General features: G+C 40.8%; 4 protein-coding genes and 1 long non-coding RNA gene across 16 annotated transcripts; 3 read left to right on the forward strand and 2 right to left on the reverse strand.

Annotated features, from left to right (window-relative positions):
- Window positions 1–2,595: 2,595 nt before the first annotated feature.
- On the forward strand, window positions 2,596–53,666 carry DOP1B (DOP1 leucine zipper like protein B). 6 transcript variants are annotated; one of them, XM_054813547.1, is made up of 37 exons: window positions 2,596–2,917; window positions 5,811–5,985; window positions 15,879–16,060; window positions 16,162–16,332; window positions 18,790–18,979; window positions 19,821–19,919; window positions 20,620–20,743; window positions 21,465–21,565; window positions 22,004–22,118; window positions 24,645–24,765; window positions 25,270–25,389; window positions 25,998–26,103; window positions 26,694–26,885; window positions 27,719–28,412; window positions 29,955–30,226; window positions 31,035–31,187; window positions 32,226–32,326; window positions 33,009–33,199; window positions 34,945–36,559; window positions 37,136–37,247; window positions 37,870–38,058; window positions 38,723–38,848; window positions 39,473–39,607; window positions 40,272–40,327; window positions 41,170–41,274; window positions 41,361–41,427; window positions 42,790–42,931; window positions 43,334–43,416; window positions 43,647–43,756; window positions 45,634–45,780; window positions 46,200–46,261; window positions 47,192–47,320; window positions 47,802–47,938; window positions 48,280–48,335; window positions 48,836–48,985; window positions 49,473–49,602; window positions 50,302–53,666. In XM_054813547.1, the coding sequence occupies exons 2-37, from the start codon at window positions 5,848–5,850 to the stop codon at window positions 50,557–50,559; spliced, it is 6,879 nt and encodes a 2,292-aa protein (XP_054669522.1). In that variant the 5' UTR covers window positions 2,596–2,917; window positions 5,811–5,847; the 3' UTR covers window positions 50,560–53,666. The 6 variants fall into 6 exon arrangements, with proteins under 6 accessions (XP_054669522.1, XP_054669523.1, XP_054669524.1 ...); XM_054813548.1 differs by having other exon boundaries at window positions 29,958–30,226; XM_054813549.1 differs by having other exon boundaries at window positions 21,498–21,565.
- On the reverse strand, window positions 50,642–55,887 carry LOC129201806 (uncharacterized). The gene is made up of 4 exons (XR_008575495.1): window positions 55,616–55,887; window positions 52,937–53,025; window positions 51,147–51,201; window positions 50,642–50,744 (listed from the first exon to the last, which is right to left on the reverse strand). It is a non-coding gene; the product is annotated as an uncharacterized LOC129201806 (long non-coding RNA).
- Window positions 55,888–56,005: 118 nt separating this feature from the next.
- Window positions 56,006–84,907, forward strand: MORC3 (MORC family CW-type zinc finger 3). Of its 5 annotated transcripts, none has more exons than XM_054813557.1 (18): window positions 56,006–56,123; window positions 60,915–60,987; window positions 64,664–64,796; window positions 65,903–66,116; window positions 66,410–66,558; window positions 68,115–68,262; window positions 69,491–69,622; window positions 69,902–70,021; window positions 70,456–70,553; window positions 74,271–74,375; window positions 74,486–74,608; window positions 74,726–74,800; window positions 75,628–75,667; window positions 76,963–77,150; window positions 77,712–78,540; window positions 79,024–79,187; window positions 82,366–82,441; window positions 83,457–84,907. In XM_054813557.1, the coding sequence occupies exons 1-18, from the start codon at window positions 56,085–56,087 to the stop codon at window positions 83,622–83,624; spliced, it is 2,874 nt and encodes a 957-aa protein (XP_054669532.1). In that variant the 5' UTR covers window positions 56,006–56,084; the 3' UTR covers window positions 83,625–84,907. The 5 variants fall into 5 exon arrangements, with proteins under 5 accessions (XP_054669532.1, XP_054669533.1, XP_054669530.1 ...); XM_054813555.1 differs by lacking the exon at window positions 60,915–60,987 and having other exon boundaries at window positions 56,018–56,123; window positions 83,457–83,535; window positions 83,609–84,907; XM_054813558.1 differs by having other exon boundaries at window positions 82,366–84,907.
- Window positions 84,908–85,868: 961 nt separating this feature from the next.
- On the forward strand, window positions 85,869–107,747 carry CHAF1B (chromatin assembly factor 1 subunit B). Of its 3 annotated transcripts, none has more exons than XM_054805014.1 (14): window positions 85,869–85,927; window positions 86,784–86,914; window positions 92,930–93,062; window positions 93,807–93,924; window positions 95,504–95,607; window positions 97,757–97,853; window positions 99,504–99,588; window positions 100,605–100,698; window positions 101,326–101,395; window positions 101,497–101,588; window positions 103,083–103,245; window positions 104,390–104,812; window positions 106,573–106,664; window positions 107,178–107,747. In XM_054805014.1, the coding sequence occupies exons 2-14, from the start codon at window positions 86,789–86,791 to the stop codon at window positions 107,297–107,299; spliced, it is 1,719 nt and encodes a 572-aa protein (XP_054660989.1). In that variant the 5' UTR covers window positions 85,869–85,927; window positions 86,784–86,788; the 3' UTR covers window positions 107,300–107,747. The 3 variants fall into 3 exon arrangements, with proteins under 3 accessions (XP_054660989.1, XP_054660980.1, XP_054660998.1); XM_054805005.1 differs by having other exon boundaries at window positions 85,914–86,048; XM_054805023.1 differs by having other exon boundaries at window positions 85,914–86,048; window positions 106,576–106,664.
- Window positions 107,748–132,298: 24,551 nt separating this feature from the next.
- CLDN14 (claudin 14) lies at window positions 132,299–137,087 on the reverse strand. Its single transcript, XM_054844423.1, has 2 exons — window positions 135,815–137,087; window positions 132,299–133,951 (listed from the first exon to the last, which is right to left on the reverse strand). The coding sequence occupies exon 1, from the start codon at window positions 137,017–137,019 to the stop codon at window positions 136,309–136,311; it is 711 nt and encodes a 236-aa protein (XP_054700398.1). The 5' UTR covers window positions 137,020–137,087; the 3' UTR covers window positions 132,299–133,951; window positions 135,815–136,308.
- Window positions 137,088–142,806: the final 5,719 nt, after the last annotated feature.

Here is a 142,806-nt window from a genome sequence, read left to right on the forward strand (position 1 = left end):
TAAATTGCAATGGATATTAAAAAAAAAAACCAAAGAAATCTGATGAGTGATATATGATTGCAGTAGACTTTTCCAGTACAAACCAAACAGATTTATGTTAACGTGAACATTCATTAGATTGAAATGCAGCCTGGCTGTCTCCAGAAGTGATTACATCAGTATCTACTTAATCCAATCCCAAGGGCCAGCATTTAAACGTGAGTGGTGCTGCCATGGTGCGTACAACAAACTGAGCAAAGGCTGAGAGAGCTGGGTCTGTTTAGCCTGGAGAAGAGAAGACTGAGAGGGGATCTCATCAATGCTTATCAATATCTAAAGGGTGGGTGTCAAGAGGATGGGGCCAGAATCTTTTCAGTGGTGCCCAGCGACAGGACAAGGGGCAATGGGCACAAACTGGAACACAGGAAATTCCATCTCAATATGAGGAAAAACTTCTTCACCGTGAGGGTGACCGAGCACTGGGACAGGCTGCCCAGAGAGGTTGTGGAGTCTCCTTCTCTGGAGAGATTCAAAACCCACCTGGACGTCATCCTGTGCAACCTGCTCTAGGTGATCCTGCTCTAGCAGGGGGGTTGGACTAGATGATCTCCAGAGGTCCCTTCCCACCCCTGCCGTTCTGTGATTCTGTAAACTGATTTATAGCCTTTCCTGAAAAGAAGTTATGAATAGTATGAGCGGCGTGCTTTGAATTAGCATAATCTCTAATACAAAAAAACAGCATTCAGAGTTATTTTTCAAATTATTTGCCAACCAGCAGATTTGTAAGCACAAGAGCAGAGGAAGTGGATTGGTCTGGAGGTTGGTTGGTTTTCGTGCATGTTCTGAGCAAAGCTTCCCAGCAGGCTGAGCACTTCTATGGCCTCTCTCCAGAGATGCTCTGGTGCCTGACAACAGCTGACCTGCACGGCGGGAGCCCAGGAGGATGTCTCTCCTCCACCTGACTGCCTGTTTCTTTGAAATTCTGGAAGACCTTTGCCTTGCGGTAGAAATCGTTCAAAATTTAGGTGGAAATTAGAATGAAATTAATATAGTTAGGCACCCACATACAACTGATGCAGGCAAAGAACACAAATTTGTGAGAAAAAGAACTTCTAAAAAGATAGCAAACCCTCTAGAAACTAATTTTAAAATACCCTAAGTAACATGCTGTATTTTAGGACATAAATGTCATGTGTTATGGACATCATAAAAAATGATATTCAGCACATATTCAGAAGTACTGACCTTCATTTCCAAGAAATAAGCTACACTACCTTTGAAAGTTACAAAAACCTAAAATTTTGAAATTGAAACTTAAATTGATGGCATTGTAGTTTAGAAAGATAAGACATGTTGATGCCCTTGGTATGAATGTTATATTCAAATGGTCAAGTCAGTTATTGTATTAGGAGGGAGCCCCATCTGAATTTGGAACCTGATTGCACGTATACTCTAATACCACCTCACTTCCAAAGATGTGTCTTCTAAAATGATGACAGATCATTAATAAAGCTGTAAATCACTGCAAAATGTTTTAATATTTCGTAACACAAATTTCCCACACGTTACACATTTCTTTGAGGTTACCCAGCCTTTCAGGCGTCCACGCTGACCTCAGTGTTGCGGGTGGTTGGAATGTGCGAGCGCCACATGGGCTGTATGAAGCTTGTGAGCAATTTATACTACTAAAATCTAGCTAGGAAGAGGAAAGGCAGGTGGTCTCAAAGAAATAAAAAGAGTATATGGATGTAAAACTTACTGGAGATCATTGCTGAAACAGTATCCATGATAATCTTAAAAGCCACAGTTTCTATTCTCTCATCTTGAATAACAGAACAGTTATAACACAGAACAGAATAACAGAGGGTTATTTTTCCTTGACCTTTACAGCTACTTTGAACTATCTGCCTGCATATATTAAAAAAAAAAGGGGGGGGGGGGGGAAAGCGCTGAGGTTAAATATGTTTCCACAGTGTATAAATCCTTGTTTGGCAAGATCATGAGATGTATTTTACTTTCCGTGGGTGTTTTGCTAGTTTCTTTTTTTGCCTTAAGCGTACTAAAAATCTAGCGCGTGAACTTTCTTTCAAGCCTTTTGCAAAGAACAGAGGACTTCTTGTATTGAGCTTCAGCCTACTATAAATGTGACAATCGAATCCCCGTGAAAGCTGCGTCTTCAAAATTTGTCAAAAGTGCTTCGTGCCTAAAACCAGCTGGAACAGAAGCAAAAATGTTAAACGTGCCTTTACTGGCTCCAGTGTAATAGAGATGCTGGAACTTTGCTGGAGGAGCAGGTAACAGCCCTCGTTGTCCAGCTGCGCGCAGGGACACGCATACTTGCATTGCGACGCCCCAGCGTGGGAGGCGGGGGGAGAACACGCGAGGTTGAGGGTCCACGCAGCCGCCGCCTTGTTTCCAGAGCAGCCGAGGCTGATGCACCAAGCGGAGGGAGCGGCCCGGGTACGACCCGGCGCTTCCCCCGCAGCCCCGCGGCCGCTCCCCGCCGGCAGCACGCTCGGCCGCGGGGCTCGCTACTCCGCGCCGCCAGGGGGCGCTCGGCGCCCGGGCCCGGCCGCCGGGGTGTACCATTTCTCCCCGGGGGGGGGTCGTAGATGACCTGCTCCGGTAGCGCTTACCGGACACTGGCAGCCTCCCATCGCGGCTCGGCAGCCGGTAAAAACGAGAGCGGCCGCCGCTGGGTGGAGATACCTGGAGTCCTCCTGCCCCGGTGTACGAGCTTCCCCCTGCCCCGCGCTGTATTCAGTGGTGCCGCCCCAGCTGCCGGCTGCGGCGCGGCCCTCGCGGAGCGGGAGGGGTTTGGGTTTTTTGCTCCCTCCTGTTGCCATAGAGACTGCGGGGTGTCGCCCCACCTTCCCGCGCCGGGCTGGGACACGTCGCCGCCGCCTCCGGACCGGGAGGTCTGCGGGGCCCTTCCCAGGTACGGGGGTGGCGGGGAGGAGGGTGCCGCCGCGCCCGGGCTCGGCGGGCGGGCGTGTGTTTAGGGAGGGGCGAGGGGGGAAACGCGCGGGCATCTGGGGTGACCCGCCCGAGGGCCGCTAAGCGCCGGGGACTGCTGGTGGCGCGGCCGAGGGGGCACCGCAGCTGGCCGCCGGCGGGGAAGCCCGCCCTGTCATCGCCGCTGCCGCAGCCGGCACGGCCTCGGCGCTCCCTGCCTGGCAGGTGAGGCTGCGGCGGAGCCTCGCCGCGGGGCTGCCCGTCCGGGGAGGACGGGGGTCTGTGGGGACCCCGTCCCGTCCCCGCAGGGCGAGCCCTCAGAGGGGCCCCGCTCCCGACGCGGCCGGGCCTGGCTCGGGGCTGCGTGTCCCCCCACCGCCGGGGCCCTGCCAAGCCGCAGCCGGGCTCTGGAGCGATCAGCAGCCGGCGGCGGGGCGCGGGGTGGGGGTTGCCCGCAGAGGCCCCGCAGGCCGGGGAGGCAGCGCCTGGTCCCTCGGGATCAGTGGCAAAGCGCCCGCCTCGCTAACCCGTCCTAGCACAATGCTGGAAGTTGACGAGTGACTACTGACGTCTGCATTGACTAAGGAAGTTTGTGACCTGGGATTTGGGAGACGTGCCTGAAGGTCACTGGCAAGTGGCGTTTGGTTTGGTTTGGTTTTTTTAATCTTCCTGCCTTTGTATAAAAGGACAAATACGATCCTTTGGCTGTATTTAGATTATTGGATTTTTTTCAAACCTTGCTGACATCTAGCGACATAGGTACATGAACGTCAACGTGTGCTAGATCATTAAGTCCATCGCTGCTTTTCTGTGTGGGAATACACTGTTCACCTGTATTTTCACAGAAAAGTCTAAAGTGCCTTAAGAAAGGAATAAGACAATTTTTCCCCCAGTTCAAGTTTTATTAGTTTTGTGGGTTTTTTCTTGAGTAGTACGTGCTATTTTACCCTTGGAACCTAATTTGATTTTACTTAAATGGACCAAGTTTTAATACTATGAGAATGCTTTAAGACGTGATTTTCATAGAATATTTAGAACATCTTTAAGTGCTGTTGGTAAGTTGATTGATTTCTGCTAGATACTAAGTGGATTCATGTGGGTATATTGCATTTACAAATGAAGAAATTTGATGTGTTCTGTCAGCAAAACGGCTGCCCGATTCTAAATGATCCAGACAAATCTCTTATTTATGAAAGTGGCAGTGCTTTTGACTTGGCAGAGAGCTGCTAGGATGCTTCCCAGCTCATGTTGTCCTAGGGAATGTGAATACAGTTCGGTAATCCAATGATTAAGGTATTTATGTGCAATGAGGGAAAATTTCTTGCCTTGCTTGTTTTGGGGAAGTGTCTGTATCAGATTACTCCTAATTTTTACTGACAATATACTGCAAATTTGCTACTTTGTTAGGTTTTATGGGAGGGTTGACGTTATTTTGCAGTCTTTGTTGGAGCAAGGATAGCTGTATCCCAGATGAATGTTATACCCTGTAAAGCAGTAGGGTTTTTTTTTTTACTCTTTGTGCTGTGAGAAGCACTGAATACATCCTGGTGAAACCAGAAGATTAAACTTTTACTGTAGCAAAACAAACAAACAAAACCAACCAACCGAACATGGCCCTGATGACATTGTGTGAGAATATTTTTTTTTTTTTTTTTAAATGTAGAGGTGGATCTAGGTGGGATGACATAGAGTGGTTGTATCAGCAATGGCTGAATCCTGCTATTAGGGAGTGCAAAAGTGGCTTAAACTTGTCTTTAAAATAGTTTCTCTTTTGTGGGTGCATCCTGCATTTTTCTGTTTCTGAGTGTTTGCTACCAAAATCTTGATGTAATTATTGTTGTTTATTAAAGTTAATGGACGATACGCAGTTATTCCGTTGATTTTTATTTTTTTTTTAAGTGCTGGGATGAGCTACTTTAAAAGAATATAGAACACTACTTATATTTATTTTTGTGTCCTAACAGTAGGAAAACGAAAGCAGATGTCTTTAAGAAACACTATAAAATGTTTTGTTACAGGACTGTGCTTTCTTTCTGTCTCAGTGATATAGCACAGATTGACCTAAACTTGGCATTCCTAAACCTAAGCATCTCTCTAGAAGAATGTTTTGATATTAGCTAACAGGAGAACTACTGTCATAGCTAGCATAGGAGCAAAGGTATGATTTTTTAGTATGTAAAATCCAGTCGCACCCATTTCCCATTGTTCTAAAACAGGTGCATTTTGCTTTTTTAATCTAAATGTGTTGCAGACTATGAGAAAATCAGGTCTGAATAACTTATTTTCCTCTGTAAAAAGAGATGTATACTTTTTGGCGATATGAAGAAAGATTTGAATGCATTAACACTTTGGCACAGCATCTTAGTCTCATACTTCAGCTTCTGCTGCTGACAAGTTGACATACAGAGTTCTGAGGGCTCCTTCTGCTGAGGGCTGAGAGGCCCTTTAATGGGATTCCTCTGGAAGGTTGAATTTTGATATGAAATGTTTCACATTCCACGGCTACAGGTAACCTTTCAAAACACTGCAAAGGTGATAAGTTATGAAAACTATTTACTTCTCCCTAACTCCTTGTCCTTGTTTATAATGGGACTTTATATTCCTTTCCTTTGTTATTGTGTGAGAGATCCACATGCTTGGAAGGAAAAAACATGTTTCATAAATAGGAAAATGTGACTGTAAAACTTCTAAAACAGGCAGTGGAGAGTTGGAGTCATGCCTGTTAAATTATTTTTAACTTTGTGTTGAAACTTGATCAGATGACCTGTTTATTGTGATCCGTCAGTGCTTCTACATATTTATTGTTATCTTATAGTACTTTAGGTTTGCCAGAAGTTAAATGCGGGTTATTTTTTTGTAATGTGTGCATGTTTTAGTTTACCAGGAAATTTCACCTTGCTATGAGAACCAAAGATGGATCCAGAAGAGCAGGAGTTATTTGGTGATTACAGATACAGAAATTATTCTTCAGCGATTGAGAAAGCTTTGAGAAACTTTGAATCATCAAGTGAATGGGCGGATCTTATATCTTCCCTTGGCAAACTCAATAAGGTAGTATCACAGGAATATTTTTTCTGTTTGTTTATTATCTTTCTATTGTTACTGACACTTCTGTAACTTACAATATTTAACAAAATTGAAACTTCACTCAAGCAAAATATTACTTCATAAAGGAGGGGTAATGGAAGCAGCTAATTCAGTATCTTTTATATAAATGTGAGAAATTCTGGTAAAACCAACAGAGGTTTCCTTGAAATGGTATTTATGTCCTTTATACTGCTAAGTTAATTTTGGTTTTGCATCGAAGAAACCTTCAGGATGCTGGTTACTCACTCTAGAGCAGCTAAAAAAAGTCTTAATATAGAACAGGAGGTCACAAGTTTTAGTATAAATTCTGAGTCAAAATTTATATTTAAAGATCAAATTTACTTGACCATGCCCTTCCCTTGTATTTGGGGAAATGATTGATTTGCTGCTGGTGGTGTCTTTTGGAATGGAAAATATGGCTGAGTATATGAAGAAAGAAAAGGACTTTTATGGGGAAACACCTAGGAAGCGTGCCGCCTTCTCCTGCCCAAGAAACAAGGTGTGTGTTGTTTGCGTCCCACTTGGTCTCTTTTAACGTAAAGCTCTTCCCAAGTATACATGGGGCAAGAGTAGTTACAATCATTAAGGAAACAGGGGTGGGAGGAGACAACTCCTGCAAAATTCGTAGGGAAACATCTGTTGTTATCCGATAGATGCCTCACATGCCTTTGCTGTTGTTGCTAAGCCTTAATTCTACAGAGTTTTCAAAGGGGAGGAGAATCCATAGAATCATAGAATATCTCAAGTCGGAAGGGACCCATAAGGATCATCAAGTCCAACTCCCTGCTCCTCTCAGGACTACCTAAAAATAAACCATATGACTAAGAGTATTGTCCAGACAGTCCTTGAACTCTGACAGGCTTGGTGCCATGACCACTTCCCAGGGGAACCCGTTCCAGTGACCGACCACCCTCTCAGTGAACAACTTTTTCCTAATGTCCAATCTGAACTTCCCCTGACGCAACTTCATTCTATTTCCTCATCTCCTACCACTGGTCACCAGAGAGAGATCAGCACCACCCCGTCTGCTGCCCCCCTTGAGGAAATTGTAGACTGTGATGAGGTCGCCCCTCAGCCTTCTGTTCTCCAAGCTGAGCAAACCAAGTGACCTCAGCAGTTCCTCACGAGTCTTGCCCTCGAGACTTTTCACTATCTTGGTCATCCTCCTCTGGACACGCTCTAATAGCTTGATGTCCTTCTTACCTTGGGATGCCCAAAACTGCATACAGTGCTTGAGGTGGGGCTGCACCAGTGTGGTGTAGAGTGAGACAATCACCTCCCTCAACCAGCTAGCTATGCTGTGCTTGATGCACCCTAGGACACGGTTGGCCCTTTTGGCTGTCAGGGCACACTGTTGACTCATATTCAACTTGCCATCAACTCAGACCCCCAGATCTCTTTCTGTGGGGCTGCTCTCCAGCCTCTCACCCCCCAATTTGTGTGTGTAATGAGGATTACCCTGTCCCAGGTGGAGAATCTGGCACTTGCTCTTGTTAAATTTCATACAGTTGGTGATTGCCCAGCTCTCTAGTCTTTCCAGATCTCTATAAGGCCTCTCTACCCTTGAGGGAGTCCACAGCTCCTCCTAGTTTAGTATCATCAGCAAACTTACTTAATGTACATTCGATTTCTGCATCCAGATAATTTATTAACACATTAAAGAGCACTGGCCCTAAAATTGGAGGGGGAACCCCACTGGTGACTGGCCACCAGCCTGATGTAACCCAATTTACTATAACCCTTTGAGCCGGACCCATAAGCCAGTTGCTCACCCAACATATTAGGGTTTTGTCTAGCTGTGTGCTGGACAGTTTATCCAGAAGGATACCATGAGAGACAGTATCAAAAGCTTTGCTAAAGTTCAGAAAAAACACATCTGCTGGCTTTCCTTGGTCAACAAGATGCGTGACCTTGACATAAAAGGAAATTAAGTTGATTATGCAGGACTTTCCTCCCGTGAACCCATGCTGACTATGACCAATGACTGTGTTGTCTCTCAAGTGTTTTTTCAATAACCTCCAGAATAACCTGCTCCATAATTTTAGCAGGCGATGAAGTGAGACTGACAGGTTGTAATTACTAAGGTCTTCCTTTTTACCCTTCTTGAAAATTGGGACAACATTTGCCAAATTGAGAGGTTTTTTTAAGGGCAGCCATGTGCTTTCCTCTTCCAAGGAGAGGAAGCTGGATGTTACTCTGGCAAGAGGAGTTACACATTTCTGCCTTTGCTGTTTCATTGTGATTCCTGTTGAGTCAATAAGGAAAGCTAGAGGCCTTCAGAATGCTTCCCTCAAAAGGGAAAATAAGAAATAATTAGGGTGAGAGATTTCTTACCTGTGGCAAGAGGTAGGCTTTGATCTTTTATCTTGACCTAGATGAACACATGGAACTGACTAACACCTATCTGAAACTCTTATTCAGGTACAGAATTGCCAAAATATGTAGCAGCATAGTAGAAACCAAGCAAAAAAGCTTTTAGCTTTTACATCAGTCCATCTGCTGTGGTATTTTATGGACTTAATCATTTTAGGAGCTTAAGAATTGGTACAGCAAATCATCCCCAGTGTTCATCTGCTTCTGTCTGTTATATGAAGATAAGGATGCTATGTTAGGGGAATGTGTTGACAAAAGGAAGGTTGTGAAATAAGATGTCAATAGCTATTCTCTTAATTCCTGTGATTACTTGGTGTCTTACATCCTAAACCGTAAATATTGTTGTTGAGTGCTGTTAGTGTTGGGGGGGAGGAGAGGGGTTTCTAACGTAAGAGCCTAATTTCTTCTGCAGTCAGTTCTGAGGGTGAATGAATGAGCAGGAAGAGATTGGGTAGGAGGGAGGAGATCAACAGTATCTCAGTGGTGAAAACGTTTTTAAACACTGCACATGGTTTATCCTGGATGTCAGTAACTGGTGTGCAGTGATGCCTATTATTAAGCAAAAGTGAAAATGCTGTGAAAGAGGTTAAGTTGAGGAGTTTCAGAAGTACTATTCATGCTTCTAGAGTAGCATGGAAGATCTCTCTTAAGCATGTGTTTCTTGAGAATTTTTATATTGTTGACTTTAATTGTGGGTGTTCTTGCTTATACAGGTGCAATATTTTCTGAGGCTTTTTCCCCTATAGTCAGGCTTCAACAATACTTTGCACTATTGAGTCTCACAAGTTAACACACACACACACACACGCATGCTCTTATTTCAATAGAAGCTCAGCGGCATTACCCTTTCAGTACGAGGTCTGGAGGAAGCAGCACAGGCTCTTCCTACTTATATATCAGGGGAAAAGAATGGAGGGAGCTGATCCAGATCCATTTGGCCTTGACTGAAACAAGTGATCTTGGAGCTCTTGCTGCTGTTACTCCTGGTGAAAAGAGACAGTTCTGCTACTTCTTTCTTATTACTTAGCTACCAAGGTTAAACTGAAGGTTGTTTTTCAGTGTCTCTGTTGCTTCTATGGTTCTAACTCATCACAGTGACTTGTAGAACCAGGGAAGCAGTAAAGAAACCAGTTGACTTTAATCTGAATGGTCAGCCAAATGGGTCAGTTTGTAGATCTAGAAAGATTATTTTTTATCACTTAAGGGAGATGAGCCTTATCTAACTTCGGATTAGTTCAGTGTGGACAGCTTCACCTTGAATCACTTTTAGGCAGAGGAATAAGGGGTTTTATTTTTGTTGTTGCTGTTGTTGTGACTCATCTCTTGTTATTTAAAGTAGGTCAGATGAACGCTGTCCTAAAATTGTGTGTGTTCCTCACTGGTTTTATAGGGAGCCTGAGGTGAGTTACTGCAGTTTTGCCCATGTTTTTTAGCTGACCCAGGCTTCTAAGGTTAGGTAAGGTGATTCTCCCCTGCAGTGTTCTGAACAGAACTGCAGGTGCCAAGTGTGAGCATGAGTGAAGGATGGAGAGAAACTGTTTTCTAGAGTTGGCAGAATTTGCTAACTTATGCTACACCCCAAGTTTGTAAGGGAAAGATTGGAGGGGTTTTAATTTGAATAGTGCAGGTGTTATGCATCATCATGGTGAAGGAGAAACAGTGGAAAGTAACATTTATAAAAACTTATGTAAGAGTATGAATGGTCAGATGCAAACAGGTGGATAAAACAGGCAGTACATATGGATGTTAATGTTTTATAGGGGGGCTTCAGCTTTGCCTTGAAGCTTACTGGTATTTCACTTGTAAATATCTTTCTCTCTGTGCTTTTTCCTCTGTTCAAGCTCTAGTTACTGTAAGCTGGTCATTTAGTAGCTGCAGCCTAGACTGCTCCATGCTTCAAGAAATAGGATTATTCTCTTCTCAGTACTGTTCTTGGATACAGCTTCGAACCATGGTTTTTTGGGTTTTTTTGCAAATCTGCATATGTTCACTGTTTGGAAAGCGCTGGTTTGTGACTAAGTTTTTCAGATGTTCAGTACCGATTGCTGCATCCAGAATACAGTAATCCTTCCCGATTGTCCTAGTGCTAAAATGTGATTGTGCTATTGCAGATTTTGCCAGATTGTTCCAATGTTGTAAGTGGATACAACTCTGTGAAATCACTTCGATAGAAAAAAATGCTGGAGGGGAGGAGTGTTGTCTTTTTAAACCTAAAAGTAGTTGATGGTTCAGCATATGCAGGCTTGTCAGTGAAATAGGTGCTTTTAACATCATTTTCATATCCAAAATGCTTGTCACTGTCTATACAGAGTACAAACAAGGTATGTATATTATATAAAATACATATAAAAGTATTCATCTAGGGGGAACTTCAGGCAACTAAAAGGCTAAAAATATTATGAAGTTAGGAAAATTCAAGTTGCATAGTTTGCATTAGGGTTTTTAATCCAGAGTATAGGCATATATTTTCTAGAAATTTGAACTCTGGGTGCAAGTGAACAGTAGATAAGTGACACAGTTTGCAAAATTAAGAACTGAGCAGTAGTAAATATTGGATTCCACAGCCTGCCTTTGTAAGGAAACTATGAACGGAGGTTTTCAGAAAAGTCTCTGAAATTTACTGATTCACAGAACAGCACCAAATCTCACTAGGTTTTTGGCAAGTGAATATTTAAGCTCCCCTGTTTGTTCCTTTAATCCATATATATTAAAACCAACAACAACCAAAACCCAAACAAATAATACAACCAACCTACCAAAAAAACCCCAAAACAACCTACATCTGTCTGACAAGAATAACGGACAGGACTTTGCCGTGCATATTGGCAGAAATACCTCTGTCAACAATTTGTCAGCAGTTGTTGGTTATCGGTTATACGGAACTTGCACAGAAGCTTTGCTAGTGACTGTTGCCACTGAGCCTGGCTGGCATGCCTTTCTGAGCAAGATGTTCATTTATAGTTATCGTTCACCATGAAAACAAAATATTATAACCTTTGAAAAATCAGTTGTTCTAGGGGGATTTATTTTACGCTTTACAGCATGGTTGGCTTGCTCAGTATTGATAGCAATGTTTGCTCTTAAAAAGGGCTTTCAAACAGCTTTTTATCCTTGGACATCACACAAGTGTGTAAATGCACAGATTATAACTTCTTACAATACTAATTTTTTGTCTTTAGCCTGCAATTTCAAAGCTGTTGTTGTTTTGTTTGGTTTGTTTTTTTAATTTGACTTTCAATAGAAAATAAATATGTTACTTTTTCTTTCTCTACGCTTTTCTTGCTTCAGGAACTTGAAGGTGAATGTGGTCTCAGCCAAACAGTCTGTTTGGAGGGGAAGGGGAAAGAGCATAAAACTAATTGCAGCTGCACAACTATTGTTTGTTTCAGTAGTAACACTTAATGTCTGTTCTTGAGGGGAGAGAAGAGAAGGATCCTTCTGAAATATGGATTTAATGAGCATAGCCATTAATTACACCAGTTGCTTCATATGAGAGCTCTGACTGCTACAGCTTTATAACAACTGTTGGCTGTATTACAAACCCAACCACCACTTGCCTTCTGTTGAAGGCAAGCCTTGTATCTTTGAGAAGAAGGGAAGCTTTGCCTCCTAATTGCTTTATGGAACTTAACCACACCCGATGCACAAATGCAATGTGCAGGACTAGGGATATTTTATGCATTTTTTTCTTCCCCTTTTTTAATGTAACCCCAGCTCCTAGTTTACAGTTTCCTCACAACCATCTTTGAACTTCATGCTGCCATTTTTATGGAAGCAGGAGTTCTGTTTAGAATGTTATTTACTTACGTGGAAAATGAATCACTGGAAAATGGAATCACAGGCTCTCCTTCTCCCCCTGCTCCTCCCAACCCCTGTTGTCTAAAACAAGAACTATAGTGTCTCCTAGTTGAAGATAATCTTATAAATTGATGTACATGCTGCCTTTTTCTGGGATTCTAGTTATGTAAATAAAAATATTTACTTGATTTGCATGGGTGTTTTATGTCTAGGCAAATTGATCTAACTGATCTCTAGTGGTGCTATAAAGCAGTGCAGAATGATTAAAGCAGTAACTGTGGAAATGCAAATATTCCTCTGTGTATGTGTGTCTGTGTATGTTTTGATTTAAGGCACATGTATACACTGATGAAAAGAATAGCTAGCTTTCCCTTTCTATCCTTTATAGCCCACATGCAAAGAAACTCTGAGCATGCTTATGCATTAGAAAATGTTTAGTGTGTATAATGTATTCTCTAGTCAGTCACAAAGAGAAAGAATCTGTAAAAAGTTGAAAATGGGACGTGCACGTGCACGCAAGTCATTCCTTTGCATGTCTCATTTTTTCCTGACTTACTAATTAAAGTCTTTATTTTAAAAGCCAGTGGTAGATCAAACACTTCTTGGTTTTCTGGGATTGTTGATTTCTCATTGATCTGTGAAAACCAGATCTTGGGATGATACATTAAGCATGGAGTGCTTGCTGGCAGTTCCAGTGACATTTAACACTTCTGCCACTGTAACTGCTCATGTAGAAAGCAGTTGGAGACAAGGAGGAAAAGTAGATCATGGATGGCCTTCAGCCCATATGTAACTAAAGACTGTCAAACTAAGCTCACAAGAATCAAAAGAGTGGATGAAAATAGATGTCAAAACCTGTGAGCAGAGTTGTCCATCTGCAGTCATTAGTGTTGGATTCTGAATGTGGAAACAATGGTTTGGGATGAGATCTTCATCTGCATAGGGTGCCAGTGATACCAGGTGTGCTACCACAACATTTAACTACCTGTAAAGCTGAAATTTTAACGGCATTTCACCAGTCCTAGATCTCACAGTCAACTGATTCTTTTTTTCAGTTGTGGGAGCTCAGGATATTTAAAAATCAAGCTGCTTAGCTTTGCCTGTCGGATCACATTATTTCCAAATGCTAATTAGTTTCTGTATACTATCATGTCACTCTTATTTCAATGAACAGATTTAGATCTGTCTGCTAATTAATGTCTTTCAAGCCTTTTAAAATTCTTTGAGCCCTGCAATTCTGGGGAAGCTGTTAAGAATCTGAACCTTTCAGCAAAGTAGCAGCCAGCCCACCTCTCTGCTGGAACGGCTCTTGGTGCAACCACAGTCTTCTAATATGTTGCAGTGTGGTTTAAAATCCCTTGCATCTGCTGGAAGATCAGAGACAACTGTTTACCAGGAACACCCACTCTTGAGAATTGTAGCTTGTGTCCACCTGTGTATTTCTTCAGCCCAAGTCAGAAAAAAGATTACATGCTTTTGAGAAGGGAGTTTCATCTCAGAATTGTTCTGATGTGATGGGCAGAAACTCTCCTCAGCTGATGTATAAGCATCATCATAAATATCTTCAAATCTTGCTTCCTGTACAGAGATGTCTTCTGATTCTTTAGGTGAAGCAGTACAGTTGGCACATGTACACGAGTTTAGTCTTGTTCTAAGTTAGTCTCACGTGCTGGAATTTGGACATAGGAAGGTTTCAGAGTTACCCAAGAAAGATACTTAAAACTGAATTATCCCCGCATATGCACTATTCAACTCCTAATATGCCTGGAGTATTTTTTCCTCTTCTGACTAAATGTTTTGCTTAGCTATCCCTGATGTTTGGTGAAGGAGCGTCCTTATTTGCCGGTGGAGATCTACTTCACATCCTTAGGAAATTAAATAAGTCAAACAAATTTTTATGAAATGGCATTATTTCGGTAATGGAGCAGATTCTCTGTGTAATAAACAATGAATGTTTTCATCTTCTACCTAGTTGATATTTAAATTTTAACTGATAGAATGTTAACATGGTATTTGTTCAATCTTAAGATTGAGAGGAAAAATATTTACCACTGGCATATTTTTTGTAATTACCTTCTTTTATATATACAGAGGGTGTGGGCAAATACATACCAACCAATATAAACAGAGTGTTTCAAAGTCCAGCTTTCCAGCAGTCTTCAAAGTTGTTACAAGTATTAAGGGTTTTAATCTTTAATATTGAAATAATGTTACTCATATGTTACATGAGTAAATCTCTCAAAAGTAAAAGGTATAAAAGATAACTAAACAAATACAACCTGGTTTGGTTTCATATGTAAATATTGCTGTATTCTTGGATTCTAGTTTTTAGTACCTATTAAAATGCAGATCTCATGCTCATAGTGAGGGAGGGAAGGAAGGAAATTAATTAGCTCTAAATGGCATCTGTACTGTATGTGATTCAGAATGGTGTGACGTTTCTATTTACTTGTTACAAACTCTCAGACCTTTTCTTCTTGAGTAAATTTTATTTACTAGAAGCTCTGTAGTAACAGCTGGTGTCTCAGTTTAGGCAGGGCAGCAAATGGGAGAAATAACGCAGCAGCAGGCTCACAGATTCTGCCTTCTCATGCCCACTAACTGCAAAGTCTTACACGATAAGTTGCACACACCTTTGAAAGATGATGAGTTTTATCTCTTCCTCTAACTGCTGATGAGAGTATTCAGCATTCAAGTGAATGCTGAGGTCGTTTCTGAACTGTTTTGGTATGTTTCTTAGAAACGAGCAAGGAAGGGTTCGTTCACTTTGCTGCTTTTTCAGAACCTTTTTTCAGACCGGATAGAAGAACTTCAAGTTTAAAATAATTACGTAGAATAAGACCATGACTTAACCTTTGGGAGAGTCAGGGATTTGCCTAATCCTGAAAACATCCCAAATGTCAATCTGCAGTGAAACATCTGTTTGCCTTAGTAGGCAGTGATCAATGGCTAAAGTGCCATTTACTTGCAACTTCTTTTTTCAATTATCTCTGAACTGAAGAGGTGTACCTATTTACCCTGCTGAAATGCATGCATGGTTCAAGGAAAAGCGTAATCTTTCCAAAGCAAGCTGCTAGAGTTTGTATTTTCCAGAGACCTGGCCTGTCTGCAATACTTAGTTAACTATTTCCTGTCCTCAAGATCTTTTACTTATACGTCAATACAGTGGGTAAGTTAATAAAGGTTACTGAATGTAGCCACACAGAATTATAAATAACTTCTAAGATTGTTATTGTCCCATTTAATCAGGCTTGCTTTGGTTGGTAGGTTTTTTGTTTAAATTGCGGCTATACATGAAATGAAAGTTTACAAGGAAAGATAGTTATTTAATTCTTACTTTATTCCCTGTCCTTAAAAGCTGAGATGCTGCTCTTGTCACTTCCCTACTTCTCCTGGAGACAGGATAAGGGTACCCTGTCCCTATCCTTGTCCTGTCCTTTGACTTCCCTTTCCAGCCTCTAAGCAAAGTAAGACCAAACTTTTCTAGATTGTTCATGACTGATTCCACATGAAAACTCAATTGCAGAGTTCTGCTGTTTCAGTGTAACAAAATGCATTTATGAGAGAAAACTCTTGAATGCATTTAGTTCTTCTCACTGGGCTAGTAGGAAACCTTTGACATGCAGTCATCATTTACATCATCTTTTACATTATATCTATTTATTCTCATCTCCTTTCTTCCACAGGCTCTTCAGAGTAACCTGAAGTATTCTCTATTGCCAAGACGGCTGATCATTAGTAAAAGATTATCTCAGTGTTTGCATCCAGCCCTACCTAGTGGAGTGCATTTAAAGGCACTAGAAACCTATGAAATAATCTTTAAAATTATTGGGACGAAATGGCTTGCCAAGGATTTGTTCTTGTACAGGTAAACTTCTCTTTAAAGGCGCATGCATTTCAAAGTCTATTTTAATTATCTGAATTTTTTTCTTATCTTTTTTATTTCTTTTTTTTTTTTTTTCTTTAAAGCTCTGGTTTGTTTCCTTTGCTGGCAAATGCAGCAATGTCAGTGAGGCCTGTTCTCCTTGGTTTGTACGAGAAATACTTTCTTCCTCTCCAAAAGTCCCTCCTGCCTGGTCTTCAAGCCTTTGTAATTGGACTGCTGCCCGGATTGGAAGAAGGATCAGAAATTTATGACAGGTGAGAACTAATATTAACTTAAAAGGAATATACAGTGTGTTGCTTTCCTAGGGAATTCTCCAGAAATTTCTGTCAGCTGTCTATGTAGAAGGCTTGATAAAAGACCTTCTAAGGGTGGAAGAATGATGAGTCCCTGAAAGATGCAACGAATAGTAAAACCCTTTCCCCTTCTGTTTTCATCTCAGGAATAATAAAAGAGGAGAGAAGAGGAAAAGAAGGGTTAAAAATAGATGTGCTGAGAGAAAGAAATAAAAACTATTTCTTAAAGCTCCTCTGAACTCCTAAATAATTAACCTGACTCCCCAAACCACTGCTCTGTCGATAAATTCTATTTAAATACTGTAACACGAGAGAGAAGCTGAATTCTTTCCGGTCTTTCTATACCAGATACTTACCCTCAGGTTCTGAAAACACAAGCACGAGACAACTCTTATAAAATCTATTGTAGAAAAATTATCTCTGTCACTCTTGGGTGCCCCTGGCAATAATGACAATGGCATTCAGTACAGTGGCATTCAGGTTCAGGAAGTATGCTGAGAAGAGCAGCTCAGCACCCATTTGTGTAGTGGTTTTACTTCAGTTACCACAACTGTTTTGTAAGATCTTACAAGAACTCAGCCACTGTAGGTTTCATCAAAATGTTTCTTTGCTTAAGGAGTCACTAAATGTTTCATTGGTAATGTGCTTCCTTCTGTATTACCAGTCTGGATGTGTTGGCTGTTTTCTCTGCCCTTTTTGAATCTTAAATAGCTGTGTGTACACTTAAAAAAAAAAAAAAAAAAAAAAAGAGCGAGATGTGCTAAGCTGCATAGATTACAGTTGATAAGCAAAATACTTCTACACCTAATGCCTCTTTTTAAAAACAAGTATTGAATTGAAGGCTCATTTCAATTGCTGGAGTGGCTAAGAGTAGATTGCATGTGTTCCCAGCTTGGTGAGTAGCATTCAGTTGCCAACTCCAGAACGTCAGATCTATGGACAAGTATATACCTCTCATACATCTGCTGTGGAAACATGGATTTTAGTATGTGCTTTTTGTCAGGCAGGCTTATAAGTGATGGTGTATAGTTTTCTCTTTCCTACAGCACTAGTTGCTGGGGACTTGGGGGAGAAAGGGATTCCCTTGGAACTGAATCTCCTGTCTATCTGAAGGCTTTTTAGGGAAACTGAACTTATTTTGAAACCGACTTAATGTGAAGCAGTGAGTTAATAGGAACGGCAAATTAACTTCTGAGATCCAACTACTGGTTTTATTATATCTCTTTTCCCTATTCTTGATGACATTGTTTTCCTCTTTGCTTTGAACAAACAGGATCACAGACAGGAACTGACTGTATATTTCACTGTGAAAGATTTATGCTAAAACTAATTTAATTTTATATTTTGTGAAATATAAAAATTACATGAGAAAGTCTTTTTTTAGTTTACTCATTGTAAGGAAGAAAGATAGACCAGGATATCTTGTTGGAAGATGTGTTAGATAAATTTTAAATTCAGCTTCATGAGAGACTCTCCACTGAATATTTTCAGAATCTTGAACATTGAGGATTAACACTAATACATCCCCTGCTGTTCCTGAAAGTGAGAAAAGTACTAGCTCAGGTCGTGCTTAAGCCTCGACACTATTTCCTTCTTAAGCACAAATATATGCGTGAGTTTGCACACACGCACACACAAAATGAGAAAGGAAAAATGGCTTGGGGGCTACTTTATAAAGAAATGGAAAAGAATATCAGATTTTGGGGGGGAGGGTGTTCCCTCTTCTGTGCTGGACTTCCTCCTCTTTTCTCACTTCTACATTCCTCACATGAGGTTTTAATTCCTACATTATAGTAAAATACCAGAGTACTGACAGAGTTGCCAAAGCAGAGAATGTACCTTCAGTCATGGGACCTCCAGTGTGATTGCATTTAAACTAATTTCAGTGTACGGGTCATGTGTGCAATAACTGACAGTGTGTCATTTTATCTCATGTTTTTCTTTGTTCGGTGACTTACAAATTGAGCCCATTGATTTGTAAGTACAGATACATAGGATATCTTCCACTTCCCAGACTGAGTAAAATAGGCTTTCAGAGCCTAGCATCATCTTAAATTATTTCCAGTTCAGCATTGCACACCTCTCACCATAAATATTTTGCAATCAGAGCTACTCCAGTAATTTGGTCAAAGCTTAATGTCTGCAGGCAATTACTGGAGAAGTTTCCAAAGTATGCACAGAAACTTTGTTTCAGTGAGCGTGCACAGTGACAAAGGATTGAGTGTTTTTTGGATTGTTTTTGTACAATCAGATGCTGGCCATCGTCATGTGAAAAGGGTAATACTGGCAATACAAAGATGAGGAAATTAAATAAATTATGTCAACTACAATACTAATTCTGTGTATAATTGTCTTTTTATGGTATAAAACTGAACTAACAAAAATCTGTTTTATCATGGCAAATATATTTCCATACAGAACAGATGCTCTGCTTGTGAAGCTGTCCTTATTGATGGGCCAAGAAGTGTTCTATGGAGCACTCTGGGGCAGTGTCCTGGTCAGCCCATCCATCAGGTTGCCTGCTTCTCTTTTTGTTGTCAGTCATATCAACAGAGAGCTGTCTGGAAAACAGCAGAAGTACATGCTTGGCACTGATCATAAGCTCACAGTAAGTTTATTACACTCCCCATAGAACAGTCTTATCTAGCATAATACCAGCATACTAGCAGATTGCACCTTCTCTGCATTAAATTAGAATGACATGCTTTAAAAATATTTTGGAGAGAGAGATGGAATTGCTTAATACGGTTGTTTAATGGGAGCATCTCACCTGAAATATAGCAGAGAATCTCCCATACTGGTTTTGGTTAGCCTGCAGAATGCAAGTCTTCTGAAGCTTCTGCAGTTTTTGGTAATTGGTACTGCATACAGCCTTAAAAGACTGACTCTGGTTCAGATCAGAAGACAAACCTGACATCTTTTCTCTCTGTTCTGAATTTGCATTTGAGGTTGAAGACCAGCTTTTCTATAATGCAGTATATACAATGTTTAATGTGGATTTCTCAAAGTGTTTGCAGTCCTGTCTGGAAGACAATTCTGAAATTTAGTATCTCTATTTTTTCAGTAAACTGAAAATCTTCAGTAGGTAGTAATTTATGTTAAACTTGCATGATGGAATAACTGTAATGCTAGCTAGAGTACTTTAATATCTGCATTTTGTGAGGCTTCACAATCTGTCTGATAGCTGGTGATGTCACACTGTGATATTCTGTATTGTTACAAAACCAAGTATTTCATAATTATTAATGATTCTTTTAACAGTATTCCACAAAACTTTTTAAAACTCATTTTGGAGGCAGGAGTTAAATGGCCGAGTAATTCTCCTCTTATTTAAAAATATATTCACATGTAACCAAGTTTACTTTCTTTCCTTCTTGTGGTTATTAAGAGTGATTGTAGTTTAAATGCTATGAAGTAAAATGCTGTTGTGCTTTCTTTTCCTTTTGCAGATAAAGTCTTTGTGTGTATCAGTATTGGATTCAAATGTCCTTGTGCAGAGAAACACTCTGGAAGTGATTCTCTTCTTCTTTCCTTTTTATACAGCTTTGGTAAGAGGACTATTTTGGTATTGTCGCACGCGCACTTTGTGCAGGAAGATGTCTTCTGTGAAACCAATCCAACTCCTACCTCCGTTATTGCCAAATGGCTGAATTTTGTACCTTCAAAATCAATGAACACATTTTGCAGTTTTTGTTCTCCCATCCATCAATTTTAATACTAGAGGAGACTCTTCTGCTTCTCAGACTCCTTACAGCTTCAAATGAAGATGTGCTTTCGCAGTGAATACTGTGTGGCATTTGGAATGTGCTTGAAGTAGTCAGGCCTGAGAAACTGCATACGGAAAAAATATCGAGCTCCTCTTCCAAGTAGGATTTCAGCATTTGGAATTTTCTCCTCTAAACTAAGACACTTCTGTTAAAGACGAGGAAAGAAAATATTTCTTGAAACAAGAGCTGTTCCCCATCATTTCCTAACTTACCTAGTAGTGTAGTCAGTATTTTGAAAGTAGCAAGTAATTTTAAGGCATAACATAATGAAGTCTTTAGTATTTGCAGCTCAACTGTAGCTCTGTACCTTAAATATGAAAGTGATCACAATTGTGCCAGATTCCCTTTCTTGGGATTTTTAGTATACAAAATATTTTATTGTTGATGGTTTATTGCCTTTTTTTTTTTCCTTCCCAAAACATAAACTTATTACCAATTTGACTGGTTTCGGTGTTCATAAACACTGTGTTTTTCATCCTAGGACTGCAACGAAAGCACTATTCTATTGCACAGGACTGATTTAGTCCATATTCTGTCAGCAGCTACACAGACATTGTTGAGGAGAGACATGTCACTCAATAGAAGATTATACGCATGGTTGCTAGGTACTGTACAACATACAGTGATATTCAATATTTTGAATACCTAAGAAAAAAAATCAGTGCTTAAAAATGTAATACACTTTTTCAGCAGTTAATGAATGATGATAAAATAGTGTTCTTTAGTTGCCATTTATTAAGTACCTGTTTAACAAAATAAAGCATTCATTTGGGAAACAAGTCTTCTCTTCAGAGTTGAATTCATTTCACTGTCCTGAATCACAGGGTATCTATCTGATGAGTTATTTCTGGTCCCATCCTCAGCTCATTCTGAAGTGGTTCAGTGGACTGAAGGGAGTGTGGTGCTATTTTAACCTTGTTCTTCTGGAAGTAATAGTCTATTAATTCCCATGTGGGCTTAACTGTCAAGGATGGACTATAAGAGAGCTATAGCTTCTCCCCATCTGCCTCCTTTTAACAGCGTAAGAGGCGGCTAAAAGTGACAGGGCAAGAGCTGAAGCCATGTAGTTGCATGAAGGCTGCCCTTCCTGACCCCATGTCTGGATCTGGGCTTGGTTTTGATTTATGTTCAGTGTAGCATGTCTGGATGCCTCAAACTGCGATGTGTGGGCTGTCCTTGGGCAGTACGTGAGCTAGTTTCAAGCAAAGTGGTGAAATGACAAAGATTAAAAACACAATGTAATGTCAATATTTGTATAAATGACATGTGTAATGCTCTGTACTGTAGTGTTTCTCTGTACTCCTGATGTCTCTGTTTATCTTGTAGGCTCTGATATTAAAGGTGGTACTTTTGCTGCAGACTCAACAACTTCTGAAGACCATGCTGTTTATTTCTTTGGAAAATATTCTAAAGATCTTTTGGTTGAGGTTCGTGTTCATTGTAGACAGATGATCCTTTTAAATGCTAGTGCAAACTGTGCCTGGAATTCTTCTGGACTTGGTTTGTCCTTTGGTTTCTGTCCCTAAAGTTAACATCCTTTTGGTGGTTATATTTTCATCCATCTGAATGCCTGCTGTGCTGTATTTATCCCAATATTGTATGTGCTTACAATGCAAACGGAATCTAATGAAACTAAAGCGTAGCATCTTTGATGAACTACCTGAATTATTTAAAAATGCTTCTCTGAATAAGATCAGCCTTTGACTACAGATGAGAAGATATCATTGATTTGTCTACCCTGTATGGAAAATTGAAGTTCAATTGTAGTCAGTACTAAACAAAATCAAATTTAGAAGCACTTCAGGTCTTAATAAAATGGCAATCTCTTTTCTACATATAACATGCTGATGTTTTCTTTTTACTAGAGTTTGATTGAAATTTTACATCAGAAATTCCCAGAGTCTGATACAGAGGAACAGCATCAAGCTTATTTGAAACCCTTCCGCATCCTAATCAGTCTCCTTGACAAACCTGAAATAGGTAATGTTGCTCGTCACTTCTGTTACGACTGCTAACAACTGTTACAACTTGGTGTTCTTCACCTTTGACAGTAGGACTCAAGACGACACCCTGCACAATTCTTCCTAATTCTGGACATGCGTGTGTTGTGTATTGGTCTGCAGGAGGCTGTGTTCCTTGCCTTGGACCTGGTTCAGAACGGTGCTCTGGAGCAAGCACCCTCTCCAGGTTATGTCTGGCTCTTCCTCGGGCACTCCACTGTGTAGCATGGACGTCTCCTAGGGAGGATAACGCTCTTCCACGCCCAGAACTGTGATCTGAGGGGCTGGTTAAAAAGAACCGCTTCTGCCCTAGTCTCAATATGCTGCTCAATTCATTCTTTGGAGCTTATTCTCTAAAATACTGTCAGGCCTCCTTATTATTCTGTCTTACAAAGTGGCTTCTATCTGGAAAACCACTGGTACTACTCTTGCCTGGGTTTCTTTCCAGTGCTTGGTGGTGGTTGTGGACTTTCCTATACGCTTTCATCAGACTCTCATGACCATGTTGCTTTTCCAGACACTGGAATCCTGCAGGCAGCTAACCTATGGTGATACTGCTGCCAAAATGGGCAGCACCCCTTACCTGCAGGTGCTCCAGCTACACCTAACCTCTCATGGGTGTGGGGAGGTGGAGGTGCCTTTGTTGGCGCTGCTGGCTTGTGCTGGCCTGACGCTGCCGTGGGAGCAATAGTTTGAGACTTCATAACTGAGCTGTGAAGAATTTCCTCCTCCTCCCTGACTGTCACATGTCTCTTCTGTTGTGTACATGACATTGCCAACACCAGAAGGGTGAGGCTCTGCCAGCCCATATTTTAAAGGGCAAGTTCTCCTTTCTGCACCACAAAATTAGGCTAAAGTAACTTGACAGATTTTTAGGATTTAATAAGATTCTGTAATAACCATGTACAGATAAACCTTTGAAATTATATTCTGTTCATCTGACAGCTACAAGAAGCCTACGGACTGATTAACTGGTATTTGTTAGAAGCTAATAGAGTCTTAGTGACTGACTGTGTCCCAAAGTGTTGTTCTAGGTATTATCCTGGGTGGGGCAGTGATGTTATCATTGACCAAGCCTGTGGCCTTAGAATAGAACTCATGTACTGAGACTAAGCAGTTGGTTTTGCAGGCTCTTGTGTTCTGGTAAGCTTATCTTCTTTCATGGATCAGGAAGGTCCTGTTAAGCACATTTCCTGTTAAAGAATTATCAAAGCACTGCCAGGGAAAATGAGGATTCTGTATTGCTTGTCTAACAAAAGAATGTTACCTTAGTAGAAGCAGTTGTTAGTCTGTTTATAAGGCAGTGGTGCTAACGTTTCCTTCCACTGGTTTTAGCTGGTTTTAAAAAAAACCTATTGTGATTAAAGCCTCTTATATAACACATTTTTATTTCCTGACAAAAATGCTGAAGAAGGGACAGTTGACTAGGGTTGTTATATTATCAATTTCTTGATTAATCTAATTTAGAAAGTAGATGACAGATACTACCCTATTGTATGTTTTATTTGGTTGACAATCAGTGTTAATCTGAACTACAGTAAGGGTTATTTAGCTGAACTGCGTTATTCAGTTTAATCTTGCTGTTCTGGGCAGCTCACAAAATATAACTTCTTGAGCCTTAAGCCAAGATGAATTTCACTTCCTTTGAAATGGATTTAGCAATGCAACTTTTTTTTTTTAAAGATAGCAAACTAAAACATAACAAGAATCTTTGATGTTTTCTGCTGCTCTTAGTCAATTTAACTCTTTTTTTCTTTTTAGAAGCACTCATTGGAATGCTTTATACACTAATTTTTTTAATAGTTCCATGTATAGGACGTTGTATTTACTATTTGTTCACCTTCTCTATAGACAGTTTAAGATAAGACAAAGAAGTGCTGACCCTTGAAAATTGGGTGCAGTTGTCAGTACACATCTAAGATAAAATTTCTTCTTAAAACTGTTTATAAATATGCATTTTTAGTATATATGTAGGCATTTGAACTTTTCAATTTGCTGATTTTTCCAGCTTCTGTCCCTCAAAATTTAATCAAGGTCACTATGTTAAACGTGTGTAGGGAAATCTGCTTGTTTTCCTTATGGATACAGACATGGTGATTATTTGCAGCACATGAACTGCAGGTTTAGGGTTATGATTATGTCCACTCATAAATGGATGCAGTGTAAGTGCCTTACAGAAGTGACTTAAGCGTAGCATAGAACCAGTGCTATGGCTTTCCAAGTATTACTTTAAAACATTCCTAAAATGGACAACAGGTGGTATTTAACTAGAATTTAAAAAAAAAACAAAACAAAACAAAAAAAAACCAAACACCCTACATGCTTAATTTTATTTTAACTGGAAAATCTGACATTTTAAAAAGCCACGTAAGCATTTTATTCCGACTTGAGTGCTCGTCATTTTTTAGTCTAGCTACCCCTAATTTAAGTCTATACAAGTTTGTAATTGAGCTGCCTAGCAATCACTTTGGTGCAACTACTGGATTCTTTCTTCCTTCAATTGTAGGGCCGCAGGTTGTTGGGGATCTGTTCCTTGAAGTTACTAGAGCCTTTTATTCCTACTGCAAAGATGCACTTGGTTCCGATCTCAAGCTTAGCTACAATCAAAGTGGCAACATGCTTGCAAGGTATAACTACAAGTTTTCAACTATGAACTGAAACTGTATCGTTTATTTAAGCTAACTTACTAAGATCTGAACAAGTTGAGGAAGGTTGGATTTTTAACAAAGTGACCTTCTGCACAGAAGATGAGTTTTTTCTATGACTTCCCTTTTTCCCCACACAGGCTTGATTTCTCTTTGATTAGCACAGAAGAAAATGAAGTACACTGCATATGATAGGTGGTGATTAAATCCAGCTATATTGGCCAAGAATCAGTCTGGTGACAGAACTCTTAGCCATTTGCTTTTCAAAGTTGAAGGCTCGATTTCTTTCATCTTGAAGAAAGATGCTCAAACTCTAGCTATTCCAGAATTACTTACTCCTTGATTTAAAACAATCAGTGTCTTTTAGCTTGTAGAGAAATGGGGGGGGGGGGATTCAGAATGCATCAGCTAATATTGTGATGTGCATGCTCTTAGAATCTTCACTGACATGTTTCTTTTTTTTTCTTTTTTTCCCCTTTCGCACAGTGCAATCAAAGAGAACAAAAATGCTTCAGAAATTGTCAAAACAGTCAATTTGTTGATCACATCCTTAAGCACGGATTTTCTTTGGGATTACATGACCAAATGTTTTGAAGATTGTTTCAGGTGTTTATGTTGTCAAACAATAGTGCTGCTTTTAATAATACCTCTTAAAAGCTATCTATGTAAGATAATAAAGTTTACTGAAGCATTTAAATTCTGGAAGGAACATAATAGATCTTAGAATCAGACAGATATGTGAGTTGCATCCTAAAATAATTCAAGAATGCGAACAGGTAAACAATTAGATGGAAACTAGCAACCTGAGAACAAAAGAAATTACTTTCAAAGAAGGAATTTCCTTTCAAAGAAGGAAAAGGTTTGGGAGGGGAGGTGGAGAGGTCTTCCTTGGAAGAACAAGTGTTTTTTCAAGAAAAATAAAGATCTCTGACTTTTTATCTCTTTCTAAATATAAGAGAGAAGATTCTACTTTAAGCAGTAAGATAGTGTATAGAGATTCAATCTGAAAATTAGAAGCACTTTAGCATCCCACATGCTACAGTTTAGGTGGTTTTGACAGAATGTTTTATCCTGCTGTATTAGAAGTCTCATTTTACTTTGCTTCAGAAAGCCTAGCAGTTCAGTATTTTGTACTGGTTTTGATGAAGCTTTTTTATTGTAACGAGAATTTTGGCAGGAAAAAAGCTTACAAAATAATGTTTCTCTCAATCCAGAAACAAATCCACACAGATGAGATATCCTCTTGAAAATATTAGCACTCCTCCTACAATTTCAGAGCTCTGCACACTATTGGTGTTTCTTCTTGACGTGATTCCTTTGGTAAGGCAACCTGAAGTTAACTGCTTCAAAGTCTTAAGAAACTTAAAATCAAATAAGTCATATTGTGATTATCTAAAATGAAAATAGGCAAATTGACTTATGTGTGCGTATGCATGCTACCTCCCGCAAAGTAGAGTTTTATGTGCTGATTTAGATATGGCTACCTGTGCTATTGCCTAGCAAAATAATTTTTTTTTTTTTTTTTTTTGCATTTTAAAATATGGTGATTCTATCAAAGGAATGAAAAAAAAGTGTACCTTTTTGCTTCTCGGGTAAATAATTTCCTGGGACTTTTTGGTCTGTTAGTAGCTGGCTGAGATATCGTAAGATTTTTAGGGTGTGATTGATAGAACCATAGAATTGTTTTGGTTGGAAAAGACCTTTAAGTTCATCAAGTCCAACCATTGACCTAGCACTGCCAAGTCCAATTCAGTGTTCATCATGTAGAATGAAGAAAAAATGAATAGCACTGAAGAAGTTTGTACAGTTTAACCATTCATGAACTGACTTTATCGATCATTGATCAGTGTTGCTAGACAGCTGAGTAATATTATGTGATAACTATTTTAAACAATGCTTATTTATTTTAGGAACTCTACTCTGAAGTGCAGACTCAGTATCTTCCACAGATGCTCAGTTATATGGTGCAGTCTCTCCTGGAAAATATGGAAGTATTAGGTTTACCAGAACTCACTCATGCCTTAAAGACCTGTTTTAAGGTTCTTAGCAAAGTGCAAATGCCCCCTTCCTATTTGGACATTGAGACAGGAAGTGGAAACGGGGTAGGTGTTTTTCAGCTACTCATAGATGTTTAAAATTCTTGGTGACATAACTTATTTTAAAATGCTATTTCTCCTAACTTAAACCTAGGTGATAACTGCAGCAATAAAGATTTTCGAAACTTACCTTCTCTGGCCCCTTCCAGAGCTACCCGATGCCTTGTTATTCTTACTGAGTATTCAGTTCTGACTTGTTTGAATTATTTGTGACAGTGAATGAGTATAGTCTTGTCTGAAACTGGGGCTATAATGCTGTGATCTTAATGGCTTTGAAAAGGCACTCAGGATCATGCAGTTGCTAAAGATTCGAGTTGCCAAATCAAGTCCAGCTTTACAGCTGGTTAGGTCTGCAAGGCTTTCAATTAATATTTTAGTTTAACACAATGTGGTATTATTTGTGTGCAAGAGACCATGATAGGGAATGAGGAATAGATGGCATAAAGCAGTCACACAAGTGCAGCCTGCCAGACTTTTGCAGTAGAACAAATACATGCATTTGACTAGAAATAATCCAACAGAAGTAATACCATTATAGTGATGAATTGATTTTAAGGAAACATTTCCATTTGCAAAGTATCTGTAGCTATGGATCTGTTGTTGTTTGAGTCAAGGTGTGAGGATTATACAAATGTTTGTTAGGTTTTAAATGCAATTGAATTGAACTGCTTGCAGATAACTATGTCTTATGATTTTGTAAAAGTAATCTGTATCTCAGTATTGCAAATACTAGGGGTTTTTTTTCTGTCATTGCTGTTCCGCAGTGCCTGCCACAGTTCTATGCAGTTTAAAATGATCTACGCAGTGCCACTCTAACCACATTAATGTCTCTGTTTTAGAGCCCAGTGAAAAAGGAAAATGTGGACATAACCTTGGAGACTAAGTCTGTGCTGCAGGAGGAGGATGAGACTCCATTCCCTCCCCTGAAGTCAGAAGACAGTGGCATTGGTCTAAGCGCTTCCTCTCCAGAGCTCTCTCAGCACTTGGGGGTGCCAGCTGTGACCCTTGAGAGAGATGATGTCTGGAAGAAAGGGGGGAGCATTCAGAAGACTTTGTATTGCATCCAAGAGCTAGTTGCCAAGTTCTCCAGTAAATACATTTTTGGGGTGCAATTTCGAGAAACGAGTAATGAAAGCATCTCAGCAATGAATCTGAGTGGAAAAGAGAAAAAAGAGAATGGCTACAGGTTACCTGAAAGTGCTAGCAAGAAAAAGAGCCCATGGGATGCAAAGCAAATCACTGTACCTCAGTTTAAGCAAATGCTTTCAGACTTGTTCTCAGTTCGAGGGTCACCGTTCAAGAACAAGAGTTCTAATCCTCTTCCTTCTGACCGCAACTCTGGTAATAAAAAGGAAAAGGAGGAAGAGGAGTGGGACTTAGAACAAGTGATGCTTGTCCTGGGACCCCTTAGAGTTGACTGCAAGGAAGCTTTCGCTGCGGCTTGTCACCTTTTGTTGGATTGTACCACATTCCCAGTCTATCTTTCGGAGGAGGAGATGGAACAGTTGTATCTCTCTCTGTTTCAGGTTCCTGGTAAGAAAAGATTCCTTTACTGGGCAACTTCAGCATTTGAGGATGCAAATAGCAGTGTGAGCTTGGCTATTTGCAAGGCAAGTGACCAGGGCCAGTAGTAATGCCTTTTGACAGGACTGAAGACAAGCTGCATGCAAATTAAAGACATACCCACATCAGTATGTGTTTTGTGTCTTGCAGCTGAGGGACAATTTTTACCAAGCTTTTTAAATCCACAGTCTTTTGAAAGCTTTCACTACAAATGTAGCTGAAGGGATGAAAAGACCCTTTGACCTGGAGAGCCTTGTGGCACAGTTCAGGATTTTCAGGAAATCCGTCCCCCCCCCACCCCTTGCCATCCGTGTGTGTGTGTCCGTCCTCACCCCCAAAAAAAGGATGTGTTAGAGGAGGATGGGTGTAGATGGAAAACTGGAGCTCTAAACAGTAACAGAATCAAAACCAGCTCTTTCTCTAACCCTCAGAAGTCAAAGGAGTCAGATGTAAGCTAACATATAAAAATAATCTTGTATAATTGGAGGGCCTGTTTGTTCTGGAATTCAAATTCCTTAGCTTTAGCAGGAGCAGTTATTGGCCTGAAGGCTAGTTGACAATATAGGTTTGTAGTGAATGGAGAGGTGGGAAACTTGGAAAATTGGGTTTTCTCCTCACCTCACTACAAATTTCTGCTGTCTTTCTCAGCAAAGTGATGATATGCCTACCATCTACATGGGTGAGCTGCCTGCCTGACATGAACGCTTTTGCATATTTGCCGTGCCTTCCATGTGGTCAGCAATGTGGCTGAACTTAGAAGGCTTGCTTTCATAATAGTGTTTCTTTGGAATATCATCCTAGGATTATAGAAGTTTATTTTCAAAATTCTTTTCAGCTGCACACCCTGGAGAATACAGTAAGGTTTAAAGCCAAAAGGAGAGAACCTCTGATAATGAAGGTCTGGGTTGAATGTGATAAAGAAGTTGTCTGATGTGGAGAAGGAAGAGTGGTCATTTTGTTGTGGTAGTAAAGCAGTTAAAACATTTGGGTTTGAAGCCAGAGTTGTGAACTCATACTTCAGACTGTCTCCAGTCAAGCCTTAATAAAACTTTATCTGGTTATTAACTCAGTCCTGAGGCAAATATGGCTTGACTTGACGTTAGCCATACCAGTTCCTTGTGTGCTTCGTGGTTTCTGAAATGATATGCCTCATGCTACCCAAAAGAGCATCCTTGGATCACCAGACCTCTATTGTTGTTTTTCACAATGACAGCTGGAAAACAGCAGCTGTAAAAACTAGTTGTGAATAAACATAAACTGGAAAGCAGAAATCCACTAGTTACTGGATCACTGAGGTCCTGCAAGAGCTTTCTGCTGGGAGAAGTAGGGAAAAGAATGTAACTTGCTTTGAAGCAAGTCCCTTCTGAAGTGCGGGATTTGATGATAACATGACAGTTGGATTTGGGCAGTCATTTTTGTCTCTTGGTCCTGTGAGCTTGATTGAAGAATTATTGAAAATATGTCCATAACCTTGAGATTATTCAAAAACTTTTGTCTCACTTATGTTCTGAGGAGGTTGTGATGCCAGCTTCCCTCTGTGGCTGAAGTCCTTAATGACAATATGCTGTTGTGTGAACGACTGCTATGTTCAGAATGTGTCCATCTTCACACTGCTGGAGGTGATCAACCATTCCCAGTCACTGGCGCTTGTGATAGAAGACAGAACGAAGCGGTACAAAGTGTCTGGCCACAACCCCTTCTTTGGAAAGCTACAGATGGTTACCCTTCCTCCCATTGCTCCTGGAGTTCTAAAGATCATCTCAGAGAAAACAGATTTCTACCAGGTGTCAATTTTCTTTTTCTTTTTTACTGCCCAACTACACTCTAAGGATGGGGTGGGAAAGGAGATGTTGTTGGCATGGAAGTTTGGGGGAAGCATGTTTGTGTTACAATAGCACGAGGCAGTTTTTTGCTTCCACAGGCATTTAAAAGCCATTGCATTCTTCTTTGTGTGCTTCCCAACAGGATGTTCAAAAGTGGCAGGTTATTTTCAAATTGCTAGTTGGTTTTGTGCCCAAATTCTTGGGGGGCAGGTATAGTTGATTTCTGACTTAAAGGGTTTGGTTTCATTAGCTTGAAAGCTGCACTTCAGAGAATTTTGATATCACTCTAAGTTTTCAGATAAGAGAAAATGTGAATAATAATGAGAACATCCCGTCCTCCTTGTTTTGACTATACATATTTCAAAGATGCTTTCCTTCTCCTGACCATTTATTGATAGTAGTGTTGGTATGAGGGTTGGTTGCAAGATTTTTTTCTTAATTATTGTTTCCAATTGCTGTGCCTGACACATGTACAGTCTGTTAAGTTTTAACCCAGAAAATAGAAGCAGAAATGCTTTTCTTAACTTCTCGTGCACGTACATTTGAATTACCTGTCCTACTAAGGTAGGAAAGTTGCGTTCCTTTAGGTCTGAGTGTATGACCTGAATTCTTGCTCTTTGCTAAACTAAGACAATTTGGAAATCCTTTTTGGTAATAGAGGGCATTTATGCAATGGAAAGCTTTTAAGTCAGGGAAGAAATGGCTGCTATTATTATTATTGTTGTTGTTGTTATTATTATTATTATTATTTGTTGATATTTTTCCCTAGAGAGTAGCCTGTGTGCTCTGGAATCAGCTGAACAAAGAGACACGGGAGCATCATATTGCCTGTGTGGAACTGTTCTACAGGCTGCACTGCTTGGCACCATCAGCAAACATCTGTGAAGACATTATCTGTCATGCACTTTTGGATCGTGATAAAGTAAGTCCTGTATTCACTGAAGCCTCATCATTGCTGTAGAGTTGTTCCAGTGCTTCCCAGATTGCCTCCAGTTCCCTTCCACCCCACGTCTTCATTCCCATGGTCCCTCTGTCTTCCAAGAGTCTGACAGATGCTGTCCGCGCCTTTACAACTCTCTGGGATTGATTTATTTATCATGGAACTACTACTAAACTTAATTCCTGTATACAAGCTCTATCAGTCAGTGCTGGAGCTTTTTTAGTTTCAGCCCAAATCATGTAGTATCTAAAAACTTGCAGTTTTTGTCAGTATTTCCAAACTGACCCAGCTCCACCAGTAACTCTAAAATCACTTTATTTTGTGTTGATTTTGTAAATTTCATATTCTAACAACAGACTTTATTATCTTGTAATTGTACGTCAACATAATCTTGACCCTGTGTCCACCTTAGTATTTAGTTCTCATAATAAGTAAGTTGTATTTTAAGGGAGCCAGTTATTAATTATTTTACTTGCCTAGTTTAATGACAGAACAGTTCTTTAATAACTTACAGTATAGTTGTCGGAAGTGCTTTGCACAATAAAACTTAAAACAGCCACCTTCAGTCTTCAGTGTTGTTTTCATATCTTTACTCTTGCAATTTTGAAACTTAAAAGTTTGGAAATCTTTTAAAAGCTTTCAAACAAAATTACCAATAATAAACACTACCTAATATACCAATGTCTTCCCATTTGTCATCCAACTTTTAAACCTCTCTAGAGCCAAGGCAAGACTAAAATGTTTGTACACAAGAGTCCTGAAATACATTTTTGGTATATTGGCATGACTTTTTTTTGCTCCTACAGCACTGTGGCTGTTAAGTTTTGGTTGTGCATTCATGGATATATGGCATTTTGGTTTAGTCCACTGCAAAACAGAAAAGTGCTCTCAGACTACCTGAGGAGGCTAGCAGTCATCTAAACAATGACTGTTGTTCTGCTAGAGGTTTAAAAATCACTAAAACTTTACTCGGCAATAAATGCTGCAAAATCTATGTATCTGTCTTGTTTCCTTGCAAAGGGGACAAGGCTGGAAGCACTCTTCAGATTCTCTGTCATGTGGCATCTGACCAGAGAGATCCAAGGCAGCAGAGTGACTTCTCACAATCGATCCTTTGATAGGTATTTTCCATTTCCACTGGCTTAGAGTTACATTTATATATTTAACTATATTGTGCTTTGTTCTGTTCTTTTTTTCCGAGGTGGGAACAAGTTCTCTGTAGTGAGAAAAAATGAGGAAGATCTACAACTTTCTTGCACTATTACCTTTGCAAAGCACTCTGTGTGCATGGTGTGCTTTCTTGTGTGAAGGAAGTTTCTGTAAAAATAGGAAGAGCTTCATATATGAAGAGTAGCTTGCAGACAAGTTTCTGCATAGCAGACTTTTTTTTTAATCTTGAAGTCGGTTAGATTTTTTTCCCAAAGAAAACAGAACCAGTTACTTGTGGGGAAAAAAAAAAAAAATAATAATTTTAATTTTACTTCCTATTTATGAGATCATAACCTTTGTATAAAATGAGACAAAAGCATTAAGATTCTTTCTAAATAAATATGTGAAATAACTTTAAAGTACGCTGCTCTTCTAGAGTGTGAGTATCTGTATGGCCTTGCTTCTACAAACGCATGTGTACTTGACCTCAACTCCGGAAAATGTGCATGATCAAGCTGTTGTTAGCAGACATGAGCCACTGGCTGGTGCTTACTTGAACATGCACTGTGTCTGTTCCCTGCCACTATTTTGTTGTTTGCATTAACTTTTTTAGGGATTTCAATTGTACTTCTTCATTCTGATTTCTCCACTCAGGTCTCTGTTTGTGGTACTGGACAGTCTCAATTGTTCAGATGGCGCAATTGGTGCTGCAGCACAGGGCTGGCTGATCCGTGCTCTTTCACTTAATGATGTTGCACGGATTCTTGAACCAGTCCTGCTGCTGCTGCTTCATCCAAAGACACAGCGCACGTCCATCCACTACATCAAACAGAAAAATTCAGCAGGTAAAACTGTTCTTGGACTGAAACTGTAAGTGCTAACATAGCATTGCATACTCCTGAACACCTACTGAAGGTAGTCTCTGAAGTGCCGTGGCATCCTAGTACCCTGAGTTGTCTTTTATGAATTCCACAGATTCCTCTTCATCCAAGTACCTCTAGTGATGCCTAAAACAGAGTTCAGGAGTAAGTCATGCTAGTTGAAGGCCTAATGATCATTTCTATTACAGTGGCTGCACCTACACTGTTGGTTTGGATTGCTCCCTGCTTTGCTCTGGGATCTTGTCCCACACTTCTCATTGCCATTCCCAGATGATCTACACTGCATGTGTGTGCACTGTTCACAGGATCCCTTCTCGAGCAAAACTAGGTCTGCAACCAAATAAAATCCAGGAGCAGTTTGGTGACTATGTCAGTCCAGGAACTGTTCCAGCAGGCAGGATGGACAGGCAAATCTCACTCTCTCCACCCAGTCTTGCCCCAGCACACCATGCACCCTCATACCACATTTCTTTATTCAGAATATTTTTTGTTAATGATTCCCTCAGCATCATGTTAAAATAATCAAGCAGGTTGTGAGGAACATCTTGGTGTTTAGGGCACACCACACCCAAAAAAATCCCCACCCTAATTCTACTAACTTCTAAAAATTAAAATGTCTTTGTCCAAAGATCCATCTTGATTCAAGAGGAGAGCTGAGCCCTTGAGGCATATGTCTTGAGGTATCCCAGAGCTAGGACGTAGAAGCAAAGAGAGATGTTTGGAATTGAAGATGACCCCTAGCCACCGACATTTAGGAATGTGGCAGGGTGTCTTTACCTTGCCAGCCTAAATTTGACAGCTGGAAGATGTCCATTTTAAGACCTGTAATGAGAACCACTGTGAACCACGTACAATCTGTGTGTAAAATGTAGAACAGACAAGTGTGACAAAGACCTGTGGGGAGCAGCTGAGGAAGACTGAAACAGGTATGGAGCCAGGGATTGCTCCAAGTGCAGAGTCCTGTGAAGGCTGGGAAGTCTGTTCAGGTTTGGGATTGCTGGGAGTGGTATGGATATAAGACACTCTGCATTATTTGGCCCAAGTAGCCAAGGTGGTTTCCTGGAGCAGAGCAGGAAGACACTGGAGAAGTGTCCAGTAGTTTTGTGTAAAGAAACTTCCGTGTCACCCGTCTGTCTCATTACTGTTAACCTAGCTGTTGGCTTGCCCAATTGTTTTTCTGTCTTGATTGGCACATAGTTAGGTAGCATCCAAAGGGACATGTTAATTAGATGCTATACAGACACAGAGCTAATATATTGCTTCTTTGTTCCACAACATGTAATCAAGGAAAACATTAGCTCATAAACTAAAAAAAAAAAAAAAACCCACAGAATTCCTCTGTTGCTATCCTTCCCATTTTCCTCCTGATCTCAGCAAACGTTTTATGCTTAGGAAGCATAAAAAAAAAATTGTCACATCTAGGGAGTCATAGCATAAGAGAAACGGCATGTGCGTTATGTTTTGACCCTATTCTCTTGAGCTTACAGTAGGTTAGGACTGCTCTACCCCTTCAAAAAAAAAAGATAATTCTTGCCTTAACCCAGTTTTTTGTTTAGCTACACTTGTTACAATTAATAGTAGACTAGAGCAGAGTAGCTTTTTAACCTTTTTTTTCCTCTTATAATGATTTATTCAATATAAAGCATATTGTGTGAAATAGACAATTATAGGCTCTTTTTGAAAAGAAAAAAAATAATTTTTTTTTTCAGAAGATATACGTGATTGGCTTTGCAAGAAAAAGGCCTCTTTGAAAGAGTCTGGCATCTCTGAGAGCAATTTTGAGGAAAACCTCCCATTCAGCCAGTTTACTACCGTGGACAGAGAAGCAATTTGGGCAGAAGTGGAAAAAGATCCAGAGAAGGCAGAGTTAAAAACTGAACAGTCTGAAAATGATGGCTTCTGTAAACCAGTAACTTCACATGAAGCAGATGGTGACCAAGATAACAGTGAGCACACAGAATCAGCAGACACCAGCACAGGCCATGACAGTGAAAATACGTCCTCTTTTTCTCCTTCTCTGGAGCTGCAAGAAATAAGCAATGAGGACAATGACAGTGCTGCAACTGATGGCAAAGAGACCACAAACCATGTGAGTTCTCTCAATGCGTTCCTTCCTGAAAGCTCCAAATCCAGTGTAGCACTAAACCTTGTGCGTGCTGACTCTGAGAGGACTCAAGCATCAGAGTCTCTGTCAAGCGATGAAGAGGTGGACTTGGAGCTCCAGGAAATTACCCATTCTAGGTTGCTCAAGCAGCAGAAGGAAAAACAGGAGATGATTGAGGCTCTGTTCAAACACATGCTGTTATATTTGCAGCCTTATGATTCTAAGAGGGTATTGTATGCTTTTTCTGTTCTGGAGGCAGTGCTTAAAACAAACCCTAAAGAATTTATTGAAGCTGTAGCTAGTACAAGCATGGATACCAGCTCCACAGCACATTTAAATCTTATTTACAATCTCTTAGCTCGCCATCAGGAAGCTCTTGTAGGGCAGAGTTTTTATGGCAAGCTTCAGACTCAGTCCCCAGCCATGTGTCCCCATTCTCTTCTAATAGAATTGCTCACTTACCTCTGTCTCAGTTTTCTGCGCTCATATTATCCATGCTACTTGAAGGTCACACACAGAGATGTGCTTGGCAACAGAGATGTTCAGGTAAAAAGCGTGGAAGTCCTGATTAGAATGATGACCCAGCTAGCTACCATGGCAAAGGCAGCAGAGAATAAGAACGTGGAGTTCATACGTAGTTTGCTAGGAAGATGCAAAATTCAGGAGTTTGTTCTTCTTTCTTTGTCTGCATCTATGTATACAAGTCAGAAACGGTATGAACTGCTTATGGCAGATGGGGTTAATAATATTCCTGAAGAAGAACTCTTTGAAGAGAGCCTAATCAATTTTGGGCATGATCAGATATGGAGCGAACACCCACTCCAGATTGAGTTGCTGAAGCTCTTGCAGGTATTGATTGTCTTGGAGCACCATCTTGGACAGACTCATGAGGAGCAAGAGAATCAGCCAGACCTCTCTAAGGAATGGCAGCAGGCTCTTAATTTCCAGCAGGCTATTGGTGCAATGCAATATGTCTATCCACACCCAATAACTTCACAGGGATTATTCGTCTCTGCCGTGGTTAGAGGTTTGCAACCAGAGTATGGCTATGGGATGCACCCCACTTGGGTAAGCTTAGTCACATGTTCCCTGCCCTATTTTGGGAAGTCTTTAGGCTGGACTGTGGCACCGTTTGTTGCACAGATATGTAAAAATCTGGATGAGCTTGTCAAACAGTATGAAAATGAAGCTGTGAAGACATCTGCGAAAACATCTGCAAGGTAAGAGTCTGCAGCGTGGGATTTGTTATGCTGAAAAGTACCCCTTACTACAGAGTATTGCATAGTAACTTACTGGTTTAGTGTTGTAGCTCCCAGAGTTTGATCCTCAAACCCTGCTGCACATGCAGCCATGTGTCCCCTGAGCCCAGGTGAGGTGGAGGCAGTATCATTGCAGCAGGGCTCAGGTTGGAGGAAGAGAGGAAAAGGGACCAGCAGCATGAATGACCAGCAGCTGGGATGCTCCCTGTCCCCCCCTGCCTGCCATCCAAGTAAAAAAGCAGTTCCCAGTTTTGACATGACTGAGGATTTTGGAGAACTAATTGAGGAGAGACACCCTGGAGAAGAAAAATGCAGTGAGCCTGTTCAGAGCAGGCAGTAAGTGAAAGGAGTAGGGAAAAATAATTGAACACTAGAAATTTATGGTCAGGTGGGGAATAATATTCTAAAAGATCTAGACAAGGAAATGGGGTTGTCTGAGCATAATTTCTGCTGGAACTTTTAGTCAAGGAAAGACTACGTGGCCTGTTAAGCTTTTTTTTTTTTTTTTTTTTTTTTTTTTAATTCCCGCCCCCACAGCTTTACTTCTAAAAGAGAAAATGTTACGCCTGATTACCCACTAACCCTTTTGGAAGGTCTGACAACCATTGGTCACTTCTGCCTTCTGGACCACCCTAATCAGACTAAAAAGGTAAATGTTTAATGCCTACCACTCGCTCGATGCCTTGGCATCAGTTCATCAAAGTATGCATCCTTTTTTCATTCCGAGGTGAATATAAGTAGTAAAGCAGTGCTTGTATGAGAAGATAACTTTAAAGAAACCTCATAGCACACCAAAAGCAGTGAATTAAGTAAAAGTGTAAGCGAGGGGGACTGAACTTGATTTTTTTATTTGAAGACAGGGAAGTTAATATTAAGCAGAAGATGTTCATGATGATCTTAGTCAAACAAATATTAGTCCTGTGTATCTTGTCTACAGTTGCTCTGTCATTAACGAGGTCTTCTATTTTCTCTTGAGTTGGTAACATGCTTATGTGTTCTCTACAATTTTTATTCCTGTAACATTTGTCAGAAGAAGATGTTATCCTAGTAATTTCCTAGATAAATCAATTCTTGCTGTGCCAAAATAGTGAACAGCAAATTCAGTAGACTCTAATAGCGGCAGTATATTTCAGAAATAGAATGGTGGAATTATTTTTAAAGTGGTTATTACAAAAGTTTACTGTAATTCTCCTAATTATAGAATAAGAACAGTCATTCTCTAGTGCATAATATAATGTATTTTAATATTAATATTTTTGGTTTTTTTTTAGTCATCATGTTTAGCTGAACCTACAAATCTGAGAAACGCTAGGAATGCCATTTTGGAAGAATTGCCTCGCATTATTAATACCATGTCTCTTCTTTGGAGTGTTATAAAAAGGGAAGACTCTCAAAAAAGACCACCTGACTTCTTTGGAACAACCAAAGGCTCTTCTTCGGTCTACTTTAAAGCAACCAAAGTAGGAGTTCATTTAAACTGCTCTGTATCTCATCATCCCTATCATCCCCTCCCTCACCACTGCATTTTACATAGAGTTCATAGGAATAATTTTGCCATTGGGCCACATGAATGATATTGGGCCACGAAGAATTTTTTAAGAACTCTTATGAGCTACAGACTTGCACAGTACCGACCTACAGAAGTAGATTTTTCCCTGTTCTTTTTGCCCATCTGCACCTTTACCTGATCTGTTTAATGCTTTGCTTTTTCTGTGAGCTTCTATTAATAGCTGCTGTAGAGCCAACCACCTCTGAATTGTCTGCACCTTCCGCAGGCAGTGGAACATAGACCTGAAGGAATAAAAATACTAGGCTTTTCCCTTCTTCTGTGGATATTGGTAAATCATAGTAGAGAAAATATCTGTAGGAGAAGAGAGAATATAACGTAAGAAGTTATTTTTTTCTATTTTGCAATCTGTTTTCCAACAAATGTGCCTTCCATCTGTAAGAAGGATACACTAACTCATAAATAATCAAAACTAGCCTGACTGCCAAGTATATAAAGAGATTCTTTTGTTGTTGTGTATTTTCTGATAATCCTGGGAAAAGGAAGAACGTTTTACAGACTATGAGATAGCCTTTGTCTTACAAAGTTTAGCACTGTTATTTTTTTCCCTTCTGTAGACATTAAGAACTAAAATACTGGACTTCATGAATCCATTGACAGGACAACTTGGAATCCAGCTGATGGCAGCAATTGCAGCAGTGTGGAATAGCAAGAAACCTCATAGGAATCAAAGTAAAATCAAGGTGAAACTGAAGAAAGGCACCCTTAGTTTTCCAGTGTAAAGGCAAATGTTACGTTTATACGATCAGTTTGAAACTCTGGGCTTGTCTATAGATTCTTTGGAGGTTTTTTACATGTGACAACGTAAGCCACTGAAAAATCTGAAACGCTCTTATTTATACATAATTCCACAAAGCATCAGGACTACAATTAAACATAAATAAGCAATCAAATAAAAAGGACAATGTGGCAGTTTAAGTCTGATAGTAATAGCCATTTTTTTTTTTGTTCAATCCTGGATTGTAATCTTAGGGTTGCAACTTGCCAGTTATATTTTAAAGACCTTGAATCAGTTCCATTTCCAGAAAAAGGTTAGAGTTGTAGTATTCTCTGGAACTAAACATTTATTTGGAGTAGAACACCTCTTTCTTTTCTGCTTTCATATCAACATAATGAAGTTGTTTCCGTGAAGGCATTGGGAGAAGATCTGTATGTGGCAAATTGTTGCGTGCTTGATCTAACTTGTCTAATTTAAGTTTTGTATAAATAATGATGTTTGAGTAGTCACACAAAAAGCTGTTTTTTCAACTTCATGTTTTGCCTGGTACAGTGATCTGAGGGTTGTGTCTTTCATTTTGTTTTGTCAGATTCTTCCAGTGGCTACTGCATCTCAGCTTATTCTTGTGGACTTAATATGTGCACTTAACACATTGAAAATTGACACTATATTACATCTAGTGAAAGAGGTAGTCAAGAAGCCATCACAAATCAAGGGTGAAGAGGTAATCATGAAGATAATTCTGTTTTCTTAACATATACTCTTCTGGATCTATTCCAATGTGTCTTCTAAATATTGTTAGAAGGGAAGTTTGGGGTTTTTTTTTAAATGTATGGTTCCCTTTCGCTCCTGAATAAGTTAGGTTTTCCAGAATGTAGGTTTCTGTGTCTTGATCTGTCAATGTAAGTAGATTCTTCAGAATATTTTGCTAGAGAAGTTGCTGATAATGAAAAGCTGCAGGGTCCTCCAGTACCAAAGGTGCTGACAATTTTCATAAAGCTGCTGCAGATATTCAATTCAGTGACGCATTTCTCTCTACCCTTATCTGAAAAGTTAGAAATACTTTCCATTGAGTCTGCTATCTTCCAATTGGCTTTCAAGGAAAACAGTTTTGCTACTATGCACACTATTGTAGGAGCTCCTACAGCTCTGAATAAACTGTAGCAGATATTCCAAAGTAATGTGACTGCTTCTGAGCTAGGATCCTCTATTAAGCTCTGAATTCCCTCATACTGCTGTGTAGATAGTTTTATCATAGTTGGTCACCTGTTGGAGTACCAATGGCTTTTAAGAAGGGTGTATTAATCATTGCACAGAAGTATTTAAGAGCTTGGACTTTCTTTTTTTTTCTGATGGCAAATAATTGCGGGTTTGCTTTTATTTTTCAGAAATCTTCTCTTGTAGATATTCCAGTGCTGCAGTTCAGTTATGCTTTCATTCAAAGGTAATTCAGTCATCATAAAAGAGAATTTTCAGCTTGACTCCAGTTAGGATAACAGCCAGCATCATTATTTCTGCTTTACTTTGATCTTCAAGTCACAATGTTACAGAACACCTTTATGTAGGAAATGGTTATTGCCGCTTCATTGTTAAGTAACAGGTAGAAACAAAATAATTGGGCCATGACATTATGTTCCATTGATCTGTTGATAACAGCAGTCTGAAAGCCTCACTTCATACTAATAGAGCAACATACTTCAGGCATCTCATTAGCAAGATACTTGTATAATTTCTTATGATCTTTCTCCTTATCTGTTCTGTGTTGCCAGATGAGTGGATAGGGAGCTTCTAAATTCAACAAAACTGCTATGGCTGCAGTCTGGGCTGGACGTGTAGTGGATTAGGCAGTTGATTGGAAGTACTCCTTTTAATCAAAACTGTTCTTCACATACTTGGCTTTTCTTATATGGAAGCCTTGGGATATATCAGACTGTACAATATGCTGTATGCAATAAGCTATGGAGATAAAGTAAGCTGGCATGCAGTGGAGCGGTTAGCTAAACTTTATTCCTGTTCTTCCCCCTGAAGACTCAGCCCTCTTGCAGTGCTGGCTGGCATACTGCATGTGCTGCTAGCATTTACTGATCTCTGCATGTTGCCTGTGTTGCTGGGTATTTATACCATGTTGTTGGATCAGTTGGGAAGGGGCAGGATCTAAAGGACTGATCTTGATGAAAGCTTTTAGGCCATCAAGGTAGACCGTGTATGTTGTTGTTCTGTTTTTGCCTTAACTCTAACTTCAGACTTGGGTGTGTTTTAGTATTGTTGGTTGGGTTTTTTTGGCAGACTGCCTGTCTCAGCCTTGCAGGAGAACTTCCAGTCCTTATTAGGACTTCTCAAAGAGTCTGTGCAGTTGAACTTGGCTCCTCCTGGACACTTTCTTCTTCTCAGGTACTGTGTAAGAGAGAGGAAGGTTTATAGATGCATTGAGTAGACCTGTCCAATTACTAACTCAGAGTGAATTGATTTTCCCACAGTACTCTGAATGACTTTGTGACTAGGACACCTACTCTAGAAAACAAAAAAGACCAAAAAGACTTGCAGGTACCGTGTATGCATGTATACCTTTTAGTTCATAAATCTGGCACTGCACATCTAAGTAAAAGTGGAGATGGCCTGATCTGTACTTTGTATCTGAATTCACCTGTGCTTGTAGAATGTGTGAACGTGCATCCACACATTTTGGCTTAGGCCTGGTAAATATGGGAGACTCAAATATGAGAGACATGATGCACAGAAAGTTGCTAACAAAATTTTGTCAAAAATGCGTGAAATTGCAGTGGTAACTATAGACTTTTCAAAGCTGGTTTTTTTGGGTAATTTTATGATTTTTCTCAGAATTTAAATCATAACACAAGTGTGATATCATGAGTTCATGTCATATATGTAAGTATTGAAATCTCAAAACTCTCTAGGAAAATTAGTAGCGTAATTATCCTTGAAGCTCATAGCTGTGTTTGGCAATGTAAATGACCATCAGCTCACCTTTTTTGTAAAGAAGGGGTTGAGTAGAGCAGGATTCTCTTCCTATCCTGGTTGCAATTTCACCAGAACAGTTTAAGCACTACCTATGAGGGTGCAGTTTTGGCTCTGAGCCAACATATTGCCACATTTGAGGTGAGACAGTGTTATGGTTATAGTACTTTTGTGTACCAACAGAGAAATTGAGTCTCCACTTCTGCTTCAGAGACTTGCCAGCAAAATGACGACGATGATAAAAAGACGGCTTTGCCACCTTACCATCTTGTAGCCTCTTCACAAGTGACCTCTGCTTTGCTTTGGATACTTGGGATTTGGTTTCATTAGAGTGACCAGCTTTTCAGTTCACTGGGAATTAAATATGCTGAAGTGTGACTGTGCACATAGTTTGATGCTACGTCTTGTTAACCCTAATAGAAAGACCTAAATATGAACAAATGGATTGCCATGAAAAAAACACCCTGCCTCACTTAATGCTCTGCCTCACTTAATGTTCTCTAAATATAAAAGGAATAAAAAGGAACATTGTTCAAAACAAGAAAGGCATTGGTACACCATTTCTGAGGGGCTGAATAATTCAGATCATGTCTTTGACAGATGATAGATAATGTGTAAAGTGTGGCAGGACTGATGCCACGCTGATACTATGTTAATGGTAATGGCTTGCACGGAAAATCATGACTAAAACCTCCTAAGCTGACTTAAAGTTTTTCCTGCTGCTTATTTTCTTGCCTGTTCTTATTTGAAATGAGCAGTAGTTAGTTCGCTTGAGAGCACAGACAGTTAAATCAGAGAACTATTTATGTTTTTAAGATAAAAGTGTTTACTTCTGATCCTCCTGACACGTTCCATATAAAAAGGACTTTGCTGGATTGGCCAAGTGACGATAGCTTTCATCTGATGCCACATTATCTGGTTATGTTATAGGAGGTGACCCAAAAAATCTTGGAGGCTGTAGGGACTGTTGCTGGTTCTTCTCTGGAACAGACTAGCTGGCTGAGCCGTAACTTAGAAGTGAAAGCTCAGCCTCAGATTTTACCAGATGACTTCAACATTGAAGATGTGAATGGTAATGTGGTTTTGTCTGACTTTCTGCTGCTTTCTCTCTTCTGCTTCAGTTAGTGAAGAGTACAAGGTGTTTGATAGTGTGTAGTTTGCATGAGACAGGAGTAATACAGACAAAAAGTAAACCCCCAAAAAATGCATTATTCTCTAATAACAATGTCAGCCTAAGTGGGTTTAGTAAATACCTGCAGATTGTGTGTAATACAGAGGAAAACTTACTGCAGGTGCATGCAATGCATGGGACAGAACAGCACGGGGCATGAGGTATGGCATTGTGGCAATATGCCCCGAAGCATTTCACTGTAATGCCAACATGTAAATAACAGTTCTGTTTGGGAAGAAAATTAGGAAACAGCAAAATTTAAACATGTCTGAAGGGAAAACTAAATTACATTGCCTCTTTTAGATACATCAGTGGTACCATCATCAATGGTTTCTGCCTCTGCTCCTTCAATATACAGCGTCCAAGCTCTTTCTCTCCTTGCAGAAGTAAGTAGGAACCAGTTTTGTAGTTGCTGCTCTTATCTGTGGGGTGGTTGTTTATTGATATTATTGACCAGAGGAATACATTAGGTTTTTCTGCTAGATTAAATGGGAACTTAAATCTTTATTGAGGCATCCCACGTGCACACACATTCTAGCCTGAAATATGGCATGCTTTCCCCTTTTGTCAGAAATACCAACTAGAGGTTTAAAGAGACGTTCTTCTCATTTTTAAGGTGCTCGCTTCTCTTTTGGACATGGTTTACCGCAGCGACGAGAAGGAGAAAGCTGTGCCATTGATTTCACGTTTGCTTTATTATGTATTTCCTTATCTACGCAACCACAGGTGACTTCTCTCTCTGCACGTGTGATTTTTGTTAAGTCTTATTTTTTTGACCACACTGTAAGGCTTTTGCTTTTTCTTCTGGTTGTCCTCCCCCCTATTTCCATTCTAATAAGGTAGGAGCTGTATTTCCCCCAGGAACTGAAACCTTTTATTGTTTGAGCAAGGTAGGAGATGTATTTCCCCCAGGAACTGAAACCTTTTATTGTTTGAGCTTTGTGACAGCTGTTTCTGTTTGGCTGTAGGTGTTCCTCCCATGTCAGTTTTTGGCCTTTACTTAAAGCTTCCCTTACTGTGTATGTCAGGAAATGGAGAGAGGCTGTGGGATGGGGCAGCAGAGCACTGGGCAGGTCACAGGACCCATCATGGAGCAGGAAGAGTGCAATATCTCCCTATACTCTGTCTAGTTTTTCAGCAAAAAGCATAGGTGTAGGAGAGATGGATTATATGCTCTGTCAGCTGAACAGTATAACCCTTTTCCCATAGGGATGGGAGGAGGGAGAGGAGAACATTTCCTTGCTGTGAGGGTTTCCTTTCCATTTTCCAGAGCCTTATCAGTTGGTCCTGGGTCCTCAGCCTCCCTCATGCCTTTCTCCCAGTGCTATTCACAGATCTCTTAGAAAGCAAATCCTCCATTTTTTTAGCAGCGCTCTGCCAAGTGGCAGGAAGCAACCCTCCCCTTCTCTGCTCACCCCAGTTCCATTTTTCTGAGTTGCAGCTGCTCCTGCTGTAGCTGTTATCAAGCCTCCCCTCCTCCTGACTGCTACCTTTTGGCTACTACGTTTTTCTGAGCAGAACAGTCTATACTGAGGTGTGGGAGAGCATCAACCACAGCTCATGGCTTTTTGGGGGGAGTGGGGATTGTCTCAAGTGTTACTTAGATGATAGTCAAAACCACCAGCCAAGAGCAAAAAAGGGTCTAGAGGGTCAGGGAAGATATAACCAGGCATGCCTAAAAGGGATGATGGGTTGAGTGTCACTGGGAAGCAAGCATTATAGCCAGCAAGCCCCAGGGTGCAGCAGGGTTCGAAGACATTTCCATGCTCCCTCGCAAGGGGAGTGGATTAAAAATGATGCAGAGAAATTTTGGGAAGCTATTCTTTTCTATTCATTATATTAGTGCATTTCCCATTGTATCTATTACAATGTTTTCTGACTACTTCACCCCTAACCAAGTCAGTCAGATTCTTGATGTATGGAGCATGTGTTACTTTTGTTGACCAGGGCATATACCATCATGCACATGCATCCGTTGCCCTCACCATGTGCAGCAGAGATGGAAAACCCTGCATACAGCCACCACTGAAACTGTTCCTGGGAATGCTGGCATCATGCTGCCGTGCTTGACCTGCCACACGTCAGCAGCTGCAAGCCAAGCACTCGTTCCATTTCTGCCCCGTGTGTGGAAACGGCACAGTTAAAATTGACTTGGACACCACTGCTGCCAGGATGTCCTTGTGAACTGGCACAGGGGATAGATCTTCTGCAATGCAAATGGAGGTCTGAACACCAGGAGTCAGCCAGCTTTTTTTTCTTGTAAGGAAGATACTACCATGCCCTTTGATCTGAGGCTGGTTCAAAAGACATGAGTATCAGAGTCCCAAGTGGAACCACACCTGTAGTGGAGACAGGCAGTACTGCGCTGTGATACGTCTAATCTGAAAATACCTCCCTAAACCAGGTACACCGGAAATGTGAAGAGCTTCAGCACAAACTATTTTGATCTACTGATCTGCTGCTCTGAGTTATAAGCTAATGTAGACATAGCCTATTACTAAGAGAATTTGGTTAGAAGTTCTGGGGAAGTCCAGAGTTTATTTTCTGGTTACATAAACTTAACTTTTTTATATATATTTATCATTTTTGTTCTCTTCCCCCAGTGCCTACAACATTCCTAGTTTTCGTGCTGGTGCTCAGTTGCTCAGCTCATTGAGTGGATACGCCTATACCAAGCGAGCCTGGAAAAAAGAAGTTCTCGAGTTGTACATGGATCCAGCTTTCTTCCAGATGGACACTTCATGCACTCAGTAAGACATGAGATCGTGCAGTCCAAGATTCTATTCTGAATTTGCAAAGAAAGGCTTTAAAGGAGCATGGCTAATATTAGAAATAAAATTCTGTTTGATACTTTCTTACAGAATGTAATAATGTTAAAAATGGCTCTCAACCACTAATTCTACTAAATACATTATAAGCACTTAAGTTTTCATTATTGTGCATAAGAATAAACTTGTCTTATGCTGATAGTCCCCTTAGTGATTAGGTAGCTGCACACACTAGAGCTGGAGGACCTAGAATGCAGTATGTGTTAAACTAGAAAAGTCTGCACATTGAATACTGTTTGGAAACTGTTTCCTTGTATGAAATGTTTGACAAAAATCTTTTCTGAGGTGAATGTACACCAAAGTTCTATCTGGTTATCTAATTCCTTCTATATCTTATTCAGTTGGAGATCCATTATTGATCATCTTCTAACACATGAGAAAACTATGTTTAAAGATTTGATGAGTAAGTATCAGCTACTGATAACTTATTTCTACATTAGTTTGAAATTTATTTGCATTTGAGCTTTTGGGTGCATTTTTAATATAGTAATGTAGCAATAAAATGCAGACAATGCTGTGTCTGCATAATTGACTATGTTGCCAACTTTATTCACAGCTAAAAGCTGTGCTACGTTAATTCCGTATTTTGGTCATGTCTAAAACACCCCATAAGTATTTTAGTTCTAGGAATGCTAATGTTGGACTCCTGCATTCACATTTTGCCATCATTTTAAGTTGCTGAATTGTGACCTTTTGCAGTTGTCCCCTGTTAGAAAGCAAGGTGACTTTGGCTTACTTTGCAGGGGTCTGTATACTGGCATGGAGCTGTGGCAATGTGGTGCACCAGTAGAGTAAATCTTTGAGCAATATGCTCTGACCTCTAATTCAGGCTTGAGGAGAGTGTAAAAGAAAGTGGGAGAAGGGATGGGATAGAACCCCTTAAATTTGCATGGAGTTTCAAAAGAAAAAGCAGCTTTAGTCTCTTTTTCAGATCTTTGAAAAGAATATTTGAAGGGTTACAGTGCGAGACTAATTCATAATGTACTTTTTTTTAACAATATATATATTTTAAACTTACCTGCTTTTTTTTCTCAGTAAGTCTTAAAGCTCTGAGATCACTCTTCTGTGGATAAGAGGGGAAAATTCATGCACAGAAACAAAGGGAAGAGACAGGGCTTTAAAATAGTGGACAGCCTCATTAGAGCTGTGTTGCTTGTTTCATATAATTTTCCTGCTAGCCTGAGAAGATCTGGATCAACATCAATTTATTATTCCAATTACTAGACCTAAAGAGAGGGTTTTTTTCTTTTTAAGATTTCAAGACATAGGAATTATCTTCAGCCCAAAACACAAGAAGTCTTTAAATGGTAGATAATTCTTATCTCTGTTACAGATATGCAGAGCAGCGCCTTAAAACTGTACCCAAGTTTTGAGCAAAAAGCAATGTTGTTGAAGCGGCAAGCTTTTGCTGTCTTTAGTGGAGAGATTGATCAGTATCATCTCTATCTTCCCTTAATACAAGGTAAGATTGGTGATTTCACCTGTCTTTTTTTTTTCAGCTGTAACACATCTGTAAATTGTGTAAGAAAGGAATGTTACCTATTTTCGAACACGTACTTCCATTTTTCAAAAGTTCTTAATAAAATTGATGATGCTGTGAATCTCTGAATTCATACAAATAAATAATCTCATTAAGAGGGAGACAGGAATCTGGGTTCCAAAGCCTTTGGTCTTGAAATAAAACTGCAAACATGATTATTATGTGGCAATCTTCCAGCCACTCTTGGGCTGTTGTTGTTCTCCTTGTATGTCAGGTTTGACAAAATTTTGTCCAATATAAAACCGCCATGTCTTCACACTTTTTCTGAATCACAGTTTTGTTAATAGAGTGCAAATTTTGTTTTGCCACCTTCAACACTTTTTACTTCCCTGAACAACACATGTTCAGGAAAATACTACTCTTCCTATTTGTTTGCTTGTTTACTTTGTGATATTTATTTCAGAACGACTGACTGAGAACCTCCGTGTTGGGCAGACTTCTATAGCTGCCGCACAGATGTTTCTCTTCTTCAGAGTTCTTCTGTTAAGGATTTCTCCTCAGCATCTAACTTCATTGTGGCCAATTATGGTAACCGAATTGGTAAGAAATAAGTAGTAATTTGAAACTAGTGTGTGTTTTTTCCCATTCTACCTTTTTCTTCCTCCCAAATACACCCCCTGTTTGAAAACAGAAATGTTTTCATAGTTTTACATTAGTCTGATAATTTGGGAAAAGAATTGACATTGTCATTAGGAAATACTTTTTCAATTAATCCTGTCGTTGTTGCTAATGTAATCTCTTGCGTGATTTGTTAATTTGTGGCAAGTCATCAGAGTAAACTAAGAGTCTGTGGTTGCTTCTACTATGTGAAGCATCTCTTCTTTTGTGATTGAGTTGTATGAACATTTCAGCATCCTCATAAATAATTTCTTTCATTAAAGATTCAGACATTTTTGCAGCTGGAAGAAGATTTAACCGAGGAAGATGAACCATCAAAGTAAGAATTACCATTTGTCTCACTGAGGACTTGTAAAAGGTGGTAACAATTGTGCTTGTTCTGTATCTGCAAATTTGCAATTATTTAATTAATTAATTCTCTGGGATAGGGAGAAGACAACAGGATTTTTTTGTTATTGCACTTGTGTATTTCTGGTAATGATGAATCGGTTTAGGATTTTTTTTCAGCAGCTAAAGTAGTGATATGTTCAGAAAACACAAGTACCACTTATTAGTTCCATTCAAAAACAGAAGAGATTCTAAGTCAACATTTGAGTATTTTAACATGTTGACGTTTTTTTCTGAATATTTTAGATTACCTTTTTTCTTCTAACAGCCTTTTATATTAATCACAGTGCTCATACAGAATAAAAATAGGTTTTGTTGTGCACAGCTGCAAGTGCTCATTTGTGTAAATGTATATGTTTCCCTTTTGCTGAATGAAAAACATTTAGTGGATTTATGTTTTAATGGTACATTTCTTAATTGTAACTAACATAGGAGCAACAGCAAAATAAGCAAACAGAAAGTCTCAGGTGATGGCAGTGGATCTGACATACAGCAGAACGAGCTGTCCTTGTACTTATCAGCTTGTAAGTTTTTGGACACAGCACTTTCATTTCCGCCTGACAGGATGCAGTTGTTTCAAATGTAAGTCCTCTAATTACTCACCCGTTCTCCAGGTTGTTACCATTCTTATCCTTTAAAGTAATTCCACATATATTTTCTTCTAGACTTGTTTGCCATCTGTTCTCTTTACAAGTGCAGATGTTGATACTCGAACAAATGTAATTTGGAGTATTTGGAAAAACAAGTTGGTCTTGTCAGTGTAAGAGGATTTCACCATCTTCATTAGGAGGTTCTCTAACTTAGAAAAACTGGGAGAAGAGAAAGATGGAGTCTGTTCTTTGTTTTTTTCCTTTGCACACACTTGCAAATTTTTTGGAGCCAGTTTGCATTTAAATACTGACCTGATAGTAATGTCCTTGTCCATTAAGTTTGGTTCTGGTAACAGCATAAAATTATAGTTAAAACAGCTCTTTCTGTAAACAAACCAGTGCCCTACTAAACTAGGTATGATCCAAACAAGGATTTTTTTTTCTGCCTGTCGTCTTATCAAGTAATCCATTTGTTTCAGGTACAAATGGGCATTTGTCCCAGAAGTGGACACAGAGGCATCTACCGTGACCTCTCATCTGGTAGAAAATCATCAGGAATGCAGACCACACATTATAAGAATCATGGATCTGCTGAAGACGAAATATGGGGTAAAGAAAGAATCCTCCACTTGATTCTTTTTCTTTTTTTTTAATCCATTAACTTACTAAACTTCTAAACAAGTGACAAGATTTTAAGTTAGATTAGGTTTTTAGATATTCTAATAAAATTCATGAGGCTTTTAAAATTATCTGCCTACTTTCACATATATATCTTGAAGATGTCAGATTCCTTTTGAGTGTGAAGGAACAATAAGCAGTTTTCCTCTTGTTCCCTTAAATCTGCCCACAATTTGAAAATTGAAAATCTGCCCACAGTGAAAACAATTTGTCTCAGACAGGTCTGGTATTTATAAAAAGGAGCATGCTGTACTTTGTCAAACAAGTTTACTGTAACAGCATTTTAAGTTACCATTAAGGTTTAATATTAATTCTTCCAGAAAAGGAAACAGGGGCATTAGTACTTGTCATAGAGATTTCTCTGTGTTCTGTAGTTGTTTGATACCTGATTCTGAAGGCTAGTCCAAACTTGCAGTCTGCTGGACTTGTGAGACTTTCGTTTACCGGAACCTCAAATTCAAATGAATAGATGGTATATAAATTTACTTCTATAATTTATATTGTGATACAGCTGTAGACTGTGGATCTCTTAGTATGAAAACAAGTGTATAGTACAGGGTTCAGACAAGCCATAACACCACTGTCTCTTAATGCAAAACCTTTAGTAAATCTCAGTTTGTTTGCTTACAGGAAACAAACAGCACTGAGGGAATTTCCAAGAAGCACAAATTTCCTCTTTTGAACTTACGTTCTATATCTAGCATCACCCAGCTTATGCCCTTCTTCAAGACTCTGTGTTGCGCATTTACAACAAACGGGAGTGAGTTCCAGAATTCACGTCCTTCTGCATCTCCCTCTGCGGACTATGTTGGCAGTAATGGCATAAAGACCTTGCAACAGCTTGAAGACGGTGTGGAATGTGACTTCCTTGAAAACATGGAAAGTTAAGCCACACGTCGGACGCTTGGCTCGTAGTGAAGAAATAACAAAAAAGGGAAAACTTTACTGTAATTCTTCTCTTCTTTTTTCCCTAGTTTGGAAAATACATTTTGAGTTTTCTTCCTGCTGTTGTGGAGCACTCTTCGATACTCCAGGCTTCTGAGCTGGTGTTAAAAAGCAGGATTCTTCAGTTCCTGTGGAAGACAAGGAAAAAAAAAAAAGTTTAGTGGTAATTTATCATAGTTACTGTATTCCTTTACTTGTTTTCGATGTGAAGGATTAAAGAGATTTTGTAAATAAAGGAAGAATATTTTTGACTTGGTGAAAGTAGCAACTGTACCATTTATCCAGTAACTTCTCAAGTAAGTATTTTAAACTGCTTTTTGACGTTCTGAAAGTAAATTTAAGAAAAAGCTAATATTGCATGTCAGTGTACAATCAGTTTGCAGATAAGTCATTTCCTGAGGTTAAAGCCTGCTTCTACTTCTCCTTTCTTTAACTCGTCCTAAAACTTATCAACTTCTAAACAAATCACCTAAATTTCAAACAGATGTATTTTATAAGTCTTAATATTGTGCAAATAACTGCAGACTTACCATGTTTGTAATTTCCACTCTGTACTATAATAGCATTCTTCAGGATTAGTGATTCCTAAATAAAAGACAAACATGCATAAAAGACAAACCTATGCAGTAACATTTGTAATTTACATTACTTGAGAGGGTTTTGTTTTAATTAATTGACTAAAAATATTCTAATTCAGTTTTGTAAATTAAAAAACTTTGTTCTTTCAGTGACTGAGGTCACTTTGCAACTTCTGAAATGCAACTAAATGAAGATAATTCTGTAAAAATATAAATTGCTTTACACCTACAACCTAACTAAAATGAAAAGAAAAGGTTTTGGATTTTTTTTAAAGAACACTTTTTATACAAAAGCATGTATTTGGCTGGTCCCAGGTGTTGAAAGAGGTAGGGAGATCATCACAGTGCCATGACTACAGTAATGTTCAAGGTGCAGCTTGTTTTGTAACTGCAGTGCTACCACTGCCTAGGACTCTGGAGAGAGGGATTAGTTCTACGACCAAACAGCACAACTGCACGTCTGAAGGACGCTTCTGACGGCCAGCGGATAAGCACCATTGTAGCAACACATACAACAAAAGGCTTAGAACATTTTTTAAATGAGGAGGTGGACTCCATTGAATTTGCATATTTAGTGGATTATCTGACTGAATTTGCAATGCTGATTTGTCTGGGAAAGGAAGTTTATCGTATTTTTCATGGTGAAAAGCTTTGTCTCTCTTTTTCTTTTCTAAACACCTTTGCCTCCAGGGAAATTGGGTTTGTAAGATATACCTGTAGACTGGTACATGCCACTTGAGTTATTTGGAACATTGCAACTGATGCAAATGTGCTGGGTACTGGAATTCACCACTCTTGGTTTTGCTAATTGAAAAAGGACATACAAACTCTATGGTTTAATGTCACCAGGTTGTGAGGTCAGGGATATTTTTTTTTTTTTTTTCAAAACTCACACAACAAACATGGAAGGCTACTCTGCAGTGTGTTTTACCTACAGATATATAAAGTTTTCATCTTTGGATTATAAACTAAAATAATGAAACACTGAACGACATGCTTCACTAAGATAATACTGTAATGGTCTATGAAGATAGTACTATAATAGGGTTATGCTAAACTTAAATAGTTTATTTGCATTTTTACAGTTAAGGAAAGTGATAGACTGAAGTGTAATACTGTGTAGTCACTAAGAATGTGAATTATTTGTATTTCTATAATTTATTAATGATCTCTATTACTACTGGAATGAGCACAAGTGAAAAAGTTATTCTTTTAAAGCATTACTTGAAAATTGGAGCAGGATGTTTATGTTCATTACTTACATATTTTCAATAACTTTTAAAGAGAATATTACTAATACTTAGGATGATTTGGTAGTTTTACTTTCAGCTTTTTGGTGAATGCATTCCATACTTGGGTATTTCCCTTAAAATCCTGATGAGGCACTGTCAAATAGACTACTAAAATCTAGGACAACTTTTTGCCATCAAACCTTTTGTTTTACATTCTCCCATAAGCTATAAGCTTGTCTTCACAGTTTCCTCGCTAACTGGAGGTGGTGAACCAATTACTTAGATTGAGGGGTTTGTCATCCTTCCCCTTGAAAGGGAACGTCCCATTCTGACTGCCTGTACTTCAGGTGTGCAGGGGATCGGACATCAGTTGCTTCCCACCCCCCCAGCTGTGGTGGTGAACTTTAAAACCAGAATCTGTGACTTAGGTCTGTATAACTCTCTAAGATGATCGTACCTTCTACAAAAATACCACTTGCTTCTAACTCCTGCCTTCATACATACGTTTACCTTTGTCCTGTGGTTCTGCAGATGGCTGCTTTAAATGGCCTCGGATATTTATAACTTGCAGAATCCTTTCGCTGCAGCAGAATCTAATTCTTAAGAAGAAAGAGTTCTTTAAAATTTAGTATATAAGCAGATCTTGTATCTTTATAAATAGCATGTGAATAAGGAGGAAAGGGCTCTAACTAAAAAAAAAAAAGTCCTACTTTGGTGATGGAGGAGCACAGTTACGTAGGCCTAAAGGTATCTCCACCAGTGTAACTTTATTTCTTTTCTGTATGGGACTAACTGTAGTCATTTTACTTCCTATGCTACTTCTGTTAAAGCCACATGAAGGTGGTGGGTTGTACTGCTCTAACGCTGGTACTGCCAGAGCAGTGCAACTTAACTGTAGATGAATCTGAAAAACTTTAGCCTAGAACTCAGTATCAAGAACAGGAGAGAAAATGCTTTTGCTTTGCTGTGTAGTTCTTTGCTTGTTTTCAGAATAACCAAGCTTAGCTTTCTCTTTTGGATACTTCAGCTTTGAGATAGCATAGCCACAGTGCGTGTTACACAGAGGGAGAAGTATTTAAATATTCAAAAGGATTTCATTTTCCAGATGGAAAAAAACAGCAGGTGCAACCAAGGTAACTGCCAAAGAACAGCAGAACTTGATATATGGAGCATTAAGTAATGGTTAAGTGTATTCAATCCTATATTTGACTGTAATTCTTCTAATGACATTAAATGTTATTTTGAAATACCCTTTCAAATGCAATTCTCGTTTTTCAGACTACTGCTCACTGACCAACTTAACTTTTATCTGATTCTATAACAGCTCTCAAATTCAATTTCAATGGATGAGGGCTGTGTACAGAACTCTTTAGACGTCAGTTTGGATGCCAGCAGCAGTATCTCAGTGCTAGCCTGTGCCAGCCCCTACACTTGCTTAGGGAAATACTGCCCCGCTGCCTCCCTAATCCTCTCATCATAAGCCCCTACTCCTCCAGCTTTACATCTCCATCTTCTGCATTCCTGAACCTTCCACTCTGTGATCCCAGTCCTGCGGTCTTGAGACAAGTTTTCTGGGTTTGTGTGCCTGGACAAACTGTGTGGAAGCAGATGGAGGAAGCTGCTGCTGCTGCAGCATCAGGGGATCATAGACTGACCCCCCCCACCATGCGGAGGGAGCGCCTCTCCCCAGGAAATTAGGGACTGCTGTTGCATAATGCTTTCGCTGTGCGCCAGAGCTTTCCAAACTTCTGTCTGTACGTTTTTATATGTTCTGGGCAAATGCCCTGAAAGTACTGCCTTTTGTTTGGAAGGAAGAAAACTCCTATGTACAACTGAGCTTGAACATCTAAGGCCAGAGGAGTATGGTTTCAATGACATTGTGAAAGCTGCTTTTCAGATTTTATCCTTTCTCTGTAGTCCGTACATCTTTTGTAATGTTCTGTGATGTACCTTGCACCTCAGAAGTTGCTAATGTTGGATTGCACTGCATATGTTGACAATCATTGATACCTGCTGCATATATGCTGGGAAATACTGTAACATAGCAGCTAGTAATACTAAAACACTGAATGTCTCTCGAGTATCTGCTTAAAGAGCAGCAGGGCTGGCCATTTAGGTTTGGCAGCAACAGCAAACCTCCATCTTTTGCAATTACTGTCCCAACGCGGCTGCCCTACTTAAATGCTGTTTGTCTCCTGGTGATGAGTTCCCAGAACTTCAGGTGAGGCCAAGGGCAGCGGGTGGTTGCTCAGATTGGGTCATGAGATCCCATTTCTGCACACAGACCAAAGGAATGGAAGGAGCAGGCAGATGGAGAAAAACAATTGATCAAAACTGATGACACTTCCAGATAGAGGCTGACGTATGTTTTCCATGATAATTCCCTGAGCAGAAGCATCCATCTAGGCACAATGCATTCCTTGCAACCCCCATACTGCCATTAGTCTCATTTATGTTGGTGGGCAGGGTTGTGAGGCCCACCTCAAGGGGAAAGGGGGAAAGGAAAAAAAAAAAAAAAGGGGTTTTGTCGAAGATAGCAGGGGAAAGCATATCCCTCAAAGTCTGTTGAAGGCTGTGTGGTTTGGGCTTGTTTGTTTTTTTTCCTCTGTCCACCACCAAAATCACAGCTCCCCTCCAGCTGTGTAAATTTGTAATTTCATTACAGAATGAAAAATTGGGAGGACAGCAAAAGGAGCTGGAGAATAACACAGACCTAGCTTGTAAGACACCAGGGAGCTTCCCTGCTATAAATGTGGGTGTAAAGCAGTTGGGTGTTTGAAGTCCTCCGGGAAGAAAACTGATAATCTGAATTTAAGGTAAATCATAATGCACAGCTCAAGATATGTGCCAATAGCTCAATCATCGTAGTTCTAACAAAACACCCGAGGAATTTAGTTCTGCAAGTAAGCAGCATGTGAAACACGAGTTCTGGCCTCTACTCCCCTTGCAGAAAGAGGAACACGCGTTACTCGTAGGCGGCGCTGCGGAATACAACAGGTAGCGCTAAACCTTCCCCTTAAGGCTCCTGGTCCTTGTACCAGGTCGGCTCCTTCTCGCGTTCAGGCACTCCGACCTGACCTCACGCTGCCTCTGAGGAGCCCAGCAGAGCACAGCGGCGAGGGGTGGCCGGCGGCCCGGCTGAGGGGGGCGAGGGCAGCCGGAGCCCCCGACCCAACTCTCGGTCCTCACCTCCCGTTCCGGGGAGAGCCGCCGAGCTCGCTGTGCCAGCCTTAGGCAGGTATTGGCACTCTTCTATGTTACTCTGTGGAATTATTCGTTTAAATAACATTGCTGCCCGAGGACCTGCATTACAGCTGCGACCCTATCAGCAGAGCAGCAGCCCCGGCCGCTGCTGACGGGAGCTCTGCCACACAGCGGGGCGGCCGCAGCGTTTACCCGCCCCCGAGCTACACCACTCTCCGGGCAGTGAGGCCACGGTACGTTGCACCAACGAAGGTCATCGCCGGGATGGCTTCACGGAAGAGCTTCACGCCTTCCCGTCACAGCCCGCCCTTCCCTGCGAGGGGGCGAGGCTTGGGCGGCAAGGCCCGCCTCTCCCGGGAGCGTTCGAGTAGGGGGCGAGGCGGAAGTGCTGTTCCTGGGCGCTCCAGCTCCTCCTCCGCTACTTCCCGCCCCGGCTCTCGCTGCGGCACAAAAGATGGCGGCGAAAACACAGGGCGGCATCCGCCTCAGCGCGGTGAGTGGTGCGGATTCCCGCGGGGCGAGCGGGGCTCTCTGAGGGGAGGTCTCTCTTCTCTCTCGGTGGTGCCCGCTATGAGGGGCGGTGCGGGGGCGGTGCTGTCTGGCAGCCGGGGGGAGCGGGAGGGCCGGGGGGAGGCCCGCGGCGAGGCCCGCGGCGGCTGAGGGGTAGGGCGCCCTGGGGAGGAGGGAGCTGCCGTGCCGCTGCGGCTGCCGCCGCTTGTACAGCTCGTTGCTTTCCCTCAGTGAAAGCGGGGAGCGGAGTCTGCCCGGGCTGGGGGCGACGCTTCGCTTCTCCGGGGTTAAAAAGTTATCGGCCAAGTGTTGAGAAGGGCGGGCTCCGGAGCCCTCCGCCTAAAATAAACCACCGCCCCCCTCCTTGCCTCAGGCTTTTCTCTTGTGTTATGGTGTCCCCGGCCGTGTCCTTACCCAGCCCCTGGCGCGCCTGATGGGACAAGCCGCGGGTACCGGTACCAGCACCTGCGGCCGTGCTGGGCGAGGCCGGGGAACGGGAGCCCCCGGGGGGCCGCGGTCACCAGCTCCAGGGCGGGGGGTGCGCGGCAGGCCGGGGGGCTCGCCATCGGTCTCGGCACAAAAGCAGCTAGGCTAGATCAGGCTGTGCCGGAGGGGAAGTTGCAGTCTGTGGGTGGGTGGGTTGGTTGGTTAGTTATTGGGAGGCTGGGGGGATTTCACGGTCTGTTGTAGTGATATGGCTGGTTATGGACGTCGTGAGCTTTAATTGGAAGCTTGTAACTTAAAATCTAAACTCCTTTTTGTAGGAGGCCTAATTACATTTTAACAAGGGTGATGAATGTGCATGCAGTTAAATCCAATACTGCATTGTGCTTTTCAGTCACAGTACTGCTGGTTGCTGTCCTTCAGCGGCAACCGGTCATTTCCTTATTTGTGCTAATACAAATTAAGTTAAGGCTACTTTTTCTGTTGTTTGATACATCATTGATGAAACGGGATTTTTTTAAAATCCTTTATGACTTCACCTATCTATGCCTGTAAGTCGCACTTATAGTTACAAACACCTGGTTCATAACCTTACTTATAGAATAGTGGAAAGAATGTGGATCATTACAGCAAGTAACTTGTCAAACATTTGAGAGAAAAACATACATTAGTATATTCTCAGCACTGTTTAAATTATCTTAATATAAATTTCCATGGTTGTAGAGATTAGCTATAAATATAATCTGCTTGAAATTCAAGAATTACACTTTCATTTCAGGTCTTTAATTCTTGTAAGTGTTTGAAATCCACAGTTTGTCTGACATGTTTTATTAGAGAAGTGTTCTCCTTTAGATAACACAATGTTTAAATAAATAAAAAAAGAGGACAGTGGTCTCCCTTTGTTTTTCATGCATTGTTAGTTGTCTTGGGGGAAAAATACATCAGCATTAATAATCAGTTTTTGCAAAAAAACTACATATCACAAGTCAGGCTGCAGAGTTTAATTGTTGTCAAGTTGAAATCACTTTGGCAAGCTGAACTCTTATAGATACAGATGAGAAATCTAAGCTAAAGTTGTTAAAATTGGTAACTTTCTGAATTACTTTCAGGATGTCGTTTGGTTTTGCTTGTCGGTAGTCATAACTGAAAGTTTACCTTCACTCTATTTCAGGCGAAAGCTGTAATTTTCGTAGGTTTTCACTAAAGAAGTGAAGCAGCTGATACAGTTTCTTAACAGGTTGTGTCCTGCAATATAAAAAGCTTCTGTATTCTGGAGAACAATAGAGAGCTGATGGTCACAGTCTCTTCTGTTAGTAGTTGTTCTTTGGAAATATGTTGGGTTTCACCAAAATATTTCTGTTAGTTTCAGAAGCCTATCTAAACAACACAGGCAGTGTGAGCAGGCCTGGTAACTCATTCCCACACTGGCATTTATCTCTTTCTGTTGCTCTGGTAAATTTTTTGCTCAGTTGCATGATGAGACAGATCAGGGAAGTGATCCAGGTTAAAAATAAGATTTAAAATTTATTTTTATTTTGGATCAGCTCCCTGATGCGGTTCATTACACAGTTGTGTAAGTAGACTAGCGTAACTGGGAGGGAGGAAGAAAGGAGAAAGTATCAGGAAAGAAACAAGGAGCCAGGTGGGATAAAAGCAAGAGGGGGAAAATGGCAGTGGGGTTGTTCCCCAAAAAATTGCAAAATACTTTTATAAGACAAGACATTGTTCAGCGGTAATTTGATTTTTGCATGCCTTATGTCTTGCAAGGGACAGAAGAGTTCCAGTTTTCTTGGAAAATTAAAATTCCCAAAGCCGTCTGTAGTTTTTGAGAGAAAAGCTGCTTTATTCTTATATATTTGCTGGTCATAATTGTAGTGCAGCTGAGTCATTTTATAATACACAGTTCAAAGGAGGGAGAGGTTTTGTTGTATCTCCAAAAAGGATTTGGCTGCACTTGGTCTCAGGAGGAAAAGTGAAACTAAACAAAAGCCACTTAATAACAAAATGTATCAGGCCCTGTGAACAAAGCAACTGAATGGTCTCAGCTACCGTTGTGCTAACATAGCCAAAAGGGAGTGTTCACCAGGGAACTAACTCTTTCCTACTGTACTTACTGAACTTCAGTTATTCATGAGCTAATTAAAGTGGTGGTTTGATGGAATGAAGTGTTAGGGGACAAAATGGGCTTAAATATTTCCTGATGAGTTCATCAGGAAATGAGTTGTTGCTGACAGCTGAGTATGCTGTGAAGCAGACTATGAAGGTGATGGCCTTGAACCACTATTCCCCCTTTTTTAATCTGGTTTCATCGAGCGCCCTTGTTTCAGTGCCTTACATGAGTGAATGGCGATATCTGCTCTGAGGTAGATTCCTGTGAACTACCCTGTGGGATACTCGCTTGCCTTTTGCTGGGGGAGGTATTGGAGCCAAGAATCAATTTCTTACGGTTCCTGTGTTCCAACTCATATCTAGTCATTTCATATAAATGATTCACAAGTTCCCGGTTCTGCGTACCACCTTCCAGCCCTTCTCAAAACCTTGCCACTTGGAACAGCGATCCAGAGAAGATCAGCATAATTCTTGTGTTTGTTTACAGAAGATGCTGTTTCTTTAAAAGGCTGTTCTTTTTAAAGTTAATCGCTAGTATGCAGCAGTGCAATGACAGATGGGGAAGCATTGTGTTACATGGGCAATGTGTGAAGAGATTTTCTTTCCATGCATATGTACACTTACCTGTGATTATGTCAGTGTTGGTGACGCTGAGGTTGGTTCCTTCATCAGTGTTGTCTGGTGACTGGGGGTGGGGTGAGGGGGTTCACAACTGTGAATTCATGCCTTTATCAAAAATATAGTTAGGACCTTGAACCAAGTGCATATTGCTGAGTTTACAAAGCCAGTAGTGACTAACTCCAGAGGTCCCAGTCTACCTGGGTTGTATGGTTGGAATGTTTCCCCAGCTAGCAGCAGAGAAATATTTTAGCAGTGAGTTGAGCTAAGCAGACATTGAATGCTTGAATGTCCATCTGTGTGGTGGATTTTTTTGAATGTTAGTGTTTATGTTTTGACAAGGAGGGATTTCGGGGGGGGGACGGGACCCCCAGTTTTTTCTTGTGTATTTTGATCATGAAGCTTAGAAAACAAAGGAACAAATGCTGCCAGCACTGTGAATGGTTGAAGTGAAGAGAATGATAGAGAGATCTTAAGGTCCATTGAGTTACTGCGCTACTATATAAAAGTGCTTGTCAGTGTAGTATTTCTGTAAAATTTATGAAGTATGGATATGTACCCACTATTTTTAAACATTTTTCTGCTTTTATGTGTATTATAATGTGGATTATATTATGTTTTTTTATGGAACTACACTGTACAAGGACTATTTTCAGCGTTACGTATTCATAGATACTGCTTTTTATGCCATCAACATAACTATGCCAGTGAGGCTTAAGCATGTATGCGTAGTGGGTTTGTGTTAAAGGCCTTGTAAGAGTATAATTACATGTATTCTCTGTGGTAGTGCACGTCCAACCATATCAGTTTCAGCAGTTAAATTTCTCCAAACAGTGCATTGACAAATCCTTAAGTTATATGGCTATTTAGTTCTGGTTTTCCTGGTCCTTTGATCTAGGTGAGTGTATATGAACCCAGGCTTTCATAAATTACTTGAGAGTACTTTTGTCACATCTATAAGATACATCTCATAAAAAGGTACTTTATTTGCATATTCTCATCTAATCCTAGTAGTGGCTACGTTCCTCTGGTTATATCTTCTTATAAGTGAGGATAAAATATTAAAAGCACAAACCACTAGTTGAGAGAATCTGGCAGGTGATTTTGATCAATATGGGCAAAAGGAGCAATGACATCAGATTGTAAGCTGCTGAGTATATTAGGTGCTGTTCACTTTTTGGCGTTAAGTTTAATACTCATGGTGTAAGATGTATGTTTTTAACATTTGAGAGGCTGTACCTCTGTTACATCCAAAGGCTTTGATGTTTTCTATAACCTCTGGCATCAGTATATAGCAACAATTCCTTATATTTTTATAAAGATAAAGAGAGTTTGATAGGGTGACAATATAACGCATACTCAGAATATATTATAATACTGTGCCGAATTCTGTATTACGTTACCCTTTTGTCTTTAATAGCTGTATTAACGTTCCCTTTAAAAGGTGTTAGTATGCCAATATCTAAAAGTAAATTAAATTACAGCCTTTTGGTAGTGATGCACAAAACAGCTTCATTTAATATTACTTTATTTAATGTACTGTTTTCTGGCTTGGTATCATTGAAAAGCACAAACTAATGCCATTGTTTGTGGTTTATTTCAGCTTTGTCCAAAGTTTTTGCATACCAACTCTACCAGTCACACCTGGCCTTTCAGTGCAATTGCAGAACTTATAGGTATGTGGATCAATAGTTTGCCTGAGTACTTGATGGTAATACTGTTTTTTTGTTGTAAAACTTTCCTTCAAGTAGGGGACAGAGTTGATCCTGTTGTTACCATTCAGAATCTTAAAACTTTTTTTTCTTTTGGTACAGTCAGATTGACTTTTTTTCTTAATAGCACATGTTATACCTGACATCAGTTGCAGGAGCCTTGTAGGATTTGCTGTTTCTTTTTTACTGAATTTGTTAAGGATTGCCAAAAATGTAAGACTGTGGGATCAAGTGAATTCCTTCTCTTCGAGTCTACCAAATGCAAGCCTACTGCTTTTCGCTGTTCCCAGGCCCAGAGACTAGTAAGGCTGAGTGCACGTTCCAAAGATGTGCGTGCATGCTTGCATCCTGTACAGACACAGCTGGCCAGGGATGGATTAGCAGAGACAGGAGGACAGTAACTTTGCAAGAACCCACATAAACACAAGCAGTGTTCGAAACATGAACAGCACAAATGGCCTTATCCTAATCCCGCTTCCTGGCTAACCAGGTTTAAAGTTCATTAGTGGTGCGTACGTGTACTTTCACTCACTTATCACTCGTGCTTACCCACGTTTCTGGGTGTTTCGCCAAGACCTGGGAGTCCTTCCAGCACCTGCATCCTGGACTTTTTACCAGTCTCTGGCTTAGACTTTGGATCTCCATGGTTGCTGGCGTTTCCAACTTGTTGGCTTGTCCAACTTGAAGTTTGTTAGCAGAACAAATGTGTACTAGAGAGCACATTCACGCAGGACATCGTTAGAAATAGTGTTTAAGCACAGGATCCAGTCGTACAAGCCTATTGACCAGCAGCCAGCTTGCACACAATCAGCCCGTGTTATTTGTGTTTCCCCCCACTCCATTATACTACTCTTCTCCCATCCACTTTGACCTTTCCCTTTTCTTTGATGCTTCCTCAAAACATCTAATAGTAATTTTTGAACATTGTCACAAACATCCTGATTTTCTTCTTTTGGGTTACCAAGTTTCTGTCTGAACATCTTCAGGGTTATACTTGAGTGGTTTCTTTTAATGGTCCATCCATGTCCTAAGAGTTCTTCTCTTTGTTATTGTCTCTGTCATCTGCTGTTAGCTAGAGCTTGTGTATCTGTTTAATTTATTAGCTCCTGTTGAACGTCTTGCCTTTGATTTTTGAATAGCTGTTAACTGGGTGTCTTCAGAGTTGCTTGTTTCCCCCATTTAGGGAATGATTAGCAGACTTTTTTACTGGTTCCTCAAAGTAAGTGTGTGGTTTGTAAAGACTTGCCAAGCTTATCTGGTGGTTTGCTGCTGCCAAAGGGAGCAACTCTTCTGGTCACACATTCCTTCGCTTCCTGTGCATGAGTTTTGTTGTTGCTTAATCCAGAAAATTAACCTAACAAAAGAAAGTAGAAAATTTTCAGCTAGATAAGGCCAGAGCTGTCACAAAGGAGGAAACCAGAACCACATGGCTTGCAGGAAGGGCTGGCTGTTGTGGGACTAGCAAAATATTAAGTCATTTCAGCTGTTTTATCACTCTGTGCCATACCTGGCTGGAATGATTGTAGATGTGCTGTACGAGGCATGCAAACTTGTCTTCCTTTGCCTCTGGTTTGTCATACGTGTTGCTTTAACAAAGCTTCAAAAGCATTGTAGAAACGTATTTGTTGTAAAGGCTTCTAGTTAGTCATGTTGATTTAAGTAAGTTTTGTATTCTGTCTTTTGCATGCTATATAAGGGTATAATGTATGTGAAATATCAAATAATATAAATATGGTTACATTATGGAGGCCTGAAATTTAGTTTATGTGAACTTACCTTAAATGGTAATGGTCTGTATGCTAAAATTTGCCTTTTAAGCTCTAGTCCCTCCGTTAAATTTTTGCTGGTTATATTGCTGGCTTCTCCCATTAGTCCTCAGTCATTAAATTTAGGTGAACTAATGGTGACACTCGGAAGCGGGTAAAAGACATCTAGAGAGAGTTTGTGAGCTAGCAAATCAGAAAACTTGTACAAAGTATGGTCTTGGAAGAATACTTGCAAGCTTTCAATTGTATTTGAAATGTCATCTTTTGTTGATGCTGAAATATATTTTATGATTTTTTTTCACTGTGGATGCAATTTGTACTTTATGCTTATGGAAAGCAAGCTACCAAGCCATGATTCCTTTTTATAGGCTGAAATGTTGACTTGAGCTGTTTGTTTATGGTCCGCAGCTGAACCTGCAAAACAGGCAGCGAGGCAGGGGCACTGCCTCCTGCTGTGCCATCAAATCCAACCCCTCCTCCTCTGTAACCGCCCCGCCCCCCCCCCCAAATTCCATGAGCGCTGAGGAAAGGAGGAAAAGATGTGAGAAAGTGGTGTTAGGGCAGATGAGATTTAAACTGTCTTTGCTGCCAAGAAATGTTTGTGGAGCCATGGATTTCGTTTCACTTGTGGTAGCTCTTTCAAATCCTGTAAATAGAAAGTGTAGTTTAAAGCATTTTGTACTTCCCTTCTGTGAAAGTCATACCTTCCTTAGATTTGAACAACTTGCACTAGCACAATACATATGTGTGACACTAAGCTCTGTTAATATGGAAATAATGTTGTAGCAGAGCAGCAATATTTTTTCACCTAAATCTTCTGCACCTCTGGAGTCAAAATTCTAGATTTCACAGAACTATCTAGGATACAGGGAGCTGGGCTTCAGGTTTTTTGCTTGCTTTTCTGTAGTCTCTCAAATTTGATTATCTGAAGTTGTGATAGTATTTCAAATCTGATTTCCCAATTAAAAAGCCTGCAGCAGGTAAGCTGTCGTTGCAACCGTGTATATTGGTGATGTGCCATGGTCTGCATTGTGGGCAATAACCTTGCCTCCTGAGAGCCACCTGGAAGAGATGTTTGTGTGGTTAGGAGAAAGCAAATATTGCAGCTGGTGCTTGGGAGACAGGAAACGAAAGTAGAAACTTCTCTTGGTTTCGTTTTCTACTCTCGTGTTTGAGCTGCTCATCTCCACCTGAATTTTTGCCGATGTATTACTGTCTTCTGTAATAGCTGGGAAGTTGGATATTGTTTCCAGACAAGCTTTGCCAGATTTTGATGCAGCTGTTTCATTGTAATGTTTGATTTAGTGTTGTCATCTATAAAGAAGATAGCATTTTAGGAGACTTAGGTTTTAACATAACATTTACTTTATTAAAAACTATGGCTTTTTGCTTCTGTGCAAAAGTTGACTAATATTTAGTGACTTAGCTGATAAATTTGTATCTGTGCCAGCACAAAATTTCTGCAGCTATATTACATACCTACCTGCAGAGCTGAAAAATGACTGCAAATTTAGACCTCCATTAGTTTATCGTGTGACTCTTCAGGGTCATAGGCCCACGATTAGGGAACTACGTTAAGCTGCCATATTCACCAAATAAACCTATGTGCAAGCATAGGACCCTAATAAAGTTAGGGACAACTATTCCACATAGCTGTTTGGCAGTGTTGCAAGACTAGCATTCAGCAGATTGATTATATATGTATTCCTGCTACATAAGGCTCTGTTGCGTGCAACGTACAGATTTAAGTAACTTTGGAAGAGTTACTATCTGACATCTTAACTGGAATTAAACACTTAAGTATGAACATATTTTAAAACTGTTTAATTTTTGCTTTTTAGTATCCCACCCTTGTTTGCTTTCTTTCTTTTCAGATAACGCTTATGATCCAGATGTGAGCGCTAAACAGATATGGATAGACAAAACGGTGATAAATGACAACATATGCTTGACATTCACTGATAACGGAAATGGCATGAACTCAGAGAAGCTGCACAAAATGCTAAGGTGGATAACCTCTTTTGCAACTTTTTTTGTTGTAAAAATTCCAGCTTCTAGTTCTGTTATTGCTCAGCTTACTCCTTTTTCTCATATGTATGAATTTTAATCATAAACTTAACGTTTCTGAAGGTGAGACTCCAAGTGAGACTCTAGAATAGACATGCTGGCAAAACTTTCACACAACTTTTATCAGTGTATTTTTATCTCTTAATTTCTTTTTATCCTGTCAGCCTTCCCATTTAACTTACCATGCAGTGGTTGTGCTGTGTAAACTCTCTGTACTGCCCTTTAGTGGAGCTAAGGAGAATTTAATTTTTTTTTTTATTCAAGCTTTCTTCAGTTTAAGTTAGCAAGCAAGAGAAAAAAAGGAGATTCAGTTCAAGCCCTTTGGAGTATTGAAAATAGAAGCTGTTGTGGAAAGCTTTAGGGAAAGATAGCTATATCGATGTGGTTTGTCTACTTATTTTTAAATATGCTATAGGGTTTGAACTGATCATTCTGCAAATTTTGTTTCTACAGTTAGCAAAGAGGTTACTGTTCAGTTGCTCTTTTAGTCTGAAATATTGTTCTGCCTGCAGATAAATCTCTGGGTTTAAACTTGAGCAAGCTTGAATTCAAACTGTTATTTTTCTTTTTTTCTGTTAGATACCATAAATAATAGCTTTTTGCTAAATTTCATGTACCTGTTTAAATGTAATATCTAGTTACTAATGGAAAATTTGTAGATCACACATTTTCAAGCAAGTGAAGGAGAAAAAAAAAAAAGCTTTAGGAGCTTTTCTTAGTATTTGTTGTGAAGCCACAGGATAACTATTAGAATCTCATAAGAATGTTTATTGCAGAGTTCCAGACATATGATATTTCTGTTCCATACTTAAAGATGAAAGTAAATTTCCCTGAATTGTTGCAGTGTGGTTTTAGCAATGTTATATGGGTAACTTTCAGCATTTGCTTAACTGTGCATTGTTTAATTGTACAGTAGTCCCTGATCTCTAAAACAAGCAATTAACTCATTGTGTTTAAGTCTAATTTGGTAAGTCTTGCATGCATCTTTTGGGTGTTCAAGTTTTATAGGGCTTTTTACACTCTTCTAATGTTTTCATATGTTTCAGCTTCGGCTTCAGTGAGAAATCTGTGATGAATGGCCGTGTTCCGGTGGGACTATATGGAAATGGGTTTAAATCGGGTTCTATGCGCCTGGGAAAAGATGCAATAGTCTTCACCAAGAATGGAGAAACCATGAGCGTGGGCCTGTTATCTCAGACTTTCCTTGAAGTCACAAAAGCAGAACACGTCATGGTTCCTATAGTGACGTTCAACAACCAGCATATCCTTTCAGCAATTTCTGAATGGGTACATGCAACATTAGGATGATAATATCAGTAAAGGAAATCTCCAAATCTCCCTGTCTAGTCTTGTGAATACCTTAAATAAATTGTAAAATGCAAGGAATGCTATAACTTGTTTAGAACCTTTATATGTGTAGGAGCTCTGAAATGTGGAATGAGAACCTGTGAAGTCAGTACAGGATACTGTTGCAGAAGTTTCCTCATCTTCTGAAAGCTTATTTCATTCAAAGTTTATTTCATTCAAAGTTACTCTCCTTAACACAATGTTTACGACAGATAAGTGATCCAACAGAATCCAAAAACAGCCTGAAGGCCATCTTAACGCATTCTTTATTTTCTACTGAGGAGAAATTACTGGCAGAGCTAGATGCTATAATGGGGAAAAAAGGAACAAGAATTATAATTTGGAATCTTAGAAGGTAAGATGAAGTCCAGTCTCTTAGATCTGTCATTTAGTTCATGTTATCTTTCAGTCTATGCAAACATACAAAGGGTTCTTTTTGTAGAAGAATTCCGAAAGACTGTGGGCAGTTAGCTGTAACTGGGAAACTAGACTCAAACTCACATGATTAAAGGGCTGTATTGTTGTGTGAGAACTGTTGCTAATATCTCAAGTAACAAAGCAGAAGGAAGGAGAATGTAAAGGACTTCATATTTTCCTTTGAGGTACTGCTTTTGCCAGAAAGAAAATTGAAATAAACTGTAATTCTATTTTTTCAGACATATGAAATTCTCAATGCAAAAATTCAAACAAAAATATTTGTATGTACGGACAAGTACTACTAGCTTTTAAAGCTTGGAGTCAGCAGCATCCTTTTAGAGGGATCTAGACCTTTCTTAGCTTCTTAGCTGTTTATCACAAAATAAATAGAAATCCAACTAAACAAATACGCTTGTATGTATCTCTTCTACTTGCCTCTGTGGGATTGTACTATGTTCTTAAGTGTTTAGCTTACTGTAGTTTTAAATACCTGAAATAACAAGGTATCTATAGGAAGCAATTTTGAACTGCTTCAGTCTTGTGAATTTGGCGAGGAAACTAGCTTCTTTTCAGTTTCGTGTCTGTATTGTTGCGTATGAGAAAAAGGGCAGGGAGGGGGGCAGGAAACTACACCTTGATCAGTATACAATAAATGTTACAGCACAAAAAAATCTCTGTCAATTATAGCAGGTGAAAAGTTTGGAGATTTTTTTTTTCATTCATTTCTTGCAAGTATGAGAGCTCTGAATCACTTCTAGCTTAGGAGATTTTAAAACAAGAAGGCTGGAGGTAACAAATATGTTGCTAACTCTGGTTGTTTCCCCTTGCTACCTGCTCCATAAGAAAAACTTCACCTCCTTTACACTTCAGAAACTAATTTGCATTGCCCATGTAGACTTTCATTTATTTTTAGGTATAAACAGGTGTATCGCTTTGTTGCTTAAGCAAATGAAAATACTGTGAACTCAGTTGACTGGGCAGAGTAACTTTCATGTTCTGAATTTTGGAGTGTATTCATGGGAAGTTGTGGGAAAGAACACTTGGGGGGGTGGTGACGTTATTTCTAATATGTTATAATCAAACCTATTTTAAAAAAAAAAAACAAACAAAACAGAGCTGTTTCAGTATTAAAAAAAATTATTTCTACAATATTTGTGCCAACTATGGTATGTCTTAATGCTGTGCAAAGGTACTGCCAGTACACTGCAGCATATAGATCTGCAACTAAATATAGTGTATACATATTGTGATAAGTATTGAGTTGGAAAGCTGTGGTGAGTGTCATTTTTGCAGCATTAAAAAAGTCTTAGGCAATTTGTAGTGTTCAGAAATTTTGCGTTTAGAAGGAATGCGTGTGTCTTGGTCCATCTAGAATTTAAAGCTGATACTGACTGCATCTTTGTGATACCTACTGGGTCCACCACGATATCTTACCTTGTGTTGGCTTTCTTTTTTCCAAAAAAAATTAGTATATTTTTTAATCTTATTTCTTAGAGATAAAAATGAAAAAACAGAGTTTGACTTTGACAAGGATAAATACGACATCAGAATTCCGGAGGACTTAGATGAAACTGGCAAAAAAGGGTATAAAAAACAAGAGAGACTGGACCAGATTGTTCCAGAAAGTGACTATTCACTGAGAGTATGTATAACACTTTTTAAAATTTATTTGTTTATTTTTGGAAGCTGGAGGGTGTATGTTTTTGTTTTAATATAATGTACTGTACTATACAGAAGCGATGATTGTAGGGGGAAGACGAATGTCAGTATTTAAATGTTGGGGCAATATATAAGCATTAACTTTGAAAATTGAAGGTGGAATATGTTTCTGAACTTGTGTAAACATTTGCTGTTTATTTAGAAGAAAATTACTATGTTTTCTGTAGTCCTGCTTTTTTCTGTAGTTCTACTTTTGCTGAAACATAGCCATCATTATCCACTAAGGAGCAAGAAGGAAATACAATCAGTAGCTTCAGAAATTAAATCGGAGTGTGTGTGGTTGTCAGCAGAGTAGACATTTAATTGTAGTGCAGGTATACATGTATGTAGTACTGATGCTATGCCCACGTGGATCTTTTAGAACAGATGCATTTTGGTGGCAAAGTGTCATTTCTAGGTTTCAAAAAGAGGTAAAGGAATTGGGAAACAGCTCCGTTGTTTGAATATATGCATGCAGACAGGAACAAGGCTTTTCTTTAGGCTGATACAACCATTGTCTCCACTATTGATTCATAAGCTTTGAAGGCTTAATTTTGTAAGAAAGTGCATCTGGAATTACTAGGTGTTCTGTGCTTTTCTTGTGGATAATATTCAGAAGTATTATTCCAGTTGAACTAAAACCTTCAATTATTGAAAGACTCGCTCAAGTCCTATAGCTACGTCAATATTAGAAGTTGTAAATATAATGATAAATGAAATGCAAATTAAAATTCATAGATACACACATTTATAAGAAGACTGCATAGCTATTGTCAAGCTATGGTAATATGTGGTCATTTGGAACAAAGTTAACACACTTGCTCTTGTTTGTTGTTTTGAAGTTTGTAGTAGAAATTTTAAGCTCTCAATAGGGGATAAGAAAAGAAAGGGTTGTGTGTTTAAGTGCTCTTTTAGTGGTAAACTGCATCTGTTGTCACCTGATTAACTTGTCATATTCAATTGCTATTCATTTAATTTGTGATATATGTATGCTTATTATACACACTTGCTTTTCTTATTTTTCTGGATTCAAGTTGGAGGAAAAAAAACACATTTCAAAATTTAATTAAAACTTGAGTTTGTCTTCCTAAACATAATGTGTATTGTGAAATATTCACATCTTCAGGGGTTTTGGATTTTTTTAATAACAGGAGTTACTGTATATTTTGTAGGCTTATTGCAGTATTTTATATCTGAAGCCAACAATGCAGATCATTCTGCGAGGACAAAAAGTGAAAACACAGCTGGTTTCCAAAAGCCTTGCCTTCATTGAAAGCGATATATATAGGCCAAAATTTTTGAACGTATCCTTTGCTAATATTTATATCATTGCACGTTGAATTTAGTTATTTGACTTATGTAAGCTGTCTGGATTCTGCTGGGTATGTTGCAGTTACGTAGTTGGCTGGGGGGGGGGGTTGTTTTGGGTTTTTGGGGGTTTTTTTGTAAAGACATATTGAAGGAATTATCTCGATATTAAAAAAAAAAAAGTTCCAGGACCCAGTTTAGAATGAACACTCAGTGTAAATATATTTTTTTGTTACATGAGATTAAGCAGATTTTTCCTTAATATCTGGTAAAAGGCTAAAACAGTAAGAATTACTTTTGGATTTAACTGCAGAAACAAAGATCACTATGGAATAATGATGTACCATAAAAACAGACTCATCAAAGCTTATGAAAGAGTTGGCTGTCAGTTGAAGGTAAGAAGTTAAAGCTCAAAAATATTTTAAAATCTTTAGAAATCATTTTCACTCAAATGCTGATTTTAAAAAAGAATACGGGTGGAAACTGAGATATTGATGTATCCTTTATAAACCCCACCTTTTTTAGTTTGTGCAGCTATTAAAAATTTTATTAAATTGTATGCAGTTATTTTAATGTTTGTTTTCGAAGCTAAGCTTGATACACAAAACATGAGCCTGAGCATATCTTTCAGGACAAAAAGAAGGGTGAAACAGAGGATTTTTTGAGAGGGGTTGTGCCGAGAGTTTTTGGGGTTTTTTTTGGAGAGGAGTCATAAGCCAGAAAATTGTTTTTACCTGGTATATATAGCTTATAATTACCTCTGACAAACTCTTGCAGTATTACCAGGAAACACAACATATATTCTATGCTAGATCTTGATATCTTACAGGCAAACAACATGGGTGTTGGTGTAGTTGGGATTATTGAATGCAACTTCCTAAAGCCAACTCATAACAAACAAGATTTTGACTACACAAATGAATACAGGTAAATGTATATTTTTATGTAGACTTTCTATTGAGTAGTGTCATTCACTGTGAAATACTTGATGATAAAGGCTGCTGCTTTTCCGAGTAGTAAGAATAAAAGCTTATGTTCCATCATTAAACCGCATGACTGTTCTGAACAGTAGGAGTTATACTGCGTTCATTGTGTAGTCAGTGAAGTCTGGAGTATCATACACATCATTTTAAAGCAAGTGCCCTGACAGTGATTGGCTGCAATTCTGCCCCTCACTGATTGTAAAATGAGCGCAGAATAACTTCCTGAGATGTGGATACACGTATGGCACGTGACTAAAATTGTGATACGTGAATCCTATGCTGTTAACGTTTTTCATAACAATTTTTGTTTGGTCTTTTCCAAACAAGCTTTGTTGGATATTTTTGAGCCCTTTTCAATTTATTTCCTAAGCATGGACTTGAATGCCCTCAAATCCTCTGCTACTTGATAGAGCATTTGAAATATTTGACATACTGAAGGCAGCGGTTATTTGGGACATTGCTTTGTTTCAGTTTTTATTTCTAGCTCCAGCTGCCAGTGCTGAGCCTGTTGTCTGAAAAGCAAATTTGTTGCCTGGTGTGCAGTAAGCCAATTCTCACACACACAGGAGAGATGCTGCTTTTATTCAGGCCTGGGTGCTCAGTGGATTTCCACAAATCAAGCATACCTAATGCCAGCTTTTTTGTCATATTTATACACAAATGTTACAAGGTAGTAAACTCCCAGTTACAATGATTGGTTTAGATTTCTTCATCTAGTATGCAAACTAGAATGCATGCTCAGTTCTTTTCTCTACCTTTATCTTTCAAGTAGGTGGTATAACTTGGGTAGGTGGTCCATGGGTCGGTGGTCGCAATTCCCCCTGCTGGAATTACCTTTCCCCTAGTTTCCCCAGTACTTTGGCAATTCCAAACGGTTCTTCAGGGTCTGCTGGTTAAACTAACAATTTATCAGTAACGCTTCTACCTCTTGACAATCACATCTTAATTAGTATGTTTTTTGGATAAACATTAACTAACACAGGGGTACGACTAGTCCTCCTTAGCAGTACCTAGCAACTATCTGTAACATCCTTATCTGTGGAAAACTACAGTCATGATTAACTTTAAATTCCATGAAAGGTATCAAGTCCCTCACTCATGCTGGCCCACCCCAGGAGCTGGTTTTTTGGGGGGCATACTGTTCCTGCTTCAGTGGGTGGCTGCTGAGACCCCAACTTGCTTCAGTAGCTGACACCACACAAACCCTGTCTTGACTCCAGGAGCTGGCACCAAAGCCACTCACACACGCACAGCTCTCACCAGTAGCTGGCACTTAGTCCTTGCCGAACACATATGCGTGGGATAGAAAATGAAGTTATGTAGAGAGTTAAGAAAATATTAAATAAGAAGATAGGACAGACTGCAGTGATCAGGCACAGGGTTCAGTCAGACAACTGTACTGACCGAACCTGTTTTATGTGCAACCAGCTCCTTTAATATCCTTGTCTATTTACCCCCTCTTTGTTCCTCCCTGCTCCCCTTCCCCATGCACATTGCCTCATCAGTTGGCATAGCTCCACTGACGCCCTCCAAACATCCTAGACCCTCAGGTTTGCATCCTTATCAGTTGCAAAATCCTAGTTTGCTTGCAGCTTCTTGATGGTCCATCAATTAGTGTGACTGACTGGGTTTGTTTCTGGTTATTGTCTTTGTAAATGCTGGTTGGTCAGGTTTTATTACTCTCTGTGTTTGTCTCCTTCCCTTTCCTTGTCCTCCCAATTGAAAAAAAAAAAAAAACCAAACCAAACATTCTCACGCTCCACCTGTCCTTACCAGTTAGTGTGACTGACCAGGTTTGTTCTTATCACTGCCTCCCTTGTCAGTCAGGTTTGTCTCTATGTTCTTGTTTGTTGCTCCTTTGACCATAGGCCCTTAAAGGAGCAGGCACTTTCCTTCTATGAGCCCTAACACTTGCTTTCAACGTGGACTTAGAAAGTCAAGGTATTGATTTGCAAACATAGGAGAAGCCATTACCTTTTTCAAGCTGCGTGTTTTGCTCTTCGGCCAGTTGTGATTCAGCTTCCACGGGCAGCCTGAACTGTCCACAACACCTTTCCTGAATTGATGATTTATATGCAGCTTGCATATAAAGATAACCCAGAAACCACACAAGAGTGCTGCAATAAACAGAGCTGTTAATTGGAGCAGATGAGGGGCTATAGCAAGATAAATCTGGTCATTCCTGCTGGTCAAACAGCAGCTCTCTGGAGGAGGAGCAAGCCTGATAGCTGCTACAGCCCCTACAGTTCAATCTGCCTGTATCTTTAAATGGTACCCACAGTTTGTGCTGCTCTTTAAACCGCCATTGTGCTAGCGGAGCCCTTAAGGAGAATACATGGGAAAACACGGTCAAGGTGGAAAATAACTCGTGTTAGTTTGGTGTTGTTTTTTTTAATACAGATGTTCCCTGAACCATTTCCTGTGCGGTGGCACTAACAGTTCCCTTGGCAGAGGGGGAGGAATTAGGAACGCTCTAGGAAAGTCATTTGTGTTGACCAGGTTTTGCACTATGTTCCCACAGGCTGGTACAGTGAGCATAGAATGTTTTTTACTTGTTTCTTTTTAAAAACACTTGTAATGTGGACATAGAGATACTATGCTCGAAAGATCTTTTATAAAGTTTTTTCTGCAAAGAGTGCTACACATTTTCAAAAGGTAACTTTCCAGCCCAAAACAGAAATATAAGATTGATGCTGTAATTTCATGATCAGTGTAAGCTGACCTGCCCTCCTTCCCTGTCCAGAAGAGAGATGTGATCCCATCCATGCATTGCTGCTCATTCCTGCCCTTGTGGTACTTCCTTTTTTTGGCACAGAAATTCATGGCTTGGATTCAGAGATGATCTAGATCAAAACTCTCTAGGTCAGACCAGTTCACTGCACAAGCATTTGTGTTAGTTCAGGTAACAGGGTGGTGTGGTTGTTGGAATAAGCCAGGCAGGGAGGGACTGACTTTCAGGCTCTGGTTACCCAGCCAGTTTACTCTGACATAAATTCACCATGCTGACAAGAGGCAGTCTTAATCTCTACCTCACCTGCGGGGCTTGTTGTCATTCATCTGCACCACTCCCTCTTGTGTGTGCCAGCTCTAGTAGTCATGGAGCTGCACAATGAGCCCTGATCAGGAAGTTAATCCAGCTAAAAATTGACCTAGGGTAAGACTGGCCTGCTCCTTTTAGCAGCATATAGACTTTATACTACATTAAAGTGTTCATACGTTTGCAGTCTCAGTGTAGTATTGTACGTCAGCTTAGAGTAGTCATGAACCTGCAGCTAATGGATGTGCAGAAACATCAGCCAAATACGCAGCTGGGTACTGGATTGGCAGAGGTGGTTTTGTACTTGTTTCTTCTATGACTGAGGTTGAACTGGTGAGGTTGGCTTCAGGGTTTGCGCTGTACATTCACAGCACTTCTGAATTGAGCACTCTATTTCAGTCTTTGTCTGTGCTCAAACTCATATTTCCAGTAATTTCCTTGCTGACAAACATGACTACGCAATTCCCGATTTCTAGGGTTTTCTTAAAGCAAAAAGCCTACTGTTGTGCAAATAGAAATATTTGAGTGGTTTATACGTTTACTCTTTCACTGTAGTTTATAAAGGTTCTTTCTGTGCTGGGATTTGATTATTTAAGGTGAGCTTTTAAAAACTTTTCTTTTTAGACTTACAATAGCAGCATTAGGAGAAAAGCTTAATGATTACTGGAATGAAATGAAAAGAAAGAAAAATGAAGAATATCCATTAGCGTTGCCAGTTGAGGAGATACAGTGAGTATTATTTCTAAATAGAAGAATTTTACATACTGTTATTACTGTTTTACACTCAGTCATGAAAATGAACTTTTCGTGTGAAAGTTGTGGTATTTTTTCCGTTACAGAAAACAGCCTGATCAGACGTGGGTACAATGTGATACATGTCTGAAATGGCGGAAGCTGCCAGATGGAATAGAGCACTTGCCAGAAAAGTGGTACTGCTCGCTGAACCCTGACCCACAATTCCGGTAAAATTAGATTTTTGATCAATGTCTAAATACTGCTTTTAGTTCTTATTTTATTACCTATTATAAGCATGGATGTTAAACTGTTTCTGTTGCATGCTTTTTTTCTCCCTAACTCAGGAATTGTAATGTGCCAGAAGAACCAGAAGATGATGACTTAATACATCCTACATATGAGAAAACTTACAAGAAAAAGTGAGTACTAGAGACTTTCTTACAAGTGTCTCAGCTCTAGAAAAGGAATGTGAAAATTAAATGCCCTTTTCTTTTACCTATGGTATAATTGCGACTCTTCCAGGAATATATCCAGCCAGAAAATAGTGCCCTGAAATCAAGACTGGATCGTAGCAGTGAATAGATGGATAGCACTGTTCTTTTCTCTGTTATTAGTACGTTGGCATTACATTCAAATGTATCTCTTTGACCTGCTTGCCCTCCTAAATCAGAATTAGGAAAGTCATAATGAAAAGGGCCTCTCTCATTTAATAACTACTAAGGAGAGCAATGCAGTAATTTGTGTTCAAGAGGGGCAGTGTTTCATAGTAGCAAGTGGTATGGGGATAGTTTGGGATGTTAGAGAAGCAAGCTACTACGGCTGTTAGGAGACCATGTCTAGGTAACTTATTTTCAAAGTCCATGTTGAAGCAGCTGAATACCTCAATACATTTATTAAGAAAAAGAAGATTCTTAGCTAAGGTGTATGGAAAAAAACTGACTTAGGTAATTTTAACTAATGCTGGTTAGCATTCTAGAAGTGGGAGTTTTGGGATGGTTTTTCAGTTTTTTAAAATCTCAATCTGAGAGAGTTTGAAGTTAAGCTGCCTTTAAAATATACTAGTTTCTAAGTTCATGCAGAAAATTTTCATTCAATAAACCAGAATATGTTCATCAGAACTTTATTGTATCTAGCTGAGATAAGGAGTATTATGTTTGCTTTTAGATTCTGAGGATGGTTTGGTTTTATAATGAATTAACATTTTGAATCTAAGCTCTTTTTTCTTTTTTTCCTTGCTGCTGTGCAGAGACAAGGAAAAACTGAAGAAGCGACTAGAGTACCACCAGGTAACTCTTGAAGTTGATGGGAAACTGATAGCAGAGTTGTTCTTGCTGGCAACAATACTATGCAGTTTGATCAAATAGGTCAGAGTTTGCTGTAGCTAGCAGCCAACTGACTGGTTCAACATCCTGTCTTATTTTGATGGCTGTGCGGGTTATGCTCACTATTACTAAACCAAAAATCCCCTGTCTTTGCAGTCCGATGATAGAAAATTCACCATTGCTTTCTATGTAGTATTTAAGAAAGTGTTTGAGACGAACAAAGCTCTCTCACAAAATAGTACTGGAAAAGATGTCAGTCACTTACACCTGTTTTTATGGCATGACATCTAGTTATTGAAAGTGGATTTATTGTAGAGAGATGTGATGAGGATATGAAAGTAAAGAGACCCTTAAAACTGCGGTGGGGGCTGGGGATGGACAGACTTAAAGTAACTGGTTTTGCAAGGAAGCACTCGAATTCAAATTAAATGCAGATGCAAATCAACATGATTGAGTGATGAGAATGTGTAGATTGTAACTCAGAATCAAATTTCCTAAGTGTGATTTAGTTTAAGATGCTTTCAAAGTAAAGCACTAACTTAAGATCACTCCATTTCTGGAGAAGAGATTTTGCATGTGCTGTTTTAACCTATATACTTAATTGTGTTAATTTTTCTGCCATTACTTTTACACAAGTACAGAAGTTATTGCTAAAAGTAAAGTATTGTTTATTTTAGACAAACTGAATTAATCATGACAGCTTTAACAAAGATTACTGTCCCATACTTCGTGTATGATGGTCAGACTTCAGACAGAGATACAGCTTGGGAAAAGCTCTTGCCTGAGACTCTACAGAGTACTTTAAAATAGCTGTTTCTGGAGAAGGACTTGTAAGGGTCAGAAAGCTGCTTTCTGACAGCAATAAATCTGTGCACGGAGAAGAGTGTGCAGCTGGTGTACAGCATTCAAAGTCCTCCGAGAAATCTGCCAGAAGCCTGTAATTATGAACTTGCTGCTTTCTAGTATGTTGTATGTCTTAAACCAATGTAAGGAAATACTTCACACGTATCAGCAGAGTTTGGGGGGAGGGGTTGTGTGATCATTAAGTTAAGAAAACTGGGGTTTGCAATGTGAAGTCTAGTTAGCCTTTCTTGTTGCAAAATACTGAGCCTGGGTTCAGGGAAATCCTTGTAGTATACATAAGAAACGGTGGTCAGAGTTTTAGGTGTTGGCAGGTAGTTAGGAGAACTGCTTACGCCTATTCTGAAGAATCTACTAATGTCTGTTTGTTTTCATTCTTAACTAATATTATCTTATAGATCAATAATGAAATGTTTTTAAAAACACCTGTTTCTTCAAGTAAAGACTTCAAAACATTCTCAGCTGTGAGTGGAAAGGAAGCTGTTCCACGATCTCTTTTACCAGAAACATCAAATGCTTCTGTCAAAAGACCTCTGCTTATTTTAAATAGATCAGTATCTTCACCACATTCTGATTCTGATAACAGGTTAGTGAACCTGTACAAAAAACATTCCTATTAATTTCTAAAATTAATAACTTAATGAAAATGATGATGTTGGATATAGTCCTGTCTTCAGGTGATATATGAATTTTGGCAGCTCTCACTTTTGAGAGCATAGGAAGCAGCAGGTTGATTAAAGGTACCTAGAAACCTTGTGAAATACAAAAGGGAACACAGCAAAAAATGCTGTGCACCAGCAAGGAAAATTGCTTAGTGGTTTGTCTGTTTAGGAAAAGACTGTGATGTGTTAACCACACTCTGCAGTATGTTTTCCTTAACCTTTGTTGATTAAGGAACAGGTGCAGGGGGGTGTTCCATAAATACTGAGTCTGTTTCCAAATAATGTGTGAAGGTAATAATTTTAGTGTGTGGATGTCAGCCACTAGTTCTGGCTACACATCTTAAAGTACTATGCAGGGAGATCTCTCTTTCCAGTTAGAGTGGTAGTTTTTAATAGTGCTTATAGAAACACTAAACATTGTTTGAAACAAATTACTTTGCGGTGTTTGAGCAATACGATAATCAGTTTAATATTTTGCTTCTCAGTCTGAAACGAAAGACACCTAGTTGCGTGACACCTGTGTCGTTAAAGAAACCTCGATTAAAGGACAAAACATTCAACAACCATGATGATGATGATGAAGATGTCATTATTTTAGAGGAGAGCAGTACTCCAAAGCCTTCAGCAGATTCCGATGTTCCTGTAGTAAAAACTGAATTTATTCATTTGGATCAAGAGGAGAAGCAGAAAGAAAACTGTGATGTCGGAGAACCCTGCAGCGCAGCTACTTCAGAATCAAAAAGTGAACAGTTGACCTCAGCGACACAGACAGAGGTCACAAACTTAGTTGTTAAAAAGGAAGAGGTGGAGGATGACACCGATCCTCAAGTTCCCAGGGCAGAGATGGAAACTAAACAGTACCATGCTAATGGTGTTGCTGAGACATCTGTAGATCTTGGAAATGAACTGCAAAAACAGCTGCAATTATTAAACAAAGAAAAAGAAATGTACCAAAACAAATGTGAAGTATTAACCAAACAAGTAGAAACACTGGAACAGAGGATTTTAGAAATGAATAATAAGTATGTAAAAAAAGAAATGTGCCATCAGTCCACTGAGACAATTTCTTCGTTTGAAGAAGAAAACGTTCATGAAAGAAGTTTAGCAGAAGTGTCCATTCTCTATGAACAGGCCTTAGAAGAAATAACAAAACTAAAGGAACAATGCAGTACCCTGCAGAACTTAAAAACTGAATGCAGCAAATGTGCTGATGGTGAAAATAAGAGCGAGGTAGATGAAATTGCTGTGCAACTGGATGATGTTTTCAGGCAACTGGACAAGTGCAGCATTGAGAGAGACAGATATAAAAGTGAGGTATGTTTGTTAAAACAGTGGTATCCTTCAAATTAACAATTAAATTATTTTTATTTTTTAATGGGTATTTCATAGCGGTTCTAGTACACAATGTGTCGTATAGTTCAGTTCACTAACTAATCAAGCCACCTAAAAGGGAAGAAATACTAAATTAGCCTAGGAGCTTCTGGTTTTTTGCTTCCATAGATAGTTATTTCTATCTATGGAAGAGATACTTGAGAGAAGACTGTAAGGGTCTGAGTGGCTCTGACTGCAGGACAAAAGGGGACTGAGCAGGCTTAGAGGGAGTACACATACAGTGGTTCAGCTGACAGCTGGCTATTTTAAAGCAGTTTGTCTAGATTGTTGATTGCTTTTTATTAATTTTTCAGTGAGATTTTAAGATATGACAAAGTTAAATGATTTAAATTTGTATAAGTTGTCTTTCTTTTAATCCACCACAATTTTATTTGCTATTTAAAATTATTTTTATTTACTTGCCAGACTGAACTACTAGAAGTGGAAAAAAATCAAATTGCCTGTCAGTGTGAAGAACTCAAAGCAGAAATCGCACAATTAAAAGCTTCAATTCCACAAGCAGTAGCACATGCAAATGATTCTACCACCAGTAATGTAGAAGACTCTGTAAATTTTTCTGATGGAGAAAGGTATCAATTTTGTTCTTTCTAGACTATATTTCAAGCAAGATTGTGGCTGATTGTATCTGAAACATCTTGATGAAGGTTATGTCTGATAATTGTATAATAAAATGTGATGCTTGGAATTCTTTTCTGCTGTCTCTTGTGACTCTTAACTCAGTAACATTTTTTTATCAAGTGATTTATTTAATATTTTTATGATTTAGGTATTTGGGTGAGCAGACTTGGCCATTGCACAGTAGAATGCTGTACTGACACTTCTTTAAAATATCAAAAATGTTATATAATTTCTAGACATTACTTGTAGAACAAGGAGAAAGAGAGAAAGGAGGCAGGAAAGAGGGTGTTCATTAGCTTATGCTGTGTGTAGATGAACTTCACTTTTATGTTCTATTTGTCTTTCTTGGGTCCATAGTACTCTACTGAAAAGAGTTTGGATTTGGTTTTGAAGCTTATCTTTCCTGTAGGAATCTCTTGCTGCAGACCAATCCTATGGAACTAGGTTGTATCCAGAGTATATCTTTGAACTAAACAAGGATTTAAACTTACAAATAGAGAGCTTGCAGTTCTTGGTTAATAGAAATAGCAAACACAAAAGTAGCACACATACCACCAGATGGAAGCAGGGATGAGCAGTCCAGCAGGAATATAGGCACACTGCCTGGGCATGTAGGATGGAATTGAAAGCCAGAGCTCAGCTGGAGTTAAAGCTGGCAAGGCCTGTGAAGGGCAATCAGAAGGGCTTCTGTAAGCACAGCGGCAGCAACAGGGGAAGTAAGAAAAATATGGGCCTGCTGTTCAGTGGGGTGGATGCTTAGTAGCAAAGGACATGAGGTGCATGAAGCACAAATTACTAAGGTACCCAGTATCCTCTTTACCTTGGTAAGGTCTTCACTGGTAAGGTCTGCCCTCTGGCCACCCAAGTGGTAATCTTAGGGAGTGAAGCATTACCTGTAATAAAAGGTGACTGAATTAAGGGACCATTTAAGCAAATTTGACATACAAGTCCATGAGACCAAATGAGATGCATCAGAGGGAGCTGGCCAATTGATAGAGAGTTGACCTTGCAAAGATACCTCCAAAAGGTTGTGGAAGTTATGATCCTGATGCCTGGAAAAATGCAGTCATCATGCCCAGCTTTAGGATAGGCAGAAAGTGTAGTCTGGGAAGAGCATCAAGCAAATCTGTCTGGAAGCCACCTGCAGCCCCATGATAGTCAAGGTGATTAGGAACAACCAGCATGGATTTACAGAGGGCAAATCCTGCCTTTGCAACCTCATTGCCTTTTACAATGAGACGACCAGCTCTGTGAACCTTCATTTTAGCAAAGCTTCCAGTGTGGGCTGCCATAATATCCTGATAGCAAAGGTTGTGAGGTATGGTTTGGATAGTAGTCTAGGAGGTGGGTCATAAAATTGGCCAGACTGCTGAACTCATGGATCAATATCGAGATCAGTAATGGTTAATGCCTTCACTGGTGGCCTAGATGATGGAGCAAAATTAATTCAGTAAATTCACGATGACATCAAATTGGAGGGAACCATTGATACTCTGGAGGGTAGGACTGCTGTTGAGGAACATTGACCAATTGGAAAAATGGACTGAAAGAAGCCTGAAATTCAACAAAGGCAACTGCAGAGTTCTGCACCTGTTTTGGAAATACCCATGCAGTTGAACAAGCTGGAGACTACTCATAGGAAAGCAGCCTGGAAGAAGCAGCTTGGAAGCCTGTGATGCTGGTGGACTAAAAGTTGAATGTGAGTCAGCAGTGCACTCTTGTGGTGGGAGAACCCAGTGCCTACTGGGCTATATTGGCGAGAGTTCAGATAGTTTGAGGGAAGAGATTCTTCCCTACTATTGGCATTGTGAGACCAAAGATGGAGGATTGTGTCCAGTTTTGGGCTCCCTGCTATATGGATGACCTTGGCATATTGGAGCAATTCTACTAAAGGGTCACCAGGATGGGTAGGGGCCTGGAGCATATAATATAGAAGGGGAAGCTGAGGGAAATAGCCTTACAAAGAACAGGTTACCTTGAAATCATACTGCTCTCTGCTGCTGCCTAGTGAGAGGGTGTAGAAAATACGAAGCCAGCCTCTGCTCATGAGCACAATGATAGGATGAGAGGCAACGGACACAAGCTGTAACAAGGGAAAAGCCTGTTTGAACACTTTTTTTCTCTCTATTTACAGTGAGGGTAGTCAACCCCTGAAAAAGGGACCCAGGGAGGCTGTGGAATCTCCATCCTTGGAGATTTTCAAAACACAAGAAGGTCCTAAGCAGCCTGGTCTGAGTTAGCCCTGTTTTAAAGAAGGGGAGAGGGAAGGGGACTGGATGATTTCCAGACACCCCTTTCAATTTGCTTTTTTTCTGTGGTTAAATCTCCCCTTTATCTGCCAGCAGTTCATCATCATCTTAGAGTGTCTGACTTGTGCTTCCTCAAAGAATTAGCAAATATATGCAGGACTTGTAAGTAACTTCCACCACAAGTCCTATTGGGATATGATGGCACTGTGAAGACTGGCTACAGGCGATGATAAAGGAACTGATGGTAGAAGGGAATGCTCAAGAGAAGGGATGGGTGATTTGGAAGGAATTTGATCAGAAAGAGGACAGAGCAAGGGAATCCAGGAGAGAAAAGAGGAGGCATAGCATTTTCCCTGTACTTTAACTCTTACCTTATTTTCTCTTCATATTTTAAAGCCTTTGGACAAACTACTCTTTCTTCGTCTTGTTTCTTCGTCTTTCATTTCATTTCCATAGGTTATAGTAGTTAGTACTTGTAAATGTATAAAAATACTGGGGTTCAATATTGTTTGAGAAATAATAAGGTGTTGTGGGATAAAGGATTGTGCCAGTGTTTATTTGCTAACTTACATAAAAGCATTTGTAATTATTTCTGATCCGTTTTGGGAACAGCAGATTCCAGTTTAGCCCTTAGTATTTGTTTGAAACTAAGGGTGTATACACCTTCAAAATTAAAACTTGAGAGGCTCAGCTTTGAAAAAACTGGTAGATTTTGAAATGATGCAGCTTTAACTGTATCAGGTTTTTTGTTGGTTTATGGAAGTCACGCACAGAGCCTTTCCAGTACAGAGTATTAGTCCAGCTTTGTTAAATAAAGTACTGTGTATTTGAATGTAAAACTTCATCTACATCTAATCATTATCTCATTATTTCTTCACAGCCTGAAACTACGCTCTCTTCGAGTGAATGTTGGACAACTGCTGGCTACAATCATGCCTGATCTAGACTTGCAGCAAGTAAATTATGATATTGATGTAGTAGATGAAATTTTGGGACAAGTTGTAGAACAAATGCATGAAATCAGTAGTACTTAATATCTTAAGATTTCAGCAGACTCTTACTTGATCTTCTATTGTAACCTTTGTGTAGGTTCAAAACTGTATATACTGCTTCTTCACTTTATATATTTGACATAGTTTGATCAATAAGTGTATATACTCTATGCGTTTAGATGTTCCCACAGATGCAGTGAGTGTTATCTTCACTTCCTCTTAAAGGAACACTGTCAATATTGACCAACACTGATGTACTTAATTAAGGATTTTGCTTTTAAAATGTATTTGTAATTTGCAAATATTTTTATTATTAGGAATCTTAATACTTTTCTACAAAAGCTTTTTCGTTGACTTTTGATCTTATATAAGCATTAATACTTGCAATTATTTCCTCTTCTAAAATCTAAGTAGTGGAATATATTAAAAATGCAAAAAAGAACTTTCCTTGATTTCCTGCTCAGAACAAACCTTAGTAGTGTTGTCATATACTACAGTATTTTTTCATTGCTATCAGCAATGTTATATGTTGCATTAATAGGATAGAAACTAGTAGATGAAAATTTTGGCCATATGGATAATATCTGTGTTTTACTACCAAAAGATGAAAACATCTTTAAGGCTTTTATCCTGAAAACCGATGATCTTCAACTCCCTTTTGGATTTTTTTTATGTCACTAAAGAACATTATATGTACATAGTTCTGCAGCATAAACAATTCCATGAGATATGGCTAGGATATTTCAGCCTTTTCAGTGATGGAAGCCACATGCCTGTTTGTGTCCTGCCCTTGCTACTTGATTGTTGTTTCCTGCATCTAAGAACCTGTCTGTATTTGAGCACAGAGGGATCTTCGGTTCTGCCCTGTAGTTCCCATCTGAACACAGCAGTGCTGGTTGACAAGTCCAGGTATCTACCAGTACACGGCTTCAGTGGTCAGATTTCATACACAGCTCTTGCCTATTTTTTTTTTTCCAAGTCCAATGCAGCTGGTGGAATGGGAAGCATTCTGGTGGACCGTTGGAGAGAACAAGCTGGGGTGGCGTATCCAAAGCTAGGTAGGATCCCTGGGCAACCTCTGCTGTGCATCAAACACCACCTCTTGAGACCTGAAGGCTTTTTTTTTTTCAGGGAAGCCCAGTGCTGAACAGGATTGACATAGAGGTTCTGTGTTGTATACAAACGCTTATATATAATCTCAAAAAACCCCAACTCATTGCAGTAGTAAACATACAATCTGTCTTGGAGTCTTTCAGGCTGACGCGAGGGTGCTGAGATTCGTCTCCAAAACTTACCTTCCTGTCAGAATGTGCCATGCTGAGTACAAACGAGTCGGACTACTAAATCCTTGATTAACTAGTTGAATGGAAGTACTTTGAAAAGGAGGCGTGTTTCCTTATCTGTGGTGTTAACTACTACAAAGTGAGCTAAAGCTGAAAATGTTAAAATATAACTTGTTTATGCTATCTTAAAGTTTAGACATCTTTTATTATAAGCAAAATAGGGGTGTCCCTCTTTCTCTCCTTTTTTCTTTTTTTTTTTTTTTTGTGTGAATGTTTTACAATGACTCAAGCTACAGGTTCTATGCTCTAATGCTCATGCAAAAACTTCGTAGAAGAAATGGTACCAAGAGAAATCGCTGTTACAATGGTGACAGTATTCTCAGCCAATTGCATGTTTTTCTGTTGAAGTCATTCAGGAATGAGAAGAGAGGCAGCAAAGATACCAAATCTACCTTTTACTCTGTGGTGGTATTTATCATCCAAACAGTGATCAAGAAAAATGGTTCCTGCTTTTAAAAAATTCTAAAAAAAAATACATTTTTTTAAAACATCATGAAACAGTACTCAATATAGTCATTCCTAGGAAGTGTCTTTTTTTATAAAGCCAATATTTTTGGCTTTTGCACTGCTACTGTCCTGATTTAATTAGATTATGTTCCTTTTAGTTATATTCAGTCAGTTTCTTTCGATGGGACAGTATTTCAATTTTAAGATGCTGTCTGTTCTAATATGCCAATAAGGATAATGCAGTACTGTTGTACTTTATAATGGATAAATTGAATGTTTGATTTTTTGGAAGAGGTGACTGTAATATAACTGTTTGTATGACTTTTAAAAAGTTTATATTTTCCATTTATTGGTGTGTGGTTTTCCATTTCTTAATCATTATTTATTATGTTTCATCAGACTCTCTAGTTGAATTTCTTATAGACAACTGGCAAAATATAGCATGTGTCTTTATTAAAAATGGCAAATTTACACTATGGAGAACAGTGGACTAATGGAAATGTTTTTTATTTACTTGCTAAAATGTATTTTTTGTAAAAACTAAAAAAACCAATATATAAATCTGAGTTTGCTGGATCAAAACTTGTATGTGATCAAATGCAATGTTTTTGTTTATAAATAAATACTATGCAGAATGGTTGATGTTTCTGACTTACTTTAAGTATTTGGTCTCAGGAGAAAGCTGTCCTGGTCTGGTTTTGAGTGGATGACTTGGGCAGACCAAGCATGCCCTCAGCCCAGGTGGGCACCCTAACTGAGCCCCAGACCAGCTGGCCGCGCTTCCCTAGACGGGCGGTTTTGCACGGGGAATTCAGTTACCCAGTTACAAGTCTGTTACTGTGGTGGGATTTGGGACAAAACTGGTGTTCAGGGCCTTGTGGGAGAGCTGCTGTCTTTGGGGCGCTACAGCAGACGGGAAGGCAAGGGTAAGAGTTGGGGAGTTGGGTCAGAGTCACCGTCACTCTTTGGGTGAGGGTCAGCTCTCCTTCTCCAGTCTTACCCTTAGCCAGTTGCTCGGCTCCCCAGCATGAGACTCAAGTTCTTTCAGCTATTTTTGTGACACTCTGTGAGGCTGAGGTAGACCATTCTTCCCTGACCAGGACTTGGTCGTCTAATACAGATGACTGACAGAGATGGTGGCGTGCAGGGTGGTGTTGTGGAAAAGGTTCTCGCCTGTTGTGTTAGGCACTGTAGTAACTGGTGAGCTCTTCAAGAGTGCAAGTCTTGGCTTTGAGGACATGGCCAGTGGTTCTTTTCCTGTTGCTATTGGGAGGGTGGCGAGGAGCAGCAAAGCCGTAGGTGGTGGTGGGAAGGAGGGGAAAGTAGATGCCAGTTTCTAAGGATGTAAATTTTTATTGCTATTATGTCGAAGGGAAAGGTTTGCAGTTGAAAGGAAGGGGAAGTGGGGGGATTGGTCGCCCTTTGACCAGTGTAAACGTAAAACCCTCTCACGTACAGCAATGCCTTTTCCCCCCGAGACTCCGCTGCCCGCGGTCCCACCGCGCTGCCCGAGTGCGCCTCGTCGCTGCTCCCGCCTCCGGCAGGGGGCGCTGCCGCAACGCCGGGGGCTCCCCGGCAGCGCGCAGGCGCGGGGCGGGGCGGGCTGGGGCGGGAAAGGCGCGCCCGCGCTGGAGCCCGGCAAGGCCGCGCGGCGCCGCAGGTAGGGGCTGGGGGCGCGCCCGCCCCCCCCGCGCGAGGCCCCCCCGGCCGTTAGTGGGGGGCGGGCGGGGCCGCCGGCGCCCCGTTGTGCTGTGGGGAGAGGAACCGCGGCGGCAGCCGGGGTAGGGAGCGGTGGGGACTCGGCCTCGGTGCTCGCAGGGCTGTCGCCAGCGAGCGCGTTGGGTTTCGTGTGGCTGATCGCCTCCAGGCGTCGGGTATCGCCGGTCCCCGAGGGCGGCGGTTTTTGAGGCCCCGGGGGCTGTGGGGAGCGGTCCCCGCTAGCGGTGCCGCCCAGGGAGCTGCCGCCCGGCCGAGGGGCGGCTGTGGCCCGGGGCGCCTCTGCCTTCCTCCTGCCCCCCGCCGGGGCCTTTGTGCCTTGCTTTTGTTTTGGCTTCTCGGTGCTTCGCTGCTGCTGCAGAAGCCGTTATCCCGGGGCTGGCTGGGGGCGCGCTGTGCCGGCCGGGCGCCCCAGGGCGAGGAGCTGGGCCAGGGCAGGACCGGGGCAGCCGAGGGGGTGCAGGTGCACCGGTACGCTCCGGAGAACGAAAGGGAAAAGCTGCGGTGTCTGTCCCCGGGGTTACTGCTGGTTGTAACCCTGCGCTGCGCTTCTGTCACAACATTTAATTCAACTGAGAGACGTGGGTTTATTACCCTTCTCGTGCAGGGCCCAGGCAGTAACTTTAGCCATAATAAATTACAGCATTTAAAGATGGTCTTTCTTAAACCGTCCTTCTGTCAGCTTCTGTGGTGAAATTGTTACAGGATCTATCTGTGATGCTTGCAAAGTCTGCATTAACTTTGATTGCCTTAGTCGTAAGAAACAATAATTTGTCCCCTATTTGCTCTGTTTTCTTCAGTAAACATGAAGGTCATCACTTGTGAAATAGCGTGGCATAATAAGGAGCCTGTTTACAGTTTAGACTTCCAGCGTGGAGCTGACGGGAAGATCAATCGACTGGCCTCAGCTGGAGTGGACACAGCCGTTCGGGTAAGTTTCTGACCTGTTTGTTTTGGTTTTGTAGCATGTGCAGAGTGTGAAATGGCCTGTTATCCCAGGTATGAGATTATCACCTGGTACGTGACACCAGTGGCGGATGGTTTTGGGAAAGAGCATGAAGATTGTACAGCTGTATACAGAGTGACTGTTCCCCTCGCAGACTGTCCTCGACTGCTGCTGAGTGTTGAACTGTTATTTTTGGAAAATTACCTGCGTTGACTGCTGGGTGATAATCCTGAGTAGTAACTGCTAATTTAGGGCACAGTTTTGTGGGTTAGTGAGAAACAACTGATTTTAATTTCTTTATGTTCATCGAAGTTGAATTTTATCTGCCATTTTACAAGTAGTCACTCAGCAGTATGAGATCTTTTTACAGACCTTTTCCGCTCAGCTTCAGGTGCAGCTCTCCTAAGTAATTTTGTATTGGTGTTAGCAACCTTTGGTCATCAGTTGTTCATTCTTTTGAGACTCACTTATGAAAATGTTGAATAGCACAAGCGCCAAAAGATGTGGCTGTAAGATTCACCTTTGTAAAATCAGGCACTTGTTTACTGTCTTCCAGATCTTCAATGCATGTGAGGACTGTCCCCATCATTCTCTTGGTTTCTCTAAAAGCCTCAGCCCTCATTGGAAAGCTTGGGGAAACTGAGTGCACTGGGTGAACCACATTCTTTTTATCTGCATGTTAGTCAACTCCTTAAAATCTGTGGACAAGTGAGGCACAATTTCCTTTGCAGAGAAATACATTGACTCAATTTTTTAATTTATTTTTCTTTTAACAGCTTCTCTGTATAGAAGGTAGACATAGTAGTCAGAGTCTTTTGGGTCACCATTAGAGCACTTGTGAAAAAAATGACACATTTGCATCCTCTGTTTTTTGGAGCTGAGAACGAAACAGAGCAGGTCACCCATCACTGCTGGGCTGTTCGTTTCATGTTTGAGTTCCTGTAGGTCGCCTCGGTCTCGGGGTCTGGTGATTTCCTCTAAAAAATTGGTTTTGTCTGTTTACTGACATCCCTACTGCTAACCTTTCAATTTGAGACAGTTCCCCAAACTCATCCTGCAGTAAAGAAGGGTTCCAACCTGGGACCCTCCCTGTGCTCCTTAGTAATGAGCTCCAGTGCAAAGAATTCACGTAGGTTTTCTGCTGTGCATGTAATTGTCTGTCTTTGCATTGTAATTTTACATTTTAATTATCTTTTGGGCCTGCTCATGTTCTGTCGGGCTTCCATCCTGTGATATATTTGCAAAAGAATAAAAAATGTTGACATAAGGTCTCACTATATGTGGAATAGACGCAGGCAGAGAATAAGGTTTTCTTTTTTATTACTGTCACATTTTCTTGTGAATAGGGAAATGCTCTGTTTTAGCAGAGAATTTGAGTTGTAAGGTCAGATCTGTACTTACAATCTGGAATGCCTGGATTGGATCCAGATTTGTTCCTCAGGATCCTCGGTGCAGTATTTTGTGAAATATGCCAATATTTGTTAATGTATTTATTAGCAAATTTTATGAATGGCAACTGCTGCAATATGTGCATGATTGGAATGTCTCTTTCTTTTGGAGATGATAAACGTCATTAAAAATGAGGGGTTTACTCCAGTAACTGCAGCCTAAACTTTCCCATTCATTACTGGCAAATTGACTTCTTACCTGACAGTGTATGCATTTCGGGGATTTTGGCTGTATGTATAGGTTACTCAATGTATATTTAAGTCATATTTATAAATATACATGTTTTAAGGACAGAAATTTTTTTGTGTTCTTTGACATAAAGTTACTGCTGCTACGTCTTCTTTTGGAGGACTATTGTATAAGGAGGGAAAGCTGGCAAAATTACAGAGGTCTTTATTCAGGCTGCTTACTTCATTGTTTGGTATATTCCTATCGAGGCCTGTTTGTTGGGGTTTTTTGGTGTTGGGTTTTTTCTGAACTGAATTGCATCCAAGAGCAGATTATTTGAAACACCTAATGGGATTTAACTGTCTGTGGCCTTAGTCCTACGATACAGGGACATAACAGTGGGGACGTAAGTGTTGCTTTCATGGCTGAACTGGTTCATAAGTAGGAGTAGCATCGTTATGTCCTGCAAAATCGAAAACAAGTGGGATCGGGAATTCCTTAAACCAGCATTGCTGGATAAGTGTCCATATCATGCAGCTGTATTAGTGCTTTGGTTATGATCAGTGGGGAACTGGAATTCTATTTCTTGCTCAAATAATCTATTTGAAGCCAGTAAATCTATTGACCTTTGGGGTATACTGCAAAACTCTTCAACGTCTTCAGACTTCTGAAGAGAGCTAATATGTTTTATGTTTTCCTGTAATAATTGGGTTTTTTTCAGACTGTTAGTATTTGTGGTTGATGGATTTGTTAACAAGATACTGTAATTCCATACTTTTGAATTATTGTATTTATAGACTTGTCAAATCCCATTGAAGCTAGAGGTTGTCAATGAATGGAAGAGAGAATGATGCAATGTGTTTGTTTGGGTTTTTTAAATTTATTAGAAATACTCAGTAATATATTTCATCAGACTAAAAAAAATACTGCAGTACAATTACAGCTTGTGCTGGGTTAACTTTGTATGGCCACCAGGTGCCCACCAAGCCACTCTATCACTCCCCCTCCTCAACAGGACAGGGAGAAGATATGATGGAAAAGCTCATGGGTCCAGATGAGGACAGGGAGATCACTTACTAATTACTATCATGGGCAAAACAGACTCAACTTAGGGAAATTAATTTATTACTAATTAATAACAGAGTAGGATAGTGAGAAAAGAACAAAGCTACCCCACACCCCTTCCTTCCTTCCAGGCTCAACTTCACTCCTGACTCTTCTACTTCCTACCTTCAAGTGGTGCAGGGGGATGGGGGATTGTGGTCAGTTCATCACTTGTTGTCTCTGCCACTCTTTATTCATCACACTCTTCCCTTGCTCCAGCATGGGGTCCCCCCTACAGGAGACAGTCCTCCACAAACTTCTCCAATGTGAATCCTTCCCATGGGCCACAGTTCTTCACGAACTGCTCCAGCGTGGGTCCCTTCCACAGGGTGCAGTCCTTCAGGAAGAGACTGCTCCAGCGTGGGTCCCCCACAGGGTCACAAGTCCTACCAGCAAACCTGCTCCAGCGTAGGCTCCTCTTCACAGGCCACAGCTCCTTCCAGAAGCCTGTTCCAGCGTGGGCTTTCCACAGGCTGCAGCTTCCTTCAGGGCACATCCACCTGCTCTGGCGTGGGGTCCTCCACGAACTTCAACTTCCTGCAGGAGACATCCACCTACCTCAGCATGGGGTCCTCCACAGGCTGCAGGTGGATAACCTGTGTCACCATGATCTTCTCCACAGGCTGCAGGGGAATCTCTGCTCCAGCACCTGAAGCACCTCCTCCCCTCCTTTTTCACTGACCTTTGTGACTGCAGGGGTGTTACTCTGGCTTTTTTCTTTCTCTTCTCTCACAGCTGCTGCACAGTGGTTTTTTTACCCTTTCTTAAATATGTTGTCACAGAGGCACCACCAGTGTCGTTGATGGGCTGAGCTTTGGCCAGTGGTAGGACAGTCTTGGAGGTGGCTGGAACTGCCTCTGTCCAACATAGAATCCTAGAGTGGTTTCGGTTGGAAGGGACCTCAAAGATCATCTGGTTCTAACCCCCCTGCCATGGGCAGGGACACCCTCCACTAGACCAGCTAGCCCAAAGCTTCATCCAACCTGGCCTTAAATACTTCCAGGGAGGGGGCAGCCACAACTTCTCTGGGCAACCTGTTCCAGTGCCTCACCACCTTCACAGTAAAGAATTTCTTCCTAATACCTAATCTAAACCTACCCTCCTTCAGCTTAAACCCATTACCCCTTGTCCTATCACTACCTGCCCTTGTAAACAGTCCCTCTCCAGCTTTCCTGTAGGCCCACTTTAGGTACTAAAAGGCTGTTACAAGGTCTCCCTGGAGCTTCTCTTCTCCAGGCTGAACAAGCCCAACTCTCTCAGCCTGTCCTCATAGGAAAGGTGCTCCAGCCTTCTCATCATCTTCATGGCCCTCCTCTGAACTTGCTCCAACAGCTCAATGTCCTTCTTATGTTGGGGACCCCAGAACTGGACACAGTACTCCAGGTGGGGTCTCATGAGAGCAGAGTAGAGAGGGAGAACCACCTCCCTTGAAGCTTCTTTTGATGCAGCCCAGGATGCGGTTGGCTTTCTGGGCTGCAAGCGCACACTGCCGGCTCATGTTGAGCTTCTCGTCCAGTGACACCCCCAGGTCCTTCTCCTCAGGGCTGCTCTCAATCCATTATCCACCCAGCCTGTAGTTGTGCTGGGGATTGCCCCAACCCACATGCAGGACCTTGCACTTGACCTTGCTGAACTTCATGCAGTTTACACAGGCCCACCTCTCCAGCCTGTCAAGGTCCCTCTGGATGGCATCCCTTCCCTCCAGCATGTTGACGACACCACACAGCTTGGTGTCATCGGCAAACTTGCTGAGGGTGCACTCGATCTCACTGTCCATGTTGCTGACAAAGATGTTAAACAGCCCCAGTCCCAGTACTGACCCCTGAGGAATGCCACTCGTCACCGTTCTCCATTTGGACATTGAGCTGTTGACCACAACTCTTTGAGTGTGGCCATCCAGCCAATTCCTTATCCACCAAGTGGTCCATCCATCAAATCCATGTTTCTCCAATTTAGAGACAAGGATGTCATGCAGGGCAGTGTCAAATGCCTTGCACAAGTCCAGGTAGATGATGTCAGTTGCCCTTCCCTTGTCCACCAACACTGTAACCCCATCATAGAAGGCCACCAAATTTGTCAGGCACGATTTGCCCTTAGTGAAGCCGTGTTGGCTGTCACCAATGACCTCCTTATTTTCCATGTGCCTGAGCATAGTTTCCAGAAGGATTTGCTCCATGATCTTACCGGGCACAGAGGTGAGACTGACTGCCCTGTAGTTCCCTGGGTCTTCCTTTCTTCCCTTTTTAAAAACGGGAGTTTTAAAAAAGGGTTTCCCCTTTTGCAGTCAGTGCAAACTTCACCGGACTGCCACAACTTCTCAGATATGAGGGATAGTGGCTTAGCGACTTCATCCACCAGTTCCTTCAGGACCTGTGGATGCATCTGATCAGGTCCCATGGACTTGTGCACCTTCGGGTTATTTAGATGGTCTCGCACCTGATCTCCTGCAGTGAGTGGTTCTTCATTCTCCCAGTCCCTGCCTTTGCCTTCTGCGACTTGGGCAGTGTGGCTTGAGCGCTTGCTGGTGAAGACTGAGGCAAAGAAGTCCTTGAGTACCTCAGCCTTCTCCATATCCTGGGTAACCAGGTTTCCCGTTTCCTTCCGGAGAGGGCCCACATTTTCCCTCATCTTCCTTTTATCACTGATGTACCTACAGAAGCTTTTCTTGTTGCCCTTGATGTCCCTGGCCAGATCTAATTCTGTCAGGACTTTTGCTTTCCTGACCTGATTCCTGGCTGCTCGGACAATTTCTCTGTATTCCTCCCAGGCTACCTGCCCTTACTTCCACCCTCTGTAGGCTTCCATTTTGTGTTTGACTTTGCCCAGGAGCTCCTTCTTCATCCATGCAGGCCTCCTGGCATTTTTGCCCAACTTCCTCTTTGTTGGGGTGCATCGCTCCTGAGCTTGGAGGAGGTGACCCTTGAATATTGGCCAGCTGTCTTAGGCCCCTCTTCCTTCCGGGGCTTTGTCCCATGGTACTCCACCAAGCAGGTCCCTGAAGAGGCCAAAGTCTGTTCTCCTGAAGAACATGGGGGCAGCTTCTGGTGTCTTCTCACAGAAGCCATCTCTGAAGCCTCCCCCAGCTACCAAAACCTTGACTCATAAACACAGCTGTAGCTCGCACAGGGAAAATTTGTGGTGCAACTGCAGCTTTAGCTCTGAAAGTTTCGGATAGTAAGTTCAGAATGACTGCTCAAGGAGTGAAGTGTGGATTACTGAAGCGGTGCATATATATTACATCTTGTTCCTGAAAACTGTCTGTAATGCTTTTGTAACTAGATATGGAAAGTGGAAAAAGGACCAGATGGAAAAGCAATTGTGGAATTCTTGTCCAACCTTGCCCGCCATACCAAAGCAGTAAATGTTGTGCGCTTCTCTCCAAGTGGTGAGATCCTAGCATCTGGTGGAGATGGTGAGTAATGAAGCTAATATAAAAAAACCCTATGTTTATGTATCTGGTGAGTGAAGGGGAAAAAAACCCCAAACTCAACACAGGAACTTGTTCATACCCCTCTAACACTTCCAGCTTTAGACTCACATATGCCTTCTGATTATGATTAGTAAATGCATGTGATGCGGTTCCTAAGTTACTACTTCTCACTGGCTGGGTGTCTGAGAGGCTCTGTTTTCCAGATGTAAAGTAATTGCTATCTCCATTTCCCGGATGGGGGGGTTGAATGGATTACCTAGTGTCATACTGGGAGGCTGTGGCAGAATTTGTAAATTTAGGCCTGTCTGTCCAGGGCCATGTGGGTTTTTCAGTCACAGTAAGGACAGCATTAGACAGGTGTGTGCTCTGTGAGACAGAACAAAGTGTTACCTTAGTGGAAGATTTTTAAAAAGCCCAAAGCGCAGAACCATAGCCAGCTCTAATCAAAAGCAGATTGACAGTTAAGTACTTAACTCTCATCTAACACCTGGAAATCTTCTTTTTTTTTTTTAATAATTAAATAATAATAATAATTAAAAAAAAGACATTAATTAAAATCAGTAGCTCACACTGGAAGCTAAAGCAGTCTAGCACCTACTCTTCCCCACCACAACATAAGAACTGCTTTTCATGTGTCTTACGTGAGATAATTGTAGTGTTGAACTAAATGCAATGCATTAACAAAACAGTGAGCGGGAAAGAAACTTTATGCTATTTCTCCTACAGATGCTGTTATTTTATTGTGGAAGCTGAACGATAGCAAAGAATTGGAACCATTAGTTTTTCAGGAGGAAGATGAAGCTCAGCTCAACAAGGAGAACTGGACAGTTGTTAAAACTTTAAGGTAGCTTAATATTTTATGAGTTTGTTTTCTGTCCAGTGTTTTTAATTCCCCAGTGACTTTTATCATTTGGTACAGTGTTCTGTTCAGTGTAACTTGAACTTCAATGCTCTCTAAAATTTGCTTGCTCTAATATTCATCCTTTTATTGTCTTTAATGTTTTGTTGGTGGGGTTGTTTTTTTTAATACTGTGCCAACCTACATCTTCTGTTAAGGCAGAAGATTTAGCATTTATGTGACAGAACTGATGTACTCTGAAATTGGTTCCTGAGATTTGCAGTCACTTAAAGTTTAGCATAGAGATACATAAAGTAAATGTGAAGTTTATCTACTACCTTTATAGTGGAAATTTTGATCATTGTTAAAGCAAAAAAGCGTCAGTAGATTAAACAATTCATGCAGTTTTGCCAGATGATAGCTATGAGGCTTGACCAATCTTTTTCAACTAGTTCACTTTAGTAGTTGAAAATCTACTGTATTACACAGCTTTTGTTTCAAGTGTACAGTGACTAATAAAATATATGCTGTGCCTGCTAAGACTAAGTAACTATTAGCTGACAGTGGCTAAGGTATCAAACCCCACTGCTGGCAGTTGGAATAAAACATTGTTCTGTTCTCGCTCACAGCTCAAGTCTGAAAGAAATTAGTGGTTCTGGACTCTGAAATGCATTTTTGGACGATCAATATATGTAACTCTGCCTTGCTTTCTGTGTAGTGTCTGTTAAAAGTTTTAGTCTTTGTGTGGCTATACTGATAAAATCATTAAGAATTTACACTTGTTTACAAAAAATAAATAACCGCTATCCTTACCTGATACATTCCTTGCAACTGCTGAGGTTTATGTGAGAACAGTTTTAAAACTGCTAATGGGATTGCATGAAGAACCAGCGTGATCCTTTAGGAACATTAGAGTTAATCTCTTAAAGCAAACAAACTTAATCCCCCTTGCCTAAACTTGGTGTTGCAAATACTTATTATTAAATTTACCATACTATATGATAAGTCTTCAAACAACAAGCACTACAAATTGTTTTTGATGGAGCCCTTCTAGGTGGTTATAAGTATCTTGCAATGTTTGTTCTACTGTATGTAAATCAACCTTAATTTTCTGTGTTTCATGTGGTTCTGCTGAGTGTGCATGTTTGTTTACTGCTTTTATGAAACCCATAAATATGCAAAAAAGCTTTCTTGAATAGCAACATTTCCTGATTACTTTGGTGTAGTGTTTTATTTTCTGTTAGTACAAATCCTAGAAATCTTCATTTGCAGATCTCTAGGTACAAATTCATAAATTACTTCAAACACCGGGTTGGCACTGTCTGTGAAAAAAGACCTGTTGAAAAGGCAGGCTTATTTTAATTAGAAGTAGGATGTGCTTTTTTAAACTGTTCTACTACCTTCTGAATATGGAAGTTTTTTTAAAAGCTTAAACTCATGCCGTTCATTTTACTTCAATGATACTTTATTTGCCTCTGATCATTTTAATTTTATTTTTTTTTACCTAAAAATGCACAAAACTCATGTTTACAAGTAGCTTTTAATTTTTAAATTACTAATTGATTTCCTCTCTTGTGGCTTCTAGAGGTCACTTAGAAGATGTGTATGATATTTGTTGGACCTCAGATGGAAATTACATGGCATCTGCTTCTGTAGATAACACAGCTATAATGTGGGATGTCAATAAAGGTAAATGTTATGTTTATCAACTGCAGCTCCAGTCCTGATGGAAGTGTCTCGTGGTATTTACCAAAAGAGTTGAAAGCATCTTTTTTTTTTGTGAGAGAACAGTCCATTTAATTGCTAGACTTCTGGGATTGTGAGGCCCAGCATATAAAGATAACCCTCAGGCCAACAAAAGTTACACTTAAGTAGTCTCTTCACCTTGGAGTATTCAGGCAGTAAACTTCAAGTAATTTTTTTCCCCCAAACTCCTATGTAAGCATCTTGTATATTACTTACTCCACCTCGTGCCCCAACAAACGAACAAAACTTGACTGGTATCAGGTAACTACCTACCTAGGTCGAAAACGAGAAGTGAGTATAGCATGCAGGCTCTGTTTTGCAAGACATGACACTTTTTTTAGGCTCCATTCAGCAAAACACTTCCGTTCATGTTCATCTCTCTGTAGTGGGATTGCTTGTATTCGCCATAATCATTACTTTCACTTATAATTTAACGTGGAAGTACTTAACTTTCTCTAAAGTTAACCCGTTATCTCACATTTCTAATATTTAGTGTCTAATTAAGAAAAATAAAGTAGAATCCAGGTTAATTTTTCAGTGCGTGCACATATGAAAAGGCAAATGTTCTGTTGCTGACCTTTTTTGTGTTCTTGGTTTGGGTCTCTCATCCAAACTGTCACATATACTCCTTTCCAAAAGTCTTTACCATAAATGCATGAATGTTCAATTAAGAATGTGTGTACTCAGAGCATAAATATGTGTAGGGGGGCATTGTGACCAAATGTCTCCTGCATCTCGGGCTGCTTCTAATAACTTTAAAGGGAGTTATCTATTAGAATTATTACTAAAAAAAGCCAGATGGCCTCTTAAGCTGATATGTTACTTACATGTAATGTCTTCCATTCTCACTGCTTTCTTTTAGCATGCAGTTAATACCATGGAGGGCATTTGGTCTCTGGGCAGAGAGACAGCTAGTAAGTTGGAAGTAAGAAGCCATTCCTGGGAAATGCAGGTTTTGTGATTAAAGTTGTAGATACATTGAAGGAAGGAGTTTCAGGGATAGCTTCCAGTAATACCCAGCTTAAAAGCTTGCACGGTTTAAAAAAAAAAATGGCTGGAAGAAAATTAATAGTAGAAATCCATAGGGCTTTTTACTACAAAGAGAGCATCACAATAGGAAGTCCTTGAGGTACAAACTGTTGGCAGCTTATAGGGTATCCTGTAGAAATACCATTACGTGTTTGGTCTGTTGGTATACTCTGGCATCTATTGTTGGGCACTGAGACAGAACATTGCAACAGAAGGACTTTCGGTATTATGCAGCGTGGCCTCAACCCTGTTCGTGTAATCTTTTTGAAGAGCCATTGTCTTTGAAACTTGTCAGCTTCTAGTATTTCTTTGCAATAAAGAAACCCTATACTAAAAGAAAAAAAAAAGCACCCTGTCCCTAGTATTCAAAACAAAGTATTTAATGAGATTATCTGTAACTTTACCTCATCGCAATGCTTTGGACCTGAGACATTCGGTTGTGGAACATCAGTGGGGTCAGAGAGCTGATGTCTTTGAGAGATCTTTGTGTCAGAGTAAGCTGTGGAAGAACATGAGTTAGCACTGCTGTAGAATTGTTTCTGAAAGCTGCCCATGTGTAAGTGTCAGTCAGCATGTGTGTAGTATATTTTTTTCACTGTCTCCTCAGCAGAGTAGGTGAGTTTATACAGCCCTAGATAAGAGAGCCTGACTATCTGGCCCCAGCTGAAAGTTATGTTTTAACACTGGAATTTCTGGCTCAGTATTCAGGCAAATTTAGTTAGCTGTTGAACAGCTAGACTTGCCTGAAAAAAATTTTCTAAATCACAGAGGTTTTGAAATACTTCTGGTTTTGAAATATACTCATCTTTCATGTTTAATGCCTAAGCCAAGCTCCTTATCTGAGTTAGTTTGTAGGGAACAAGCCTTAAGTTGGCATGTCAGAATTTACTGCACTTGTGAAGACTTTGGAAACAAAGCAACGATTTCTGATATTCTTATCAAGTTAACAGTTTGTGTGTTTAAAAAACTATTTTGAAACATTTTGTCTTGTTTTATTTCTGAAATGAAGAAATGTTTTAAAACACATTTGAATTTAGAATCTTGAAACTGTTTGTAATTTCAGGACAGAAGGTTTCAATATTAAATGAACATAAGAGTTACGTCCAAGGAATAACCTGGGATCCTCTAGGCCAGTACATTGCCACTCTGAGTTGTGACAGGTGAGCTGTTGGTCTAAGTGTTTTGCCTTAATGTTCTTTCTTACTTGAGGATTAATTAAAAGCAAGTATATGGGATAAACGTGACTTTTCTTTTAATTTTATGCTTTAATTAATATTTTGCTTGTGGTAAATGACTCCTGAAGTCTGTGAGTATCCTCTCTAAGCAGCAAATAAGCTTTCATAAAATTGTGTAGAAATTTTTCTTCAGGAAATAAAAGTTTTCATGGTATTGGTCATTAGAGATACTAAGTACATCTTAGGAGAGCACTGCATTGTCTGGTTGTTAATGAGCTACTAAGTTCATCCTTGTCGTTTGACAGAAAGACATGAACAGATTAAGAAATCAGATAAAATGTTTTTCCACTGATATCTTTCTTTTGCCCTCTTACTCCCTCCCTTGCCAACAGTTTTGTAAGTGATGTCATTGGGAAAATAAAACACACACTTCATAAACTTGGCCCTTGTCAGAACTTTGAGTTGAGCTTAAACTGTTTAGGGCATGTGTGCTGCTCTGAAGGGTTTTGCAGTTGGCCAATAAATGCATGTCATCTGGCACCCGCTGCAAAGAAAATTGCCGTAATAGTGGAAAAGTAGTTTTGATTTAAGATTTGCAGCAGGCTCAGAAAAATGACAAGTTAATGGCGACTAGATCATTATGAGCCTCTGTCTTCTGATAATCAGTTATGTGAGATTTGTGTGCCTTTAAAATGAACAGCAGTGAAACAGAAGTAATGGAATGATGCACAAGTTTATCTCAGAGTGAAGTCGCAAGCAAGAGCATGAGCTAACCTGAAGAGGGGAAATCTCCCACCCCCTCAGGTTTCAGACACTTTTCTGAATAGCATTGGCTCAGCGGGGGTCTAACAGGAGCCAGGCCAGTTGCCAGGACTGAGTACTCACCAGCCCGGGATGGGGAGACCTCTTCCCCCTTTTGGCAGAGCAGCTTAGCTGTGTGACACCCAGAGCCAGTAGTTCCGTCACTGTCTCAAGCTGTCTGCCACAGCCTCGCCTTCTATGTTCTCTTGCTAGCTCTGTCCAGGACTCTTTGTGGAGCTGTTTCAGCACATTAAATTAGCAGAAAGCTGTCTGGTTTTTTATGTTAGGTTGTTTTTCTGCCAGCCTAACAAACCAACATAACTCAGTGAAGGTCAGAGCTGGCAGAAAGGAGAGGGTGGTGGGACGAGCAGTTGGATTTGCTTAGGCTAGTTTTAGTGAGATGAAGTCAGGGGAGTTCCAACGTTCTGTACAGAGACGTACTCCAGTTTTCATTTATTCCAAAGGAAACTGAAGCATAGAGGTGTAGCTAATTGTCTTTGAGGTGAGCTCCCACTCCACGGGAACATAATGGCTACTACAGCAAAGGTGGGAATGGCATGGCCATTCACTGTGCACTCATTCTATCGTTCCTCCACGAATGCTTATTCTGATACTTCACAAACCTTACCGAGTCAAATAGTTGTCAATGATGCATTGGTTATTTAGCCATCAAAACACGTCCAACTGGTGGTCTCTCATGAACAGAGTTATAATTCACGTGTGATTGTCATTTATATTTGGCAGTCCTGACTGGGAAGTGAGGTGCTGTAGCGCTGTGTGAAACTTGGGGTGAAAGGAAGCTGTTCGTAGCTAACTGTGCTCCCCACCATGTAGGGTCCTGCGGGTATACAACACACAAACCAAGCGTGTAGCATTCAATGTTACCAAGATGCCATCCGGATCAGGAGCTGAAGGAGAGGTACGTTGTTCTGCTACTAATGGTACTGGAGAATGTGCTGGGTGCTATTTTATATGAGTTGTACTATTCTAATCTGTGCAACCAAAATGGTAAGTATTTTCCATCAAAGTAATCCATATATCAAGTATTTTTGTCTCTCTCTCACCTTTGCATTTTGTAAATAGACACCGCTTCAGGTTTCCTCAAACATTACAGAAATTACTAAGAAAGAACACTTGCAAGTTCAGCTGATTAAAGTAGTAACACCATGTCTTTGGTTGTAAATGTTAAAAATAGTGTGGAAAAAATAGTATGCATAGTGAATTCTTAATAGGAAAAATTTCAAATGTGTCTGTCGGTAGCTGTAAGTTTATTAATGGGTATGACATAGCAATAATATTTTAAAGTCAACAGCCTGAAATTTTCAAAAAGGTAATTGATTTTTAGGAAAAATATGTATTTGTGAAAATTTAGGAAAATCTCTCTAACCCTAAGAGGGGAAAACAAAGAGCTTTTTCCCCCAAAACAGTTCTAAGTGATAGTAAAATAACACCTCCAAGCTGGCTATAACCTTTTTAATTCCTTCTATTCATTTTCTTTTTTTGTGAAAACATTCATAACAGTTTTATAGAGACTAAAGAACAGGCTTGAGAGAGGATGTTTTGCCATTATAGAAGTTCTCTTTAAACCTCTAATACTAGAGTTAAAATTAAATGCCTAAGGAACAGGCTTTTACATTGACTGTTAAATAATGTTGTTCTCCAGGTTATTACTATTTTTTGATTACTGGTCTAATGTGACTGCTCTTAGAGTATTTTGATTAGTAGCTGAAGAGGGATCAAGGACTATTTTTCTTAGCTGTGAAGAATTTATAGCACGGCAGAAAGTGAGTTTGAAGGAGCCATGGTTTTTAAAACATTTATCTTTTATTTTAAAAATTCCATCAGGTTGGATTGTACAACTGAATGGTTTTTCTCACTTGAATGCCAGCTGACGTGTTCTTGGCACTTTATACAATCATATTTTCAATGTTACAGGCTAGGAGCTATCGGATGTTTCATGATGACAGCATGAAGTCATTTTTCCGCAGGCTCAGTTTTACTCCTGATGGCTCCTATTTACTCACTCCAGGTATGTGAGAACGTGTACTGTAACTTACATTGTGTTTATAATGCTGTAGTTTGAATGAGCATCAAGATTGCGTTCAGACTGCTAGGGGATGCTTATTTATCTTAATTATGCCATTCCGCATTGTTCCTGTTGAAGAAAATAGAGACTCCACAATACTCTTCCGTTAGCAGTCCAGAACAACAACTTTATCCTGTGATAAAAATAATATCTATGGCATTTTTCTGAACTGAAGCGTGTAAACTGCAACAATACAGGTCTGTTAAAATAGAAATGAAGACTAATAAGTGGTTCTTTTGACTGGTCGCTCTTTGTTTGTATCCTTTCTTGAGAATGTTCTGCAGTTATAGTAAAAAAAAACATTGCAAGGAGGGGATCAGTTTCCCCATATAAGCACTGCTTTTATAGATGTCTGGCAACATCAAAAAGGAGCTTTTAGGGGGAAGTGTGTAAAGGAAACAAAACCAGCACTAAATAAATATTTGGGATGCCTTTTTAAGTTGTGTTCAGGTTGCACAGCTCTTGCCCAACTGACAAGCCTAATTCCCAAGCAGAATGTTTATGGACATAAAGTGCGTACTCAGTACCTTTTTGAGCTGATGAGTAATGTTTTAACCTTTATTTTTGCAGCTGGCTGTGTTGAATCAGGAGAAAATGTAACAAACACCACATATGTTTTCTCCAGAAACAATCTTAAAAGGTAAGGTTTAATAAGATCAAAATATCTTTTTATTAAAAAAAAAAAAAAAAAAACCACAAACATGAAATGCTGTTTTCTGTAATACTGATTCTTTATAAAAGGCCCGTGGGTCACCTGCCATGTCCTGGAAAGGCAACTCTTGCTGTTCGCTGCTGCCCAGTCTACTTTGAGTTGAGACGAGCATTTAATAAAGGTACTGTAAATCCTTCAGGGAGTATGATTTTACAGCAAATATGTGAAAAGGCCAGTGTGGCTGTTTACTGTTTTATGCCCCAGCCTTTTAACATTCCGTTAAGATAGTTTTGTACCACATCTTAGAAGCTGTTTCCTGATTCTAAGACCATGAATTCACCTTAAGTACCTTGTGAGTAGCTTTTGATATAGTGGATAAATGTTCTTACTTGGGTTCTTAGGCTACAGAAACACAGTTTAATATTTTTCTTTAACTTTTAATCATTTTGTGTGAGTAAAAGTCAATAACTTGGCTTAGCACTAAAGGAGTGACCGAGTGAAATATTTTCTGTTAATCTCAACTACCCACATCACAGAAGCACCAAAGAGTTGGTGTAGTTCGCAACAACCATTTATGTTTATTCAAGAAAGCCAAACCTGAAGCAGTGCTGGTGTTACTGGCCAGAACAGGAGTTCTGAGTTGAAGAAAGGATTGTATGAAGTTGCATGAGAACTTACCTGGAGATTGAAATCCAGCTTTATTGTGAGCCTGGTGGGTCCAGGAGTGTTTATATTTTAACAAGACCAGTCTTACTCTGGTTAAAAATGGAGCAAAGCTCTGCCTTTTCGAGGGTCAGTTTGTAGTATTGCTTACAGGATTTAGAGATTACCTGTTGTTGTGTTCTGTATTTTCATCATAATCTTTAAATCCATTGAAATGATGTGTTGCAAAGTAAGGAGATGAGTGTCTGCTCTTGGTCTCCGTAGCTCCTCTAAACAGTGTTCAGTTTCTGCAACATACACCCAGAAAAGTGAAAATCTATGGTAGTCTAGAAATCTGTAGATGTGAGTACCTTACATTAAGTTAGTGTTAACAGCCTGTCTGTTTCAGTGCATAGCTTCCATAAGCATCATAGAGAATGGGAGCTCTATACGCTAGGAATTTCTGAAAGCAGCTAGCTAGCACTCAGCTTCCAGTGGAAGCTGGGATAATTTGGCCTTACAGAGAACTAACATTGCATTGAAGAGACTGGCTTGGAGCTGAACCCAAGATAACACAAATAGGGCTAAATCCATTGTTTTGACTGAGTCGTACAGAATATAACTCTGAATATACAAATAGGCAGAAATTTATCATGACCTTTATTTACATTATACCCTCAGGTGTGTTTGTTTGGACCTTTATACTAAAGTGCATATAAATATGTGGAAAACTTTCAATTGGAAAAAGTATGACAAACTTTACAAAGCAAAATAATAGCGATCCAGATGGACAAAACTTCTGCCAATTTCTTTGTCTTAAGCTAAGACAATAGAGGACAAACTTCAGGCGACAGAAATGTTAGTGCTTGACATTAAACTTTACATTTTATACAATTGCTATCTTCTTAGCTGTTATCTTGATACTGATTAATAATGAAATCTTTATTTAGATTCACAACTAAGCTAGTGCAGTTGCTATCTTGTGATGAATACAAGAGAGAATTCTCAATGTGTTAATTTCTTTGCATTCTAGATGAAATCAGCCAGAAATCAGCTCCTGCTCTCTTTAATATGCCCTATCGATTGGTGTTTGCTGTTGCTTCAGAAGATTCTGTGCTTTTTTATGATACTGAGCAGTCCTTCCCCTTTGGTTATGTTTCTAACATACATTATCACACCCTGAGTGACATTTCGTGGTAGGTAGTTGTTATATTGTTAAGATTTGTTGTGATGGAAATGTCCTTTTTATATGTTGAAGTTCTGCATGTCTTGCGTCTTGCTTTATTTTTATGTTTTGTTCATGACACGTATGCAGTCACTGTCATTGCAGTGTCTGAACAGCAAGCAGCCTCTATTTTGCCCTGTAAACTGGAGAATTATGGTTCTTTTACTGGTTGGGAACCAAGGTGCAAGCACCTTGAGGACAAGCAGATGGATATTTTTATGAAAGCTAATGTCCTGGGTGCCCATGAAAAGTATTCATTGTTCAGGCAGCGTAACTAGTAATAATGAAGTTATTTGGAAGCTTTGGAAGGCATCTCTCTAAGTTCAGGTGTCTGTATCCTGGCCAAATTCCGCTTTATCTGTACAATTCTGCTTAGTGGTTCTTCATGTATGGGACTAAGTAATTTATCTGACTTGATGTGGGGAGTCAGAACTGGAGCTGCAAACTGAACCCAAGTCTTGAAATCAGGACAGACCCCTCTGCTGGACAGGGCTTCTTCTCTCATACCTTTCTAGCCAGTATACCTGAGGACCACATGGAGGCATCTTTTTCAGAAGTATTAATTGATGCTCAGACACTGTGAAAACCATTGTGTGCCAGGAAGAGGGGAGTGGAAAAGAGTAGAAAAGCAAGTGGTTTTAATCAGTGATAGATATTACTTGGTGAAATGAACATGGAGGGCCCATTCAGGTGAGCACCACAGTGATTCTGAGCATTTCCTCTACTTAGCACAAGGAGTGCAGCCAAAGAGCTTGAACTGCTCTGCTGGTCTGAATGAGAAGAATTCAGCAATAATTCAGAAACTGTAGCTGAAGATTTGTGTACCTGCAATTGAACCACACTTTGTGCCAGCTCAAACATATGCAGGTGCTGGCAGCAGTATATTACAGGTGATCACAGACACTACCAGAGAGATTAAATCAGATGCCAGAATTGAAGATCTTTTGCTCATTTGAATTGGATGTCTTTCACTTGACTGCAGTTTTATTTAAATGTATACCTGTACTTGGGGAAGGGAGGGGAAAAAGACAGCTACAGCATGTGTTACAGATAGGGGAGAGGTGGTTGGAAAGTTCTGACCTTTACTCTTATTGGAAAAAAAAAATCACAAATAGGTCCAGCGATGGAGCCTTTCTTGCTATTTCTTCCATGGATGGATACTGTTCGTTTGTTACCTTTGAGAAGGATGAACTGGGGATACCACTGAAGGAGAAGCCACAGATAAGTGTCAGGACTTCTGGTGCAACAGAGAAGAAAGTGAAAAAAAGCCAGTCACACAAAGTCATTTCCCCAGGCTCTCGGCTGACAGAGGGGACTCCTCCCAGCAGGGTCACTGATCCCAGCACTGCAGCCCTGCAGCCTAGAACACCCACAGCTGCCAGTAAGGACTTGTCTTCCACACCTGTTGGCATAAAAAATGTTCCAGTCTCATCCTCAGACGAGAGGAAAATCAGCCAGCCAGCCAGCCAGAGCACTAAAGTAAGCCAGCCCAGGAGGATTACTCTCAACACTTTACAAGCATGGAGCAAGACGCCAAGGTGAGATTTATATTGCCGTTTCCAGTCATAAATATGAAGGCCAAGACAAGCTGTGCTTGTGCTACATTTAAAGGGTTGAGGTTTAGACGTAAATTCCCAGCCCTGTGTCTTGGTGGTAGCTGTCTTGACATGGAACTTTTTGTTCCAGTTGTACTGCAACTGAAAGGTCAAAGTGTCTCCTGAATTCTAAATGTACAGCTTTTATATTTCTGTCTGAAATGTGAGACAGTAGCAAAGTTAACCTGACCGTTACGCCTTGTCCATATGGCAGCAACAGGTGTCTGTCTTCAAGTCTCATTTTCTGTACAAAGATGGATGGTACCTGAAGCCTTCAGCCGACAAGAACTATTTAAAGATTCTTGTGACAAGAAGTATTTTAAGAAAAGTGCAAGTCTAGGTAGACCCTCAGTGTGCATAGTCGTGGGTGTGGGACTTAATGTGTTGATTGAGGTTTTTTCCTAAGGTGAAGATCTAGGTTTTTAGAAATTGCCTGTAATCCATGTATTGATTGTCAAACGGTCTGCAATATAAGATCCTGAGCAGTTGTGCAACAGCAAGGAGACAGCCATGCAATTATGAGATCTAGACCTTGTCAGCAAAACAAGGCTATTGTAGAATTAAAGGAGATTATTATAACTTCTCATAGGAGTGTTTTAATTAGTAGGTAGCTAGGGAGGAAGTGGGGAACGATGAAAGCGGATTTCATCAACAACCACAAAGAAAAATCTTGGAGGTGGTGGCTTTCTATGCACCGATGTTCATATGTACTGGAACTAACAAGTCAAAGGGTTGTAGGTATTTGCAGCTTACCAGTACCTGAAGGGACCTACAGGAAAGCTGGGGAGGGACTGTTTATCAGGGAGTGTAGTGACAGGACGAGGAGTAATGGGTTTAAGCTGAAGGAGGGTCGATTTAGATTAGATGTTAGAAAGAAATTCTTTACTGTGAGGGTGGTGAGGCACTGGAGCAGGTTGCCCAGAGAGGTTGTGGAGGCCCCATCCCTGGAAGTGTTTAAGACCAGGCTGGATGGGGCTTTGGGCAATGTGGTCTAGTGGAGGGTGTCCCTGCCCGCAGCAGGGGGGTTGGAACTAGATGGTCTTTGAGGTCCCTTCCAGCCCAAACCATTCTATGATTCTGTGATTCTATTTGAAAGTGACTTTTGCCTGGAGGGTGCGGTGACTGATGGAGCTAATTAATCCTTTTATTTTTGAGAGAGAGAGAAACTACATTTAATTATATCAACTGATTATGCCATGACTGTCGTCTTGTAGTAGCATGCATGGTGCTACTTGTAAGACTTTTTTTTTTTTTAAATGGTTCAGTCCTCTGCTGCTTTAGTGCTTAATTTTTAAGTACCACCCAGAAGAAATTTAGCAGAAGAAAATAGATTTACAGTAATTGTTAGTGGACCTCAGCAGGCTAAAGAATTCCCTAGATTTTTATGAATCTAAAGTGTTAACATGGACAGGGCTAGGGAATAGTAAGCGCAGCCAGTCTTAATTTTAAAATATTTGACTATGCTCTGAAGGTGAATATCAAGCATTGTGACACATAAAACATATGTAAAAGTACTTACTAGTGGGATTTAAAGTACTGCTAAAAATGCTCTATTCAATGTATAACAAGAAGGAAAAATGCATAACAAAATATATCTAAACTACATTTAAATATAACTGATTCTATCTGAAGTAAATCTTTAACTAAAGTATTTGTGGAATTGATGGGTTTAAAGCAATTGAACTGTTTCTGCTCTTTTAAAGAAGAATAAACTTGATTCCACTGAAGCCAGATACGCCAACCTCTGCGTATACAGATACGGCTCCTATATCTCCTTCCTCAGAACAGGAACATGGTAAGCTTTTGTGGTTATTAATATCCTGCAAAGTCTCTTGCCAATCAGCTCTTTCCATTGGAGACTTCTGTTGTAAGCTATAAGTTTATAATACAAGCACAAACCTAAACCTAGTTGCAGATTCTAAAGCTTCCTCATTGTCTTGGTGTGTTTGAAAGGTGCTTTTGACAATACAAAATGTATTCTCACTGCAGTTGCTCTTGGGCAGCTGCTTATGTGACAACGTATCACTACAGTTTTTATAATAATGGGTGCATTAGCTTAGCTGACACTGAAACCAAGAAGAGTAAATTCACTTGACTGTAATGTTCTCCAGGTCCTCCAGGTGAGTTTTAAAGACCCTTGCACTTTCAGCACGTCGTTCTTTCAAATGCTGGACTCTCTCAAACCAGGGTTGGTTGTTTGGGGGTTTTTTTGGTGAGTGCTGAATTGATTGTGAATTCAGCAAACCAATTTATTTTTCTTAATCTGGATTTACTTATCTTAAATGTTTTTCCTCTCTGCCTGTTTCAGAGAGGCCATTACCATCTGATGACAGTCTTCAAAATCCCCCAGCATCGAAACGTCCTAGAACTGAGGAAGTGTCTCTTTCTACATCTGCTGAAGATCAGACCGGCTGCGATTCAAACAAATAAAGGCTGAGCTTTTAGTAGACTCTTCACAGTCTGAAGGCGATGCAGCCATATCTGAGAGTGCATTTCTTTTTGCAAATGTTAAATCCTCAATTCCTGATTAAAGTACCATGTGCATATTTGATGTAGTGCTGTGAAGAAAGAAACTGGCGGTAGAAGACACAGGTTTCAGGAACATAGCTTTGCAAAAGAGAAAATAGTTGGGAAGTGACTTCTAAGTGCGTTTCTACTTCTTGAAGACAGCATTCTTCAAGAAAAGCCAAGCTTAAGGAAATTGGGGAAATCTGGGTACTGAAAAGCCATACAGTAACCTAAGAGTCTCCATCGAAGTCCCTAAGGTGACGTTTATAAAGTGTTATGTCTTCCAGTAACCTGTCTGGCAAAAGAATAGAATTTCTATGGACTTAAATGCATTCATAATGATTTGATGTGGTTTAAGCCCCCCCCCCCCCCCCCCCCCCAAAAAAAAAAGAAACAGTTTCAATCAAGCATCTTGGCTTACATGTTTAGCAATGGGCAAAATAATTTATGCTCTCCGGTCCATGTGGAATGGAAACTGATATTCACATGCTCTGAATGCAGCAGCATACACTATGATTGATATGATTGAAACATAAAGCAGAACTTGTAACTGCAAGAAACAAGAAAGCAAAAGGAAGAAACCCTCTGAAGACCTGTTATAAGCATTAAACAGTGGAAGAAAGTTCTTAATTGTTTACTTTCTGTATTGGAAGAAAAAAATGCAGACATGAGATTTAAGCGTATGCAGCAGGATTTGAGCATATACATTAGAAGTTTCCCCCTTTTTTTTTCCCAAATCTTAACTCCCTTAGCCAATAAAATATAATATAAATCCAATGTACATTAAACTTCTAAAAGTTCATTTTTTCTTAGCATTTAATACTTGCACTAAGCATTTAGCATTTAATAATTGAACTAAGATGTGCAGTTTGAAAACAATGAGACCAAAATATTTGAAAATCACCACACTGGATTTGCTATGGTGTGCAGACTTAGCCTCCAGAAGTAGAATGCTCTACAGTATTCTGAGCTCGTCCACTTAATTTTGTTTAACATCATAGACTTGATTTTAAAAAGTAAGATGATTCTTAAAATGTGTTCTAGCTGATGATAGCTTGTAGAAGTTTTAAATAGAATTTTCTCTCATGATTTAGGCTATTCTATCATTTGAAGTTCCACAACACGCAGGAAGGGAAAGCTGCAATTCATATTAAAACTCTTTGACTTACTTTCTTCCCTGGATTTGGTTGTTTTTAAGGTGTCTAATTTACTTAATATTTGGTTTCTCTCAGTTTCTAAGAAACTGGACTAATGCTGCAGAAAAGCAGAAATACAAATGTTTCAGAAGTGATTCATAAAAATTTCATAGAGAGGAAATATTAACAAATACCTATGTCAGTGTTTCAGGCAAATGAAGTATGTTGCCTACAATTAAATTTCAACAGAAATGAATAAGCAAAGACTTGTAGGAAACTAACTGTATCTTTGCTTTCAACCACTGAGATGAGGATGGAGCTTCATTAGACTTACCCAAACCTGGGTTTTCTTCTAGTGAGGAATATAAAGACCTAATTACCAAGCAAAGCCACATCTAAATCTGATTTTTTTCCCAAAAAAGTTTGTAGAGATACCCGAATTGATAGCTGAAGCAGATATTTGTAACAAACATGCACTGCTGGACTTGCTATTTTCTGTTTTGTCCAGTTTGGTATTTCATCTTTCTGTGGGACAGTGACCCACTTAATACAGTACTGCAGTGTTTTGTTTTGTGCACTGCGAAAGATCCTTGGCATTCAAACTTAAAACTTTTAAATGCTAATTGTAAAGCTATCCTGATAGGTATTTTTAAATCTTCCCTTTTTTGTTGGTGTTTTGGTTTGGGGTTTTTTTACACAGTGTATTTCAATGTGAACTACTACTTTCTTTCTTGAAAACTAGTAGGTTGGGCATATTATTTTAGTGTTCTCAGTATACCTGGTCTCTCTGGTCTTCAGTCTTCAGCTGCAGTTAATTGCCAGAGTATTCATCTTTATTTCATACCATAACCATTCAGGTGACATCCACATTTGTTTGTATGGTTGCTCAGCTTATTTTCACGCTACCTTACAATCTAATTGGAGCTGTGAAGTTAATGTGGCTTTCACTGCTGCCATTTGGAGACTTTTTTCACATCATGATCTCTGTCAGATTGCTCTATGATTGTATCTATGATCCTTTGATTTCCTACTTCTCTATTGATTCTGTTACTTACACCCTACTTTGTCAAATTTATAGGACACTTGGTTTTTAACCTTGTTCTATAAATGGATATTTCGTGTAATCAATTACTGTATTTAACACTGTGTCAGTCAGAACTGTAGACTCCTGGGTTTTGTGATCTCTGTTTCAGTCTCCAAGGGGCCATCCCCACATAACATTCAGACATAGGACACTGAAAACTATTCTCACACTGCTTATAGAAAGCGGGTTGATGTTTTGTTCTCAGTCATGCACTAGACTCTGCTCCAAGACAGAACGTGCCTAGTGCTATTTCAATTCTTTCTTGACTGCTTCATAAGATGATGTATTGTATAGATGTAATTCTTTCAAGGGTGCTTTTTAGTCCATTGACATAAATGTTGTTTTTAATTGGCCAGCTGAATTGTTTGTACTTCAAATGGACCCTGAGTTCATATTCCAGCTGTGAATGTGGTGTAGGTGTCATGTTCTTGGGTCACATTTTGCTTAGTGCCTTCTGTAAGGATCTTATCCACTCTAAGGACTACTACCCTGCTTGTACTATCTTGATGAGATGGCATTATGGAAAAATGCCCTATCTACATCTTTTGAGCTTGCAGCAGTAAGAAGAGAGAGCTGAGCTCAGAAGTAACTTCTGTAAGAGGCAGTGAATTACTGTTAAACTCAGGGAACCATGGAATTCTCCATTTGGGGTGTCCAAGCCCTGCTCCCATCTGCACATCTGGTACCAGTGTATGGCCAGTCCCCTGAAAAACCAGAAAAAGGGCAGAGTTGCACCGAGCAAGTCAATTCCCCAGGCTCTAGGCTGACAGAGGGGACTGCTTGAGCAGGGGGTTGGACCAGATGATCTCCCGAGGTCCCATCCAACCTCACTCAGTCTGTGATTCTGTGAATGCTCCCACTTCTAGTTTGGCAAAGTTTGAACAAGCAAGCAATTTAACACAGGATGGAGAAGTAACTTGCCAGTCATGGGAGTCCATTGAGCTATGTGGTCTTCATGTGCCATTTATTCCCATCTTCCTCAGAATGACGTAGATTTTGCACAGGGGCATGAAGTGTAATGAAGGGTGGGGAGTGAATCCATCCACTACGGCTACTGCACAGATAAGTCTTCTGCATTGTCTGATAGTGTAAATATTAATGTGGACTGATTATCCTGGAGAGTTCAAGTTACAGGCAAGTGATACTTTCACCTTTTCAGATGGGTTTTCTTGCATGTCTTACATGCACTTCTCTGGCTTGATAGTAGATCTTTTAAAAGGTCACCTTTATATCCTGATTCTGCATACTTTTGTATTTAAATATTGTGCCTGTGTGTATGTGTAATCATTTTTCCATGTCAGAAACACGGTTTGTTCGTTACCTTGAACCATGTGCCTTTTTTCATGAGTTCAGTGAAGGGCTGCAGAGGCCCCAGGCGTGAGGCTTCTGTGTAGCTTTTTACCAGTTAGAAGCCCGAGCGACCACTGGATGTCACCCTTCTAACGGGATTCCTCCTCCCAGGGCCGTGGGGAACAAATGCCACCGGCAGCAGGAAGGGGAAAGAAAACATGGTTTTCTTTTTAAAAACAAGTTGTAGGTGAATCTATATAGCAAATGTACCTTATTGCCAAATAAGTTTTTTCTGTTGTTCCTATTGTTTCTACAAACTTCCTTCTAAGACGACGGGGTTTGCTTTCTTATAAATTACATTTTATAATTGACTAAGGAAAGCAAGTCCATAGCACAATAACCTTTCTCTCTTGGGAGATGTAAAATGATAAACCTGAAATGCCATGTGCAGCCTGAAACTTTCCAAGAATGTCTTAAGCATCATTTCTGTTGAAAAGCTCTTTGAAGAGGTAATGGGAGGGATCTGGAAGGCATGCGGACCATCTGGATAAATACACTCCAGCTTCAGCCAGCTTTCGATTCTCTTGCCGTGAGTTCCCAAGTTGTGACACGCATTGCGTGCGACAGGTACGCAAAGCATTTCAACATCCAGGAACTGCTGCTGCCACCACCTGTGCTACCGCCTACCGCTGTGGGTGGGAGCTCGCAAAAAAAGAAGAGAAAAATGTTTGCATGCCCAACCCATAAGTCAAAAACCAGCTAATGATGTGTGTCCATACAACAATGCCATTTTATCTGTCCTAATCTGTTTTAAAAGGTTGCGCTGCCATGTTGTTTGCCTTCCAGCCCCCTAAAAGGAAATGAAAAAAGATGAGGGCAGAGTCACGCAAAGCTGCTGGAGAAGGAGAGTGGCCATGGAGGGTGACAGGTGTAAGGGCAATATGCAAGTTGTCCTCACGCGTGAAGTCTGTTCTGTGTGCAAGAGCAAAAGGACGTACAACTCCTTCCTTATCTGTGAGTTTTTTATTCCCATCTGGCAAGGTACTTCTTGCTCCTTCCACTGTGTGTCAGGCTGGTGCTGCTCAGTCAATGATCTGTCTTTTCCATTCTTGAGTTATTGCTAGTTAAAATCATGAGGATCTCTTGCTCCTCGACGAAAACATGCAGACATACCGCCTTAAAACCCAAATACTTTTGTGAGCCACTGAGCTAGTGAGGCCTTGTTTCATATGGATATATAGCTAATTGCACTAGTCGTTTCAAATAGATTTTGCAACTTTTTAGCAACTGTCTTGCTCCTGGAAAGACTTTCTAATGTGTAATAATGTTTAATTTTTAATGTGTAATAATGTTTAATTTTTAGGCAGCTAGACATCATTCTGCCTGTCTGTTGATGTTTTAATTTTTCTGCTATCCAGCTACTTATATTAATACATGTTGTAAATATTTAACCACTGCCTTTTTGTCAAAACTTGGTTGGTACTTGCCCATGGATTCAAAATGGCATCTCTGTATTTTGTACTCACATGCTGTATGTTTACATAAACTTAATTTCTTATAAAGAAAAACAAGCTTAAGAAGGTACCTATATTGTATGTGTGCTTTCTGCTAGAGCAGTTGCAGGATCATGAAGAAGAGGCAGACTGGAGTTACATGATAATGCATGTTATCACATGTTACCTGACAACAGGATCTGCTATATGAAACCTATCTACTTTTCACACTTCTCTCTTCTTCACACTACAATAAATGATTTTTCTGTTGCAGTTCAAAGGCTGTAGATCATTGCTACATGGCAATAGCAAATTTAATTGTGGAATTTATATAGACAAATCAGTATTACAAACGCATGTGAAACTGGAGAGAGGTCATCCTTGAACATCAAGGGCCAGATTTTCAGAAGTACTAAGAGCTCATGGGGGGTGTTGGACTAGATGGTCTTTAAAGGTCCCTCCCAACCCAAACCATTCTGTGGTTCTATAAGTAGAGTCTGAGGACTGATGTGTGAGCACTGTTTCGTCAGTGTCCAAAAGCTCCTACGAACAGAAGATACAGCTCTTTAATGTGAAGAATTATATGGAAACGGGTTGTTTTACCAGTCTGCTTCTAACTCACCATGTAGATCAATGACTATCTCACACAAACAGAATCTCCCTCCTGCTTCTGACCATATCATGATTTTTACTGACGTACAAGTATGTCTGGGCAAATATAGGAGATGTGCTACTTCAAATCTCGTTTGACAGACAAGGAACACCATCAAGTACCTTCTAACTTTAAGCTCCCGTTTGGACAAAGTGTAAATGCCCATAGGGTGTTGAGGCTACCAGCTGGGCTCTCACGCCTCTGGGACAAGAACAAAGCTCTTAGAGCAATAAGCAGAAAGATTTTTTGTAGCAGCCTGAAATCTCAAAATCTCTTAAGTGCTCTCTGTGTACTCTGAGTCCAAAAAGGAAATTGCCATCAGGCAGATGTGAGACAGTGCTCCTACCCTGTGGTATCTCCGGATTTTCTCTTTGCCTCGTGAGGGGCGGGAAAGGGCCTAAAAGAGAGAAGGGTGTAGGTAGAAATGGAGGTAGCAAGGAAAGGAAAAGTCCCAGGCATGGATTAAGTTTTTTGAGCTGGGATGTAGAAAGATATGTGAGGGTTGGTAACTGAAAGGAGAAGAAGCTGGCATTTAGGAAAAGGAAGTGGCTGGGAAGCTGAGAGTGCAGAAAGCCCGACCAGTGGTCGGTAGCAGGGAGGCAGTTCAGTATTGTTGGAAGTTCCTGTGCAGGACTCTCAGCCCAGTGACAATCCTCCTTATCCAAGAGCACCTAGTTTACCAGGTTAGGTTATAGTTGTATTATAGTTGGGGTTTTTTTCTTCCCCTGGAATGGGACGGCTCTTTTCTTGTCACAAAATTCTTAGTTTTGCATTTTCTTGCCAGCAGGTGACAGCATTTGGGGAATGCTTCAAACTAAGCAGAAACTCGCCTCTACTCCAGACTTACATCTACTTGAAGACATTTCTCATTATCTTTATATCTTTTTATTGATTTTTTTCTAAAAAGTGATTATTTTTGGTCCCTTTCCACCTGGTGAACAAGTAAACTTGCAAATAGGCTTCTACAGGAAAGAGTTCTTTCAGGAGGAAAATACAACAGGCTGACTTCAATCGAGAGATCTCTTCCGTGCTTCCAGCTATGAAGCAGAGCACAGCCTCTCCTACTCAACTCAGCAGCAGCGTGCCAAGTAACTCTGAAGGCTTTTCTGGCAGGACCTGGCACTGCAGACTCTCCAAGCAATTGACCTTTGGTTAGCCAGCATCCTGGGTTAGAGGTGGCACATACCGTCGGGTTGCAGGAGCATGAACGGCTTGTTGCATGCACAGCAAGCAGAACCACCTCTGGCTGTGGGAGCAACCAGCTAAATAAAGGTACTGGCAGTCTTAACAGAGAGACTGATGTGAATTTTGGTATTGAGAAAAGTCTACCAGGCAAAGAGCATTCAAGGTGCAAGACGGTACTACATCACCAGGTATTTTTGTCTGCTCCCCGCCTTGTTCCAGACGAGCCTGCTCAGGAGGTCTCTCAGCCCTTCCTTGGCAGCACTTATGCTCCCATTAAGCTCTGAAGCAAAATCCCTACATTTGGTACCAATTATCATTCTCCCTGACTAGCCCAGAGCCCCACACAGCAGGTCTGTTCTTCCTCACATGTTGGGTTTTGGGGCACTGCCATTTTCTCGATGCTGTTTCTTCAGGGAGCTGGCAGAGCTGCTTGTTGCAGAGGGACGGCTTGTAGGTGCTATGGTTTTCCCTGACTCGGCTGCTCAGGCCTTTACCAAGTGGCCTTTTCTCTTCCAGTGCTCCTTCTGCCCTCCTTCCTCCCTTCTTCCATGCATGAGAAGGTCTTCCATGCCATCTAATAATCTTTCTGCGACCCATTGAGCCCCCCGCCAGCGTGGCCGCCCCTGCCTGCCCCTCTGCCCGAGCGCTCCGGTGCCCGGGCTGCAGGTGCTCAAACACCAGCAAAAGAGCTGGAATGTGCAAACGGGGAGCAGTTAAGTTTTTTCCCCTGCCGGTTCCCTTTCATGTCTGCCAAACCAGCGTACGCTGCTGTTTTTCTTGAGCCTGACAGCCGCTTTCAGCCAAGTGATATTGCTGAGAATCCGGCTGCTTATTCCCTCGACTGCAAAGCCCAGAAAGCCATGGCCCTGAGGCCTCTTGGCCTGCAACCCGAGAGGGTTTGCCTCTTAGAGCATGAATAATTAAAAAGGTTCACACATTTCTTTCTGTCTGGAAACTGGTCATAAATCGGGGCTTGTCCAGGGACTGTAAAAACCTGATCCTGGTGCTCTTGAAAGGAGAAGAACCTCTTTTTTGTCTTTTAACAGGGGAGCTGTTGGTATCTTTTCTGTATGGACTGACTGGTGTTTGTCTTAACTCCCCAAAGTCCTCCTGTTTGGAGTTTGTCTGTGCCCCAATTATTTAAATCCGGCTGTCTGCAGCGACCTTAGGTTCATTCTGTGCATCAGGTACACATATGCATGCACACACACTCTTGCCTATATGGGTGTCCTTCTTTAACATTTTCCATTTAAAATGTTTTTCTTGCTATGAGCTACATTAACGAGGAAAGCCTAATTTTGAAAGGCCTTATTTCACTGACATTCTTTTCTAGGTTCTTCCATCTCATGATGTGATTCTCAGGCACAACAATGATGACGATAAATAATGTCAGCTTTTGTCTCAGTATAAACTTCTCCTGTGTATTTAGCCAGCAAAAATAAATAAATAAGCTGGGTAGGCATTTTTGGTTTGATTTCAGCAAAGCTGAAATAAGGAATTCTTAAATGTTGTTTGCTAAGGGAAATGGAAATAGGCCAGATTGAAATGGGAATGGCTACGGCTATCTGTGTGATCTTTGCCTGTTCAATTAAACTAGTTTAAAATGGTAGTTGGAGGTAAATCACTGAGTGCTGCCTCCTGCATACCGGGAGCTGCAGGAGCCTTGTGGATGTTTTTGTTTTCCCTTTTCCTGGCACCAGTTGGGGTTGCACCAGCTGGATATACTTACAAATAAATAGCGGGGCAGAGAAGAAGGTATGTATTTACTCTGCAAGTGGAAGAGAGATAATATGTTGGTTGTGTGCTCCAGAATTCTACATTTGAGTTTTGACCCCAGGAAAATACTGCATCTCTGCTGTATGATTGATTATTACAAGAAGGCAACGTCTGGAGCCAGCAACAAGCTAAATCAGTGTTTCTTGCTTGCATATGCAGTAATAACACAAAACAGTCTTCTGCTGCGATGTTTTGCCTAGGTACATTGTGTGTAATTTAGAGCAGACAGTAAAGTAACAGAGATGAGTTATTGGTCATGGCAATTTATCTCTTGGAATGGTGAATCCTCTGTAGTGGGAAAGTGTGTGTATGAAACAATTGCACTTTGTACCTAGATAGTGTTCCTCAAGCAAGAAAATTGGAGTGCCTTGCAAACGCCTGGCGTCTGTTAGTTGCTGGAATAGGTGCTGGTACTATAAATGCACGTTGTTTCTATTTCACTCATCGGTTTCCCAGAAATAGGGAAGCAATTTTCCAAATGGCATTGGAAGTTTGCAGCAACCTAGGAGTATTGTCAAGTGTGGTCACGCTTTCTATTTCTACAAAACTTGCGAATCTAAGTCATGTTGTTTATATTAATTCCTGCCAGGGGCTGAGATGTCTTATCATGTGACAGGATTTGACCTCAGTTTTGGTAGATTTAATATAAACAATGTTCTTTTTCTAACTAGCTAACAAAGCAAAATCCAACTCTTCTGACATAAGCCGCGGAAGTTCCTTTCCTTGTACTTTTTTTCGTCAGTGTAGAAGAGCTTGTTGTGATACTGCAGAGAATGGAGTGGGAGGGGGGCAAGAGAGAGAAAAATGTAATAAAATTACTGAAAATAACAAATTACTATAGCACTTGTATGATAAAGTAATTCAGGGATTTGAACATTACAATGTTACTGACAAGCCTTTTCAAATGTGAAGGGCATCTAAACTGCTTGTCCTTTTCTCTTCCTTCTTGCTTTCTGCAGTAAGAGGTGATTTTCACTTATATAGTTTCCAGTTGGATAACTCAAGCTTAATTTTGGAGTGAATTTTTAAATATGAGCTATAAATCCATGAGGATAAGGATCACAGTGGAAGGGGTAATATAACTTTATCTATTGTACACACATTCTTGCTATATAAATCATTGCTGTAGCAAAGGGATAATTATATTCTATAACAGTAACAAACAACTTTAAATATTGCCTCTTAGTTTTAACAGCAGAATTCAGACACAATCTGCTTTCTGGCGCTTAATAAATTCAGGATCATGCCTGAGCATTTACTCAAAGTATCCACATGATGGCAATATTGCTAATCTTTAACTTTATTAATTTAACCAACTTGCTAGCTCTGTTTTTGATTCAGAATAAGGTATGTAATTCTACTAGAATACTGAAGTTCTCTAGGTTTTAGAGGAAATCTTTCTTTCGTGATTTGACTTTATATACATGATACCTGTTGTATATACGGCCCATGTTTCCATCCCTGACTTCAGGGGGAAAAAATGAACAGCGATACCGCTGGATGTGTGACACCACGTAGTCGTAAATGCGCCGTGCCGTGCGTGTGGGTGATGCTGAGGCTTTGGAAACAGGCATTAGCCGTACGATGGGAGAGTAACAAAAAGAAGAAAGGAAGCGTGAAACAAAGATGTTTTCTCTGTAACTGAGGACACAGAATTTTTTACAGTCCATGGTTTCTGCAAAGCCCCATGGAGCAATTACTTTATGAATTGTGTCACAAAGGTGACGCGCAAAGGTCGGTACGTACCCCTTACACTGCCTGGCTGGGGGAGACCTCTGCAACCCCGCATAGCCCACCGCAGGGCCGGGGCCAGCTTCAGACCGTCCACCGAATGACTGCCAAACACAAGTGCCTTTAGAGTCCCCAGCACGAGTGAGGGCAATGTGGAAAGGCTCATGGCAGGGTCTTCAGAGGAGGGCTGGGAAAAAAAGCAGAAGACACCTGTGGCCCGGGAAAGAGAGGTTCTTGCATGAATGGAGACGTGCCCAAGAGCATCCCAGCACAAAGGGCTGGTTACTGAAGGAGGGGGGGATAGGGAAAGGCACACTGAGACACAAGTGGTAACGGTGGGGGCGCAGCAGCAGGGATGCGTGGAGGTAAACTTGGTTCTGCCCGGAAAACCGTGACACTGAAATCAAACCGCTTTATGAGTCACTCTGTGGGTCCCAGCTCAACACACGCAGGTTTTTAAGAGGCAGGAGGAGAAAACGCTACTTTCCCCTTTTTTGCTTTTTTCTTTGTGGGTTTTTTTGGGTTGGTTTTTTTTTGTTTGTTTTTCCCTTTTATGAGCTGCAGTGGAACCTGTAAAAGGGTGGTCCCTAGTGAGAACCAAGCAATTTCTGAAATGGTACAGCTATAAAACAGGAGAACAGGATCTGGCACCAGTGAAGGAGCTCAGCCGAGTTCAAGCGAGATCTTCATTAATGTCCTTAGATTCTTGATGTGATAAATACCGGCGAGTTTTGGTGGAGACTGGAGGGAAAATGTGTTCTTTTAGCCAAAGTAACTATCATCTTGACAAACATTTTGCTGGATTGTTATTTGAATGAATATTTAATGTAAAACATGCAACCTGCTCTAATAAGAGCACATTCATAATTTCTAGCGTGCTAGTCCTGTCCAAAATTCACTTGGCTTTGCTCTGGGTAAGGGATATCTAAGAAGGAAATGTTGGACTGCAGCTACACTTGGCTGAAGCACACAGTACAACATGAACAGCTGTGGAAGCCAGATTTACTGCAATAAGTGAGGCTGCTAAAATCCTGACATTACTTTGATTTTTTTTTTAATGAAAAAGTCCAATATAGAGTTTATGACTTTTCATACAGTTATTTATTTTAGGAATAAGAGATCTGCCAAACACAGCAGGTAGTTAATACCCAATTCAGACTGCATTTAAATAGGAAAGGAGCTATTGGCTGCATCCTTTGGGATTCTGTGATTAACCTACAGGGAGCTGTCGGTGGCTTTTTCCACATGCGTTCAGATGAAACATGAGTTGGAGTTGGTTGCCATTGAATATCTTGAAGTTTAAATCAGATGTAGCAGATAATCAGCTCATCCTCAGCTGAAATATTCCTTTCCTTTAGACACGGAAGACAGGCCCACTGGAGATGGCATGAAGCTGGGATACAGATTCAATCCCTGCCTCTGTCCCGGACGTAGACGTGTGGGAGACATTGGTTAGTGCTGAAACTTCTCCAGTGAACTTGCCAGTCAGCTTTCGTCTATCTCTCCCCTTTACTTAGTACTCATCCTAAAAAAGCAGGGATAACAATCCTTGCACCCCTCCTGAGGGTGCTCTGAGGCTAAATCCGTCAGTGCTAGTGAGACTGCCAGTGACGCGGGCCACATAAATATCCCGGTCGGTACCACAGGGCAGGATAATACCTTCCATAACCCGAGTATCTCATAGGATTTCCTGGGGGTAAAGAGTTAAATGCTGATAGCGCAGACGTTGTGTACAAATGTAGCAGCCGTTAGGCATCTATTAATATAATGCAATAGACATCAGGGCTTAGATGCTGAACCTCGTGTTGGGTAGGACTCTGGAGCTATTTGCTACTGGTGTGACAACCCATTCAAACGGGCTTCTTAGGATCTTTTCTAATCTAAGATCACTGTTCAGTTCTCATCACAGGGGCTCATTACATTGTTTCTACTCTATCCGACCCAATCAGCAAGATTTTCATTTCCTTATCTATCCATTATGATAGTAGTTATAACTGTCAGAGAGACGGGCTGAACAAGTTTGGCAAAGTTTTAGGTCCCTTGATGCACAGAAGTGTTTCAAAGCCCACATGCAACTCCACATGTAAGGGTGTGGTAACAGTAAAGTTAAGACATATTATCAAGTTTAACCTATGTTCTCTATTTTGCAGATCTTTATTTACAGACAGACAGACAGAGTGAGCTACCCATGGTGTAAAAAAGTCATGATTATTAACTTGGCTGTCTTCGATGTCTTGAACCATCAGAAGAGAGGATATTTGTAAAGAGCACGTTAAGGAACTTTTTATCCAGGCTTCCTTCAGAAACATCATATCTGCTTATGCTGAGTTTTGCTCTTAAAGAAAAGCTAAAATCTGTCCAGTTCACTCTTCAGCAACTGAATTAAATCTTCACTGGCAGTTTGCACTCTGTTAAAATGCAGCGCTGATTAATCCATCATTTTTTGAATAGTGTTTTCTGCCCAAAAGCACCATCAGTATGGGACTTGAAATGTTACTTTTCAAGCTTCTTTTTACCCACCCTGCACTGCAAAATGCTTCCCTGCTGTTGAAAAGGAAAGGAAAGTTACAGTGTTTAGCACGGGGATGTAGAATGGGTGCTTCACTGGTGAGGCATAAAGTATCAATTCACAAAGCCAATAAAGCCATATGGTTTTGTCTTTAAAGAATTTATTATCTACTTACTGATGCAGTAACGATAATGAGTCATTGCACGGGAAGACAAGTACACATTCTCTAGGGAACAGAAGAATCAAGATACAGAATGAAGGTGGAGCTTCATAGTATATTTTTCTTAGAATTGTCTGCTATTTGATAATATTTTAAAATGCAGTAGCTGCTTCCTGCAAGCAGGGAGTCAACCACATGATTTCATCTAGGTCTTACATTTTCACCATTTACAGTTTGATATGTTGGTGTCAACCATAAATCAAGGAACAAATACTAGTATTAACCCTGGTGATGTCTGATTGCTAAACATGGATCAAAAATAATAATAGTTAGTACATGAAATGAGTTTGCAGCCAGAATGCTAAAAAGCTGTGCAAACAGCACAGATCTTTTTTAAATGAGCAGTTATACTGAGCCTGTCAAATCAGTGAAAGAATGTGCAGAGAAGCTAGAGAAGTCAGGAGGAAACCAGTTGCAAAACTGATTTTTAAAATCTATTTTCTTCTGCTTGTCTTTGGTGACCCGTGTTTGGCATTTCCCTTGCATTACCTGATTATAAGTTTGCATGGTAAAATTAATAGGGCTTTTTTTGGTGCTGTTTAGTAGCTAGTGATACCATCAGTTAGTGTCTGAAAGATGCAGAAACATAAGCTCCATTCTTCATCTCTGAACAATGTGTGCGATGACCCTGTAATATCCCAGAGACTGTAAAGGTTAAAATTTAGTTACTTATTTAGGCAGAGTGAGTGGTTTACTTCAGATGCAGTCTAGGCTTAAAGGTTTGGGAAATCTGACTGTATAAAGTGTAGGCTGATATTCAGTATTGTGCTGGTTTTGGCTGGGGTAGCGTTAATGTTCTCCATAGTAGCTGGTAGGGGGCTGTGTTTGGATTTGTGCTGAAAACAGTGCTGATAACACAGAGATGTTTTCGTTACTGCTGAGCAGTGCCTACACAGAGCCAAGGCCTTTGCTGCTCCTCACACCACCCCACCAGCAAGGAGGCTGGGGGTGCACAAGAAGTTGGGAGGGGACACAGCCGGGACAGCTGACCCCAACTGACCAAAGGGATATTCCCTACCATATGACGTCATGCTCAGCATATAAGGTGCTGGGGGAAGAAGAAGGAAGAGGGGGATGTTCGGAGTGATGGTGTTTGCCTTCCCAAGTCACCGTTACACGCGTGATGGAGCCCTGCTTTCCTGGAGATGGCTGAACACCTGCCTGCCCATGGGAAGCGGTGAATGAATTCCTTGTCTTGCTTTGCTTGCATGTGCGGCTTTTGCTTTATCTATTAAACTGTCTGTATCTCAACCCATGAGTTTTCTCACTTTGACTCTTCTGATTCTCTCCCCCGTCCTGCCATGGGGGTAGTGAGTGAGCAGCTGCATGGGGCTTAGCAGCTAGCTGGGGTTACCCGACAAGTATTTATAATATACTTGTTACTATGAATATATCATGAACCTCAGTCAATGCATATTCATCTTGCTTACAAAGCAGCCAACAGACAAGAAGTGGTCGGAGAATGGTTAACTATAGCAACTGAACTTTGACAAACAGCTTGCCAAGATGTTGCCTGAGGCTGAAAGGGACAGGGGGTTTTCCCTTCCTCAGGAAATGACAAAGCTCACTAAGCAGAAAACAAAGACCACAGGTGGCCAAAAGACATCTTCAAAATGTCTTGCAGAAGGAATAGAGGAAACTTTAGACAGGACTAGGGAAAGAGAAGCAGACCTTGCAGCAGATTGGGTCAACAGATGTTGCTACAGGACTGGCCAAGTTGAGAGAAAGCCTGAGCTGTATGCCTAGAGACCTCCAGGGGAAGAGAAGCCTAATGTGAAACGCCTTGCGTCCATGAAGTGTGAGCTTCTCTAATGGCCAATAGTCTCCTGTTTTGGCCTTTGAAGCAATGAGATATTCAAAAGTTCTGTTCAAAGCCCATTTCTGATTTTATGGGTCAGCTTGCTTGTGTCTGCCATGTAACTTCTGCGATGAGGTAGCAAACTCAAAGCCAGAAGACTCCTAATTTAGGTATTCAAAAAATGTGTAGACATGGCACTTTGGGACATGGTCTAGTAGACATGGTGGTGTTGGGTTGACGGTTGGACTTGATGATCATAGAGGTCTTTTATAACCTTAAAGATTCTGTGATTCTATGATTCTAATTGCTTTGAGGTTCTGGGATAGGATGAGTTTAAGCTGTGGGAGGAACCTGAGGTGTTGCAGCTGGAGTCCAGAGACTGGTGGTTGCATTGTGTACTCCAGTGCTCCGGGTGTGCTACTGCACACAGGATCCACATCGCAGTAACGTGCAAGAGATCCTAAAAGAGGGTGTGTGGCTGGATGCTGCCCAGCGCCCGAGGGCTGGATGGCCTGAGAATTGCAAAGGGCTTCACCGCACGGGTAAGCTGAACGGCATTTCTGGTGGGACATCTGCAGGTAACGGCGCCAACAGTTATGTATGAATGTGGATCAGGAAGCACAGTGTTTGTTACGTGTTTAAGTCACTAAATGAACACTTTTGTATTGCTGGAGATGGAAATACCTTTTCTTCACTCTGACCTTTCTGCTGCTGGCAACTTGTATAACTATATCTGCAAAGTGATGGTTTTCCCTCATTGTAGAGGAAGCAAAAACCAATTCCATAAAACTATAAGAAACACTAATAATTGTAAAGCTGACTCACTGAGCTGACAGTGCTCAGTGAAAGGAAAATATTTTACTGAACTGTCCCAGTTTCTAGGTTCTTCCTTTTCAACTTCCTTCCAAGAGTGACAGGACTTAAGATGATGTAACTTTGCATACATGATGTTACCCAAATCTGATCTAATTTTATCTGATCTTTACAGTATAACTGATTCTGTAAAAAATAATATTGAAATAAGGGTATTCTCTGTGTTCTGTTTAAAAATACATATTAAAGATAGGAAGCTGACAGTGTTAAAATAAACCTCAACTCTTAAAATAAAACTTTCAAACAATCTGAATAAACTTAAGCAACTTAAACAAATGTTCTTGATTAATGGCCAATATAAGTGAGAGCTCTTACTTGTCTCGGAGATTGCTTCTCTGTTGGCAATATTACCTTTGAGTAATGCATCTACAAAGAGAATGGGAAGGTATTTATGCAATTAGAGGTTTATATGAATCATTACAGTACTTCCCTTCTATCCATAATTGTAATGACAGTGTTCTTTAAACTTCTCAGAGAAAGCCAACTGTTCAGATTAACCGTATACGAAGAAAATTGTAAAGTTGTCTTTTTTGTGAAATAGCCTTTACTGCAGCGAGGCAAAGAAAGGTGAGGCTCTTTTCACAAACACAGATTGGGTGTAAGAACTTGGATTTTACATCACACAAGTTTAAAGAAAGGAAAGGAACTTGAGGTTATGTTCTAACAACTATTTTTTGGTGTCTTCTTTCTTTCTGTACTCAAGTTCTTCATATCTGACTTCAGCCATGCTGGCTAAGCAAGTGGAAGTTTCCGTAACCTTTCTGAATATTTCTTGCAGCCTTCGTTCTTGTGTCTTGTTCTTTTTCTGTTACTAACTAGATCAGACCAAATCCTCAGCAAAACAGTGGCAATGTCTTTGAGCAATAACCTGCCAAATACCCCTCAACTCCCTTCTGTGCAGTTTATTTTGTTGAATTTCTTACTGTGCAAATGTATGCTGTGTCTGTGTCCAGTCCTATCCATGCTCAGTAAGCATTTCAGCTTACTTTTAGGGTAGTAAGATGCAAATGTGATGCCAACTAGTCAGTGGCGGTTACAAGAAAATATCTGAGCTGGTCTCCTCAGATTAGAACTAGAGGACTGGATAGTTTGTATGTCATCGTGATGCTACATCTTTATAAAGGATATTTAGAATTATTTCTCTGACCAGTTCTTTCAGTGTTTTTAATTTTATTTTCCCAGTTTTAAGCAGTTGACAAAGATATTGTTGCATTCTATTTCTCTACCTTGTCAGTGTTATCTTAGAAACTTGGTGAAATTTTTTTGCCACTGTACTGGGTTGACCCTGGCTGGAGGCCAGGTGCCCCCCCAAAGCTGCTCTGTCACTGCCCTCCTCAGCTGGGCAGGGGAGAGAAAATATAACCAAAGGCTCCTGGGTCGAGATAAGGACAGGGAGAGATCACTCACCAATCACCCTCATGGACAAAATGGACGTGACTTGGGAAATTAATTTAATTTATTGCAAGTCAAATTAGAGTAGGAGATATGATAAATAAAACCAAGACTTAAAACACCTCTCCCCACCCCTCCCTTCTTCCTGGGCTCAACTTCACTCCCGATTTCTCTACCTCCTTCCCCGCAGCGGCACAGGGTGACACGGAATGGGGGTTGTGGTCCATTCATCACACATTGCCTCTGCCGCTCCTTCCTCCTCAGGGGGAGGACTCCTCACTCTCCAGCGTGGGGTCCCTCCCACGGGAGGCAGTCCTCCACCAACTTCTCCAACGTGAGTCCTTCCCATGGACTACAGTTCTTCACCAACTGCTCCAGCGTGGCTCTCCCACAGGGTCACAAGTCCTGCCAGCAAACCTGCTCCAGCCTGGGCTCCTCTCTCCACGGGTCCACAGGTCCTGCGAGGAGCTTGCTCCAGCATGGGCTTCCCACTGGCTGCAGGGGGACAACCTGCCTCACCATGGTCTTCTCCATGGGCTGCAGGGGGACAACCTGCCTCACCATGGTCTTCTCCAGGGGCTGCAGGGAAATCTCTGCTCCGGTGCCTGAAGCACCTCCTGCCCCTCCTTCTGCACTGACCTGGGTGTCTGCAGAGTTGTTCCTCTCACATCTTCTCACTCCTTTTTCTGGCCACAATTGCTCCTGGTGGGTTGGGTTTTGTTGGTTTTTTTTTTTTTTTTCCCTTCTTAACTCTGTTATCCCAGAGGCACTGCCACCATCGCTGATGGGCTCGGCCTTGGCCAGCGGCGGGCCCGTCTTGGAGCCAGCTGGCATTGGCTCTGTCAGACACAGGGGAAGCTTCTAGCAGCTTCTCACAGAAGCCACCCCTGTACCCCCTGCTGTGTCCCCTCCCATCCGTCCTGTCCCACCCCCCCCCCCCCCAGCTACCAAAACCTTGCCACGAAAATGCAATACAGCCACTTTCTTTTCAGATGTATATTGGTAGCATTCAGTAGCAGCTGGGGGTGGGGTTCTCTGGTTAGATAGATTTTGGTAAGCTTAAAAAGCTATTTTGGAACACTTTTTAAGTGTTTTCTTTGATTTTTTTTGATTCTTTGAGTTTTTCTTTAATTGTTTTTTTCTTCCTCCATCTTTCATTTCCACTAGGCATAGTGTGTGATGAACAGAAATTGTATACTAACTGGCAGCTTTCATATTTGTTGCAATTAAAATAAGAAGGAACATCTAGTGAACTCTGCGCTGTAGTGTGTGGAAACAAGCCTAGCCAGGACTTCCTAAAATTATTCTTCTGTGCTCAGCCCACCTCTGGTTTTTGGCAGACAAGTTTCCATCTACAGGTCCTAATCCCTGTTGCTCATTTAGTGTGGCCATTGATTCCTCTCACTAGCCGTGCCTTTCTGTCAAATCACTCCTGACACTATCCATTCCCTAAGAAAAACTAAGACCTTTTCTTCCCTGTTTGAAAAGACTTTTTTATACTCCCTCAAGTTTTGTATTTAAAACTTCAATTGTCAGATAAGAAAATGGGACCGACTCTTCTGGTTTGTTGAGTCCGGCTCCCTCTGTCCAAGGGAGCAATGTGCATTTATGCCTTTCATTAAGTGACCACGCTCCATTTTAATATCCATTTGATTGTTTGCCCTTGCTAGTCTTATTAGAATGCTAGTTCAGATATTCATTATCTATTAGCAGCAAACATTTTAATTTTAACTAAGATCTCTTTCTGGCTAGTTTTTTCTTTTGCAAACATTATCTTTCTATATCCTTGTAAGGAAAGCCTCACCTTACTTTATTACTCTTGATCTTCCCTTATTAAGAAAAAAAAACAAAACAAAACACCACCTTTCAAATAGTTGCTATTTTTGTGCAAATAATTGAGACTGATACAAACATTAAAAATTTTGGAAAAAAACCTTAAATCCATGATCTTCCACCAGAAACCCATTAAATTATAAGAACTGTGCACCAAATCACTTTTACATTGGTTGTGATACTGGGGGACAAGGTTTCTAAAGAAGATCCTGAAGATTTTACAACCATGGTACAAAATGACCCATTACATCTCCTTTCACACATGAAGGATTTGTGAGAAAGTACAGCAAAAAAAAGATAATATCCAACTTATAGGTGCCCAGAAAGCCTGCCGTTATAAATACACATTAAAAAGCAATCATTTAAATCAAAAGGAATACACATTACAAAACCTAGTGCACCACATCACTGACAATTACTGTAAGGGAAATACAAAGCACCATACATACATTGCCAGAAACATACTGAGCTTTTATTTTTCATTTAGAATGATTCCTTTTAAGACCCCAGCAAGCCTAAACAACAGGCTCATTGTCTTTGGGTTTCGTTACTGAGGCAAGGACCGAGGAGATGACTCTGGCTTGCGTGGCACCGGTCCCACTGCAGCCAGCAGCCGCTACCTTTCCCTTGTGCTGCCGAGACCCTCCAAGAACATACCGTAGTTTGCAGGCATAATGGTGAAGAAAGCGTTTGTTTAGGAAGAGGCTTTTCCACTATGCTCAGGACTGGCCTAATTCTCCACGTTTCGCCACGTTTGGCTTTCACAGAGGGTGGAAGTTGGCCAATATGTGGAGCATCTCAACCAGTCAGTTCCTTGATGTTTCTACAAGATGCGAGCATCCCTCGTTGACCACGCGTTGGGGTTGGCGTCCCTACCGCGTCACTCCCTTGTCGAAGCCCTGCACAAGGAAAGGGCCACTGGCTTCAGGCGGCCGCCGTCGCCATATGGCACCCGCCTGCGGCCGGAGGAGGTGCGGGGGGGGCCGCCGTCTCTAGCCGGGGTCATTGCAGGCAGGACGGGGCGTCCTCTGACTCTGAATGGGAGCGGATTTCCCTCTGTACCGACTGACGGCTGCTGTTCAAATGTTAGCTAATTTGGTCACCTATCGTGAATCGTCTCTCACTTCTTCCCTGCTCTGGATCATGCTGTTCTTACTGTAAAGCAGAGTCCACAAGTGGACGGCATTTTCAGTGCCACTCCTAATTTCAGAAGGATTTCACCAGGTACATGTGTGTATATTTATTATGCTAATAAACAATCGTAGTTAAGTTTAAATTGTACATCACTGGTCTTAGTGTTTCTGGCACGTGGCCCATAGACATCAGTGATCATGTTACCGGAGTTATGAATTTTCCCTTTGCTTTGTTGTATTGAAATAGCTGTGAAATGTAACTTCTAAAACTCAAACGTACTCAAAACAAGTGTGGGTGAACAAAATCTGGGCTGGGGTGGGTGCAGCATCTGGGTTTGCATTTTCTGCGCCTAAACATCTAAAGAGGCCTGTCTTTAGTAACCTGTAACACAAAAATTATTTGTAGTCCATATACATAGCATATACATTTCATAAACTGGTATATAAAAGTACATAACAATCAATTTAAGGAAATTTTGTAAAGCATCCATAGGCATAATAGGGCTTCAGTCATTTCAAATGTGAAAACTAAAGCTGGTAAAATACATACATACAAATAAACAAATATATAAATATCTATATAAAAGAACTTTAATTAAAACCATAAAACAGCTTTGGAGAATTTTTTGAATGTTTGTGGGTGCTCTTTTTTAGTTAAGTGTTCGATGTGAAAAGAATACTGAAAAACACTGGGTTACTGACAGTTAAAACAAGAATAAAAAGCAGATGAAAACATCAGATTCATATGTCAGGCAATTAAAAAACAGAACAACTGGGCGTAAAAAGCAAAATTTAATATTTTTGGTATTTTCCATTTGGCTCTGGCCAAAATTCTGTCGGCCATAATGTTGCAGAATTTGGCCTTAAATGCTTGCCAGATTACCAGGCTGGCTGAGCAAGAACACCACAGTTAAAATGTATAAACAGCACTGTCCTTGTCGTCTTAAAAAATGCTTTACAAGGTGGCTCTAATAAAATGACTTGTGGAAGAGGAATACAAGTGAGAGCTAGCTGTATCAGATAAATCTATTACCTTGTGTAGAGATCAGATAATGTTTTATTCAAAGAAAACAGTAAGGAACCATAGAGCACTTCTAGGTGGCCTCTCTCTAAGCACTTTTACCATCTGATAGTCTTCCTGTACCAATAATTGTATGTCTTTGTAGGAGTATTGGATTTTTTTTCAGCCCAGTTAAACTAAAATCTCAGACTGAAGCCCACATCTTTCTTTTTCCCTGCCTGTCTTGGATGGTTTCAGTTTTCTTTGCTATAAATTGAGTCATGTGCACTGCCCTCAGCAAGTTTAAAACTAGAAGGGAAGTAAACTCAAGCTAAGCAACCTGGAGAGTCTGGAGCAGAGGAGACCGGGAACAAGAGAGAGGCCTGTCATGGCTAGGAAATGAAAAACTTAAGAAATCAATGAAAAACAGAAAGACAGAGGCAAGAAACCACATCATCCCTGGTATTGGAGTGAGTTTATTTCCATATTGTCTTTTTAATGCTCTCCCACTATGGTCCTGTCCGACAGGGCACGGGGCACAGCTCTGCAGGTAAATACAGCGACGCTGCAGAGCTATGGAGATGAGGTGCCACCACTTACCTCTTCCAGGAGACAGGATTACGGGTGTGATGTCGAGGACAGTGCTTTCTCCAAAGCCCCTAGCTAGACAGCATCAGTTTGGCTGAATCCCGCAGCTTACTCCAGCCCACGGCTGGAGCACAGGTCCCTCCAGACAGACTACGCTGTCACTTAGGCAGAGCCACTGGCTCCAAAGAATCAAGGCACCCAAAATCTGTTGGATGCACTTTGCCTGCCCTCCCCCAAATATCATGCAGATATTTGATTAACAGCATCCACCGCTTGCAATAACAAAATTAGAAAGAAACAAAAATAAAACCCAACCTTAGTCTGCCTCTTACGGTCAGGTGCGGGTCCAATTCCCAAGACATACATTGGGTTTTGGATCTGACAATCCTGCTGTGAGTCCACTCCACCTTCCGAGCATTATCCTGACATCTTTCTTCCTTCAGCAAACCTAACCCTTAGCCAGGAGGTGGGAAGGTGGCCAGGCACATGCAGCCCAACTATGAAGGGGGCACTGTGCTCTTAGGGAGCTCCCCTGGAGGTCTTTTCCCCCACTTCTCTCGTACCTGCATTTTTCTTCCTCTGGTATTTAGTTTCAGACCTAGATGCAAAGGCCCAAGAGCTTCTGTCTGCAGCCAGGCACTTTGGTGCTCACAGGTGATTTCTTTGTTTCAGCTCGCAGCTTCTCTGCTGTGGGAAATGGGAGCTACACACGTACTTCTTTCACAGACTGGAGATCTTTGGTGTTTAACAGCTACTGCCTTTCTGCTGGCTGCTGCCATCCCTCTCTTCCCCCCGTCTCCTAATTTATTAACATTTGTTAACATTAATGTTAACTATTGTGGAAGAAACCATAACCCTACGATCCCCAGATCATTACCTGCTTCCTTTAGAGGTTGCTTCTGCCACGTTATCATCAGCCAACCACCGAATGAACAGGTGGTTTTCCATAGGATGTAGCTGCTAGAAGACACGCTGTTCCACCCAGTTTTTACCGCGGTTTCCATGAACCAAATGCTACTCAGCACCCTCATCAGTTACAAAATCCACCTTCTTTTCAAAGTACTGAAAACACCAGCAATTCTTTGCACAAGCAATTGACTTCTAACTCTGTTTTCCAAGGCTTATTAATACTCCTTGACTTTTGCTCTCCTGTGTTTTCCATATAACAAGCACTTAGCCCTGTAAAATGTGAACAAATAAAACAAATAGGCAGCCCATTGCAAAGTGGAAGTGTGGGATTACTCTGTCAGCTTGCCCTTTTCTCACACTGCGGGCCTGAGAGCAATTAAATGAAGCTGACATGCATTAGCAAGGCAGCCTAATTGAGCCTGAGTTGCTAGGGAAGTGGCGATAGCTCGAGCCGGTATGGATTCGAGAGCACCCCCATTAGGGAGCACTGATCAATACCAGTGATTATGACATTTTAAAAATAAAATTGATTGTCCTTGACTGGAGTGGAAGGGAGGACTCGCTCGTACATGCCACCAGACACAACTGCTCTCTTCAATATGGAACACTTTGTGAAATGGCCATTACAAGTCTTTCCTTGTCGTCTCGCTTACAGGGGCAAAACTCCCATGACTTTGAGTCTCTTTGCTCTGGAGGCCTTTTAGTTAAAAGCTCTATAATAGACTTGGAAGTATTGACAATAATAATAAGCTTATGGGTGAAATTCTGACCTCACTAAAGTCAATGGGGCCAGAATTTCACCATTTTGTATGTCCACACACTTATATGAAGTATATACATATGCTCTTAATAGATCAAATCTGCACATTGATTCACTCTTTTTATTCACTCTACTTTCTAAAAGTTTGCTTACCAAAGATATTTTAGGTGTGAGCTAATGAAATTAATGTATTATCCTCATGCTTAAAGCATAAAATAAAATTAACAACCTTTTTTTCCCCAGGAAGCCTTCTTCAAAGGAAAAAAGATGGAGGTCAGTATATCTTGCCTTTCTTCTCTGTGGAGCATTTTAAGCCCATTAAGATGTTTGAGTTTACAGAAAACTGTCTTACAAACTGGCAGATCTCTCAGTGAAGGGGGACACCTCATCTAGATCTACTGCCTGGGAAGGAGAGGAGGAGAAAGAGGGGTAACATGACTTCAGCTGAGCTTTAATGATTTATGCTTGGTCAGGACCAAGCCTCGCTAGGTTCAGAATGTTTTCTGATGTCATGGGCAGAAGAAAAGGAAAGGATATGAATTAACCTAGGAATCAACATGACCAGGTGCCCGTTTAGTGGTATGACTAGGAAATGTGGATAATCAGAACACGTGGGCTAATTTTTCAAGAATTTTATTTATTAAATAATAATTAAAATAATAAATAAATAATACATTTTTTATTTCTAAAAAAGAACATCTCTTTCTTTTATGCTGTACAGGAAAGCAAGGTATACAAGGAAGAGATAATATCTTTTAATAGATCATGGGAGGAAGATAAGGATAAACTTTCAGCTCTTCTTTAGGCTGTTCCTGGACCTCATGAAACACCTTACCTTTGCCTATCTTTCTTATGTACACAAACCATCTTGTGGGATATACAGCAAAGTAAACAGTAAATTAGCAGTAGATATTTACAAGTGGACATAGAATTTCCATTAATCTTTATACACTGATGAGAAAAACCTTAATTACCAGCTAATTGCGGGAATGGTCTGATAACTTTTGTCTTAGATCATCAGAACTTCTAATTACTAAATTTAGTTCATTTCCTCATCTTATTAGTTAACTCAGACACATTTCTTGAAGAAATGAGTTAAGTTTTGCTATGGTTTATCAGTTACCTCACGCCAGTACTTGTGCTAGGCATTGTGGAAAAAAATAGAACAAAAATACCAACCAGTTCATGACCCAGAGAGCATTGGTCTGCCCAGTGGCTCTGTCTGGTTCTGTGGCAGTGAAGAGCATGGTGCACCTCAGGAGCTTTTTTTTGGGGCAGCTGTGCCCTTCTGCTGACCGACCGACTCCCTGCTCCCAAAAGGGGAAATCCTTGCTCACTTACTCCAATCCTTACTTCTCCTTTCCCACTGCTCCTGCCCTCCCAGGCATCCCTTTTGTGGCTCTCCTCACACCTTTCTGCTAGCTAGGTTAGCTAACTTCAGTGCCAGAAAATGATCCCATGCTTTGTTTGATGTAGTTGTTTTCTGCCTTTTCAAGGAGTTAAACTGGTCCACAGATTGGACCAAAGTGCAAAGCGGTGGCTGAGAGCTGGGGCAGCAAGGGGGGGATAGGAATTGGGATCTCACCACTTCAGTAGCAGTGAATTGCTACATCAATTCATGGATGGTGATGGAAGATCAGCATAAGCCATGGTTGATGGATTACGTATTCCTCCAGCACCACAGTAGTTTGACTTCTATGCAGAACGGCAGACTTGAACATAATAGTTTCTTTGGGGCCTAAAATCAATGTATTCCTGTACTTCAAGCCAAAAGGTAGATCACTTTTTCTACCCACCTGCCTTGCACCTGAGGAAGGCCTTGGTCTACCTCTGAGCCCACCTCCAACCTAGCCTTCATGTCATTAGCCCACTCCTCTCACATCCTGTTGGTCAGGTTCCTTCCCTGCAGATGAAGTTGGTGGGATATTGTTTTGCAAGGGAGCTCATTATTTTAATCCCATAGGCTCAGAAATAAAAGAATGGCAGATTTGTTTCCTTTGGTTTATTAGCCACTTTCTAGCAGCAGTATTAGAGGTAACTAAAATGTTTTCTCCTCTTCATTTCTTTTGATTTGTATTTGGTTGTTTGTGATGCTCTGAGTCAGTTACACATTTGGCATATTCTGTGAGATAATATCAAGGCCTGCCATATTTTATATGGCAAAATGCAAGGTGACTGGAGAACGGATAGTCCACCAGCCCCGAGGGAGGATGTCGAGGCAGGAAGCAGCATTCTTGATCTTGTCCCATCCCCACATGATGGTCCTGATTAGATGCATCATTGAAAGAGCTCCTTGCAGCCTCAGAAGCTGCCAGCTTTTATGAGCCCAGCCTCCATCCCTACCCCAAATGCCTCCACCTCTACCTGATCCTGCAGCAGTCCCCACTCTCTCCCTGATGTTGCAGAGCTAACCACAATATCCTCTTGCTGCCAAATCTCGTCCTCCATCTATGCCTCCCTGCCAAGTCTCCCACCCTTGCTCCTCCAGGAACATCGCACTACAGTTGATTAAAACGCAGTGTAACCACAATTACACACATGAACGATGCCTGCACTGCTAAAAGGAATTTCTGTCCACCTTGGATCCCCTTCTCGCCTCCCCTCATCTGTCGGTGCTGCTCATCGGAGTCCCCTGCAGTGCCTCCAACCGGGAGGGCAGGATAGCATTTCAGCTCTAGTGAGCTGGAGACAAAAAGCAGGCCGTACTTATCTAAAAAACTAAAAACTAAAAAAAAAAAAAAATCTGCCTCCACAGGACTCTGAAAAAACCCAGGGGATGCACACAGGCAGAATCAGGCATGTGGCAGCCCTAGTCCATTGCCCTGCCCTGTTCCCCTGCTGCTGAGTTATCGCTGCCCAAAGAGCACATTCCCACAAACAGCACCGCGGTGGTCCGGGAAACTCAGCCCATTTCCTTGACACTCTGTCACTTATCGATGCCACTGATGACCAAGGGATTACTCAGCAAAGCAGGAGCGGTGGGGACTCACTCCTTGGCTAAGGTCTCAGAGCGATGCCTCATTGCACGAGGTGTGCACGACTGCCAGGGCGTGCTCCACGCAAGCGGAGAGTGAGGTCCTGGCACCCGTCTGTGTGGCAGCAGGGGAGCAGAGGACGAGCTCAGGTTATCATCACGTACGTCAGCCTGGGGTAGTGGCAGCCAGACTTCTAATGCTGCTAGAATGGATATGACTTTTTGTTTCAAATGGCAGCTTTAAAAAAAAGAAAAGAAAAAAAAAAAGCAGAAATTTATGTCAGTTTTAGCATGGAACGAGATCCACTGGTTCACAGCCCGCTGTGAAAGAAACCATTTCACTCTATTGACATCAGAGCGCTTCCAGGTATTTTTGCCAGGACTTTATAAACCGTTCTTACTACTGTCACGTATCCTACTTGGCTGGGAATTTGTGCAGTAAGAATAGCACTACACATAAATATTCCCACCGCACACACATCTTGGCAAGTGAATTAATTTATCAGTGTATAGCAAACATACTACCTAATGAGACACAAGCCCATTTCCTGCACTTGGACTTGTGTTCCAGTATTCAAAGTTGATATTGTAATCACTTGGCTAGATCTATTGCAATGTAAATACAGAGAAAACCCTGCGTAATCGACCACCTTCCTTAGGCTACCCTTTGTCCTAAAAAGGCATCCCAGAAAATCCATAGTGAACTATGAGCAGTTTGACTCCATCTTCTCTAAGAAGCCATTGTCAAAGCACTTTCTGTCCAGTCCTTGCATTTCAGACTCTGTTATTAAGATGTTTGCAGCGTCAATGAGGTTTCTATGCAAATTTTTTTTCCACATCATATGTAGTGGCTACAGGTAATAAAACATGAGCTTATAATCAGTTTTTACCAATCAATTACCAAAGCCTGGTCGTAGATCCTTTTTGTTATTTTTGATCTCAGCAAATTGCTTAGAAATGCCATTTTGGTTTTTAAAAGCAATGATGATAACTTGGATCAATGCTGAGAAATACTCAGTCACCATTCAAATCAACATGAAAAAGTGTCCAGCTGATCAGCGATGGAAAGGAAGGTTCAGAGTGAAACCAGTGGAAATACTGAAAGGGTCCCAGCTTTGGAGGTGCTACCAGGTGATAACACAGTTGAGACAGGCTTTTTGCCAAATGAAGTATACCAAATGTGGTTGCCTCACCGTTCTTGGAAGTATTTTTTTTTAACCCTATTAAATGTTAGTGTGTTGGCCCATATATTGCTCTGGAGAGACCTATAGCTTTATGGGGTTAACAGGAATCTAATGCTTTTATTTTCCGTGATGGTTTTATACCACAGTCTATGTTGCACTGGGCTTCACTACAACATGAAATGGAGAGGGCTGGCATTCTTTGTTCATTAGTTTGCTTTTTAATTGTTTGAAAACACTGTGGAATGATTGCATTTTGCAAGGATTTTTGAAGTAAATGTCTTGATTTTATATATGTATGACAGGCAATGGTTACGGTCCGTGAGTGTAACCTTTGCTGGCACAGAGGCTGCCCTGTGCGCTGAAGCCTGGCTGAATGGAAGTTCCCCAGATGCCACATGGAGTAGATGGAAATATTCTTATTAACCCTAATGCACCTTCAATCAGGACCACGGGCAAAAAACACTGGGACTGAGCCTAAGAAATGAGTACTTATCATATGGTATTTGGGGATAGAATCAGAAATTGTTTTTCTGGTCTATATAATGCATAGATTGTACAGAATCCTAACTCCGCTAAAGAGCTAAATGCCCATTCTGTGACAAATTCTGATACTTAATTTTATTTTATTTTTAAATAAAAATTTAACATCAACTGTCTAGGCCTTTTCTCTTACCGACATTTCTAAAATCCCAATCCTTATCCACTGAAATGGTTTGTTTCCATTATGATGCATCATTTTGTTTCAAAAATGTGCTAAAATTTTATTTTGATAATGTCAAAACATTGTAGTATAATTTAAAATATTGGCAATAACATACTGTCAAATGCGCCTGTCATAATGCTATTGAAATTCATATTTCAAGGGACTATAAAAACACCAAGCAAAAAGTTAAGTAAAGTAAAAGCAAAACTAATACCTTTGTCATAACAAAACATTCAAGCGTTATGGAAAAGAGAAACTTATCGGGCAAGCACTGCTGAAAATCACTGTCTCTCACCATGAAGTTCTCAGTTTTGGGCAAAACATCGTCTTTTCTTGGAACGCTGTTCAAATAACAAGTTGCGGCCAGTTCTGCTTTAGTGCTCGTCGCGGGGCAGAAACTGCAAACCAAACCATTACTTTTAGGAAAACTGCCCTTGGACTGCCTGCCTGCAAAGCTCTAACTGAAGGTAGGCAGATATGTGCCGTCTCTGGAATACCACAGCCTCCTTTGTATTTATTTTCCATGTTTTGCAGCAAGCAGTTTTGTGTTCGCATTCTTTCTTTCTCCGGAAAGAAAGGAAAGGAAGAAAGGAACAATGGTAAACTTTGTATCGTAACCCTTATAAATTAAAAGTCATCTTAGCTTTGTTTTATGCCATGCACAGAAATTATAAAGCAGCTGTGTCCCGCAGGCAAATCTTAGGGAACTCACACATAGTCATTTAATCTGTAGCCGCTATGGGAAGCAGATGTCAGGGAAGAAGCATGGTTTCCCTTGTAGACAGTTGGTGGTCTATAGGAGGGAGCAGTCCTTCTTACGCTGCTGGGCTGCGTCTGGTAAGGTGTCTCGTTCCCGCGACACTGGCTTGATGTGCACAGCAGAGCGCCGCCGAGGATCGTCAGAGATGCGGAGACGAAGCCAAGGTAAAGAGCTTGACCTATCTCGTACTTCATCCCGCTGGGAAGCATGGGGTTGTAGAAATCTGTAACTACATCGTTAGTGGTCCAAGAAACAGGTACCAGGCAAGCGAGACCAGCCAGGATGAAAACGATCCCCCCGGAGACCGCGATGGAGGCTTTGGCAGAAGTCCCCTTGGCACACCGCGTGCACTTCATACCGATGACAGCGATCACGCATGCCAGCGCGGAAAGGACGCAGGAAATTACCATCATGGCACGGGCAGCTTGGAGGTCACGGGGCAGTGCCAGCTGGGAGCGGTGGACTTGGCACTGGTAGATGCCGGTGCTGTGCCAGACGCACTCCATCCAAAGCCCTTTCATATAGGCCACAGCTGTTATAATATTGGTGCCTACATGTGCCGTTCGCCACCAGTGTGGCAGAATAGTAGCAATTAATGTCCCAATTAGGCCGAGCAGGCTTAGGGAGAAGCCAAGTAGCTGAACAGCCGAGCTTGCCATGTTAATGTTTGTCCTGCCTAGTTCTCTTAATAAAGCACCTCCGCTTGAATTCCTTCGGAAAACATGGGCTTTTCTTGGAAGATATGCAGCTGTTTTACTTTGACACCTCCTGCTCTCCTAATAAAAGGTAATTGAGGAAAAAAGGAGTTAATTATTACCCAAATGCATTACCTCTCCAGCCAGTAAGGTGCATTCCAAGTGCAGTTAGTGCAATAATTAGCATAGTTATCGCTGTTAATCGTACTTTTGTGGAAGTAAGGGAAAAGTAAGCTTCCTTCTTCGCTTATATAAACAGTCTTCTGTTGCCCGCTGGGAAGAAAACTCAAGACAATTTATGAAATGGAAAAAAATATTTTAAATGCAAATATTCCTCTTCCCAGCAGACTCTTCAAAAAAACAAACATGATTTCCTTTCTAAAGCAAAGAATTAGCTAGTGTTAACACTTGGAATGAATGAGATTTATAAAGTAGGGAACTGCACGTTGCTTTACACGATGAAAACATTCCCAGAAGGTCATAGCAGGACTAGGAAAACAATAAGGGTGTATTGGCTCAAAGTAGGGAGCAAAGAGAGTGATTTAAAACCTGTGGAAGAGGATAACAAGTATTGGATTAAAGACGCTTTCCTGACTTGCCAGTATTTCTTGAGGTTGCATTTTAATAAAGCAACTCAAAGGGGAATAATTTTCATTAGCCTCTGTGGAGTTTCAGCTTATGATTTTAGGTTGTGGGCAAAATGACAGCATGTGAAACCAGATGTACATCATGGAGCTTCTGAGGAGCAACACCTTCACAGTTTGGTTGCGTATAAATTCTAGCTGAAAAACAAGGAATAGTAACTCTTCCTTCTATATAAATTGCAGATTAAATGGTCTTTTCCAATGGCTGCCTTGCAAGGTCTGTTATACATCATGCATTATGTGTGTGGGCAGAAACCTGATATTTTAATATATAAAATAACTGTTGCATCAAAATCCAACTTGGAATTCAGAAACAGAAACAAATTTAGGCTCCAGTTCTGCAAAGACCCATGCATGTGCTGAACGCATGTTCGTAGAAGAAAGCATAAGTGTTTGCAGGACTGGGCCTTAGCAGGCAAAGGAAGGAAAACCATCTGGCCAAAGTAATGAAGACCATTAGAACAACAAAATAACACAGAGGAAGAAAAGTGAAAGCTGGTTTACATTCCCCTTATCTCACTAACGAGGCAGGAGTGCTTGAGGTGAGCATCAGTGACGATATTTGCCTCCAGACCACGTTGCAGCATGCGCTGATCTCTGCATAACAGCAAGATGGGGTGTCTCTGCCCAAAACAACCAGAATCTGCCTTAGACGTTGTGCCAAAAGAAGGAAAAAATTGAAAAGCACAGGGATTATATGGGCTAGGCGAGTCAACAATGCAGGCTCAGAGTCTTGTACTTACACATGTTCCTTTTCTTTTGTTTGGAGCATGTCTGCTGTGTGCAAACGTAGGATGGGGAGAAATGCGATGTTGGACAGGATCTGTGGAGAAGAACCCAGCCCTCTGACTGGAAGGGAAAAAAAAAACCAAAGACTGGCTTTGTTTTAGTGTGGCTAGTTGTAGGAAGACATTTTCCTAATGTTAGGGCCTTCTGGCCTTTCAGCCCCTCTGTACATAATGCTTAAATGAAAATACCTGGATTTATGTGGTTGCTGAAGCAGTTCACCTAATTTGCAAATTGTGAGACAAATACAGAGCGGTTTACATCATAAATCATTGTTCCAGGTGGGTACCATAGGATCTCTCTCCATTCTGCCAGGGAAGACCAAGTTGCAGGTTTCTTTCTCTCTTTGTACCAGCTATCACAGAGTATTGCGATATGACAGGACACAGGTTAGGGCCAAGCACAGCACAGAGGAGCACAGCAAAAGTAAGCAAATAGTTATCTCCAGCAGTACTGAACATTTGATTTCTATTCACACCACATGCTGGATAAGAGCTCTAGAAGTCTTCAACATGTGTTTGCCTTCCAGATTATTTGGGTTTGGCTCATATAATAAGCATAAGGAAAATTAAGCAGTATTTTCCCTTTTTACATTACTGTTTCCTGTGAGGCATATTGTTGTTGTATTTAAGCATGCCACATACCTTAGAGAAATTATCCTGGTAATACACCTCCAGGATCAGGAAGATCTGGACATGGCTTTGGGACACAGCAGGAGGACAAGGGACCTACCCAGGTCACACAGGAAATCTGTGACCCAACTGGAAATGGAGCTTGGGTCTCCCAAGCCCTAAACCCAGCACCACCTTTCACGTTCCTGGTCTCTGCCTGGTCTGATAGTCCCCTGCTCCCGTGGTACTTTTCCCTGTGCAGATAAGTGGAACATGAGATTATACTCTATCCAATTACTCAGCCTGCACATTATATCCGTATATTGCACACCATTCAGAAGAGTGGTCTAGGTTACTCTTGCATGGTTGCAAATAGGCTTTCAAGGTCAGGCATCAGGCTTTGCAGCTAATCCCAGGGAGAACAGGATATAAAAGGTAAATGTGATTTACACCACCAGTCACGGGAAATGGACTCCCAATTTAATGGAGGTCAGAATACTCCGGGGCTTGGCAGCAGCTATTTTTAGATGTCATTAAGGTGTTATTTTTAAACATTAGCCATTAAGAGCCTTCTAATTTAAGAAACCGGTGTTAATTAGCCCCGCTTGCTTGGCGTCATGTTTTCCATGTGCCTTTCTCAGCAGATGCCAGCTGCCCCTGGTGCTCAGTAACGCTTTAACTGCTGTGAACCAGCCTTCCTCTCCCGGCTTGCAAGTGGCAAAACCAGCAGTAACTTAACACATTTATCTCCAAGAACATCAATGGCCTTGTTAAAATGTCTCACCTTACAGCTTTGTTCCTAATGGGTTAGGTGAGGAACATGACCGCTGCAGCGGGATCAGGTGAGCAGCTGGTTGGATGTTTCTTGTGGGCTGACCTAGTTAAATGCAAGAACAAAACCAAGCCATTTGTTCTGCATGGATCGTGTTTGTTAATATACTTTTAGAAAGTGAGCAAACCAGAGCCAGCCTTCGTGGCGCAGTGAAGATGATGGCTGTTTGGGGTAAAAAATAATGAAAGTTGATAAAACGACTGCTTCTAAGGGGAGGCAGTAGTGTTCCTGCGCAATGTACAGCTGCCAGAGAAGGCAGGGATGGCTTTCTCAAACCAAGCACGCTGCTGAAATGGCTCGTCTCTGCCTTTGGCTTGCTCAGCCAGACGCCCACATCTCATCTACATGAGATGCGAGCTGCTTCTTTCAGGGGAAGCTCCTTTTACCTGCAGTGGTGTCTGTTTGCACCCCCTCCAGCAGCAACACCAGCCGCCTCCTGGGCTCTTGTCCAAGCCCATCATCTCAGATAAATCATTTTGTCTTCATCCTCTTGGTGCAGTTTGGCTTGTACCGGCAAGAAGCTTTGAGCCGGTTGAACTGAAGCCCTGCTGCAGACCTGGCTTCATGAGCACCATTACTGCAGTATACGGGGTGATGGACCCCAATGTCACGGCCTCATAACTGGATCAAGATGCAGCGTGCAAGTTTAGCCTTCACGACCTTCAAAGCCCATCTAAGCGCTGAGTGGTTGTAAAATGATGTGAAAATTTGTGAAGAGAAACTGTGAAACTTTTGAATTTCCTTGCTCTGCCAGCTCATGCCAGCTTTATTTTTATGAGCACAAGGGTTGCAAGGACAACTTTTCCATACAAACTTTAGTTTTGCCTAATGCCTGTGTTGCACAGGAATGGCCATAGCTGGGATAAATCCTTGGTTGTGCTTTCCACTGGGCTGTATCACAGCTGCGTTAGCCTTGGGAGACATGGCTCCAAAGTAAGCTCCAAATAAACAGCAGAAACTGATGTCACTAATCTGGGTATTTACCCAGGATTAAATGACAGATGCATGTTTTACTGCTGTCTCTTTCATTGTTTCTCATTTTACTAGTTCCCTACCCGTATCGGTCTTAACCTTTTGTTTCTGCTCTTTCCAAGCCCTTTCTCTGGACCTGTGAATTGCTGCTTCTCATGCAGACTATGGCTGTGGTGCCTCTCGTTCCTTGGGCTGCAGATGGTTCTGCCAATGAGTTTTAATTCCGTAATTTCAGTATTTCTCTGTGCACCCTTACCAACATATGTTTTGACTTCAGCTCCTCAAATTCTGTACCGATTCTCTCAAAAATGCAAAAAATCTGGCCATTTCAGCCTCTGCATGGGGAGTGCAAAGTGGTGTGCTGTGGTGATGTCCTTTACAGACATTCTTACCAGCTGCAGACCAGTGGAGATTCAGGCTTGAAGAACTCCCTGTTGTGGACCTCAGCTGAGCCAGGCCCTTAAGTATACACTCATTTTACATGCTTTCTTAATCTTGCACAGCCTGAATGATTAAGGTTGGGTACGTGTTGAAGTGCCAGCTGGATCAGAGCTTTAAGGCATGCTCAGGTAGTACATTTGCCAGGTGGCGAGTGAGGTTACCCGCTCCAACACTGTGACTTCAGCCGTTTCCCTTCCCCAGGCCTTTTCATTTCTAACTTCTGCTGAAATGGTTTTAGGGAAAAAAATTGGCTGACACTTGGCACTCGGTAAGAAGAGATGACTTCTTGTATGTGGGTGTGGGTGAGTAGATCTGAGGGGAAGTAAGGCCCACCAGGCTCACAGCAAAATTATCCTCCTTCTTCTACTTCCCCGCCCCCCCCCCTTTATTTTTTTAAAGAAGAGATTAGGAAATCAATAAAATTTTGAAAGGCGCATTGTAACCAACCCTGATCCCACACCTACTCCCACCCCCTCTCTGTGAAACAAGTCCTCGTGGCAAACGCTGACATTGATCACTGCAGCGCAGCTGCTGCTCCGCCAGATGTGCAGGAGGAGCCTTAACCCCTCCTCAGATCCACAAAGCCTCCAGGACTTTCCCTGTGTGGCACTGCTGGGTTGTAGCTGGCCCTGTGCCGCCTTGTTGTTTCCTTCTGCATGGACGGGATCCTTCTCACGAGCACCAGGGCGATCTGCCTGCCCAGCTTTTCGGGTGTCTGTCTTGGATGCAGGTGCTGTCAGCTTCCAGGGGTACTGCCATTTATTTCGTGGCTTGTTCCTGCCTGAGACCAGTCATACATGATCTCTAAATTAAAATTATCTGGCTTTGAAATACTCTTGAGTGGACCCTATGTTTTTTTCTATCACGGAAGTATTTAACTTTTTGATGTCTGTTATTTGGGGGTTTTCTAGAAGTGCAAACCAAAAGATTCACCTTCACCCTGAAATTACGTAAAAGTCAATAGACCTGGATGGAAAAACTAGAAAACCCACAAAGAAAAAAGGATCATGTCCACATTGTGATCCCACAGAATTTTCCTCCCCAAATTCTGAAGTCTTGTTACCTCAGTCCTCTGGACAGCCAGTGGCTGAGGTAGGTACCTTCAGAGAGAGGTTTAGATCATGTCTGGGATGAATCACCCTCAAGGGCTGCTACCTGCTTTTGGGGGTCGATAGGGGCAGCTGGGAGGAGTGGGTCTCCTCGCTGAGGTGCTCCAGGCAGTGCTTGATCCCACGCCTCAGGGATGAGGACTGCAACACGAAGCAGCTTGCATGGCGTGAATAGGCAACAGGGTTAAGGGATGAAAGGACGCTAACCACAAATGGTATATATGTATATGCATATGTATATGTATATATTTCCAAAGTTGTACATGTAGATATTTCAGAAACTGTTCATCTGGACTAGACTTTTCAAAAGAATCCTATGATTTCAAGAAGCTTGGGTTTTGGATGCTTAGCTTGAG

The sequence above is a fragment of the Grus americana genome, chromosome 1, assembly GCF_028858705.1.
Source record: "Grus americana isolate bGruAme1 chromosome 1, bGruAme1.mat, whole genome shotgun sequence".
Classification (NCBI taxonomy): Eukaryota; Metazoa; Chordata; class Aves; order Gruiformes; family Gruidae; genus Grus; species Grus americana.

Excerpts from the sequence above, each read along its gene's own strand:
- CLDN14 (XM_054844423.1), bottom strand. The coding sequence starts at position 137,019 with ATGGCAAGCTCGGCTGTTCAGCTACTTGGCTTCTCCCTAAGCCTGCTC.
- DOP1B (XM_054813547.1), top strand. The coding sequence starts at position 5,848 with ATGGATCCAGAAGAGCAGGAGTTATTTGGTGATTACAGATACAGAAAT. Across the intron at positions 45,781-46,199 it reads ATGGACACTTCATGCACTCA|TTGGAGATCCATTATTGATC; the intron begins GTAAGACATGAG and ends TATCTTATTCAG. Across the intron at positions 46,262-47,191 it reads TATGTTTAAAGATTTGATGA|ATATGCAGAGCAGCGCCTTA; the intron begins GTAAGTATCAGC and ends TCTCTGTTACAG.
- MORC3 (XM_054813557.1), top strand. The coding sequence starts at position 56,085 with ATGGCGGCGAAAACACAGGGCGGCATCCGCCTCAGCGCG. Across the intron at positions 64,797-65,902 it reads AAGCTGCACAAAATGCTAAG|CTTCGGCTTCAGTGAGAAAT; the intron begins GTGGATAACCTC and ends CATATGTTTCAG. Across the intron at positions 75,668-76,962 it reads AGCGACTAGAGTACCACCAG|ATCAATAATGAAATGTTTTT; the intron begins GTAACTCTTGAA and ends ATTATCTTATAG.
- CHAF1B (XM_054805014.1), top strand. The coding sequence starts at position 86,789 with ATGAAGGTCATCACTTGTGAAATAGCGTGGCATAATAAGGAGCCTGTT. Across the intron at positions 97,854-99,503 it reads GCCACTCTGAGTTGTGACAG|GGTCCTGCGGGTATACAACA; the intron begins GTGAGCTGTTGG and ends CCCACCATGTAG. Across the intron at positions 106,665-107,177 it reads TTCCTCAGAACAGGAACATG|AGAGGCCATTACCATCTGAT; the intron begins GTAAGCTTTTGT and ends TGCCTGTTTCAG.